At 40.3% G+C, this 144,179-nt stretch overlaps 1 protein-coding gene across 4 annotated transcripts; it reads left to right on the forward strand.

Annotated features, from left to right (window-relative positions):
* Positions 1–11,398: 11,398 nt before the first annotated feature.
* Positions 11,399–120,900, forward strand: SGK1 (serum/glucocorticoid regulated kinase 1). Of its 4 annotated transcripts, XM_036097438.2 has the most exons (14): positions 11,399–11,885; positions 54,336–54,551; positions 89,515–89,590; positions 115,498–115,573; positions 116,020–116,095; positions 116,507–116,611; positions 116,721–116,804; positions 116,924–117,055; positions 117,322–117,434; positions 117,783–117,906; positions 118,353–118,448; positions 118,907–119,062; positions 119,172–119,261; positions 119,675–120,900. In XM_036097438.2, the coding sequence occupies exons 1-14, from the start codon at positions 11,817–11,819 to the stop codon at positions 119,840–119,842; spliced, it is 1,581 nt and encodes a 526-aa protein (XP_035953331.1). In that variant the 5' UTR covers positions 11,399–11,816; the 3' UTR covers positions 119,843–120,900. The 4 variants fall into 4 exon arrangements, with proteins under 4 accessions (XP_035953331.1, XP_035953334.1, XP_035953332.1 ...); XM_036097441.2 differs by lacking the exons at positions 11,399–11,885; positions 54,336–54,551; positions 89,515–89,590 and adding an exon at positions 112,377–112,556; XM_036097439.2 differs by lacking the exons at positions 11,399–11,885; positions 54,336–54,551; positions 89,515–89,590 and adding an exon at positions 114,287–114,467.
* The last annotated feature ends 23,279 nt before the right edge of the window (positions 120,901–144,179 follow it).

Genomic DNA, 144,179 nt, shown 5'->3' on the forward strand with positions numbered 1-144,179 from the left:
ATGCTTTTGTCTCATGGAGAGTTAAATTAAAAATTTGGAAAGTTTTACAAAAATATATGGTTTGCAGCTTGTATTTAGATGGTGATATACAATATGCAATCACAATGGTGATATATTCCTAGTAAACTAAAAATATATAACATAGCATGTAGAGCCTTACAAATAGGGAGTTTTTTATTTTAGGTCTTTTTTTATTCCTCAAAACTTCATGTTTGTGCACTATCTAGAGCACCTTGCAATAAAACATAAATTTGAGTTATATTTTAAAAGACTTTCAATGGTCCATTTCATTATAAAAATAACACATAGTGGATCAAAATAAGACCATTACACTTTAAGTATACTTTAAGCCCTTCCAGAAAAGTTAAAATATTGGTACTCTGTTCAGCCAAAGCTGAGAAGGAATTCTAGGCAGAACTCTAGTAAAACCCTATATTAAAAACTAAAATTAGAAATATAAAATGATAGGCTAGATAAGGAATAAGTATTTTTAAAATATAAATAAATAAACAGAAGAATTTTCGAACATACTGGCCTTCCCCCATTCTGTTCAACAGCTTCTGTTCAAATGTCAAGTCTGTACTTCAATGACAAGATAGTGTGGAAGGAAAAGCCAAGTCAAATGAGAAACACAGTCACTAAAATGTGTTTAATCATTTACAATGTCTGACCTTCCACAATTCAAATGATTTTTGGTTGCACATAACTTATCCAAGTAGCCAGCTTTTTTTCAGAATGTATTATATTTTTAACTAAAACTTTATTTTTCCTATTCCAGCTGGAAAGTCTCAACTTTTCATTCAACTCCTGACAGATCTCTATCCTTTAAGAACTGATGGGAATTTTCATGGAAGTCTTAGGACTCAAATTCACTCAAATTCTTAATCACTACCTGGTTGGATGACTTTATCTCTTTTGATTAAGGTTACTTATAAGGAGAGGCTGTTTGACTGATTTTGTTTTTTGTTTTTTGTTTTTTTTAAAGATTTTATTTATTTATTTGAGAGAGAGAATGAGAGACAGAGCACGAGAGGGAAGAGGGTCAGAGGGAGAAGCAGACCCCCTCGCTGAGCAGGGAGCCCGATGTGGGACTCGATCCCGGGACTCCAGGATCATGACCTGAGCTGAAGGCAGTCGCTTAACCAACTGAGCCACCCAGGTGCCCCTGTTTGACTGATTTTGTAATCAGTAATGGAAAAAAACTGAAAAGAAGGGTCACCAAAAAGAGTTACTACAGCTCTTCATGCAAATTCTGTTGCATAGACTGTTATAAAAATAAACATTGGTAGCTAATGGCTGAGTCTAAAGAAAATGAGTCAGAGCCTAAAGCAATATGACAGATACTTAGGCCTGAACTCGGTGCCTAAGGGATAATTGGATTGTCAACATATATTTGCTGTCCTATTGCTTGATGGATACATTTTACTGTTTTTTCTATTCTAATTTTCTGTAGATTTCATATATACTTATGATTAGCTCAATTCAGAATGGTGATGTCATTAACCATGATTAACTTTGGGCAAATCAGTCTCTCTCTGGGCCTCAATTTCATCATCTATAGAATGAAGGTTTTGGATTGGATTAAAAAATCTTTTCTGGGGGGGCCTGGGTGCCTCAGATGATTAAGCATCTGCCTTCAGCTTAGGTCATGATCCTAGGCCCCTGGGACTGAGCCCGGCATCTGGTTCCCTGCTCAGTAGGGAGCCTGCTTCTTCCTCTCCCTCTGCCATTCCCTCCGCTTGTGCTCTCTGGCTCTCTCTCTCTCTGTGTCAAATAAATAAATAAAATGTTAAAAAATAAGGGGACGCCTGGGTGGCTCAGTTGGTTAAGCAACTGTCTTCGGCTCAGGTCCTGATCCTGGAGTCCCGGGATCGAGTCCCGCATTGGGCTCCCTGCTCAGCAGGGAGTCTGCTTCTTCCTCTGACCCTCCCCCCTCTCATGATCTCTCTCTATCTCATTTTCTCTCTCAAATAAATAAAATCTTAAAAAAATGTTAAAAAAAACTTTTTTTTTTTAGAGAGCAAGAGAGTGGGGGGGCCGGGGTGGGGCAGAGGGAGAGAGAGAATCTTAAGCAGGCTCCATGCCCAGGGCGGAGCCCCACTTGGGTCTCAATGTGGGGCTCATGGTGGGGTTTGCCTGGGACTTGGTCTCACAACCTTGGGATCACGACCTGAGCGGAAATCAAGAATCAGATGCATGGGGCGCCTGGGTGGCTCAGTGGGTTAAGCGTCTGCCTTCGGCTCAGGTCATGATCCCGGGATCCTGGGATCAAGTCCCACATTGGGCTCCCTGCTTGTTGGAAAGCCTGCTTCTCCCTCTCCCGGCTCCCCCCTCCCTGCTTATGCTCTCTCTCTCTCTCTCAAATAAATAAATAAAATCTTAAAAAAAAATAAAAGAATCAGATGCTTAACTGACTGAGCCACCCAAGCGCCCCTGGATTAAAAGATCTTTAAGATGCCTTCAAATGCCATGTTACAGTCTGTAATTCTAGGTGCTAATTGGTCAAATACTATTCTTTGTAAATGTCCTAGCAGCAAGCACAGCACCTAAAATCTATGAAGTATATATAGAGAATCAGAGATGAATGGATGGTAGCTTTCAAAGGAAGGAAGTATAGTATCTGGGTCCATTTGATAAGGCATAGGATTGTAAATGTTTTCCAACTTTGGTGTAATAAGTGCTTGTTGTAATAAGTACAACATCGTAGAAGTTTATAAAGAAAAAAAAAACCGTCCATCTCTTGAATGAAGTAACCCATTTCAGCTTTTTGGTGTATAACTGTCCATTCTTTTCTCTATGCTTATACACAAGTAAGTTGTTTTTATTCATTAGAAAACACTATACATTTTTTAACTTGACAATATATCATGCAAGTTTTTAAATTCATACTTTTAATAGCTATATAATTTTCCTTAGCATGATTGTATAATGCATTTAATTATGTTTCTATTCACCCAAATTTTTGCTATTAACAACCAATCTTGTAATAAGTGCCCCTATACATAAAGTCTTGCATACTGGTGTATATATTTCCAAAGAGTTTATTCTCAAAAGTAAGATTTCCAGGTCAGTGGATAGGCACATTTTAATTTTGTATAAATATTGCTAAATTATTTTCCAAAATATTCACATTCCCCTCAGCAGTATGAGAGTACCTATTCCCCAGAGTCTTGCCAGCTTTGAGTACATAACTTTTTTGAAAAAAATATTTTCCAGTAGATCTAATAAGTGAAAAAAGTTATCTTGCCATTTTAAATTACATTTTTCTAACTATCAGAAATTCTGGCATTTTTACACATGTTTATTTGCATATGGTTTTGTTCTTTTGCCTTATGCTTTTACTGATTTGCTTTTTATACCCTAGGAATCTTTTCTATTAGGTTATTTGTCTTTTTCTTATAAAATTGTAGGAGCTTTTTGTATAGACGTTAAATCAACCCTTTGTCACATGGATTGACATAAATTTTGAAAAAATTTCCTACCTATTACTTACCAAATAAGCACTATAATAATATTCATTTTGTAGAATTGATATGGAAATTGAGAATGTATCAGTACCAAAAATAGTTTCACATTACAGAATAACTGCTATGCCCTGAATCACGTGTCCCCAGAATTAATATGTGAAGCTCTACACTTCAACAAGATGGTTTGGAGATAGGACTTTTGGGAGATAATTAAATTTAGATGAGGTCATGAGGGTGGAGCCCTCATAATGAGATTATCGCCCTTAAGAAGAAACACCAGAGAATTTGCGCTCTCTTTCCTCCTGCCATGGGAGGACACAGCAAGATGGTAGACATCTCCAAGCCGAAAGAAGAGATCTCATTAGAAACTGATCATGCTGGCAACTTGATCTTGGACTTCTAGCCTCTAGAACTATGAGGTAATACATTTCTGTCGTTGAAGCCACCCAGCCATGGTCAAGCTGACTAAGGGATTAACAATTTACAAAACCCAGGGGCTCCTGGGTGGCTCAGATGGTTAAGCATCTTCACTCAGGTCATGATCCCGGGGTCTTGGGATCGAGCCCCACATTGGGCTCCTGGCTCAGCGGGGAGCCTGCTTCTCCCTCTCCCTCTGCTTCTCCCTCTCCCTCTGCTTCTCCTTCTCCCTCTGCTTCTCTCTCTCCCTCTGCCTCTCCCCCTGCTCATGGTCTCTCTCTGTATCTCTCTCTCTCTAATGAATAAATAAAATCTTTTTTAAAAAATTAAAAAAAACAAAACCCAAAGATATGTTGCCTAAAAGAGAGCAGCATCCTTCAACTTTCTAGCAATTATTGATGTCTATTTGAACATTTCCCATCTAAACTGTTAACTGTTTCTTAACTGAACATTGCTTTTGGCATTAAAGGTCTCCTGGTGCTCATTTATTGAGCATCAACCATGCTCACAGAGGTGATGGGAGGGGTACAGGGAATATATAGTTATGGCTATAAAACACACTACCTCAAACTTAGCACCATTTTATTATGCTCACAGACTCTGCCTCTGCTGCAAAAAGTCTCAGACCTAAGCCGAAAACCTCAAACAGCTAAGCGACCCAAACACTTTGAGGCTGGAATCACTTGAAGGCTTTTCTACTCACATGTCTGGTGCCTGGACTGGGATGACTTGAAGGTTGGGCTCAGCTGAGACTGCCAACTCGAGTATCTACTCCTGTCTGTCCTCTTCGTGTAGCTTGGGCTTCCTCGTACCATGACAGTTTTGTATGGTGGCTCAGGGCTCCATGTGAGACCATTTCAGTAAACAAAATGGTAGCAACATGGCCTTTCATGACCTAGCCTCAGAAATCACAAGCATCACTTCTCTGAGCTACATTAAGCCGTCACAAGCTCACCCAGATTCAAGGAGAGGAGTCATAAACCCTACTTACCAATGGGAGTAGAACTAAAGAATTTGCAGCCATGTTTTAAAACCGTCACTTATAAGCTAAACCTAGAGACGTAGATATATGTACACAAGTACACATGTGTAAATATGTGTGTGTGTATTAAATCCCCTATATTTCTCACAACAAATCACTTGGCTAGGTTGTATTATGTATATTTTAGCTTGCCTAGGGTCACATAACCAGTAAATTTTAGAGGCAGGATTCCAATCCATGTACAGCAATGTCATACTAATTCTACTAAACCATATCAACCCCAGGGAAGACTCCGTTAGTTTCAATGTTTAAAATTGCTACTCTAATAATTTTGAGTTGACACTATATTCAAAGTAGCAGATTTCCCCTGAAAACAAAAGAAGCCAGAGGAAATGAAATTCTGTTCAATTTACATAAGCATAATTTACAAAACAGACAGACCCCAGGTAAACTCTCAGAGACTTTCAACTTGAAGTCAATCATGTTCAGGCATCAACTCACCCTAAGGCACAGCATTTTCTAGAATTCTAACATGTGACTTCCTGAGTGGTTTTTGTTTTTGTTTTGTTTTGTTTTGTTTTGTTTTGCTGGGGCTGCTCCCGCTGCTGGACATATCTATCTCACTCACTCTCTTTTCACAAGCCTCAGCTGATTTGAATCAGAGGAATTGACTCAGCTTTCCATTTCATGGTGCACATAGAGACAGAGGCGAAGATCATGCTTATAGAGTGGAGCAAACAAGACGCTGGTATGGACTACTAATTTCCCTCCAGTATCTTCTCAATCAATACCAATCCCGATAGCCTATTTCCTCACCTACATGGCATGGTGAGCACTGACAGGAGCAACCCTCTCATGCCACGGCTCATTTGTGCTGTACGTGGAGAAGTCACTAATGAACATTTTCTGGACAAGTCATATTGAAAGTACGATTTTCTGGCCTCAGTTAAGGAATTATATTGAACGTCATCTCAAAGGTTGAGTGTTGAAAGAAAACAGAGAATAATCACTAGAAATACACACACATCCAAAATTGCATCTTATATAAAGACTATAAAGTTCGTTACTATCTAAAGTCTCTACTTCAATTTTCAGGCATTCAGCAAGCAATCCAATTCACAGACGTTAACAACCTTTGCAGAACGCTCTGCTGACCTGCTCTGTTCATTCCCACTGACCGTGTACATGTGTGCGTTTGTGTGCAGAAGTGTGTGTTCGTATGTTTGCCGGGTCTCTATCAATGAGATGTACACAATGACAGAGTCTTGCTACAACATTAAAAATACCCTGATTCAGGAGACAGGAGATCACTATAATGAGAATGGTCATTCTCAAAGAAAGCTCAAAGGAATATATTTTCTTTAAAATAGATTACCTTTGCGGGTTCCAAATCCTTTGTATGATTTAAACAAAGGAATAGAAATAAATGCATAAGTGTGAAATCTGGGAGAGCTGTAAAAGTCACTGTTTCTATTGAATGAATTATCACTAATATTCAAATGAGCAATTACTAACAAATTGATTTGTCCCCTTGGGCTACATGTTGTCACATTGCCACAAGAAAGATTTCTTTATGCCTTTGTGTCAACAGAGGCTATGTCATAAATAGGTTTGGTACCATTTTATTATATAGCACCAGTGAGAGAAAAAAACAAAGAGAGGGAGGGGTGTGTGTGGCTGCCTGAGTGGGAGAACAAGCCCAGGTAAAAAGCAAGTAAGAGAGAGAGAGGGAGGCAGCATGAATTTTTAATCAGTGCTTCTCTTGAACTAAGAAACTAAATTTTATAATTCTATCTAAAGATATTTCAGACAATAGAGATAAATAAAAGTCTAGTTTCTTTGGTGATCTAGCTAAAACCATATATCCCTGGAAAAACATCAAATGCCTTAAAGATGAATTAAATACTATTATTAGATGTGATTTGCCAAGACAAATGCAGGGTTTTTTTTTTTTTAAGATTTTATTTATTTATTTGAGAGAGAGGGGCGGGGGGGGGGAGGGTCAGAGGGAGAAGCAGACACCCGCTGAGCAGGGAGCCAGATTCAATGCACGGGACTCAATCCTGGGACTCAATTCTGGGACTCCGGGATCATGACCTGAGCCAAAGGTAGTCGCTTAACTGACTGAGCCACCCAGGCGCCCAAATGCAGGTCTTTTTTATTGGTCTCTTTCTCATAAGTATAAGGACTAGCACAAACTTGACATGTAATAAATAGTATCAAGGCAGGTAACACTAAATATTTTTTGAACTTTTTCCCAATTAGAAGAATATAGTTGATAAATACTGACTCTATCAGGAAGCTGTATATTTATAAATTGCCTATTTTTTAGCATAGTGAGAATGGAAACAAATTTTAAGTATGAAGCATTTTATCCTTATTCGATCTCTTATCTACAAAAGGAAGGACAACCCCTTGCTACTTGCATCTTCTCTACAAAAGGCCATGAACCCACTCTGGTGTTGATTCTTTTTGTTTGTACATAATCCTCTCAAAGAAAAGATGCAATGAACTGATATTCTAGGTTTGGTTTTTCTTTTGTAACTTTTCCTTTGACCTAATGCACGAATTAAATGAAATCTAATTTGATTAAACCAAAGGATTCTGATTTTTTGTTTATTTTTCTAAAAAGGTTTTCATATATACAAAAACAATACCAGAATCCCCGATGGGCTTTCCTACTTCCTAATTACATACATCACTACCATTTAAGCTGGAGTTTTAAGCGTATGATCAAGTCATCCAGGCCAAAGAGGAATGTGAAACATTTCTCATGATATGGTCTATTTGTGTCCCTTTCTCCTTAGAGACATTTGTCACCAGACAGATATTTTATTGTTTATTATCTTTTGTGTCTTCCAGGTTGCTATAGGAAAAAAAAAAATCACATTCCATTTGATGACTAAATGTATCACAAAAAACACTTTAATCTATGGAAAGATAAGCTTTCTAAAAAAGTATTGCAACAGTATATGCTTCTTGTTTTAGTAAAATAAAAATGTAGAGTTATTTATTGTTTTGCAAGGCCTTTTCACATATAATTTGGTACTGACAATTGCTTTACGAGGTAAATGGGATGCGTTTTATAGTAGTATTTTACAGATGAGAATATTGAGGCTCATTGAACTGAAGGGACTTGTTCAAGGTCACACGGAGGTCACCATACCTTCCATATCCACTAAGCACTCTCTCCACCTCCCGTATGGATGAGTCATCAGTTCTACCCAGCTACTTTATTTTATTTTTTGTGTTATAGTTCAAACAATATTGTTGGGAGAAAAAAAGTGAACATACTGCACAAAAGCAAATAGAGTTTCAAGGGATTCTTTTCAACATTAGAGTTTTCCATAAAGAGATGTGTCATCCCAGGGTCGTGATGTCACTGAGGCTTAAAGAAGAAATGGTGACAACCGCGGGTCCTTTGTTCTTACTAGAGCTCAGTACACTGGTTATGATGGGAATTCACTTAATTGTTTCAGAATCTCAAAGGTGTTTAGCGATTCCCACAGACGGTCTGTGCCAGGGTCACTGATGTTAGCTTTTCACAGTTTTTTATTTGATTTATTTGAAAACCATTCATTGACTGCCAAGCATGGTCCAGGCACTCCACATTGTGTTGGGGCTACAAAAATGAATAAGCATGCTTAATGAGAAAAGCAGGTAAGTAAATAAGTTAATTAAATTAATAAAGCAAGTTTATGTGCAAACAGGATGTTTAAAGAATCCTTATTTTCCTTTTTGCCATAAGCAGTAGTCTGTGCTACGTGGTAAGTGGTAAGAAGCCTGGCAAAGGAGACGTTTAGTACATGGTGGTCACTCTGGGCCTACCTGCAGGTGATTTTATAAAAATAGAGGTAAGAGTGAGATGAGAAATGCCTTCTTTTCCCTGAGGAGCCAACGCAGTGTTGACCTAACAGACTTAATACATTTCTCTATTTGTTGCAGTGACCAAAATATGGTCCAAAGTAATAGACTTCCTGATCCGGCCAGAACCCCTGCCCTGTGCTTCTTCTCCTTCTTCATCTGGTCAGCTTCTACTCTTTCTTTAACACTTTGCACTAACATTCTCCCTTTGAAAAAACACTTCCCGGGCCTCCCCTACCCACTCTAAGTCACTTCGCCACCCTCCAAACCAAGGTGGGGATAATGTCGGTATAGCTGTAGCTAAAGGTATTCTTCTTCTTTTATTATTATTATGTTCAATTAGCCAACATACAGTACCTCATTCCTTTCTGATACAGTGTTCAACGATTCATTCTTACCGCAGTGTATATTTCTCCACTAGGCTGTAACTTCCTTAGAGACAGAAACTATTGATATTTGTATTCAAAGACTCTTCCAAAGGATTAGCATAGACTCAGACACAGTGGCAACATCTCCAGGGGATGGCGTAGAGTGGGGAGGAGGGAGAGGATTTAACTTTACCTTTACCTCTTCCCCCATAGTTTCTATTAGCATCCCCTCTTTACCCCAAGTAAACATACAGGGCACTTAAAACCAGTATGCATGCTAGGCCAGTGGGGAACCAAGGCAAGCCCCTAGCATCCCTTTCCCACAGGATCCTTAGAGAGCTCCTTCTAGGTATCCCTCAAACTCAATAATAAGTATCTGTTCAAATGCTTTCAGGAGAGAGGAAAGGTGAAGAACAGGAAATAATTTGGATGGTCATGCTTTTTAAAAATCAGGTTTATTGAACTATAACTTACATACAGCAAAATGTTCTTCCTCTTTCATATATAAAGTTTGATGACTTTTGACAAATGCATAGTCATAAAACTACTATCAGAATCATGGTAGGGAACATTTCTACAATCCTCAAAAATACTCTTTGAACTACCGGAATTTTATTTATTTATTTATTTATTTTAAGATTTTATTTATTTGACAGAGAGAGACACAGCAAGAGAGGGAACACAAGCAAGGGGAGTGGGAGAGGGAGAAGCAGGCTTCCCACGGAGCAGGGAGCCCGATGCGGGGCTCGATCCCAGGGCCCTGAGGTCATGACCTGAGCCGAAGGCAGACGATTAATGGCTGAGCCACCCAGGCGCCCCTGAACTACCGGAATTTTAAATGAACTCTTTAGAAGAACCACAAAACTGATCGATGTTGTAGATTAAATAACATATCTTTGCATCTTGGACAACTTAACGTATCTCTCCAAAATGAATGGTTTATTTTCTCTCAGTCATAATGCCATCATTTGGTTGTGTGGCGTTTTTCTTTTGGAAATCTCAAAGCATTTAGCAAATCAGATTGCACTGTCATTTCCCAAAGAAACCTAGTCCAGCTACAGAGATTTATACTCCAATTCAATGAAATCAATGCATCTCTTCCCAACTGACCTGTATGTTTCTCTTCTAGGTATATTGTTTTTAATGAGCTGGCCATTCGTTTTATCAAGTAGGCAAGTGCCTACTTATTTATCGATTATACTCCCTCGTGACTATGAAAAGGCTCTGCGTCCTGGGGACACTTGGTACATTTGGATTTGATTTGATGGATACATGGAATGACACAGCAAACAAGTGAATGACTAAATAAGTGAATGAGTAAAGGAAGAAAGGAATGAATGAGCAGTTGCCTCCATGTCCTGGATGAGGCACTGTCTGAGAGGCACCATGAGGTCAGGTGACTGGCAGAAAGCCACACAGGGACGTGCTAGCAGGCCAGATCAGATGCCAAGTTTCTTTTCTTTGCTCTCTCCATTTACCTATCAACTCTCATTGTTTAGAAGTCTCCATAAAATATCAACATTAAAGAGTAAAGATGGGAAAATAGGCCACACAAATTAAGTGGTGTTTTAAAAATGAATTTAGTATGCAAAGAATGACATGGATAAGGATTTCGGGGTAGATTTCCACTTGATAGGTAAAGGCTTTCCTCTCATTCATCAGGGCTTCCTTTCCATCAAATGGTTTCAGTAATACTTTTTGGTAATGCTCTTTGTGTGTTTTACCATAAGACACTTTGTATATGTCCATTGTGTTCTTTTTTAACAGCCTTCTTTAGGGAAAAGGGCAATTACTTTCACTGTTGCCCACTCTATGATGACAAGTGGGGAGAGGACACTAGAAGAGGTTCTATGTAGTTAGTATGAGAGCCTCCATTGTTCTACCTACGCTTGCACCTTATTTCATTTTTCTCCCCATTTGGACAGATCGGGAATGAATTTGATTAAATTTCCATTGAGAGACTTACTATATTCAGGAATACGTATCAAAAGAATGCCAATGAGCATAAAACAAAAACGGTCTGCATTTCATAGGAAACCGATTTAAATGGTCCTAACAACAAAAAGAAAAGAAACACGCTATTAAAGTAGCCCTCCCAAGGGGTTGTCAACTGCTTTTCAGTGCGTCCTGAGCCGGTGCCTTCCCTCCGCGGGCTGCTCAGATATTCCTGAATCGCTGCGTCTCCAGCAGCGCTTTCTCTCTCCCTCTGCCTCTCTGGCGCTGCTCTCCCTCCCTCCCTCCCTCCCTCGGCTTCTGCTCTTTCTTACTCCTCTCAGCTGCTTAACTACAGCTCCCACTGGAACTTGCACGATCAAAAACAGCTCTCCTCCGGAGCAGCCTCCAGCCGCGCATCACCTGGAGCCGGGCGGCGGGCCCCGCGCGCCCGCCGCAGAGCCGCCAGGTAGCTGGGGGCGCGCAGGGGGTGCCCCTCTCCGGCTCGCCAGCCGCAGAGCATCTCCCCGGGATCCGCCGCAGCCTGCGGGGCCGGCCGCGCCGATGCCCGCGTTTCGGAGCAGCGATGGGAAGAGCAAAGCCACTGGCCGTGGCAACTGAGAGTGGGGAGAGGTTGCTGCAGCATGTGTGAGTGAAGCCCGGAGCCCCGCTAGGTTCTCCATCCCGCTCCGTCGTCGCTGTGTCCGGGAGGGCAGCCGGGGACCCGCTGCGCTCACCAGGCGGTGCCACCCTGGATCTATAACTGTGAACTCCCTACCGTGGAAAATGGTAAACAAAGACATGAATGGATTCCCAGTCAAGAAATGCTCAGCCTTCCAATTTTTTAAGAAGCGGGTAAGGACAGGTTTTGTTTGTTTCTTTTGTTTTCTGCTCTTCTCTGAAATGCTTTTGATTGCTGGCCTGGGGTAAGCCTAAGGTTGTCTTGCAGAACCCCGAAGGAAAGGCGAGCTTCTGGAAGCCCTGGTCCAGCTGGGAATTATACCTGTCTTGATGCAAATTTGTGGGTGGGGGCGCCTTGGAACAGTTGCTTTCCCAGGATGGGGGTGGGCTGGGCTGCCTTAGAGAGGGTTTGAGCCTGGAATGGGAATTTCTCAAAGCCACAAGATGACAGGCAGTGTCAGAGAATTGGCCCGGGGTACAGTGATGGCTAGTAATTTAGTCAGGGACTAATTCAGTAGCTCTCCTCTCTCTTATCTTTGAAGGGTTCAACTTTTCCCACACCTTCCGTTGACTCTGTCTCAAGTGCCTTATTGCCATCTTCATTAGAAGCCACAGCTTCGTCTTCCCAAATCCATTCAGCCAATAACATGCGGAGTCTCTGTCTATGGTAAAAATAGCAAAGGACTAGAATGACCTTTTGCAGAAATGATGGAATCCAGCATTTTAAATTCTCTGTTTCAAGTTGCCTCAATGTTGCTTGGTATGACTGCCTTTCTTTTCGAGAGAACAGCGGATAGTCTGAATCCAAGTGACAAGATGGGGTTATGCTGCTGTATATATTCATTCCTTCAATTCCTTGTTCTTCCATTCAGGGTGTTAACATCACTTTGCTTATAAACGAGCAAAAAAAAGGGAAAGGTCTTTTTTTGTGTGTTTCACCATAAACCGAATGCATTGTAATAGTCACGCTGGTGGTCTGCATAAACCTGCAGATTTATACACAAGTGGGAGGTAAGAAATGTATGATGGTTAAGGGACTGATGACTGACACTCTTATGGAGAGTTTCCTAAGCAACAGAACCTTCCTTCAGCCCCCAGATGCCCTGTCCTATTTAATCCCCTAGGGCAATGCCATCAAAATGGCTCTCTCCATTCATTCTTCCCGCCCTTCATTCAGGTCCTTTCTGTGCTGTGCCTGACGCACAGCCCTTCACTTAACCCATCAGCGGAACACAATGAATTACACACTGGACCAGACCACCACCCTGCACCAAATGGGCAAGCTGGAAAGGCAGCTCTGGAAGCAGTAAGTCAGGCCCAGCTAGAGGGCAGGCATAGGCTCCCTTTGACTGTCTCATCTCATCAATAAAGCACAACGGTCCCTCAAGTCCATGGGCCAAAACATCTGCATTAAAACCAAGGCAAAACCACCCTGTCCTTCATGCTGCTCCTGGAGATCCCTCACAAGTGGAGACTGCAGGCTGAACCAAAGCAAGTCAGTGCAACTTCTCAGAGCTCTGCAGTGTTTCTTGGTTTTCCCGGTAGCCAAAATGTTTCTTTCCAAGGAATGGGCCCTTTGTGAAAACTAATCTCCAGCAGGAAACAAATGTGTTGCTAATAATAAAAAAAAAAATTTCATAGCCCATAATTCAGTGCTTAAACTCTTTACTCTCTTTGAATTAATGAATTTGTTTAGTGGTATTGGTGGGAGGGGAACGAGGGTGATATTTTAAAACTCCTCAGTTAGGCATTTTTTTATCAACCAAGTAGCTGTCAAGTAGAATTTTTTTTTAAGTTGTCACCTATTTTCTTTACTATCAAAATGTACTAACAGACATATAATTTACCATCTGGTTTCTTTCTGCTTAAAAGCATAATTTACCCATCGTCTTCAGTTGGCACCTCTGTTGACCTTGAATCTTGCAAAGAACTAGCCAGGGTTTTATCTATTTGGCAGAGAGAAAGAGGTCTGTACCAAGATTTTCTGGCTGGCAGCTTCAACTGCCTTTTAACCTGGGTTTATCAGGTGCTGGAGATAGAATCAGAAATCCCTCTACTGGTCTCCTTACTCCTCAAGGACAGCAAAATCAGCAGAATGTGACTTTGTAAGTCATGGACAGACCCAAAGATAAATTCCTTGATTCTTGTCTACTGGTATACAAGTTCTCTGTTCCAAAAGTTCATTTCATTTTGTACCATGACTTTTGCTTTGGGCTTTGCTCTTTTGTTTGTTTGGTTTTGGGTTTTTTGTTTGTTTGTTTGTTTGTTTACTTTTTAATTATACAACCAACATGCAAATAAATGTATAAAACATTAAGACAATGCCAAGGTAAATCCCACCTCTTCCCCAATCTTCCCCAGACGTAACCGTTGCTACCATGTTGGTGTTCATAATTTCCAGCCTTTTTTTATGTATTTACATACACATTCAGTTACTAGAATGTCTTTGTTTTCAGCTAAGAATAATCTATTTTCCTTATATTCTATTGTTGAAGTTCCACACATTTCTGCATATTTATTTTTAACCTAGATGGGCAGTCTTACAAAGTGAGCCTTTGTCCAGTGCCCACATAAAACCATGAATAGATCTTGGGGGAAAAAAAACCCATAGGTATTTTAGGGCTCATGAGAAAGACTGAGGTTTGGACCCAAACTGTGATTGCAGAAGGCTTGAAGAGTGCTTCTGACAACTCTGAGGCATTCCAAAGGGAGCACCAAGCAGCTCACCAGAGGGGAATATTGATGACCTGCCCCGCCGTTCATTTAGGAGAGTAAGTATAGCCACCATTTATCGAGCGCTTCCTATGTTCTAGAGGTTGAGGGCCAAATACTTTACATGTATGATCTCATTTAATCCTCACAGAAACCCTATGAAGTAAGAGAAATTATTAAATGTGCAAAGTGTGGCTCAGGGAGATTAAACAACCAGCCCAAGGTCACGTAGCTAAAAAGTAGCAGAGCTAAAATTTAAACTTTGTTTAACCCATAGCCTGTGTTCTTAGTCCAGACTTTTGATTTCAAATCATCCTCCCACCTATTTTTTTTCTTTTTATTTTCCACCACAGAATCTTTTTATTTTTTCCAAGTGAAATCTTTGTGTCTCTACCCAATGTATCAAACCTACGAAGGCAGCTGATCCTCAGCAGACAGACCTCTCAAAGCTCGTTTCCAGCCCACAGTCTGAAGACAGGCAGTCTTGGTGCTATTCCCCCAAATCCTTTGGACTTATGCTTTCCACTCTCATGTCTCAAAGGCTCAACTAAATCAGCTTAATTTCATTTAGTTGAGAATTGCTAAGCTAAACTCCACAAGAGTTCTACTTTCAATCTCTCTGTGTTAATGATAAATTAGCATTAGATGCCTTTGGATTATGTTTTATTCTCAGAGTCTGTAAAAATTCACTTAAAATGGATGGAAAGATGTCCTTATCAGTTTTATTCTCACAATCGGAGAGGTTTAAAAGTTATCAATTGTGCTAAAGATAATCCATGGATTATCTTTATGGATTTAAAGATCTGTTCATAGTTCAGATTCTTGCATTATGACTCAGAAAACACAAACAAATGGCATTGTCTTCAACTTGATAATCCTAGGTACATAAGAAAGACTTCGATAGCCATAATTATATTGTCTTCTGTAAAATTTCAAAGGCTACCTAGCAACATAGAATTTTGGATTTGGAGTGAACCTTAGAAACGCTCTCATTGACCTCCCTGTTTTTAATGATGAGGAGACAGTATCAGGAAGGTCAAGACACCTGCTCAGATTAGAATGGGGCTAAGCGCTGCTCACATGTAGGGTTTTCACTTCCAAATCTAGTGTGCTTTCCTCCTCATCATACCCTCTAACTAGTTCAGGCTTCATGCCTTGTCTATTCGTTTTCTTAACAAAGAGAGTAGGAACAAAATCCAGCTCTTGTCTTCATAGAATTAACTGCCTAATGACCACCAACTTTGACAAGACACTTTGGTCTTGACTCAGTATTTCATGATTTTGTACATTTGAACAATTCCTTATATTGTATTGTTCTTTAATAATAACAGATTTTATAATCACTGTCACTTATACAACACCAACTTTGCTGGGCACTGTTCTCAGAGGCTTAACTATGCTTACATATGTAAATTCTCACAAAAATCCCAAGGTAGATACTATTGTTATCCCAATTTCACAGATGAAGAAACTGAGGGGTACGGAGGTGGAGGAAGTAGTCTTAGGGCACACGGCCAGTTAGCAGCAGAATCAGGGTTTGGATCAAAGTGCTTGGCTCCAGAGTCCATAGCCTTAAGCACTGTTCACCCTGGGCCTGTTGGCGTTAACCAGTCCAGCATGGTCAGAGGAGAAGTGAAGAGGTATGACTGCCCTAGCTTCCTCCTTTCTCTAAAAATGTCAGGGAACAAAGCAAAGGCTTTCAGCCTGGTAATGATGTTTACCCTGGCAGAGCTGAGGGGGGAAATTTAGCTCCTCTGAAGTGGTTGTTCTCCACCACTGTTCCATTAACAACATTCCTTTACATGCATTTCCCTTTACTGTTCTATTATGTCTACTTAAAGCATTGAATTGGAATGATAACAAAGATCCTCTTCCTATGTGAAACACTCCACGTCTTCCCAGAGGGCTAACATTTATTGAGCTTTTACTAAGAGTCAGGCACTGTTACTAGTGTAATACTCAGAATCACTCGATTATGCCCATCTGACAGCCAAGGACACGGAGCTTCAAAGAGGTTAAGTACCTGGTTCAAGGCCATAGTGCTATTAAGAGGGGTAGCAGAATTCAAACTCAGGAGGTCAGCTCTAGTCCCACCAATCTTTCCATTGGCATCTCTGGAGTGTGGTGCCATGATGCTAACACTGCTTCTGGGTTGGCTCTCCCCATTGGAAACTACTGTGAGGATGATCCAGAGAGGATTTTGTGGGGAGCTTTTGGCCACAGCTATGGAGACTTAACATTTTCCAAGTGACTTCCAAGGGTAGGAGGAATGCTTTCCGACAAATCTGAGGTCTCCGAGATATATTTGATCATACTTCCTGGAACCATAGTGGAGACTCTATTGGCTTCTACTGTGCTTTCTTCAGAGGCAGCTAAAATCTGAGTTGTTTGAGTCCCTCTTGTGTGTGCTCCAGCAGCTTAGCACGTGGTCCTGCTCACCCAGCACAGGGACGTTGGGACTGTTGACTCACCTGTAGCTCTCACAGGGCAGGAAGGTCCTTAAGGACAAAGAACCCATGACCTTGTTCCCTATATCCCTTACTTGTCAAACCAAATTTGTTAAATGAAAGTATATACCAAATGAATGAATGAATCCTTATGTTAACTTGTCCCTAAGTCATTGTCTTGTCCTTTTCCTCCTCGTTTTTCTTTCTTGAAACAGATTAATGACTTAAAAGTCTAATGCATTTTAATCTCCTCTCTGTTTGGATATGGATTATAAATAAATGAAGACTTTGAAAAATAACTTAAGTTGGGTGCAAGGACAAGTTGTCACTATGCTTAATAGCTGGCAGGTCCCCAGGGAAACTGGACCTCATCTTGTTTGCTGCTGCAGTGTCCAGTCCACAACCTCTTTTCTGTAATGCTTTTCCTGTTGGGTCAATCGAGACAGATGTAGTAAGATTGACTAATCCCTTTTATTGTACACTAATATAAATCTGACTTTAATATTATATAGTATTTGCGTTATGTATTCTCCCACCTAGAATTTTAAAAAAACATCTTTCCAGTTATCATTTCTCCTCATTTTTCCATGTGGTTTTAAGAGCCACTGAGTGTGAAGAAGAACTGGAACTCAAGTTGTTTTTTCCACTTTGACCACTAGGTCCCTGGGGGGTTGGCCTGGAGCAGGGGCAGGTTGGACTTGCTGGGCGTGGCTGTGCCGGGGAGTGAGTCTGCACTGCTGCAGAATGCGGGACAGGTGCCATTCTCATGGAGTCCATGTTTTGGCACCCTGGCCGTCCTCGAGAAAGCCCTATGCTAGTTAGGCTTTCACTCTGCTACAGTGCTTGGGAAATATTTTGAGTGGAAAGTGTAGCAGAGTTCCTTGAAAGTTTCGTTTTTTAAAGAATTAGTGCTAACGTGCTGGTGCCATATATAACACTGGAGTAAGAAATATTCTGAGCTCACCCATATTTGATAATCTGCAAATGCTTCGCAAGATAAGCAAAACTAAAATGGGGGTGGGCAGCCATTGAAACGCATGTCCCCATCTGAAGAGGTCTGATTATAAAAACATAAAGGGAAGAACTGGAGGAGAATTGGATGCGTAGAAAAATTTAATTAGTAATTTAGGTCAAGCTAAAGATAGTTCACTGGAAGAAATACTGTGGAGGCAGATTTTTAAAGTGCCATTTTTTTTTTTTTTTAATGCACACCCATTTTAAGTTTCAGCAGTAAGTCCAAAAAGTTAAATAGTAAATACCAGCATCCTTAACATTGGCAGATAAGGAGAAGACTCCTGACTTACCAGGGAGATGCCTTCACCTGCCCGCTGACTGACTAGAGCCTCAGATCCCAGCTTGTCAGCTCGTCTGAGTGTGGACTCACTGACTTCTCACCAACACCGCAATAAGGACCTTTATTCTTTCCATGGGGTTTACGAAAATTAAGTTCACAGGGCAAGCGGTTTCCCCAAAGAGCTTTAACTGAAGGGATATGCACAGCCTCCCTGGAGATCCACGTCCTTCCTGCTGGGCAGACTGCCCCGGCCTTTCTCAGGACCTCCTCCTGGCCCAGCAACGAGAAGGCGGTTGCAGGGATGTACCCTGGTCCTTGGTCTAAGGGCCGGCCCACCAGCAAGTGGCCAGATTTCCCTGGCAGACTGTAGAGTTAGGTGGCACATTTTACACAATTCTGTGTGGGTGGAAGAGGAGAGTGAGGTGGGGGGAGGACAATAGGAAAAGCAGAGCAGGCACGTTAGGTGCTCTCTGGCTTCCTCCTGCAGCTGCTCCAGCATTTGTTATAGTTTGTTTACTCTCATCCTATTGCTTTGCAGCCTTCTAAAATGATTTCCTAAGTATTTACAACAAAGGAAAATGAAAATCAAGGCTGTAACTAGGGCGGTAGGAGAATCTTCCCCTTGGTAGTGCAAGATGCCAAAATATTACTCTAATTGCTTTACAGAGCCTGCTGTGATATTTTTCTGGAAGAGTCCACTTAGCTATTTTTATAGCATTGGGGTCACCTTGATCTATTTTCCCTTCCTAGGTCAGGGCATTCACCCAAAATGCCATTTGCTTGGGGAAACAATTGACCATGTGGTCTTCTCCTCTTCTTCTCTCTTTCCCCTTCCACCCACTCCTCCTCCCCCTTCCCCTCCCTCCCTTCCCTTTCCCTTCACCCCTCCTCCTCCTCCCCTTCCTCCTTCTCCTCTCCTTCTCCTTCTCCTCCTCCTCCTCCTTCTTCTTCTTCTTTCCTTGCACCCTCTCTCTCATCTCTAAAGGGTAAGTTCACATCAAAGTAAAAGAGACAAAAGCCTAACGTGAAATATTCCTGGATTCACATCCCATAGAAAACCAAGAACTCTCGTTCCTCTAACCCAACATGGCTACAGGAATATCTTTCCATTTCCGAGTCTGTTACAGTGAGCTCAGCCAGGATGAAAGATCACCACAGATCAAGATTTTAATTTCTAGAAATAGCGAGGCAAAATGTGTCCCTAAATAGTTAAAACATTTTAAGGTTCAAGTCCATGTGGGACCAACATTAAAATATACTGAGGAAAAAAATTAAAGTTAATAGTTTGAGAATTAAAAATAAATAATAATATATATTTTCAGTGTTTATTAGTCACAACTATAATCTTTTCCAATGATCTTGCTGAAAAGTGATCAAATTTCCTTTGAATCCGGAATCTTTCTGGACCAGTACTAATTTGGGTTATATCACAGAAAAAGTTTTACAAGACAGAAAACTATGCGTATATAGCTTTTAGGGTGGTTAAAAAGATTGAGGTAAGGCTAAGTAGCACAATGGTGAAGAGGTGGTCTAAAAATAAATACAGTGAAAATGAACTCTCTAGTCTCATAGAGTTTCTCTAAACCTGGAATATAAACTCCCTGAGGGCAGAGATCATGTTTATCTTGTTCACAGCTCAGAGTATCTGGTACATAGTAGACAGTCAACAGATATGTTTAATGAATCAATAAAGATAATTTAATCAAGGGGCTTGGGGAGGAGGTGTCATGTGTAATTGTAATATAATTACCTGATTAAATAGAGAGGGTATTGATAAAGAGAGGAGGTAAGAATTAAAGAAAATCTTGGCATGATTTCCACTGCTTCTAAGTAGTGCTGTTTGCATGCCAACAAATAAAAGTGTGAAAGACTTAGAAGCTTATGCCTTAATGAATAAATGTACTCTAAAGCAGGTAATGCAATGCATTTTTGTTTAGTTAGGCTTGGCAGAGACTAGATTTGAGCAATAACCTCTAACCTGGGTTCTATTTTGATGATTAGTTTGGCATTTTTATAATACTAGATGTTAATAATTAAAAAAAATTTGTAACAAGTTAGAGGGTTTGATGTAGGAATACTCATGTCTTTTACATCAATTGTACTATGATGTAAAAGAACAGGTGAGTGGAAATATTAATGATTTACCAAAGACTATGTTTAATGGAATAATAAAGCTTAAGGAGTTAAGAGATATCAAAGACATTGATGACACTGCGTTCATGGAGGGAAGTTACAGAATCTCTAATCCATCTTTAGGTGAGAAGTAAGAAAGTATCTAAAAACTATCTTTGATTTTCACAGGGAAATAAGGGTTGTGCCAGTTTTTTAAGGCTGCCATAACAAAATGACAAACTGGATGGCTTAAGTCACAGAAATTGATTGCCTCACAGCTCTGGAGGCTGAAAATCGAGATCAAGGTGTCAGTAGGGTTGGTTCCTTCTGAGGCAGGGAGGGAAGGATTTCCTTCCAGGCCTCTCTCCTTGGCTTGTAGATGGCCATCTTTCTTCTCCCTGCATCTTTTTTTTTTTTCCTCTTAAGATTTATTTATTTATTTTAGAGAGAGAAAGAGCAGGAGCGAGTGTGGGGAGGGGCAGAGGGAGAAGAAAAAGGAGAGAGAATTTCAAGCAGACTCCCCACTGAGTGTGGAGCCCAACACAGGGCTGGATCCCAGGATCCTGAGATCATGACCCTAGCCGAAACCAGGAGTTGGATGCTTAATGGACTACGCCACCCAGGCGCCCCTTTTCCCTGTATCCTTATATCCTCTTCCTTCTGTATGTATCAGTCCAAATTTCCCCTTCTTATAAGGACCTTGATAAGGACACCAGTCACACCTCATTAGCACCCACCTCCTTTTAACTTGATTACCTCTATAAAGATCCTATCTCCAAATACATTCTGAGTTTCTGGGGTTAGGACTTTAATATACAAATGTGGGGGAGGCATAATACAACTTATAACAGAAGTTTTTCCTTACCATTGAAACCTCATTTACATCTGCAATGGAACATCCCCAATAGAATGGGTTCTAAAGTAGAAATTTTTGCTTTATTAAAATTATGAGTAAGTTCTGGGAAACAAAATCTTGCAGAAAATCTATTAACACTGGAGAATATCAGGTGAGACAGAGGTTTGGCAGCCAAAAATATCTTAATTGTTTTAAAGATGGTAATGTGGTAGAAGTGGGAAGAGAGTTCTAACTGGAAAAATATTGCTGCTAAGTTTTTATGTAATAAGCCTTGAGGAGCTAGATGGCTGATGGAATGTCTAATATAGCATTTAAGAGCTTACAACTAAATAATAACCATGTGTAAATGAATTTCTCCGAAGAATATCAATATAACTGCTTTCTCTTTCCACTACTTGACCTCAAAGATTAAGTGTTACATAAGAACTAGGACCTGGCAGTTATTGTATACAGGGCCTTAGTTATCAGCTTTGGCAAAGCAGTCATATCTAATTTATTTGTCCATTAGTCAACTTTTCCATAAAAGGGCCCACACCTTCTCACATTGCCAGTAATAAGATGGTGAAACCATTGCTAATAATTAGTCTTCTAGCATGAAATGAATGCTTTAAATCAGGCATTTGAGAGTAACTCTTCAGACTTAATCTCAATCAGATAGAATTCCAGAATGTGTAATTATTTTTTCATCCCATATCTTTTTTTTTTTTAAGATTTTATTTATTTATTTGACAGAGAGAGACACAGCGAGAGAGGGAACACAAGCAGTGGGGAGAGGGAGAGGGAGAAGCAGGCTTCCTGCCGAGCAGGGAGCCCGATGCGGGGCTCGATCCCAGGACCCTGGGATCATGACCTGAGCCGAAGGCAGATGCTTAACGACTGAGCCACCCAGGCACCCCTCCACATCTTAACAATTAGCTCTTGTGTTATACATTTTATTCTTTTCCAAAAATCAGAGCAATGAACATTTCTAACAATGCCTTCCTTCCTAAAGTCATTATCTTCTAAATAACAGGTTCACATTTAGTGTTGAAACTCACACTTCAGGGTGTGTGTAGGTTTCTTATCATTAACAACCAATATTAATTTAGCACTTGCGTGTGTCAGGCATTATGATAGAAATGCAAATATAAGAATGTATATTTTCCTTCCTATTGCCATCCTACCCTAACCCCAGGAACTCTGATATCATATCCCTGTTATATACTCTTTGTAGCTTCCTGTACTTTTTTTTATGACACCTGTCAATCTGTAATCACATATTATTATAGCTTTTTAATAAATGTCCTTAACATTAATTAATATCCTCCTAGACTATGATCTCTTTGGGGCTGGGGCTGGGGCTTGTGCTCTCTCTTGCTTACAATGATGTCCTCAGAGCTTGGCTCCTGGAGTGTTATCAATAAACCCTTATTGAAACAAAAAGGAAATTATGAAATGCTAATCTAAGGGGGAGAGGAGAGGAGTTAACACTAAAAACACAAAAGTCCTTTCAATTTTATTGCTTTTTTAAAATTTTATTTGTTTTAAACAGAGGCAGATGCGAAGATTTTAAGTCTGAGACACATTTATATTCCAAATGGCATTGCTTTTGAAGTCATTGTCTCTTCTATCTTTTACTGTTCCCTGTGAGGGGATCCACATAATAAATTGCTCTTATAATTTAGCTGTAGGTTAAAGATTTTTTCTTTTCTGAAACAAATCACATTTAGCATGATATAATCCCACAGGTTTGCCTCAGTTGCCAGGAAACTCAAAGCTAAATTTAAAGGTAAATTTCAGTGAACAAATTAGACAAATCTGTAGAAATAACTTCAGTTGCTAAGTTTGGTTTTAATCTTGTATTTTTATTTTAACTCTCTTGTTTTGTGTATCTCGTTGTAAACTGCCTCAGATGTTTTCAAAAGTAAGATAGCATATTATACTAATGCATTGCTATGGTGATAAAACAGCAAACAGAAGAAATCTAGTTCTAAAGTATGAAGTTCTTCTCTATTAGCTTTTCTTCTTGAAAATACGTACTAAATTTATGTTATCTACTGTTGCATTACAAGATAACCCAAACTTAATGATCAAAACAATCAATTTGTTTTTCTCAGGATCCTATAAATTAGGAATTCAGGTTGACTCCTTAGGATGGTCCTGCTCCATGTCATTGGCTGGGTCATTCCTTGGCTGTGTTTAGCAGGTGGCTAGACTGGACCAGAAAGTCCCAGAAAGCTTCACTCTCATATCTGGAGCTTCATTGCTCCTCTTTTGGCCTCTTTCTTTCTCCATGTAGCTTGGGCTCCTTCCATCATGGTCATAAGGTAGTTGGACGTAGAAGTCTGCTGGCTTCCAAGACGAAGTGCTTCATGAGAGTGGGGGAAGCTGCCCATCTCGTAGGGCTCTGCTTTGGAGGTTATAGTGTTGTTTTCACTGCGTTTGACTCATCAAAAGAGTCAGAGAGCCAACTCACATTCAAGGGAAGGAATAAACTCCACCTCTCAATAAGAAGAGTGAGTGCAAAGTGAAATTATTGGATGTTTCTATTTGTTCCACTAAAACATAGCATAATTTTCCAAACTGTATCCAGCTGTACTGAATTAATCTATAAGCTTTTATAATCAAAACATTTTCAGTTACGATAAAAAACTAGAAACTCCCAAACCCTCATAGAAGAGAGATATTAAGGACTCCTCATATGGGATCAGACAAACCCAGGTGGACTCTTACCTACATTACTTACAGGCTTTGTAACATTGGGCAAGCTATTTAATGTTCCATGTGTAATGGCTTATCTATAAAATGGATTTAATAACAACACATAACTCATAGAACCGTTGAGAGGATTAAATAACAGAATGCATGTAAAGCTTTTAGCCCTCATGTCTGGGACATATTTAGCACCCCAAAATGTAAGATATTATCAAGACGACTTTAAATTCTGGTTTGTCTTTTTAGCCTACCGTTCTACACTTTTTGTTATGGTATAAGTTGTGATTTTACTCATGAGTCCAGTTAGAGACATGCTGCTATTAAAAATCTTTGCTTTTGGATTTTATTGTTTAAAGGTCATTTCTCAAAAGACTTTTTCATGGTCAGCAGGTTTACACTTTTACTGAGTTATGTAGCAGTTTCCAGAGGCTTAGGAACTAGTGAACATAATTAATTTCTCTTCTGTAGATACTTATCCCTAGAGCAACTGCAGTGGGCTGGCTGCATTGCCAGAATAGTACTTCATTTGTATAGGATCTCATTAAATCAAATGATGCCAAATTACTCTACTTTTTTTGGTTCCATGAGCACAAGGCACTGACAGAGAAACAGATACCCAAACCCTTATGTCCAACACATGATTGATGAGATTCTATCTGAATGTAATGCCAAGTCTTGTTTTCTAATTTGCCTTGCTCTACAAAGTCAAGACTTGGAATTCATTTGCATATTCAAAAGCACAACCATGTAACTCATGAACACTCTGAAATACTCTTTAAAATCCTTTTATTGCTCTACTTTCATGAAACTATTTCTTATTAAAGACTCAAAAACTTGTATTGCAGGGCATTCCATCCATCTGTTTTGCTTAACTCTAAGATCTAGCTCTTTCTTTTGTGTTTACTTTGTCCTATGGACACTTAGCCATCTTTATCTTAACTTTCCCTTTCTCGGCATGCCTCCCTGGGGACCACTCCCTCCATGAAGACTCAGTTGTGGCTTCTGTGCTTCACCACTGTCCAGGTTCTCCTCTTACCTCTGGGCTATTTCTTCATTTCCTTCCAGCATCCTCCTGCTCTATCCCACTTCTTTTTTTCTTTTTTTTAAGATTTTATTTATTTATTTATTTGAGAGAGAGAGACAGAGATAGCGAGAGAGAGCAGGAGTGGAGGGGGGAGGGAGAAGCAGACTCCCCACTGAGCAGGAAGCCCAACGTGGGGCTCGATCCCAGGACCCTGGGATCATGACCTGAGCTGAAGGCAGATGCTTAACCGACTGAGCCACCCAGGTGCCCCTCTATCCTACTTCTAATGTGGGAGTGGCTCAGTCTCCATCCATGGCTCACTGACCTCTCTCCCCTTTACCATCTTTTTCTTTCTTTACCCTCTCATTCTGGTTCTCCATCTTTCTCACTTTCCTATACATTCTCTCCTTTAGCTCCCTCTCCCCAGCAACACCCAAGTTCATTCATTCCCAGGCTTTAAATGCAATCTGTATCTTTCTTAAGTTTATCAGTTTGTTGAATGTCAGATCTCTATTCCCAATTGTCTACTTGATGTTCCCCTTGAAATGTCTCATGGACACCTTAAACTAATCCTATCCAAAACTGAACTCTTGATTTTCCTTCCCACCTAATTTGATTCCTTTCCCTATTTTCCCCATCTTAAGTAAACAAAACTACCCTCCATTAATCTGCTAGAGCCAGAAGCCTAGCAATTATTATTCATCCTTCATTTCTTCCAACATCAATGTAATTCATCAACACATCCTGTTGAGTTTACTTCTAAAATAGATTTTTTTTTTTTAAATTCCCCTCGTTTTATCTTCACAGCCTTGGTGCAAGCCATGGCCATTTTTTGGACTCTTTAATAAAGCTTCTTTACTCTTTTCTCCACATCTACTCTTCCCTGCCTTTCTCCTCCTTAGCTTTCCCATGAAGAAATCACAGCACTTTTAGACAGATTAACAGCTTTTCCATAGTAGTAAGTTTTCCTGAGGAAACAAGGCAGTAAAAGAAGAAAGAACCTCCCCAGAATCATATAGAGAAGTGGCAAACTGGACATTAGAAACCAAGTTCCTTCTTTGTGGCAATACATTCTTCTACTCTCAGATATCTACTATTTTGAGTTTTTTCTCCTCTTCTTGATTTACATTCTTTTTTTTTTTATTGAAGCATTTTATTTTGGGAAGAATTATGGTATTTGGGGCTCTCTTGAAAAAGCAGATGCTAAAATGCTTTAGTTTAAATTACATTATTCATCCCCACCTATCTCAGGGCAAAAAAGTCACAGAGATTAGGATAATTACCAGAGGCCCCAAAACCCTGTCAGAAGGAAATGGCCTAATTCTTTCTTTGAAACTAGAACAAACAGACATATTCAAACATTGAGTATTTCCAGATTGGGAATCTTCTTCCAGACTGGGAATCTTTTTTTTTTTTTTTTTTTTTTTTTTTTAGTGGTTTACTAACCCAGGGCATAATAATAATGTTAGGGACCATAATTTTTATGAATTTTACTGTATGTCAACTGACCACTTTGGATAGTTTTGAAAGCCCTCCCTATTCTGGATACATCCAGCATATTTTACCTTATCCCCTACGCTCCTTGGCATAACTCTCCACCACTAGTAGCTCAGGAATGAACTGGGTCTCCATCTCGTCCTTTTTACTGTTCTTTTACCTGATAGTTCCTTCTTTGCTCACTCCTCATCCTTAACCCACACTTTGCTAAATTCTACATATTTTCTCTAGCTAGCTGTAGTTCCATGTGATCCGTGGAGCTTACCCAGCTACTGTAAATTGCCCAGATTTCTTTCTTCAGCTCTCCATAAATACTAACTTAGAGTACCAGTTACCTTTTATTGATTGTTTATAATATGCTCTCACAAGTAGCATTTTCATAGCACTTAATTTGGAACACATTCAATGATGTTTTTTCTCCCTTGTGTCTCACAACTCAGGAGTGCAGGTATCCTTAGCCTTGATTCACCAAAATGGATACTGAGCATCAGAAAGGTTAAGTAACTTTCCACGGTCACACAGATGAGAAGGCCCATGTCAGCTGACAACATTTGAGATTCTCCTTCCTTTACATCACGTCACTTCTCTGGCAACTGTTGTGGGTTTTCACTGGACATTCCATGCTCACTGTCTATTACCCTAGGAACTTCAGAAACTTGCAATGAACTTTTTGTTGTCATGCTAGCATCTTCAGATTCTTTGGTCTACGAGTAGAAGGGAATCCACTTTTGTCCATTCTACCCTCTAAATAGCTTTTGGTCCCACTTCCATGTACTTACTGACAGTCTGCATTACCATTTGCCTAGCTCAGGTCACCTTCATTCTTCCCTGGAGAACTGCCACCACCTCCTACCTGGCCTTCTGCTGCCAATCTTGCTCCACAGAACTGCAGTCAAGAAAAGTTTTCTAAAACACAAGTTGGAACATGATGTGCCTATGCTGCATTTCAGTGGCTCATCATAGCTCTCAAAAGAAGGTCCTAATTCCACTTACCTAAGGTACCTTGAGTAGTCAAATTCATTGAGATGGACAGTAGAATGGTGGTTTCCAGGAGCTGGGGCAGAGGGAGAGGGGAATGAGGAGTTACTGTTTAATGGATTAGAGTTTCTGTTTGGAAAGATGCAAAGGTTCCAGATATGGATGGTGGTGATGATTGTACAACAATGTGAATGTACTGAATTGCACACTTAATGATCACAATGGTAAATGTGTATTATTATGTATATTATGTAGTACATTATGTATGTACAACATCATGCATGTTTTCTCACAATAGAAAAAGTAAAACACACTTTAATAGATGGGGAATGGCTAAAGAAAAAAAAAGATGAGAAGAGGGATAGGGAGGGCTGAGAGGTAGGAGGTGACGATAGGCTTCACTGCTACAGGGTTCCTTGCTTGTTTTTGCTCAGGACCTGAGTTACCTTGTGCAACCACAAGTTTGGAAGAAGATTCAGAAAGACCTAAACCTTCCTCTTGATTACCAGTGGATAAAAAAGTAGAGCTTTTGAAATGTGTGCTCTAAATTCCCGAGAACTGGGTGCCTTTTAGTCACCCCCCCTCCACCCGCGGTCTATAAGTGAAATCCTCAAGAGGAATATTGGCATCTCAAACTGTTAGTCAGACCAACCATTTATCTTTCCTCGTCCACATTTCAGTTTGACATAAGTGCTTCTCTGCCATGCATCATCAAAGAATCATGAGACCATTTGAGGAGGTAAAGATGACTCGATTTTGAAAATCAGATAATTACATCTGATTTATGTCTCCAATGTCTCGATAAATCACCTTAATATCCATGCTTCCTTGAGTTTGGTTTTATATTATTTACTTTTCTTAACTCACAAAAAAACAATCCATGTGGATTCCAAGTCTAATTGTAACCTCATAGTATGCGATCTGACTTCTGGGTGTTTTTTTTCATGTTAAAATGCAAGTTTTATTAAAGTAAATGTTACCAAATCTTTGAGGTTTAAAGGTTTGATATCAAAGTATGATCTCTACATTATAAAAACGACTGGTTTAAAGTGAAACTTCTATCCCAATCAAGGCTGTTTTGACTTTATGATGTCAACCGTACAGCCTAGCTGATTGTTCTTTTCTTTAATGGTAGTTTGACCAGGAAATAAACATAAGTCTTTGTTTGCCTCTAACCTAAAGGTTCCACCATTTAGGGACGCTATGACCAGCAAAACCTCATGAAATATTAAGTCTAATACTCCTTTATAAGCTATCTTAGTTAGTTGCAACTATTTAAGATTTTGAGAAATTTACGAATCTTTCCCAATGAAATAGAAAGACTTTTACAGCTTATTAGAAACTGGCAAATTATAAGCCTTTTTAAATTGTCTAGATCCAAAGTATAAATCGCCAGAGCTTAATTCTTATAAAATTAAAAATATTCTCTCCTTCTCACCTTCTTCTGAAACATTCAGACAGAAAACATGAAATTCAGGGGCGCCTGGGTGTCTCAGTCATTAAGCGTCTGCCTTCGGTTCAGGTCATAATCCCAGGGTCCTGGGATTGAGCCCCGCATCGGGCTCCCTGCTCGGCGGGAAGCCTGCTTCTCCCTCTCCCACTCCCCTTGCTTGTGTTCCCTCTCTCGCTGTGTCTCTCTCTGTCAAATAAATAAATAAAAATCTTTAAAAAAAAAAGAAAACATGAAGTTCAGCTGAAAACACAGCCTAGAAAAACACAAGTTATCTAATTTGGAAGACAACGTATGAGTCATAGGATAAGCTTTGGCCATGGTACTCCATTTAATTTCCTTCTTTAGGTCTTTTTGCATTCTGTCAGATGGGAAGACTTTGACATTTTGATCATTGTGAAGATGTATTGATAATACTTCTAACATGCTTAGAAAATGGAAATATTTAAGTGACTTGCTAAATCAGAATCCTTGACTGAATGAATCTTTGACCAGCTTCACATATAAGGTCAGTTTTGTCTGGTGTTGAAAACTTTTTAAAACCATTTCTTTCATCATTTCAATGCATTTCATCTTTTTTTCCCCACTTTTCTGTAACTACTTAATTTAATATTTGTAAAATGATCCCTTCCCTTAAAACATGCAATCTCTACCTGCCCTTACTTTTCATAACAAAATCCATTTGTGCAGAGTGATGAACTCTAAGGTTTAATTAGAGAAAAAGTAATTTAACTTATCTGAGTCTCACTTGCCCCATCTGTAAAATGGCAAAAGTTCTTTTCACCTCTAAGAATGTACGATTTCTGCAAAATGATTTGCTCTCTTGGTGCGATGCGTAACTAATGCACACACCCACCACTCTCCTACAGTACAGGACCCGATGGATTCTCATCGCGACTCTTTCAAAAGGTTCCTAACAAGGTTCTCCACTGCCTGTCTCTCGTCACTCCAAAACCTCCTACATATGGCTGAGCTGCAGACAAACATTTAATATCCAAGGAACTTGCTTGCTCACAGAATTAATTACAAACCCGTAAGCTAGTGCCCAAGGTCTTCAGCAACAGAACCTTCAGCAACAGTCGGACCTTTCCTACCTTCCCATCTTCTTCTTCCCTGAATGTTCTCTGAAATTATTTATTTGTTCATCCAAATGTACTTACTGAGGACTATCTATTGAACACTATGCTATGTGCTAGAAATAATGATGAACCAAAACAGAGAAGTTCCAGGCAAGGCTCTACTTACGTAAAGACCCGGATGGGAAGAAATGGGGAGTTTATGAGACATAGCATATAGACCATGGGGCTGGAGCAGAGACCTGAATGTAGGGGATAACTTTGGAGAGTAAAGTGGGAAAAAAAAAAAAAAGGCAGTAGCACCGAAAAAAAAAAAAAAACCTCAACGGGATCTCACGGACTTCCTTAAAGAGTTGTGTCCTTTTCAAATGCCATCTTTTCCACCAAAAATTTCCTTCTCTCCCTAAACCAAATAAAGCTTGTACTACCGTCATTTCTGCCTTTGTGCTTCCAAATACTAGACCTGTAGAGTCTGACGTAGTAGCCACCAGCTACGATGTGTGGCAATTGAGCACCTGAAATGTGACTATTCTGAAGTGAAATGTGCTGTGAGAGTAAAGTACATACCAGACTTTAAAGAGTTAGTACAAAAAGAAAAAAAAATATGATATACCTCATTGATAATTGTATATTGATTTCATTTTGAAACAATAGTATTTTGGATATATTGGGTTAAATAAATTATATTTCTAAGTAATTCCATCTTTTTTTTTACTTGATTTTATGAGGTCAGTGGAGCATTTTAAAATTACATATGTGGCTTACATTTTATTTCTATTGAACAACACTCTTTTAAACTATACACTTCCTGTATAGTGAATGTTCATTCAATTATACATCTGTTTATGCCCCCAGGGGCATATTTTCCCCCGGACCCTAAGAAGGCTAACGTACTGGACATGTGCTGTGACCGCGGCAATCACAGTGGGCTATGACTACTGACTCAGAAGGCTTTTCTATTTCCAAAACAAGAACTTTTATTGCAGTGTATGGAAGGAGCATTAGGACAGAGGATCCTTGTGGTTTCTCACTGTATCTGTGGAAAAAATCGGAGGTTAAGGTTTAAATTAAACTGACATTATAAAGAGCCTTTGTAGTTAGTATGTGTGTTTTAACATCTGTTGCTATAACTAAACTGACACTGATTATTCTGAGTGATGGTTTATGAGTGATGGAATAAAATGTGGTTTCCTGCTTATGAACATTTTCTGGTGTTAACTTGGTCTTCCTTAATGATGAGACAGAGACCAAGGAAAATTATAAAAAGTATAGAAGGACCCCTGGGTGGCTCAGTTGGTTAAGCGACTGCCTTCGGCTCAGGTCATGATCCTGGAGTCCCGGGATCGAGTCCCACGTCGGGCTCCCTGCTCAGCAGGGAGTCTGCTTCTCTCTCTGACCCTCCCCCCTCTCATGCTCTCTCTCTCAAATAAATAAATAAAATCTTTAAAAATAAAAATAAAAATAAAAAGTATAGAAAACATAACACAGAGAAAAAAAATTGTTAGGATACCAAGTAACTCTGGTATGAGAAAAGATATTTAGGACTTCCCAACACCACATCTGTAATTTTATGGATTATTTTGTTTTGCCTGCCTTCTGGTTTAGAGCAATTCTTCTTACGGATCAGAGAGGCCCCCCCAAGGTAAGCCTGCATGCACATTCACCTTTTTGTTAAGGGGCCTTTGAGGATGAGCAAACATAATTCTTCATCATAAAATGGTTGGAAACACCTCTTTGCCAATTAGAAAAACTGATTTCATGGAAATTATGTTTTACCCCTGGAAAAGATGTTTAGTTTTAGACTTCTTTTCTGCAGGCTTATTTTCTGTCACTCTGCCATAGAAGCCTGCGGCTTCAACCAAACTCATCTCTACCTTGTCCCTTGAAATGCCTGCTGCGCATCCATGTTCATCTCAGCCTTCACCCTCTGCTGCCCAAAGATTCTCTGTGAATGTCTTACAATGAAGCTCCCCTCAAAAGGTTGTCAGATTGCTAATGAAGATTAAGTATGGAAAGAATTCTCATACTAGCCCCTCTGATAGGGCACCGACAGCCCTTCTTAGCAAGCTGCCTCTACACCAGGTGCCTAGTTTTAGTTCAATGGATTGTGGCCAATATGACAGTCACTTTATTGTTGTTGTTGTTGTTTTCCTCAGAAGGAGTAGAGGGTGTGGCAATACCTAGAACTAATAAACTCCTCTCTAATATACCAGATATTATACTTGTTTATATGAATGTTGTTTCTGTTTATTCCTAAACTCAAAAAACTTTTGTTAGAAATAACTTATTTAATTGCGTCAAGTGCAATTACAGAGGCTAGGATAAAATTGTGTTTGTATATTTGTTGTTGAGGTCCAGCACATTCTGTGGAGAGGCAGTAGGAGGTAGTAGATAGAATTCTTTTTTTTTATTTTTTTTTTATTTTTTATTTTTTTTTATTTTTATTTTTTTTAGTAGATAGAATTCTAAAAGGAGTCAGACCTGGATTCCGCATCTTACTTGCTGTGTGACTTTAGGCAAGGCAAGCAACTTTTTTGAGCCTCAGTATTTTTCATCTATAAGATGGTAATGATGTTGACCTTGTGAAGTATTATGTGTAAGGGGCCACAATTGCACAGTGCCTAGGACACAGTAGGCCTTCGATAACAGAAAGCTGCTTCTAGGGTATTGGGACATGTCTGTTGGAATCAGTGGAAGAAATTTGACTTTATTTTTACTGAAAAGAGTCCTTATTTTATTGAGTGCTCATTTGTGAAACATTTGTGAATCTAGAATAGGGGAGAAACGTGAAACTCAGATTCTGTAACCTTGGAATTTACATCATTCATAAATTATCACATTTTACATAGTCATTGATAATACGTGGCACCAAAAATCCAATGAAAGCAAAACAAAACAACCAAATGCCAATCGTTTGCATTTTAGTGTATTTGATAGCCAATGTGATGGTCTTGTGACCCATCAGTGTAGTCTTTAATAATAATGTACATTTGTATATAGTGTTTTCACAAACATCGTCTTTATTAATCCTCTCAATAACTTTTCTGTCCTGCAAGTAGGCATCTGATAGTGGGGATGATGATGATGATTGGGGAAAAGACCATAGTAATATCAGCTGGTGGAGGAGAAGTTGCACATAGAAGAAAGCACAAGACGTCTTGGTTCTAATTCTCAATCTGGATGAAAGGAGGGAAGTAAGAAACAAAGACGAATTAGGTACATATTAATTGTCACACATTTTATTTGGTCCTTGCAGTAGCTCAGTCAATTAGAGGATATTCCCATTTGGTAAAGGAGGATGTTGAGACTCAGGAAGTTAGTAACATGACTAAGGTCACAAGGAGTATTCCAGCCAGAATCCAAATCCCAGCCTGCCAAATGCCAACCCTCATTTCACTATGACCAGGGTACACCAGTTTTAACTTGGGCAAGCTGTTTAACTTAATCAGTGTTCATTTTCCCCAGCTGTCAGAAGGGTCTAAATGATCCCTTGAGCCCTGTTAACCTCTGACCTTCTAGCCTGGGTCAGATGTTGTCTCTTGCTGGCCATTGTTCAGCCTGTGTGATCTGAAAAGAAACCTCTTGTCTTGCTTCACCTTCCAGACCATTTTATCTATTAGAGTCAATCCTGGATCAGGTAAAGTCAGTGACATCCTCATTGTAGGAACATTACTGGTGAAACGGGCAGTCTGCTTTGGAAGGCAAATGCTTTAGCAGCTCCTTTCTCTCAGCCGATCCAAATCCACTGCTTCTGATACTTGCTTCCTAGCAAATTTTGTCTCTCTATCACTTTTAAAAATTATGGGCCTTTAGTAAAGTTAATTGTCTCCCATTTCAGTTGTACATTTGGTTTGGGCCCCCACAATCCCCTAACAAATAATAGCCTTCAAAAATATTCAAACGTATAAAGGAATGGGTTTGGATTGATAGCATAGCACAATGTCCCAGATGAACCCTAAGCTGGAACTCTCCATCCATCTCTACAGCTGGAGGAGGAGGCCCAGTAAGTGTCTCTTTACACTAAGTGAAATGCATATGTGCTTTTGGGTTTGGGTTTGGGTTGAAGGAAGAAGAAGGCACGATACAAGGACAAAGAGTGATGGGTGCAGGGGTACAGGCCCTCGAGAATGCAGAGGGTGAATTTTGGAGAGATTGCATAGCATTTGTCTCCCTGCCTACATCAAGGGATGGATTTGCACAGTGGCGGAGAAGGGGATGTCAGGACAAGATGCGGAAGGGCAGAATTCTCCAGTGGCTTTGAAACTCAGCATGAATCATATCACTTGCACCGCCGATGATGGCCGAATGGGACAGAGACCTGGGCAGAGGGGTGTTTTCTACCCCCCTAACCATCCACCCCCTTCATCGCTCCCCCTGCCAGCATTGACAGGTGGTAGCTAATGCATCACAAGGATGCCAGGCACCAGCAAAGGTGGCTATGCAGAGCCAGGAAAATAGAAGTAGGCTGGAGGCCCAGATGAGGCTAAAGAGCACACACACACACACACACACAACTGGATCTATTTCTAGGGACACTCTGAGGGGAGACTGAGATGTCATTTGGCTACTACCTTTAACCTGACCTCGATTGCACCAAAAGCCTCCTTGAGGGCTGGGGCACATTCAGATGAGCGAATCAGATTAGTAAATAGCCACGTTAGAAAATGCTAACAACCTGGCCATTTGGGAAAGACATAAAATGTGTTTTCCTTGTGAGGATATCAGGGCTTCAAAAACCCCTCCTTGACTTGAAGGAAGAGGGGAAGGACACTGAGGGGGAAAAGCAAGAACCATGCAAGTCCTGGAGCAGTGGTTCTCCAAGTGGGGTCCGTGGAATAGCAACATCAGCTTCACCTCGGTACTTGATAGAAAAGCAAATCCTGGTCCCCATCCTAGAACTACTGAATCAGAAACTCGGGAGATGGGGTCCAGAAATCTATGTTTTAACAAGCCCTCCATGTGATTCTGATGCAAGCTTAAGTTTGAGAACCACTGCCTAGTGGAAGGCCCCCTATGAGGTGGGAGGGAGCTCTGGCAATGGTTTTGACCCTAGAACAGGGGCAAGAGAGCCCCTCTGGGCCCCATTCATGTAATGCTTCTACCATTGGCCTTCTGCCCTTGCTGGAAGAAAAGTTTATGGAGCCCAGTCCCATGCCCACCAGAGTACTGCCCTCCTGGAGATCACATCCCCTTTAGAACATGCTCCTCGCTCCCACCTGAGGTTTCCTGTACACATGGCCCCGAGCCCTCTTCCAGTGATGGCCCTCCTAGGGGTGTTGGCAGGGCATTGTTCTGGTTGAAGCTTGAGCTCCAGGTGGTGGGGTGGAGTCTGATGGCTTGGCTGGGGCCTCGGGCAAGCCTAGGTGCTATCACAGATACCTACCCGTGTGTCCAAGACAAATCACCTACTCACAGTTTTATCTAGGGGCAACCCAAGTGACCCCAGTTCCAATGACTGATCTGTGAAAAGAAACAAGACCATTGCTATTTTTTTTTTTTTTCCCCTCAGAAATCTTCTAGTCGTTGAGACAAAATCAAGAAATTCTGTGAAAATTGTCTTTGGTGTACTTTTGAAAGAACAGTTAATATTTTTCTGCTTGCCTATTTATATTCTGTAACCTAAATTGATCATTTAATCACCATTCTGAGATAGGCCTTTTTTTACCAGGCTATTATAGGTAGCATTCTGAAATAAGTTCTGAAAACCTAGGTTAACTAGAAAATTAATATCAATTGAACTTGAATTTTAGACTAACTTTAAATTCCAAATGAATTAACTTTTCTTCTAATCAATAACTAAAAAAATATTTTTTTCACCACATACCAGCTTTGGAAATTCTTAAATATGTTTGTTAAAAATTTCTCCATTTCCAGGAAAATGAGAAAGAGCAAATAATTAAGAGCACCATGGAGATTTTAGGACCTGGAAAAATCTATTCCACTAAGACTCATTAGTTCTCTTCAGATTGATATGAAATAATACCTTTCCCTTTTTAGAAATACATTTTAAAATGTTTCAAAGTCTACATCCTACTGAATTAATGTAATTGTATGTAATTTAATGAAATAAAAAAAGCAGAAACAAGATTATGTTAACTGGTACCAGAACACATAACAATATCCTTCAAGATAACTAGACATAGGGACTTAAAACAGGCATAATTTCCATTTAAGAACTAATGACTTAGAGTTAAAAGGTACCTTGTTTTAAATGAGGAAATCCATTATATTCATCTCAAGTTGCAAGGGATGATTATTATATTGTTATTATATTTTATATTGGTCCCATATTTCAGCTAAAGTTGCTGAAGAGTAGAAAAAATCATTATAGCAAGCAATCCCATGAAGTGTATACCGGGAAAGGTAAAACTCAAGGGAGAAGCCCTCCATAAGCATGTGAGTGCATGATGGCATCCAGAGTTGGTGAGTACACTTAAAGTATCTATTTCAATGGCTGATTTTTAAGTCACCTCCTAGCTTTGAAGTTATTTCCATAAGATTCACTTAGTAGCTTTGAGAGATGGATACGGTAGCATTAGGCATCACAACATGATAATGCCATTTGTGCATTTCAAAGTTTGCCTTTTTAGGAACTCAGTTCTTGAGTCTATGCCTATAGCATAGAATTTGTTTTGCTGCCTAAAAGCATACAAAAAAATTGAGAAATTGGACAATGCTAAAGCCATTTGACTGAGAGACGATACCTAGCCTGGTAAGAAAACCACTGGCTCAAAGTTTATAAACTCGCTAGCTAGCCTTCTCCAAATCCTGATCTGGTTGGATGACTTCAAAAAAGCATCAGCTTTATCTTCTACAAAATGAGAACCATGCGAGCAGCTTCACTCAGTGAATGAATATGCATCTGGGGGCTTCCGGCTTAGTTACAATGATCCACAAAGTGGAAATATTGTTTATATGAGCCACAGTGAAGTTCTGGGAAGAACAGTTATAAGAGCAAATAACATTTTAAAGAGCTATAAAAGAGCTATAAGGAAGGGACTCATTTAATGCCTCATACTAAAAAATGCATTATTTTGGCACTTCATTTTAGGGAATGAAAGATTGGTCAGATTTTCTCTTTGATGTGCCTGCTGAAGGGAAGCTGCCTTCTTTTAAAGAAGTCCCCATTGAACTTTTGCATACAGGCCCAAATGCGCCCTGCTGTCACCTTCATCCCTTGGTTCATCTTTCACATGATAGCTATTCAAATACTGGAAAACTGTTGTCATGGCCTTTCTGAGTTTTCATTTCCATCTTTCTTATTTGATCTCTACATCAGTCAAGGTTCTCCAGAGAAACAGAACCAGTAAGAGACATATATAAAGAGAGTTATTTCAATGCTTTGGCTCATGTGATTGTGGGAATGGCAAGTCCGAAATGTACAGGGCAGCCCAAGAGGCAATCTCAGGGCAGAATTTCTTCTTTCTAGAGGAAACCTCAGTTTTCTTCTTAAAGCCTTTCACCTGATTGGATGAGGTCAATCCAGATTGTCAAACATAAACTCTTCCAGTTAAAGTCAAACAATTGTAGATCTTGATCACATCTATGGAATTCCTTCACAGCAACATATAGACCAGTGTTTAATTTAATAACCAGGTAAAATAGTGTAACCAAATTGATACCTAGAACTGACCATCATAATCTCTTTCCCCATTCTATCTGCTTTTATTTGGGTATTCCCTAGTTTGTCAATACCCCTGTTAAAATCAAAAGAACAAGTCTAGAACTAGTACTCCAGGTTTGATTTAACAAGACAAAGGACAGTGTATTACCTCTCTTGTTCTGGCCTCAAAGTTTCTAATGATAGAGCCTCATTTAAGTAGTCCAGAAAAAAACCAAATTAGACTATTCCTATAAGGCTTACAGTAAACTAAAATCCCTGGGGTTTTTCCTACTTGAACTGCTTACAAGCTAGTGTCTCTTATTCCACAATTAGGAGGAAAATAATTAGTGAGTTGACCTGTCGTGGCTCAAGTGCAAAAGAGCTCCAGTACATAGTTAAACTTTATTAGCATGTGTACAAGTTATATGTGGGATTATAGTATGTCAGAACTGAAAAAGATCATAAAGATCTTGACTTCCCTCTGCCTATACTTGCCAAGTGCCTACAACTTTCTCTGAAGTAACCCTAGTGACTAAAAGCTTCTTGTCTCTTCCGACAGCCAATTTCATTTTTGAAAAGGAAACTGAATAATTACAAAATTAATTACCCTTATAACAGGCACTCCTCATTTTATTATGCTCTGTTGTGTTGCACTTCTCAGATACCTCATTTTTTACAAACTGAAGTGGGGTGGCAGCTCTTTGTTGAGCAAGTCTTTCAGCACCATTTTTCCAATAGCATTTACTCACTTTGTGTCTCTGTGTCACATTTTGGTAATTCTCGCAATACTTCAAACTTCTTCATTATCATTACACTTATTATGGTGATCTGTGATCAGTGATTACAACTGACTGAAAGCTCAGATAATGGTTAGCATGTTTTAGCAATAAAGTATTCTTTTAAAAAGGTATACATTTTTTTAGACATAATGCTGCTTCACACTTGGGCTATAGTGTAGGGTAAACATAACTTTTATATGCATTAGTCAACCAAAAAAATTCATTTGATTCACTTTATTGCGACATGTCCTTTATTGCTGTGGTGTAGAGCTGAACCTCTGAGGTGAACCTGTACACGTATATTCATTTTACATACTTAGAGCTCACACGCCTTCCTGTTACTACCAGCGACTCATCTTCCAATCCTCACCACTTGTTCGATAGGTAGGATCATTACCTCTCAATGGATGAGAAAATACTCAGAGATTAAGTTAGTTGCCCAAAGTCACTCATCTAATAAGTGGTAGAAACAACACTTGAAATCACATCTTCTAACAATACTATGATACTGAGATAAACACTGAAGTGGACAAAAGCTAAAACTATGAATAAGTAGGTAGATGAAAACACTGGATCAGGGCCTTAAAAATGTGGTATGATTTAGATTCGAGGAAACTGGAACAGAAAATGGAGCTGTGAAATCTCCAAAGATTGGCTCTGCTAGTTCATTTGGACCCCACTGAGTGACAGGAGCACACTTAGCTACTAATACAACAAATTCTTTGCTGACCTTGATCCATGCAAGACATTGCTTGGGGTGATAAGTGACACAAAGATCCCCAAAGTGAAATCTTTATCTATAAAGCATTTACAGTCTAGTAAGGGGCACAACTTAAGAAGCTGAATCACCACTATAAGACATCTCTCCATTCCTTTACCCATCTATTCATTCAACAAATACTTACGAATTTCTATGGACTCTCAAGACAGTCATGAATAAGATATAGGTAATGAAATGGTAATAGGAAGTATACTTTACAGGATAGAGACATCTTTCTACAGGGAAAGGCCACTTGGAAGTTTGAAATTGAAGAAACTTTTCACCCAAAAGAGGAATGTGATGAAAAGTCAAGTTGAGGTTTCCCAGTGAAATGGTCCAAGAACTCCTACCCCCGAACATTCTCATGCTGGCCTTTGTGTGTTTTCAGGGGAAAGTAACTAAGCAGGCAACAGCTATAAGGAGACCAGTGATTTTTCAAGAAGGGTGACAAGTGAGAATACTAAAGCCTGATATAATCAGAGAGGCAAAACTTGTACCAGTGGATGGAAAGTCGAGAAGCACCTGGAGATGAAATTATAAGTGAATCATTGGCCACCACCCAAGTCAAATAAATGTCAAAAGCAAGTAAGTGCAATGAAAAGCGTTGGTCAAAGGACATGTTAGGAATTTTACTGCAGCCCTTGAGGTCTCATACCCTCCCTGAGAAAAAGGAATAGCAGCAGTGGTGGCAAAGGAATTAGTTTTACAACTGAACCCCAAAGGGAATTCTCAGGGTATAGATGAAGACTTCCTATTTCATGTATGCGTTGTGAGTTATTTTCTCCTAACCCTTCTAGCATGACATTATGGCAAAAAAAAAAAAAAAAAAAAATTCTTCTGTATTTCCCATGACCCCAGGAGGGGAATATACCTCATGGTAATCATCCATGAAAATAAATACTGGCCAGAGTCATTAAAGAGTGCATGAATCATGGTGCTATATAACATGATAGATTCATATGAGAAGTTTGAAGTTGAATGCAGGTTCAAGGAGCAAGATACTTCATGGAGTTATAATGAGCATTTGTGAGGACGTTTTTAGAGCCAAGATTTCAAATTTGGGTAAGATTTGGCCTCAAAACTGAGATGAACAAGGGAATAAAATGCATCTCTGTTGACAAGAACACATGAAGCTCAAAAGACAGAAGACATAGGATTTGTTAGGAAAAAAACAAATAATCTGTTTTGGCTGGCATCTGTCACAAAGGTAGGTGAGTTGTGGGGAATAGGAATATAAATCGTGCTAGGGCCAGAGCATGTGGAGTGTCCAGGGGAAATGCTACACAAAGGGGCTTGGCCCATATTCAGTAGACAATTGAAGTGAGCCATTGAGGGTACTAAGCAAGGAAGTAACATAATCAAAACCTGGTTTGGGGAAAATGGATGGAGCAGCAAAGTGTAGGGTGGATTGGAAAGGGACAAAAGAAAGAAAGGAAATGAGTAGGCTTTGTACTAGTGTTTAATGACCAGTTGGACTGGGACTCTTAGGCTCCAAAAAATATTCCCTATGGGGCAAGAAAATGTACTAGTGAGCTAGTTGTCTGTTGACCAGTTCTTCTTTCAATCAACAGCATTTCCTTAATACTTGGTTCACTAGAGAGAGACAGACCTGGAGTTCAAATCCCTCATTGTCATTAATACTCTGTTTTTGTTTTGTTTTAGTGGATTTATCAGCCAAAGTACCCGCTAACACCCATTCAAGAAATTTTATTCCATGTTTTTGGAAAATTCTTCCCTATTTTTTGATTAGTTCGGATTTGTTTCCCTTATGCTCAGAACATTTACCCTGTTTTTGTTGTTGTTGTTGTTGTTGTTTAATGAAATGTAGCTGCTTCTTTTATTTCACCCTGGACATGGACAAATGATTTTTTTTATATGCACTGGCACTTGATAGAGTGCTTGGCGACAGCTGGATTGAGGAAAGAAATGAAATCTTGGTCATCATCAATTTAAGATGTAAATGGAGACCAAAGGATCCAAAACTGTAAGAACAGTTTGAGTTCAAGCAATTTGACAGTTTTTATAGCCATGTGCAATCTATCTCACAGTCTACTCTGCCATTTCCACAAAAAGCAGCCCTAATACCAACTCCTCTTGTCCCAAACCAGGGCTGACATTCAGTTGGAATGCACAGTAAGCCATACTGATTTTGAAATATTGAAATGTTTCTTTTTTTTTTTTTTTTTTAAGATTTTATTTATCAGAGAGAGAGAGAGACAGAGGCAGGCAGAGGGAGAAGCTTGCTCAGCAAGTCCCCCCAATGTGGGACTCGATCCCAGGACCCTGGGATCATTACCTGAGCCGAAGGCAGATGCTTAACTGACTGAGCCACCCAGGCGTCTCGAAATATTGAAATGTTTCTATAAGGGTTCGTAAATAGCCACTGTCCAGGGCCCTCTGGGTGTCCCCTCCCTCCAACCAACCCAGCTGTTCCGTCCAGGCCCAGGACTTTTCAAGCACTCCCCACAATCCAGCCAGCAAAGAGGTGAAGCTTGGGACAGTAGGGGCCTTACAGGAGCTGCCTGGGTCCTACAACCAGCATCTGCCCCGGCTATTCAGCTTGTGAAATATTTTGAATTATTATATCTACCTAAAAGCAACTTTCTCTTCCTGTGTAATTTCATTCTTTGTGTCTAACTCCACTGGGGTCTGCATTAAAAAATGCACACTTGCTGGAATCTGGGTGCGGTGTGTCTCCACCTGTCACCAGGTAGACTATCATCTCAGGCTGTTCTCTCCATCCGACAAGAGATGTGCTGCTGGTACTTCCTCAGAGAGCATCCCTAGAGCTTGCAATCCAAAAGGAAAGAGAAAACTCTACCTCCTAGCTTCAGTATGAAAAAAATATCGTGGAGGAGGATTCTGATTGGCTCTGTTTGGGTCACATGCCAACCCTTGGACCAATCACCATGGCCAGGGCCATGGGATTTTATCACTGACTGCCTGAATCACAAATCTGTCCTGTTCAGACATCCATAAACTGTCCTTGGCAGTTCCCCCAAATCATAATCTTTGAAATGATTAGTTCCCAAATAAAGTAGAGGTGGAGAGGTAGTATATAACCTCAATACCTGACTTGCTTGAGTGTTGGTTTTATAGCAAAAGACTGGCACAGCACGATGATCAGAAGTTTCTATCAACCATGTAAATGTTTATGAACATGTAAAATGCCATCTATGAAGCCCTCCCCACAAAGCTGAGGGTTTTCTCTTTCCTTTTGGGGTTTAATGAGGACGATAGTAATGCAATGCATTAAGTGCATATTTCTGGATTATACATTACATTTCCTTTTTTTTTCTTTTTTTCCCCCAAGATTTTATTTATTTATTGGAGAGAGAGAGAGAGCACAAGCAGGGGGAGCAGCAGAGGGAGAGGGAGAAGCAGGCTCTCTGCGCAGCAGGGAGCCCAATGCGGGGCTCAATCCCAGGACCCTGGGATCATGACCTGAGCCAAAGGCAGCCTACTGAGCCATTCAGGCACCGCTCCATTTTTTTTTTATTCTTTAACAAGTTAGCTGACGCTGCTCAGTATTGATATCCATCAACAGATGACACCGTTTCAAGAGGGGGTGGGATCACTGGGGACAATGTTGCTGGGATTTTTCTTTGATTCTGACCCTTTAGCTCTATCATTAGTCTTATTATTACTATTATTATTTACATGCCACAAAAATGCATCTGTCTTGAAAAATATCTTTTTTTTCCTTCTCCATTTACACAAACTCATATTCACAATGATTTTCCTCTCTCTCAGTTGTCCTGAGGTCACAGTAAGTTTCCGAGTTTTATCAATTTCCATAGGATCGTCAAACATCTGCAATTCATTCTCCACTTTTTCAGGACCTCACACAATTTTCGGACATAGTAGGTCCCTAGTAAATATCTATTTATTAGCTGGCTCTCTTCTTGTTTTCAGAGAACAATGGAATCTTACCATTTTCTTTATAAAACATGAAGTGAGAAAAAAATAGAATACCAAAATAGAAACCATTACCAAGACAGCATAAGCATCATTTAGAGGAAAATTGTTTTTGCATAAAAAAGAAACTGAGTGTGCCCTGAGCTTCTCTTATAAGGGGACTCAACAAAGGAACAGAAAGAGCAGGGAGTAATAATGAGTCCCCATTCTGGATGTTGTGAACCATCTCTCTTCTCATTTAGCACTTCAAATTTAATTAAGTAATGTACACAGTTCAAATAATGAGGCTTGATTCAGTCTTTATTATTGCAATTTAAATGGATTTTCTAGCAACTGCCCTTAAGACGGTAAGGTTATTTTTAAAACCTCATGAGTTTTTTCAGTTTCTCTAACGGAGGGAATACAAAGTTACAGTAGAAAGTGATAGGAATGCCAAGGAGGAAGAAAATGTCGTGGGTAAAGCAATGTTACTTGATCATTTGTTCATTCAACAAACCTGCTGAGTGCTGCACACCGTAGCATCAGGGGATCCACCTCACGTTAGCAGAACTCCAGTGAGTAAATAGCCTTGAACCTGTGACATGGTTAGAAAGGACTGCAAACTTTCCTGCTCCAGCCTGTATTTTACAGCTGAAGGCAGTGAAGTTCAGTGGTTTGGTAACTTCCTCAAGGTAGTCACAAAGCAAGAACTAGAATCCAATTCTCTTAATCTAATTCATCGTTTATTCCTATAGAAAATCATTTTTATATTTTAAATGTATTTCTGTTTGGTAAATTCTGGGGAAATCCAAATCACTTGTAGACTGACTGCTCAACCTCAGAATAACGTGAAAACAATATTATACTTGCTGTTTAATAACCTTTCATGTGCCACACCTGACCCTACCCTTAACCATAAAAGTATGTTAAATTCATAATATACCCAGAGTATGAAGGAGTCTAAGAGCTCTATGAAATAATAAACCTCTAGATTAGATTGAGGGGGATGGAGTGGGGAGAATGGAAGAAAGGAAAGAGATGGTCTTTGAAGGACAACACCATAGAGTTCCAACAGGGATACAGAATGGTGCTTCCACTCTGTATTATATACGGGGATAACCCCCTCCCAGGGCACCCTCTTGGGTCTGCCCAGTGACCTCCTATTCATCCTACCTGAACCCAGACCTCTGAGCCCTGACTCTTTTCATGCTCCATTCAGCCTCCCCTGGCCCTTATCCAGGTCACCCAGAGCTTGAAAATAAAATTTAAAAATTTTAACAGACTTTTATAAGCCGCCGTTCTCTCTATCCCAAACCCATCCCCATCACAGTCTTATCCTGCTTGTCCCAATGATGAACTCACACTAGCTTTAACACTGTTTTACAACTGCTGATTCCCTGGTTGATTCTTATTTTTTATGTCCTGTGCCTTGAATAGTACCTGGCTTTAAACCAATCAACAAATATTTTTTCATCACTTACCATATGCTGGGAGCTGTGCTAAACTCTGGGGATGTAATAGTGAGCCTCTTTCCATGGGAGCTTCAACTCAGAGTGAAGACAAATAGGAAGTGCGGAGGGGATAGGCTAGGAAGAGGGAACACACAAAATAAACTTTGTGAATGTCCTATTAATGAATATAGGAGAGAAAATAATGTCTTGGTCGTTGTGAAACACACATTCTAATAGGGGAAAAAGATAAGTAAAGCAGAGTAAAAGTGTGTGTCTTCCCATTTAAACAAATAAATACCAAAATGGATCAAGAAGCAGTGAGAAGTCAGGCGATGGGAGAGTGTCCCAAGTATGTGACTCTTAGCAGGACTACCCAGATGGAGAAGGTGGGTCAGAGGAAAGAGTCTGTACACAATCAGACTTAGGAGAGCAGTCTTAAAGACAACCACAAATCAAACAATATGGAGGAAGGTCTGGATGCACGGAGGACACAATGGGAGATAATTCAGACCCTAGGGGACTTGGTATCCAAGGCCAAGGAATGTAGATTTTACCATTTAGATGTTCTTCCATTTGTGTGGCACTTATTAGTGGGTCATGAAATCAACTCAGTGGGTTGTAATCAATATTTTGAAGGACTAGACTAGAAGAGAAAATGTGAGTGCATTTCCTGCAAAAAGGGTAAATTTGGGGGTGGTACCAGTTGTCTCAGTTGCATATATCTCTATATTTATTATAAATGTATATGAGTACAGGGATTTCTTATGGTACATCAGTCCTGACCAAACAGGTTTGAAAGTCACTGCTGCTGGTGATGGGGAATCACTGAACAATTTAAAGCAGAGACGAGATCAACTGTCGCCTTTAGAAAGATGCTGTGGTTCCAGTAAGAACAGATTTAAGGGGCAAGGCCATTTAGGAGATGGCTTTCGGAATCCAGAAAAAGGATATAGACTTGAGAATTAATGATAGATAAATCTGATGATTCATCTCTCCTCTCCATTTGCACTGCTACTATTCTGGCTTGGCCTTCATCATTTCTTTTGTAACCAACTCCTGACTCATCTAGCTACTTGTGTTCTTGACCATCTTATATCCATCCCTCACACCAAATTGAAGACGCATTTGACAATCCCACTCTCCTGTTTACAACACTTCAGGGACCACTTATTGCTCCATGTCTCAATCTTTCTGACCAGCTTCAGTTCCTGCCTCTCCTCTTTGGGCTCATTTTCTACACATCCCATGTAGATCCTTGCCTCCATATTTTGGCTTCTGTCATCCTCTCTGCTGGAAATAGCTTTTCCATTTTAATTCACCTGGCTTCCTTGAGCTCAACCTTCAAGACTCAGTTTAACCTTACTTCCTCCAGACAGCTTTCCTTGATTTCTCCCAACTGGGCCAAATACCCACCCCCCCCCCCATCTTTTTCTCACATGGCATTTTGTATAAAGCTCTCTCATTACATGGAGCATATAGCAAATATTAACCAAATATTCACCCAGTGCCAGGGACTGGGCTTACTTGTATCATTTCATTTCATCTTCACAAAACCCTGACGAGGTAGGTATTATTGCCCTGGGAAGGTGCAGCAATAGTTGTGGTGTTTTCAGCCAACCAGTGTTGTTCTAAAGCTCATGCTTTCAATTGTTCGGTACATTATGCACTTACTACATTTCGATAAACCACAAGCTCTTGGGTAAGTCTCTGAAATGCCGGCACCCTTGCTCAAAGATCATGCAAGCAACTGGGTTTCTTTGTGTCCCCACCACCCAGCAGAATGCCCAGCAGATAGCTGAGCTGGTGTTGAAACCTTTAAATGCTGCACGGTAGGCAAGCCAGGGAGGTCCTGAAAAGTGTCTGTTGGATCTGGCAATGAGGTTTATTGGCATCTTGTTGAAAACTTGTTTCAGTGGGGTGAGTCTCTTTGTCATGTTCTTCACTTTAGTCCCTGCAAATATTAGGTGGTCCATAAATATTGTTTACGGAATACACTGCAGTGGGCTGAGGAGTAATGTGAGGTGGCTTTCTTCACAAAGTGTGGCTAAGAAGGAAAGGAGTTCAGGTGGTGGTGAGAGTTTCTGGAACAAGGAAGTCTGTGGGTAAAAAGGGGAGGTGTTCTGTGTTTAGTTTGCTAGCTTTTTTAGAGATGTTGTAAGAATGTGTTGAATGTGCTAAGAGACAGTGGCCAAGAGAGGGAGAGGTAAAAAAAATATTAGAAAAGGGGATTTCTTGGAGGAACCAGGAGGGGAAGTTTCCAGAGCTCTGGTGAATGAGCTGTGGACAGACAGCTGGTTCTTCCCCAGGGGTCAGCCGAGCATCACCGTATTCCAAGCCTCAATTTTCATTTGCAAGGGAAATAACACATACTGTCCCTTAGATTTATTATCTGAAATAACTTTTTCCTGCTTCTTCTTTTTTCTTCTTCTTCTTTTTCTTTTAATATTCTAAATCCAGGGAAGACCAATTCAAATCAAAAGGATCAGCCCCGTATCTTAAGGGACTGAGAAAAATGTTACTTCTATTTCAAAAGGAAGCTTTCTGTCACTGAATTCCTGAGGTTTTTCTATTTAAAACTTGATGGGGTAGGGTCTGGTGAGTGCCTCAACGGGGAGGAAGAGGAGGGGGTTTTATATTTGTGGAGCTGGAAGTATAGGGCAAAGGCCTTATTTGGTGTTGAATTCTCCGAGAACTTGCTGGGGTGGGTGGGGGGCTGGCTGGCAGCTGTATGAGAAGAGGGAGCCCTGGGTGCTGCCCACTTGAGCAGCGTCATGGAGAAGGACGGAACTATGTGTGTCTTCTCTTTCCTTCCTCTTCTCCCAGTCCCCCTGGCCACCCTCCCCCAGACTCGGCCTGGGGAAACACCAGGTTAGACACTGAGCATCTAGAACAGGATGTAAGTACATTGGTCAATGCTGAGAGAAGAGGACTGGGAAATCCCAAGGGCAAATGGCACAGGAGAATGGGGAATTCCAAAAGCCACTCAGTCTTCTCAGGGCGCCTGGCCTGGGGAGGTACTGTGTGAGGGAAACAGTTACATAGAGCGTATTTATCACCTTGATGGAGGATGGTAGCAAAGCACGTTAAGAACTATAAATGAATACTGTTGTCAAAAATAATCAAGCAATTCCTATTTTTATTGCCTACTATTTGTAAGACCATATGCCAGCCTCTGGAGAATTAAAAAAAGCCTAAGAAGCTGTTCTCACCCTTATGGTCCAGTTGGAAAGATGACATAGGCATAATAACAACCAGTGAGCATAAAAGTTCCAAGGTTTGGGGCGCCTGGGTGGCTCACTCAGTTAAGCGTCTACCTTCTGCTCAGGTCATGGTCATGATCCTGGGGTCCTGGGATCGAGCCCTGCATCAGGCTCCCTGATCAGCAGGGAGTCTGCTTCTCCTTCTCCCTCTGCCCCCCCCATTCTCTCTCCCTCTCTCTCCCCTGTTCTCTCTCTCTCTCAAATAAAATCTTTAAAAAAAAAAAGTTCTAAGGTTTCATGTAAACAAATAATAAACACTACAGATATTCAAAGGAAAGAAAACTGTGATGACCCATATAGCTCAGGTGAATAAATCAGATTACTACCACTGACCTTTTATTATGTCACTGTTATATATTTTTTTAAAGAAACCTATATATATATATACTTTTTAAGATTTTATTTATTTATTTGACAGAGAGAGACACGGCAAGAGAGGGAACACAAGCAGGGGGAGTGGGAGAGGGAGAAGCAGGCTTCCCGCCGAGCAGGGAGCCCGATGCGGGGCTCGATCCCAGGACCCTGGGATCATGACCTGAGCCCAAGACAGATGCTTAACGACTGAGCCACCCAGACGCCCTCACTGTTATATTTTAAGAGCCAAGCTGTGAAGCCCCCTCAGGCACCAATATAAGAGGGATTTGCTTCCAGGAGTCTTCTCCTGACTTACATTAATGTCATAACCAGCCCACTGGCAGGCACCTTCTGGAAAAGAAGGAGGTGTGGAGGTCCCTTTTTATAACCAATTGAATTATCCAAATAATTCCCAATAGAAAACTCGATTGACTGTATCCAAATTGAAAGTAATTGTGGCATCATAGAAACAAAGTCAGTTTTCTCTGATAAAAACACACGCCCCTCCTGGAAATTGCAGAGTCGTGTCCAATGTCAAGGTCACTTGGATTTCAAGGAAAGCACAGCTCTTCACTCCCAGAAAACAAAAGCAATGAGACAAGAATCATCGTGAGTTCACAAAGAAGTACTTGACCACCCTATAGGTTTTCTGCATCGGTTGATATCATAATCAGCTAAACCATTTTAAATTAAGAGCAATATCTGTTTACTATTACATAATAGGAAAAAAAAACCACAAATGGAAAATCCCTAGAAGCTGGCTAATAATCTCTTTAATCACATCTGACAATTTTCTAGTCTGAGGGATTATTGCTTTGGGATACCTTTTTTTTTTTTTTCCTTCAAATAAAGAAATTAATAAAACCAGGGCAGACCGGATTTAACAAAGAGATTGGATTAAGATCTTATGTAAACCCTGTTCGGTAAGAGTAGCTGTACGGTTAAATGGCAGGGCCTTACTCTTTCACCCCGATGTCTCGAGACAGAATTGCTTCGGAAAAAAGTCGGAGGCAGTTGAGGGAATTCTGGCTTCGTTCAGGGTACGGAGGACGTCTCACCCTGGCCTGTGTCTGTTGACAAGGCTCTCCCCCAACGGTTGCTGCGTGGCTCGGGACACAACCAGGGCCCAGGGGGCCGAGGAGCCCGCGCTGCGCCTCACATCCGGGCATTCACTCGTCTCACACAGGCAGCTGCCGCCGCCTTCCCAGAGCCATTGTGCCTGGTCTCTGAGGAGCTCCCAGAGCCCCTCACGGCAGCTACTGCCCCCGCCCCCACCCCGGCTGAGCCTGAGGGGACACAGTAGGCCAGTTGGAGCGCCACCCCCCTGAGGGGCAGAGGCAGTGGGGCTTCCCTCCGCGGTTTTGGAGGGCACCTTGCCCGCCGCCGAGGCCGGGGGGAGAGCCCCGCACGGTCACTCACCACCCAGCCACTCTGGAGATGGAGTGAACATCATAAGCCGAGTCCTTAATCGGGCCTGTGAAAACCACTTGGGAGGCTACAAAGCCAACACAATTCGTAAAGGAGTAGCCGGGAAGGCACATGGTGAAGTCAGAATAAGGACCCAGCCAAAGGAGATGAAGCATTTCAAGAGCTATAGCAGGTCGTGAATGACAGCAACAGTCCCACAAAACGGATCACTGTACCTATTTTTGTAACACCTTTCTCCCTGGTGCTTCTGGAAAAATGGAATATTTCTAAATTTCCCTCGCCACATTCTCTGGAGAGAGAGAGAGAGAGAGAGAATATCACGTTCCCATGTCCCTAAGACTCAGAATGGGTTAATTTCTTGAAGGTTATTCGGAACCCTGGGGCTTTCTAAGGAAATAGCACCCCTACCCAAACCTCGCCCTCCTGGAATGTGTTAAGGCACAAAACACATACCTGCTCTTAGAAGACTTGAGTAAATCACATGTTTCAGTAAGTTTAAGTGAAATATAATAGATTCTAATAATCAAAGCCCCTTACCTTACAGAAATATGAGCTTAACCCCTAGCTCCAGGCAAGTCATTGGGTCTTTTCCCCCAAAAGACTTCAGGGGAAGACGGTTGTTTGTTTCCAGTCTCCATGTTTGCAGCTTGAATCTTTCCTCTGAAATTCAGACTTGATGGTCCAGGTGCCTATCTGAGAGCTCACTTTGATGTCCTAAAGCCTTAGCACCTCGGAAGTCTTTACTGTAAAGCTGCCTGCCTTCTCAGGGAGGCCTTCCTTTCTCATAAAATTACAGTAGAGCCCTCCCACCTCCAGTGATCCTGATCGATCCTCTCTGCTTCATTTACTACCTTACATACTATAATTCACTTATTCATTTTATGAAATAAATAATTTATGCCCTTAATAAATAAATTTATTCCCTTAGCCATAACTCAAACTCCGTAAGGGAAGGTTTCGAGAATGGCTAGGTTATGCCTGACATACAGTTGGTCGTCAATAATGAATGATGAACGAGGGGCGCCTGGTGACTCAGTCAGTTAAGCATCCAACTCAAGGTTTCAGCTCAGGTCATGATCTCAGCGTTGTGAGATTGAGCCCCGGGTCAGGCTCTGTGCTGAGCGCAGAGTCTGCTGGAGATGCTCTCTCTCCCTCTCCCTCTGCCCCTCCCCGCGCTGGTGTGGGCTCTCTCTCTTTCTCTCTCTTTAAATAAATGAAATCTTTAAAAGAAAAAAAAAAGAATGATGAATGAATGAATGAAAGTTAAAATGTTGAGAGCATTAGATTGTTTTTTGAAGAAGTTAGAAGATGAGGCTCCTGAGTGGCTCAGTCGGTTAAGCGTCTGTCTTTGGCTCGGGCCATGGTCTCAGGGTCCTGGGATCAAGTCCCACATCGGGCTCCCTGTCAGCGGGGAGTCTGTTTCTCCCTCTGCCCCTCCCCCTACTCCTTCTCTCTCTCTCTCTCTCTCTCTCGCTCTCTCTCAAATAAATAAAGTCTTAAAAAAAAAGAAAAGAAAAAGTTAGAAGAGATCAAATCATTTTATTTCTACTTCATGGAACTCTAGTTCGTACTTAATTCTACCTGGTAGAATAACTTCAGGGGGGTGGCGCCTGGGTGACTCAGTTGGTTGAGCATCCAACTCTTGATTTCAGCTTGTGTTCTGGTCTCTTGGTTATGGGATGGAGCCCAGCATCGGGCATGGTGTTCGGCACAGGAGTCTGCTTGAGATTCTCTCCCTCCCTCTGCCTCTGCCCCTCCCCCTGCTCGTGCCCTCTCTCGCACTTTCTCTCTCTCCCTCAAAATAAATAAATAAAATCTTTAAAAAAAAAAAAAGGAATAACTTCAGGGGTCAAGTGGTGACCTTAAAGGTGTGAGGTCTATTTGACTAGGGTTTTATTTGACAGCCTTGTTTATTTGTTTGCTTGGGGTGTTTTTGTTTTGTTTTTAAATTTAATTGCACTCCCAGTTTGCCATAGTCCCTACCGCTCCCTATGTTCATACACTGGTCCTAGGGTTTTACACATTTCCTGTTCCTGACAGCCTCTGAAGACATTGAGTTTGACAGCTTCTACCCTGGTAGAAATTGGTTCAATGAATTGCTTAAACCATTAGGTATAGTTTTAACCACATAATAATTTACAGTGTGTCTTTGGGCAAATTACTAATATCTTTGGGTCTCTTCCAACTCTGAAATTCTATAAAGACATCTATTGGTTATTTGACAGCATATGCTCAAGGTCATCTGAACTATTTTGGGTAATTCTTAGCTGGGCATCAAATGAAATGACAATCCTGTATGTGATTCTTAGTCCCAGTGATTTCTAATATACAACAGATCACTTAAGTTTATAGATCAATGTATACTTTGAATTGAGATATAATGTCTCTAAATTCTCATCCTTTGGTAAAACCAGTTTGTTTTTTCTATGAATCTAATGAAAACTTAGATTCAGTCACATGGACATTCTTCCATTATAAATTGAATAATTGTAAGACAGTATTGCATAAGATTTGCTCTAAATAACGTGGTCCATAAATTTAAGATTTACATTTCAATATACCAAGGTTCTTAATCAGTCAGGCCATATAAATTCATTTGAAGATAAATCTTTTTAAAATTCCATTCGTAGAAACCCCAAAGTTAAATCTACTTGGCAAAAGAGACATTGAAAGTAAGCCAGAATAAAAGATTGAATTTAAAATACAAGGTTGGCAACTAATCAAGAATGGTCACCAGACTTCAAGCTCAAAACCTTCTGAATAAGAGTAATAAAAAACATTTTCCATCTCTAATGAAATTTAGTACTTTTTAGATTGATCAAAAACACATTTAGTCTTGGGGCGCCTGGGTGGCTCAGTCGTTGGGCATCTGCCTTCGGCTCAGGTCATGATCCCAGGGTCCTGGGATTGAGCCCCACATCAGGCTCCCTGCTCCGTGGGAAGCCTGCTTCTCCCTCTCCCACTCCCCCTGCTTGTGTTCCCTCTCTCCCTGTGTCTCTCTCTGTCAAATAAATAAACAAATAAATCTTAAAAAAAAAAAACACATTTGGTCTTAACATCAGGAAAAGAGATTCTATTGTAGTCTCAAACTTTTAGAGTTTCATTTAGACTTTCATTAATGAATCAAATAAACACTTTGAATATACCTACTCATATGTTAATGGTACCCTGGAGTGCAAGAAATACTGAAGGATACCTCCCAAATATTAACATTTGGATGGTAAACTCAAAAAGATATTTTAAATGGCTACTGAAAAGAGTACCTATAAATAAAGCAATTAAAAGACACATATGTAACCAAAGAAAGAAATATGATGATTTTAACTGTTTGAGATTCTTATAAACTTTAAAAGAAATTATTCTTGGGGCGCCTGGGTGGCTCGGTCATTAAGCGTCTGCCTTCGGCTCAGGTCATAATCCCAGGGTCCTGGGATGGGTCCTGGGATGGATGCATCTGGCTCCCTGCTCGGCGGGGAGCCTGCTTCTCCCTCTTCCACTCCCCCTGCTTGCGTTCCTGCTCTCACTATCTCTCACTCTGTCAAATAAATACATAAAATCTTTAAAAAAAAAAAATTTATTTTTTGAAAAATTACACTGTAAAAAGAAGGAAAACTAAAACACCTGTAATCAATGAATATAAGAATGAATATAACAGTTTTTATTTTGCCTGTTACTTTCTTGCTTTGTCTGTAGGTAGTACATATATTTTTACATTTGTAATTATAGTGATTGAACAATTCTGTATTTGGCTTTTTTTTTTCATATAATTATGTTCTAAGCATTTTCCATATTGCCAGAGTCTTCATATTTATTATTAGTAATAGCATAACATTCCATCAAATTGCTCAAGTCTTCCTTTGCTATTGCAATTTTAGTTTCTTCTCAGTCTATCCTTAAAATATTTAATTGTAACATTACTATAATTCAGTACTGTCATTTTATTTCTTTGTTCTTTTGGTATGTGCTGATTTCACTGATTGGCTTAAATCCTCAGGAGTTTCAAAGATCATGGAGACACATATTAAATCAAGATACATTTCAAGCATTCAGTGACCACAAGTCTTATAGTGCTGTGATGCTTGTTAAAATTCCATTCTCGTAAAGGAATAGATTCTGGATTCAAGGTGACTTTACTCAATACCAGCACTGTGTCTTGGGAAAATTTGCTTCAGCTCTCTGTGCGTTTGTTTTCCCATCTGTAAAATGGGATTAGTAATACTAAAATTGTTCTGAGGATTAAACAAGACAATGGGTGTCAAACATTTACAACAATGCCTTTTATATTTAAGATGCTATAGAAATAATATCCCTTTTCATATTAGAAAAGCTTTATATATTCTCTGTGCCTTACAGGAATTCTACATGTAAACAAAACAAGTGGTGAATTTTTAAATTTTAAAAACAACTCTGAGATAATTTCTTAACCAGAAGCAACTTCTTTTATAATCAAGTTTTTGCAACAGTGAAATATATGTCAGTTCATTTAGCAGCAATTGGGTCCTAAACTAGCAATCGTAGGTTAGTGTTTCCTCCAGTAAGAATAACTAGCAATTCGTCTAAGACATTTGTGAATCATTCTGTCAGCATAATCGTAATAGTACGAGTAAAAGTAAAATAGTCACCATCTACTGAACACTATGTGCCAGGCAAAACAATTGGGCATTTAAAAACATTGTAAAATCTTCATGACAACCTGGGAGGAAATATTATTATCCCAATCATTCCCAGACAGGGAAACAGACTCGGCAAGATGAAATGACCAGCCAAAACCCACACATGCCTAAAAAGCGATTGGTCCTAATTGACCCATTTGGATTGTATTAAGACTTGAAAGATGGAGAAGTCATGAGACTGAGTTCTCCCTTTATGAGTATCCATCCACCAAGTTTCCCACTGGAGTCCCATTAACCATCACAGGAGGTAAAATATATTTTCTCCTTTGTATGTTGTAGGTACGAAGATGGATCAAGAGCCCAATGGTCAGTGTGGACAAGCATCAGAGTCCCAGCCTGAAGTACACAGGCCCCTCAGTCATGCACATCCCACCAGGAGAGCCAGATTTTGAGTCTTCCTTGTGTCCAACGTGCCTGGGAGACCATGCTTTCCAAAGAGGTGTTCTCCCTCAGGAGAAAGAGTCATGTTCATGGGAAACTCAATCCGGGTGTGAAGTAAGTTCATTTTCCTCTGGATCCATTACCCTGAAAGGATTCTAGGCCTTTGTTTTTCTTGTATTCGTACCACAGTATGCCAAAAAAACCAAAACCAAAACCAAACATATTTAATACACATGTATAAAGCTTCTGAGGAAGATACAGAATGTGACATTTGCTAGCCCACTGTACTAAATTTGGGGGGTCAGGGGGAAGGGGAGAGGGAGAACCTCAAGCAGGCTCCATACCCAGCATGGAGCCCGATGTGGGGCTTGATTCCACAACGCTGAGATCATGACCTGAGCTGAAATCAAGAGTCAGATGCTCAACTGACTGAGCCACCCAGCCATCCCAGTACTAATTTTTCTTAATAGCCTTTATTAGAAAAATTTTAGCTTCACAGCAAAATTGAATGGAAGGTATAGAGATTTCCCATGTACTCCCTGCCCCCACACAAATATAGCCCCCTCCACTCTCAACACTCCTCACCAGAGTGGTGTATCTGTGCCAGCTGAGGAACCTATGTTGACATGTCATCACCCAAAGACCATAGTTGGTATTAGGGTTTGCTGTTGGTCTTAAGTTTGGACAAATTCATAATGACATGCATCCATTTTTAGAGTATCATATAGGGCAGTTTCACTGCCCTAAAAATCCTCTGTACTCTCCCTGTTCATCCCTCCCCTCTCCTATACCCTGGCGACCATTGACCTTTTCACTCTTCACGGTTTTGCCTTTTCCAGAGTTGGAATATAGTTGGAATCATACAGTATGCTGCACTGACTTTAATGCTGTTCCAAGACTGATACAACCATATTTTGGCCAACTAGAAATCCTTCATAAGTTGTTTGATCACACAGAGATCAATTCTTATATAATGCAAAAAATATATCATAACCGTCATCGACAGGTTTGTAGCCTTCACTGAAGTGTTTATCTCAATCTGATTTGACCCACAAGAGAGCACTATATCAACCCATATTTCACTATTTTTCCCATATGCAGTACTCATATTATTTCCTGTATACTCAGATTTTTCACTAAGACTTAATTTATCCTACTCCGCCAAGAGTTTTGTTTATTGTTTTTCAATTTGGTTAATCCAAGGAAGCCAGATAACTGACTTATCTTGCAGGTTCTGAGATTTCAAAAATTTAAGATTGTATTTTTCACTTATAACTCAGTTAGGCTTATATTTATTTTGACTTTTTAAACCCTTAGATTAAATGCTTATGTTATTTTTATCATCTTATTAACATAAAACCACAAATTAGGAAGACAGTACATGTTATTACAAAGTACAATTAATTGCAAATCATCTACCAATACATTATTTTAGAACAGTGCATTATAAGATGATAAATGTTAATAACTCCTTCCGGCTTTTTGTTTTTCCTGAAGGAAATGTTTTCCAGAGATAAAGGAATCATTTTAGCTGCTAAAAATGCCTGACTCTGAGTTCAACTCTAGGATATGCGATGTCTCAGAATCTGTTTCCTGCCTACTTTCTAAGGCTACTGGAAAGATCAAATGAGATAACACATATAAACTATTTCATAACCTAGAAAGTGTCATGCAAATAGAAATCATTATTACTTAGCTTGCTGATTTACATAGTAGCTAAGCCTATGAATCTGTAACACTAAATTAGACCTCCATGACTAGGTTAGCACTTTGCTGATCTATGGACATTTGCCGTGGCGCATTTGTTGTTTAGCTAGACATTGGCTCAACTCCAGGTTGACCATAGAAGGGAATAAATAGATTCTAAATGCAAGGACTGGCAAACTTTTTCTGCAAAGGGCCAGAGAGTAAATGTCTTAGGCTTTGCAGGCCATTCAGTCGCTGTCATTTCTGTTCAGCTGTGCCCTGTAGGGAAAGCAGCCATAGATAATATACAAATGAATGCGCCCAACTGTGTTCAAATAAAAGTTTTTATTTACAAAAACATGTGGCTGGTCCACCAGCCTTAGTTTGCAGACTTTTAGACTCTTAGAGTCGAAAAGAATTTGCCAACTCCTTAGAGTCTAAAGAACTATTCATAACTTAGAGGTAGAAAGAGGGCTCTAGAAATCCTACACAGAGCACAAAGGCCTAGTACTAAATGTTTACTTGAGGGCCTGGTATATGGCCCATTTGTTAGGAGCTAGGGATAGATTAATGAATAAATGGAATTCCATATAAGAGGAAACAATAAACAAAGAGCTGGAAGGAATTTAAGGCAACACTGTGATTCATCCTTTTACTTTATCTGGAATAATAGGTGAATCATTCTCCGATTTACAATGGATAAACTGGCTCTGACTTTGCTGAGCTTTTTTCTTAAGGTCACCACAAATCAAGAAGACACTTGATATGTTAACCATTTAACAATGAACCTACATTTTGGGTTCCTATTGGGATTAAACCATGAGACAGTTCCTTGAGAAGGCACCTCTGCCCTTTCAGGAAGTGGCCTTGTGTGATAAGATGGAGAGGCTGTTAGATACACGGGCCTAGTAGCAAAGACTCTTAATTTTTTCCTCTGACAACTCCTGATGTGGATAATTTTAAGCAAGTCATTAATTCACCCTTCCCCTTCAGTGTTCCCTCCTATGAAAATTGAGATTATTCACGCTCGCCATCTGGTCTTTTCTGGGTTTTTTAGGTAATTTGAGGATGAGATGGGATTTTTTAAATATTTTGTACGTGTAAACTTACGTGCAAATAGTGTGCTGGAGTCAAGCAACCCACATTCTGATGCTTTGCCACAGTCAATATACAAACTCGAGCAAGTCACAAAACCTCTCAAACATATGATGAGCCTAACCCCGTTAACTCTAAAGCCCTTTTTAGTCTGAAATCCTACAGTTGGAATTTGATGATCTATAAATGAAAATAAACTCTGTACCTGGCATGAAAAGATAAAACATAGAAAATGAGGTAAGAATGTTTTAAATAAAATAAGAGAGCACATCGAATGCTAGTCCTTTAAGAATATGGGGGGGGTGGGTTCTGACTTTAAAAATAGTACATTCTAGGGGCGCCTGGGTGGCTCAGTTGGTTAAGTGTCCGACTTTTGATTTTAGCTTAGGTCATGATCTCAGGGTTATGGGATCGAGCCCCATGTGGGGCTCCACACTGAGCGTGGAGCCTTTTAAGATCCTCTCTCTCTGTGCCCCTCCCCCCCACTCATGCACGCACGCACTCTCTCTCCCAAAAAATAATAATAATTCAAAAAATAGTACATTCTAAATGCTACTTTTAATGTCCAAAACTTGGTAAGAGTTATATTGCAGCTAGTTTGTGCCAGGCTTTGCCAATAGTCTAGTTAGTGGCTTTTAAACATGTTTCTCCCATGGAAGAAACTAGGATATATGTATTGCCAATAAATCACCCAGAAGAATAACAATATTGTGATGTTACTAGTAGTGCTGTCTAAAATGGACTGTTTACACATTAAACAGACCTTTATGGAAATGGGATGGTAAGATGATAACACTGAGCTCTGCAAGCTATTACTGAGTAATACATGCTAGTGGAACTCAAGCTGTAGCATTTCAGTCCGAAATCAACTTTTGGGCCATAAAGAAATGGAAACCAAAGTAGCTTTTCAATGGGTGCATGCTGACTAAACATATTCACAGACTGTTCTGTACCATCTCTCTCACAGCCCCTTCAACATCCAGATCAACTAAGCTGGAAGGAAAGGAAAAGACTGTTTTAGAATAGGGATAGGGAAGGAAATCTAGAATAAAGGAAAGCATAGGACTGTTCAAGAAGGCAGCCTAAGCATAAAATGTCCTCTCTCCTTCCTGCCTTAAATGACAGGAAAACACACACACATACGCACACATTTTAATTTATAATAGTGCTAGAGAACAAGGTATGCCATTGTATAAATGAGAGACAATTAAGAATCTCTGAAAAACAGAAGGCAGGTAGGATTATGAAGTCCATGAGGAAACCACAGTCCAAAAGGGTCACATCAAATAACCACTCCAACAGATGGGAACACTACAAGCCTACGTATTCGGAAAGGACTCAGTAAGTTGGAAAATAAAGATGTTCTGGGCAAGGTCTAATAAAAGGAATGTAGTTTTAGCAATATAAATTTTAGACAAAATACAATCTAAGACAAAAAAATTTCAAAAAAACAAAGAGGAATATTTCACATTGATGAAAGATATCTGCCAAGAAGATAAAACATTCACAAACCTGGGGCACCTGAGTCGCTCAGTTAGTTAAATGTCTGACTCTTGATTTCGGCTCAGGTCATGATCTCAGGGTCATGATCTCAGGCTTGTGAGATTAAGCCCCATGTCAGGCTCTGTTCTTAATGGGGAGTCTGCTTGAGATTCTCTTTCTCCCTCTGCCCTCCCCCCCGCCCACATACATGCTCACTCTCTCTCTCTCTCTCTCAAATAATAAATAAATAAATCTTAAAAAAAAATTCACAAACCTTTTTGTACTTAACTACACAACATGGAGATCTTTAAAACAACCACTAATAGAAATACAAAGAAAAATTAGTTGATTCGTGTCATGGAAATTTTTATCATACTTCTAGAGTCTTTCGAGAAGACTAAAAATATGTAAGGGTAGAGGATTTTAATAAAACAATTAACCAAATATGATTTATGTGGAAATTTGTATCTAATAAACAAAGAAAACACATTATTTTAAGCATACATGGAACAATTGCATAAACTGACCAAGAATTAGATCATGAAGCATATCTCATCAAATTCCAAAAAGCAGAAATCACACAGGCCACACGAGCTGATTATAATTTGGTAAAATTAGAAACTAACAACAACACGAGAGCCAACTGCCATCCCCAGCCAATCCTTTCACCTAGAATCCATGAACACCCTACTATTAACTCTGGGTTTACTTAGAAAACGAAAAAAGGAAATTAAAATCGTTTAAGTGCTTATTCCACCACCAAAAAATGCAAAATGAAACAATGAGATTGTATTTCCTTTTAATCCATCAGACTGTCAAAGGGTTGAAAAGATGGATAATGTCATAATGGTAAAAATATGGGCCAAAATGCTGCTGGTAGAAGTTTTTTGGCAATGTTCCTCTACTAAAAATTTTAAGATCTCATACCTTTTAGTTTAGCAAATCTATGTGTCCACATCTACTCTCAATACATCCTCGCTTATGTAATACTGGGGATGGGTACAATGATAACCATTGTGATATTGGAGATGGTAAAAAAAAAAAAAAAATGGGGGCGGGGGAACATCTGCAGGTAACAAAACTGTAAACTCAGAGGGAATTGTTGATTATGGCATCTCCATATTGCAGAACAGTATGCAGCAGTTAAAAATGATGTCCATATGTACTGATATATCCCAACTTATATTAAGTTAGGAAAGCAATTTGAAGGTGAATATATATATATAGCATTAGCATTGTCACATTTCTTTTAAACATCATATTTTTCTCTCAATGTGTATGTATGTGTGTATCTATGAATGTTTATGTGCACACATGTTTGTATGTCTGTGTGTAAAAATGCAAGTAAAAAGATCTGGAAGTATGTTCATCAAACTGAACTGGTGATTACCCCTTCCGGGGATTAGAATCGAGAAGTAATGAGGTGGGGAAAAATAGTCAAGAAGGACTTCAGCTTTGTCTCTACTGGCTGAGTTTTTCAAGACCATCATAATATATTACCTGTGGGTTTGGGGAAAATGCCATGCCCACCAGGAGACTCACTTGTAGAAAGTAAATAGTTACAACTCAGTCCTATTGGTTGAAAGTCAGGCACCACCACAAAGATGGTTTCCAACTGTAAGACCATTGCATCTGGAAATGGACAATGCATGATCTTTATGCTTCCGCAGCACCTTGCTTATACTTCTGTTTGTCAGTTATGCTGCCCTGCCCTGTGTGATGTCTTTATGTGTGTCCATTTATTCTCTACGCTCCCCGCAGTCATCACATCTAATGCTTGTTCATTTTCCTGTCTCCTCCAGACCTTGTGTACGTGCTGTAAGGTTGATGTGTTCTTTTTTTCTCTTTGCCTTTATTAGCTGAAATTGAAATTTTGTTCATGAAAGTGTTTTGAACATGAAAAGGAGAGATTAAGGCTGAAAAGTCTGCAGCCCATGCTGGCTGGAAATCATGTGCATTCCAGAGGCACCGCATGGCCAGGGCTCACGGCTGATTCTCATTAAGCTTGTCCTCTCATATGGGATCTATTTGGCAGAGTGAGGATTTCCTCAGACTCCTCTGTCTTCCAACTGAAGGAAGCTTGAAAGCTGCTTAGTCAGCGACCAACAGCTGAAGCCAGGGCACCATGCGCTGTTTTTAAGGCCCTAGTGAAGTCAATCCTCCGGAAGGAGCCAGCCAAGTTAATAACTTGGAGAAGTTATTAACACGTTACTACAGACACAAGAATTAACATTGGGTCTTTGCCATGATGAAATGTAAGGTCACTTCCTCTTCTTCCTCCTCAGCGATTCACCAGAGACAATAATAGAAGGCACTTCTAATTAAGCAGACTACACTGTTCTGGGAGGGAGTCGGCCCCCAGAGGCTTGTTCAGTGTCTGAGACACTTACCTCCATCTGTTAGGCTACCACAGCCCAAGAAGGCGCACCGTTACCATTTTATTTCCTCTCAAAATAGTTGAGCTGTTTCTTTGAAGCCCAGGAAGCTCAGTACCAAGTGGTCACTGAGCAATAGTTTCCACGCTGACTTATTTTCATATCGCCTTGAGTTTTTCTGATCCTTCTTAAGAGGAGGCTATAAAAAATATACTTAAATCATCCAGATGGCTTTATAGATTTCTGGCTTCTTTCAATTTACATAGTTAAAAAAAAATTTTTTTTATGAAGGCTTATAGGGAATAAAATAATAGTGCTTCTATTGCCCTCTTCCCCCAGTTTTCTGCTCTTGGCATGACATATTATGGTCTCTGAAGGATGTATGGCAATTTCTAGGCTTATCGCTCATAATGGTTCTTGTTCTGCACCAGATTTTATGCCATGTAATCCTTGAGAAAGCACTCATCACATAAAACAAAAGATGAGACTGCTAAGGGGGTAGGGGGACAAGAAAAAGCCCCCCTTTTTATTGCTCTGTATATGTAGAATGTAGTGGAGTAGATGACATTCTATCCAGAAATCCTGAGCTCTACATCCAGCTCTGCCTCTGGCAGGTCACAAGACCATAGGCATGTTCGCATGTTACTTGATCATCTGAGGCTCTCCTGCAAGCCCTGAAGAAAACAGTGCTGCCCACCTCACAGGACCGATGAGAGGATGGAGAGCAAATGAGCTCTTAAGAAAAACAAAAATAAAACCATAGGCAGGAACACGTGGGTGGCTAGACATTTAAGCGCTGGACTCTTGGTTTCGGTTCAGGTTGAAACTGAGGGTCCAGAGATCGAGCCCCGTGTGGGGCTCCGCTTTCAGCAGGAAGTTGGCTTGAGATTCTCTCTCCTTCTCCCTCTGCCCCTCCTGCTTGTGCACTCTCCCCACCCCCCTCAAAATAGACAAATCTTTAGGGAAAAAAAACGTAAGCGGCATTTGAAATATTATTAGTTGGCAAACACATCTAAGTGTAGTAAAAGCTGAAAAGACTTTAAAACAAGTAAATCAGTCTTAAGCAAAACATTCATCACATTTTCAAGCTTTCCTCATTAAAATTAATAATAATAATAGTAATAATAATAAAATACTACCTGGAAAATAATATGTCTTAGGAAACATTAAAAATGACTCAGTAAGTTGCCCTCTTAAGATAGTGAAAATTCCTATAATTACTATTGTCATTATATATCTGAAATTATTATTCTAATACTGAGGCAGAATTAGAAGATAGCTCCCCCCCCCAAAAAAAAACCTTCGAATTCTTTTCACCAAAAAGGCGACATTTTAAAAATTGTTTATTTCAGGCAGGGGTATATAAAATAGACGAAACTCTATTGGTTTCTCTTTGAAGTTTTCAATATTTTTTCCTTTTGTTCTACAGTAATTTGAAATGTCCTAAGTGACTTCTAATTCAAGCAATTCTCTTTGGCCAAGAGCCAAAGGAAAGATTGCCTTGTCATCCAAAGCTTCTGCTAAGAGCTATTGGCTGGCCGAAATACCCATTTTTGGGTTTTATGTCTTTTAATATCAGTCCACCTCTTTTCTAACTTTTCCCCATGATTTTCAAAATTCAGGTAAGAATTATTATAGCAGCATTGTTGAGATGTTTAAAAATAATTCCATTTTCTTTGTATAGCAGCTATGTTTTGGTTCGTGTTCTCCCTCAGTTCCCTCCCCGCCCCCGCTCCCCGCGTACTTATCTTGTACCTGCTTGTTGTCATAGTGAATATGTGATAGTGAAGCTGTCATTTTCTCACTTAGCATTCATTGGAAATATGTATATGTTGTCACATAAGTTTAATAACTATCATTATGGTTAACATCACCTCAAATTTATATCATTCTATGTAACCATCTACCTCCTGTTAGTACTTTCATGTTATTAATTTTTTTCTCTTTTTGATAAGGCTGCAAGTGATTTTTTTCCCCTCAATTTGAGTAACCTTGGGATAAAGCGAACCTTGGTATAAATCCCCAGTAATAGAGTTTGAAAATAATTATGGTGCCTGTCAAAATACTTCTGAGACCAATTTAGAAAGAGCTGAGTCAATCCAGCATTATATGAACAAAGCATTATATAGCACACCTTCCCTTGAGGGTAGTGGCATGTTTTAATTTTTGTTACTTTAGTTAAATGATACTTCAATGATGGGATATGCATTTCTTTGATTACCAAAAAAATTAAGGAATTTTTCCATTTTAAAATTTATGACTTGTAATTCATCATGGGAATGATTTCATTCTATCCTTGCCTCTTTCTCTGTTGCAATTTTTTGTTCATTTTCATCGAGTTAAATGAATTCTTTCTATGTAGATCCAAATTCTCTTTTAATCCTATCTGTGGCAGATTTTTTTCTCCCAGTCTGAATCTTGATTATTACATTCTCAAAAAATGAACCAGGTCTGCTTTTTGGACCATGAGAGGAAATGTCTATGTTCGCTTCAAGCTAAAATAGGCACACCCTCTTCCTTCAGAAAAGGTACTGAGCAGGGCCCTGTTGCCAGCAGAAGGATTGCATGTGAAAGAATGCCAGGTCCGAGGTGAGTATGGCTTTCTGCCTGTGCCATGTGTACATTTCATATCTGGCCAGACAGCTCGATAACTAGGAAGCAGGCTCCTCCTCGTCCAAGTGTACTTCTGTGTTTTCAGTCCATGTTTCCAGGGTTCTTAGAGCCAGGAGGCCACCTCCATCCAATTCAGTGCTGCCTTTCTCTCCCAGAGACAAGAACCAGAGCTCTGGAGGAGAATTCTGCCAGGGCCCAGGACATAGGTGGAGGCAGCGCGGACTCCATGTCTCTCACGCTCCCCTCTAGGCACCGACCGAAGTACTGTTTATCCACAACTCGGCACACGCTTCTGCTGTGTTTAAAGACATGATTCAAGGCACCAAAGTTAAATTTGAGAGATGAACCTTTGGGGTAAAATCAGTTTCTGCCTGCACTTGTAGCTCACTTCATTTTATGACCCATGCTCTCCTAGGAGTTACATCCTACCAGTACACCTCCTTCCCAGGTGATAAGTCTGGAAAGGGATAAGGGAATCCATCCAGGCTGTTTAGGACATAAAATATTCCAGGAAAGTTCCTCCCTGCCTTCTCCTGGAAATCTCTAGCCAGTGCTTACTGGCTTACCCTTGGGTTGGAGCATATTTTGTTGGCTCTTGTTGTATGTAACCAAATCTTTCCTTCTTCTAATTAAACTTACTCCTTTCAGTATAGTCCTTCCCAGAAACCATAAGGCTATTTTCCACTAAAATAATATCCCTTCTTAGTAGTTTTGAGACTTTGAAAATTTTAAAAGAAGACTTTTTATAAACTACTAGAAGTCTACAAGCAAGAGCAAAATTTAAGGAAATAAAGCAAAGTTTAACGGTATGCCATTTGATTTTTTGCCATTATTTCTTTTTTTCTCAAGGTTTATGCTATATTTTCCCTGGATTACTTATTGAAATGATAGAATTTAATCTATTAAGTAGCATCCCTGTAGTGTAAACTACTCCATAAAGAACAAATTAAACAAGAAACGAACAATTTGGGGAAAAGATTTAATGATAATTTCTTAAAACAGTGTCACAATTCTAAAAATTACCTTTGGGAACCTGAAAACACGCTTCTTACAAACCTTTTAAAGAAAAAGGAAGTAAAAGTGATTAATATCACCTTGATACTTCCTGTTCATATAAAGTAAATTGCTCCTCGTTCATTCTGCTTACAGAGAACCTCAGACAAATACTTAAATGTGCCAAAACATGCATTGGCCCATGGTATTCAGGATGAATAAATCATTTTATTTTCACTTGTCACTAATGTTAGAGAGCCCCTTGTCTTTGTGAGCTAGTAAGTGAATCAATCTATTTCTAGGCAAGACTCTAGCAAAGATCAATTTGGGTGACATCATCTCTTGAGAAAATCATCACAACCAGCCGAGTACACCAATATTATGTAAGTGACTCAGCTCTATTCCATAAGAAGATTAAACTTCTCTTATCGACCTTGAGTAGTAGACGTTGGCATAAGAACCTGTTAAAACTCCCTTTGAAGTCAGTCCAAACTCCACAGCTTGCTATCTATAATTTTAGTTTACTTTTCCAGTGTCCATCAGCCTTGATAACTGTATATACATAATTCTATTCTGAAATCACTCTTCTCTCTTACTCTGGTAGGTGTTTTCCCTTTGACTTGATTATAAAATAACCATTTCAGGAGATTCACCTAGATTTCTATTTGAGGGAAAATGCAAGAATTCAACAGCTCTGGATGGGTTAGATATGTAGCAGACAGGCGGCTCCCTAGTTAAGTAATAGGGAGCGGGGGTTATAAGTCTTTATAGATTAGAAAATGCTAAATGCATTACCTTAGTGGTACCAAAAAAAGAAAAGAAATTAATGACCCTTAGAGTTCTCTTTTTGCCTTTAGAATTGTATGTACCAGCTACACTGAGTTATTTTTAAAGCAATCAATCTGATACCAGCATGAAAGCAGACCTTTCAGGTAGTAACCACCTATGCAAAATGGTGACAGGGACACGAGAATGCCAAATCCCCTCCCAGCCCATGACAGAGCCTTGGTTTGCTCTCTCAGCTAGTGTTTGTTGAGAGTTTCTATTATAGGCCAGACAGTTAAAGTATCCCATGCAGTGATTCCAGGAGAGGAGGGAAATATTGACAAGTAACCAGGCAGTCATAATCACTGGGATACATACCACAGGGGAAGGTATGGACTGCACATAAGAGGGTCCCATAGCTAACTATATGGGGTTCAATGAAGGCTTCCCAACGGAAGAGTAATTTCAACTAAGAGGTGAAGGATGAGTGAATTAGTGAGGTAGGAAAGGATGGGGATAAGAAGCCCAGGCAGATGAGACAAATAACCAAACATCTGGAGGACTGAAGTAACCTAGTATAATTAAAGCAAGGAAAATAAAGCTGAACTGGAAAACAAGAATCCAGGTCATTAAAGCTTTTCACAAGGTATTTAAAATAACTTATATACTATCCTCTGGGAAACAAAAGTACACTTAAATGTTTCAATCACAATAGTGTTATCATTAGGCATAAAGAATGAATAGGAGAGAGTCAGATTCCATAAATTCTTCCTTTAGAGATTTATGGCCTAGGATTAAGGTTTATGGCTCTGACCCTGTTAAGGATAAATGGGCTTGAGATTTAATACAATAAGCTTGGTTCTTGTTTTGTAAAGAGAAACAAGAATTTCAGATTGGGGAAAGGGTGATACTAACCAAAAAGGTCTCATTACTGAAATGGGGGAAAAAATGCTTTAAAAAGAGGGTCAGAACCCATGAACAAACTTTGTTGTTTGCTACATTTGTCATTATTTAGTGACTAAAGAGAAAAGGTAAAATTAGGATGTAGCATTGAAAAGCTTCAAAGAGGATGGCAGTTGAAGGGAGAGGGGGGAATACAGAGAGAGAGGAAACATTTTGGGTGTGATACCAACGATCACAGGCTATATACTCCATTTGATGTTTGACTTGAGAAATCCCACAGCCTCTTGGAGAGGCAGGGCCTATGGAGATCAGAGTCAGGGAGTTCTGTCTGGTAGGATTGCTTGTCCATGAATAAGCAAAAAGCTGTAAATGGTGGAAGAGAACAGGTGTCCCTAAGGTGCGTCTGCTTAGGTGTCACCAGTCTTTGTATGGGGAGATAATATTATTGACCTTGTATCAATGTTGAGTGTGGTCTGAGCTACATTTCCTAGCATTAAAGACTAGATTTGTACTGATCGGTTTATATTCTCTCACCTAATCTCACCATAGACTAATAGAACAAATTTTCAATAGACTTGGAGGGTTAGTTTAACTGACCTCCCCTGGGCTTGAACAAGAGGCCTTGGCCTTTAGCACAATGCTCTCATCGACTATACTAATCAGACCCATGGCTTTGGATAGAAGCAAGGGGGAAAAAAAAATAACAGAATTTGAAGAAATGCTTTTTTGAGTGATTTCTAGCCCCTGAAGAATGCGGAAGTTCCAATTTTCTTCATAATTGAAATCCTAACAGCTGTAAGAACTCGACTGTTTATCAAACATGCAAGTAGAAGTCATAAGACTTTAGTTCATGGATTAAGTCTAAAAGCTATATGTGCTTTCATGAAGGCTCATAATGGATTGGTAATGGTTATTATGGACGATAATGTTTATTTAGACAAGTTAGAAATACCAAGTTCAAAAGATGTTTAAAGCAAAAATGGCATAGACCATTTCACAAATGCACAGACTGAAATTATCTATAATTTCAGTGAATGGCATAAATTGTATGACATAGAGTTGGCTCTGGCTTTCATTTTCATGGTAAGAACAGCTTGTAAATCAGTGACATGACTCATGGGTCTCAGGCATAGTGCATCAATCTAGCACCTGCTTTCCCAATCCATCAAGTTACATTTCATATCCAAACACAAATAACCATATTATTAACCTCAGTTATCAAAATTAATCTTTCAGTATGGAAAGGATGTGCATGTTTAAGCTAATAGGGTTCACTTCCTCCTTGTGGTATATCCCATGCTCTTAATTCATAAAAACAGTGCTATTTCTCCTTGTTGAACATCTCAGAGGTCAATGCTATTTTGGGTTCTGTGTTTGTGGCTTTGTGTGGGCCATATATAGGTAAATTTTACAGAAGGCCACAGCAGGTGTGACTTAGAACTGAGGCCATGTGACAAGCAGCAACATGCTGCCTAACCTCACTTTGGGGAAATCCAAGCTCTGAAGTGGCCACACAGGATGTTTCATCAACAGAGGGATTTTCCTCTCCGCTCTGGGACACATTGCTTCCTTCCTCTTCCTTAACTCGGCAGTACAAAAATTCTCAAAGCAGGTAACAATTTGCCCTGTCATGGGTGACTGCATTGGAGGATGGGGTGGGTAGGGATAAAGAATGGGGAGTAGTTCAAGTTCTGGGGTTTGAAAGGGACCGTAAGAACAAACCTGAAACACACTGATCAGCCCATCATGTCTCTGGGCTTGCTACTTGATATTACCCAACACTAAAAAAAAAAGATCACTGGCCTACATATGCATCAAGCATCATTTTGGAGTTAGATCTCGGTTGAAAGCCCAGCTCTAACACCATCTGTGTCTTAGAGTTTCCCTGTCTGTAAATTGATAATAATACAAACTAAACAGGGTTTCTGTGAGGTTTCAGTGAGAGAATGTATGGACATTTACTTCATTTCTCTCTGCTTCCATCCTCCCCCAAACTCCATCTTAGTTTCCCAAGCCTAAGAAAAATCAAACAGGCTCGCACAGTGAAATTCTATGATTCCGGATCACAGGTAATGTGCCAATCTACTACTTTTATTCACCTTATAATTTGTATCTATTGGATACTAGCCTTATTAATCATAAGTTTACGTCCTATGCCTTTTTGTTCAGCAAAAAAAAAAAACAATTAAAAGAGAAAGTAGAAATCACAAAGCAAGTGCGTGACTGAATGAACTTGTGTCAGTGTGACTTCTAAAGAACAAGTGAGCTTTTTATTAGTCAAGATATTAGGTCAACTTAATTCCAGTCTCAGGTGTTATGTCTGCTTTCCGAATCTCTTGAGCTAAACTAGTGAGAAAACTGGAGGAAAGATCTTCAAGTGTGCCCTCTCTCTAGGGCAAAATCTTTAGGATTCCCACCCGCAATTCTGAAGGTTGTATGTTCCCTAAAGACCTATTATTGACAGAACCACACAGATTATTTGCCCAGTCCACACTGTGACCTGAAAGGTTCTCACGGAAAAATAATTCCATTGGCATTTTATCCCATGGAACTGCAGCAACCCCACCCCCCCACACACCCCCCACCCCGCAAGGGCAGATTCTCTGTAGAATCTCAGAAGGCGTCTCAAGCAGGTGTGTCCTTATCTTTAATTGTAGGAGATAATTGCTGCCTGGAAGACAAAACTATTATGGCCTAAAACATAAATAAAACCACAGCTCCTAGAGTTTTGTATTGTTGTTTAGAATTTTCTCAAATTTGATTTTATTATTTTAAACCTTATTCTCATCAAGACAATTATTTTCACCTATAAAGATAAAAATGGAATCGAGTATGAAAAACATAAATAAAAATTATCTATACATTGATGAGCAACATCTTGAGCTTTCTGAGAATATGCCAGGCAGTACAATTCCTTTGTGCAGCGTTAGTGAATAATATAGATAAAAAAAAAAATCACTAGCGATCGAGTTTCTTCAAGGACTGTACTTTAAAACTGTAAATTACCATACAAATAACAAGGCTGTAAATTGGTATGTAATGAATTGCCCCAGTTATACTTTTATAATTTACTTTTAATATGCCTCCATTCAAGCAATTTAGAAGTAAAACTTAGTCATTAGTGTATTAAAGATGGCATAGATTCTTGAGTATTCTCAGATTAATTCATTAGAATCGATTCTGTGTTTCTGACATCAGAAGGCAGAAACTATTTAAATTTTTTTATTGTTATGTTAATCCCCATACATTACATCATTAGTTTTAGATATAGTGTTCCATGATTCATTGTTTGTGCATAACACCCAGTGCTCCATGCAGAACGTGCCCTCCTCAATACCCATCACCAGGGTAACCCATCCTCCCAACCCCCTCCCCTCTAGAACCCTCAGTTTGTTTTTCAGAGTCCATCGTCTCTCATGGTTCTTCTCCCCCTCCGATTTCCCCCCCTTCATTCTTCCCCTCCTGCTACATTCTTCTTCTTCTTTTTTTCTTTCTTAACATATATTGCATTATTTGTTTCAGAGGTACAGATCTGAGATTCAACAGTCTTGCACAATTCACAACGCTTACCAGAACACATACCCTCCCCAGTGTCCATCACCCAGTCACCCCATCCCTCCCACCCCACCCCCCACTCCAGCAACCCTCAGTTTGTTTCCTGAGATTAAGAATTCCTCATATCAGTGAGGTCATATGATACATGTCTTTCTCTGTTTGACTTATTTCGCTCAGCATAATACCCTCCAGTTCCATCCACGTCGTTGCAAATGGCAAGATCTCATTCCTTTTGATGGCTGCATAATATTCCATTGTATATATATACCACATCTTCTTTACCCATTCATCTGTTGATGGACATCTTGGCTCTTTCCACAGTTTGGCTATTGTGGACATTGCTGCTGTAAACATCGGGGTGCACGTACCCCTTCGGGTCCCTACTTTTGTATCTTTGGGGTAAATACCCAGTAGTGCAATTGCTGGATCGTATGGTAGCTCTATTTTCAAAGAAGGCAGAAACTAAATAGGGAAATGTATTGATGACAATGCTTTTAAGTATTTTTTATTTGGAAGGCATGAGGATCTTTTTGAGGTTTTTCCTCACTAGTTGAAATATCTGTTCAGACTGCCACTGTATAATCTAGACTACTGTTCTGAACATACAAAAAAGTCTAAAGGTTTGAAGGGTAATAAAGTGACATTAGGTACATTTCACGTGGTCAAAACAGCCCCACCACTGGCCCAGATCACCTATTTCCCCTCACTCTCACGCCTTACTGCAAAATCTCATTTTAACATCAACCGTCCATCCTGTTGGCCACCACGTTCCTCAAACGTTACTCCTGCTCAAACTCTGGGAGTCCTGAGTACGAGTACTGGGCAACCACTGGAACTCACTCAGGCCCTTCTCGGTTTTATCCTTTTTCTCACCCAGCATCACCACGAGCCCCCTGGCTTCCCCATTCTACAGTGTCCTCGGGGACTGCTGTCAGTAAACTCCATTGAATCAAAAACCTCCCCCTGGCCTCTCCTCTTGTTCTGTGAGATCGGGGTATGTGCCACATATTAAATAGTGTTTGTGGGCCAAGTGTGTTTTGAAAAAGCCAGGTGACGTGTCTTAGAGACTTCATTTGGGCCATGTGCTCTGAATCCCGAGGAGGGAAGAGCCTGAGCTTCCCCACATACATTGGACCCAAAACCTTTCTTAAAGAAACATCTTCAGGAAAATGCTGCCTTAGCTGAAATTCGGCTTTGTACTGAAGGTGACACATCTCCACCACCCTCAAACATAAATGGCTTCTTCTCCAGCTCCCTCTATCTGGAGGCCAAAGGGCTTGGTGGGCACTCTCTAACTTAGCCTTCAAGAACTTCACCAGCTCTACTGAGCCATGCCCTTGATGGTCATCACCTACTAACCTCCAAGACCCTTCTTCCTCTTCTTTAATCACTTTGGTGCCTGATGTAACAATTTTCCTCTTACTCTTTCACGAACAGTCATTCTGGGCAAACCCAATATTCACACTCACAAGCCAGCTAACAGTACCAACAATGACACTGATGATCACTAATGTGTCATTCTTGAATATCTACTATGAAATAAGTATCTTAACGCTTGACATGCATTATCTCATTTAATCTCTCCAAGTATCTCCTCCCTGGCTGATGCTGCCGTGCCCTACTCCTTCATCATGCCCTTCCACGCGTTGCCTTGCACGGCTGCTCCTGGTCATGCAGACATCATCATTCTCTGCTGAAGCTGCCCGTCTGCCGGACATTCCTACTGTGTGCTTACCGCAGGGTGGACCCCACAACTGGGCATAGTTTGTACGTAGCTTAGAGCAAGGGTGACACTGGCTGAATTTGCTGGCAGGTTTATAAAACACATTTATAACCATTTGAGAGGTCATCTTTGGCTGTAGCCTTCTTCCCAACGATCTGAGGCCATTGAGCAACATGCCCTCTCTCCTAGAAGCAGCTTCAAACGTTTGCTGTCATTTCTTGCTCCTCAGCAGTCCTTTCTCTGTGTGCCTGGCATATATTCTGTAAAAATCACAAGCTGATGAGATGTTAAGATCAGAAGGGGCCATAAAATTCATACATCCCAGCCCCCCCTCCCCCCATCTTACCGATAAAGAACTGAGGCCTGGAGAAGCCCGTAAACTGACATTATCCTCAGAAATTGCCGAAAGATTAGGTAAAGATAACAGAATTTGCTTATTCCTTTTCAAAAAGGGATTTATTTTTGTTGAATATATCCTTGATGACTTCTTATCTGCCAGGTTGTCATGATTTTAGATCCAAGTCTGTTAGTAAACATTCTGTGCACATATATTTCTCTTAATCACTCACTAATTGAGAAGCCGATGTGCTGTCAGAGGGAAATAGGGCCGACTGCTTTCCATAGCAGCACAATGAGGTTCTTTCTGTTGGGTGGGACATTTGGTTCAGATTTCCTTTGCACCAGATGGTTGTCCCCCAAAGGCCCCAAAGCTCCTGGGATCATTAGGATTCCAGATGTGTTTGCTACTGTTGATCTGGGGTGATGTGACCGCACTCTCCTCCTGCCAAGTATGTATTCAGCTGTTAGACTGAATTCAGAAATGTTCATTGGCATGCTTCTAATATATTGGATAGTTTTCATTTTTAATTTTGATCCTCCAAATAGGCATTATCCAGGAAAGATATTTAGGGTATATTGATACAGCAGTCAAAAACCTCCCCATATGAAGAGTGTATTCTAGGACCATACTGGTGAACATCTGAGACCATCTAATTCCAGGCCGCAGAGTCCCAAGGCGTCTCCTTTCTTAATGCATTGAACTTGTTCTGAATCCAATTATACTCTCCATTTTGCAAAATAACTCATTTCGTGTATTTGACAGTAGAATGTACTTTGATATTGGGGGAAAAAAGTGTTTTTACTTTAATGTACTCCAGATTGGAGACCCTTATTAAGGCCGGTCTGCTTTATTTCCCGGCTGTGCTAATTAAAAGCACTAATTATTGCCATGTCAGTATCTCAGGATCATCTTTTGATGCATGAAAGTTGGAGGGAATTAAAAAAAAACTGACTGATTTTGGGAATCATGTGAGAAAATATTCTTTAAATTTTTTTTTTTTTAAAGTTTTTATGTCAATCCATTTGATTTGGTTCCTACTTCTTTAGTCTCAAATCTGTTCTGGATTTCTGCCATGTGGAAAATAGTTGCCAGAATCCCCTTCCTTTATATAGCAGTTAGTGTAATTAATGCTGAAAGGGGGCTTACCTCACTCCTGATGTTAATAGGCTTCTCAAAAGCAGTTTTCATATCTAATACTTGTAACTTGTGAAGGAATTAATAAACCAGATTCCCAGGATCCTCCCTGCCATCTAAAGTCAGGGATTCTCTAAGACCTTATGGTCACTTTCCTAATTCATAAATCAACCCATTTCTTGCTCTCATGAGAAAAAATCCAGGTGTGCTTGGGCAGGAAGTAAGCTATTTACTTTTCTAGGCAGAGGGTGGGAGAATGGAAGAAAGATTATCTTTCCAGCTGGAAGGCAATCCTTTCCCAGAGGTACAGATAATCTCTTTGAAGAGTTTCTAGACTCCAGAACAATTAAACTCTAAAAAAAGAATTATTAGGTCATGTAAATTGAAGGAACCGTCATACTGGGAAATAAGATTTCTAGTCACAATTTTACTGGTGCAAAATTTTGTGTTATGTGTATTATTTACAGCATATTTTTCTCTGTGGCAGGTTTATTCTGATTTAGATCCTCTGGGACTGCAAACACATAACTTATTTACTCCCTTCAGTGTACCTTTGCTTGAGAGAAGAGATTATTTGGTGGCAAGCTGTTTCAGTGAAGTCAGACTATGTAATAGGATAGAAAAAAACAAAAAGCTAGGAGAAAACAAAACAGTAGAGAAGCTCCATCCTAAACAAAATATAGATAAATGAAATTGAGTTTATTTTATTAAAATAAGACCAATGAAAATGTTGGTGGGCTGTGTAAGGAAACTGAAAATAGCCACAGGGCCTTCTACCTTCAGAGTTAATAGCCTTCTGATTTTTGAGAAGGGGAGCCTTGTAACTTAGCAGGTAGTAAACCATTCCATTCTGCAACTAATGTAATCATCTCAAAAACCTTGAACAGTCAATGCTTAGCCCAAGTCTATTTCAGATATTTGAGTTGCTGGCAAACTACCCCAAAATAGTCATCTCTTAATGATTTTTTTTAAAATCACTTCTCTTAGGCTACGGATGAAAACAACAAACTCTGGGGATGAAATATAGAAGCAATTATAGGAAGAGAAAGTACCTAATAGTATGCAAAATGTGCGAGAACTGAGTCATATGTAAAATTTTTTAACTTCTTTACTCTTAATTTCTGGTTCCTGGAATCCCTTCTTCGTAACTGACTCACAGTCTATTTTGAACAAACCCGGCAGTACTACACCCCTTTCATGATAGATTAAAATTCATACCAAAAAGTCAGAGAATGGTGGGATAATCAGGTAATACTGACTGAGGAGCCTCACACCCACGCAACCCTGTGCGAAACACTAAGCATATGGCTGTCAGGTTGAGGCTGACCTAAACTCTCCACGTTTTGTAGTTATGTTTCCTAATGTTGTGTTTGAAAAAATGAACTTATTAGAAATACCTAGATCGCAGTTCAGGAGAGATGCTTGATCTTGTTCTTTATTTAAAATGTCGATTTTTTTCCACTTCTAAGACTTCTCTAGATTTTTTATTTATTTTTTATTTTTTTAAGATTTTACTTATTTATTTGACAGAGAGAGAGCGAGAGAGCACAAGCAGGGGGAATGGCAGGCAGAGGGAGAGGAAGAAGCAGGGTCCCCACTGAGCAAAGAGCGGGATGCGGGGCTCTATCCCAGGACCCTGGAATCATGACTCCAGCCGAAGGCAGACGCTTAACTGACTAAGCCACCCAGGTGCCCCTTCTCTAGATTTTTTATAATGAATTTTATCATTTTTAAGTAATTCCTTTATTGTCTTTTTTCTAAAAAGAGTTTGGAGCTATATTTTCAGCTTGATTTTAGTTGCTTCTCCTCCTTTTGTTTACAATGTCCAGCTCATTTTGTTTCAGAGTTTATATTCACTTCTTAACTTTAAGAAGATTCTTGCCAGGCACCTGAATCATAGGCCTAGAAGGGACATGAGTATATCCTTTACCTTTAGGCAGAGCCACCCAAAGAAGATGCTACCCAAAGAGTATTTCTTATAGCTCTAGAGAAAATTGCACAGTGTCCACCTGCATGTCATTTTGATATTTAAATGCTTCTGATCTGTCTAACCAAAGCCTTCACACTTCAAATCCAGTCTGTTTGCCTTGTTTTGTACTCAGTGCAGATAACTGACCATTTCCTTATAAAAAGCTATTACCCTCAAAGTATATATTCAATTGCCATCTGGTTTTTCTTCAAGAAAATGAGTAACAGTCCCATTTACCTCTCTTCATTTGTCTTATTTTCCAACACTTGAATCATTTTGCCATCTTTGTGGTTGTTTTCTAAGTAATTTCCAAGTTCTTCAGTCTTTGAATATGGACTCCCAGAGTTCAGAACAATACTAAGTTGGGATTATCTGACAGTTCTTTCACATCATTCTCTCATTCTATGTGTATTTATTTTTATATTGCTTTTTAAGTATCTTATTATTAAAAACATATTTTTGGTCCAGATTTAGATTTGTTTTTAATGCAGCTGATTTAGTAGGCATTTTGTAGAGGAGACATTGTACTGAGTCTATACGAAGTAGACATTTTAATGCAATACTGATACATAAGTAAGATTTCTCTAAGAAACATTTATAGAAATTATAACCATAGCTAAAAAAAGTTTTATTGTATTTCTATTTAATTTTTTCTAATATTTTTCCTCTACTTAATCTTGAATGAATTTTCCAATTCTATGTTTTTCTAGCAAGTTTCTAGCCAAAAAAAACAAAAAAGAGAAAGAGAGAGAATCAAATTAGCTGCATAATACCAATACAATAACTATGCCAATTTAGTTTGGCATCAGTGTGATTATGAACATATTTAGAGCCTTTAGAAATATTTTGGGCTATTTGTGCATGAATTATATTTGAATCTCAGGTCTATTGTTTTCCTTTTTTTGGGGGGGGGGGAAGCAGCCTGAAAATGATTAAAATATATGCAAGTATGCAATTTGTAGTTCATCAATTTGATTAATACCTCTGAAGGTTTAGGCCTCCTGAAATGGTAACCTTGTCTGGCATATTCAGTATTGGTCTTTGGGAAGTTTAACAAGGTGCTGCCCTGGCATGTGTATTTTCATTTACCCTGGGAGAGAACCAGGTCCATGGAGAAACCAGACAATGGACATAATGATTTAGGCCCATAGGACTTAAAGAAAATCTTCATGGGGGAGCCTTGACACTCCCTGTTCCCTGTTTCCCAATGACACAAAATGAACCTGTCATAGATTAATAGTAGAGAGTATTATCTCTGCACGTGTCCAGAGAAACTCAAGAACACTAAACTAGAATTGAGGACTAGAGGGGGGTACACATGCATTCAAGATCATCAATAATTCTATGCTGAAAGACGCATGAGACTATAGCCTCAAAATTCATATATATATATATATATATATATATACACACACACATACCTATATATGTGTGTATATGTATGTATTTTTATAGTAACGCTTTACATCCGGTCCTTTTCCAATCATTAGAACATTCATCCCTCCATTTCCTAGATATGGACAAAACTGTTCTGTTTGCATTAATATAGATAGATAGATAGATAGATTTATAGATATTGATGCTAGATAATTTTTACATTATGAAGATAATATAAAAATATTAAAATTTTAGGAAATTGGAAACAAAAGGAAAGCATCCATAATCCCACTACAGTAAAATAATAAGAATTGCTTCATGTATTGACTTGTCTGTCCTTCTGTACACATTTGAAATACAATTTTATATTATGATTTCTTTTATTTAACATAACAATGGGTAACATTTCTCCATACCATGGAAAATACTTAAAAGACACCATGTGCACAGTGGCTATGCTGTTCTTTACTTGATCATTTTCTCATTAAACGCTAGGTTGCTTCCAGTGTGTTGTAATTATGAATAACGTTGAGATGGCTTTGTGCACACAAATTTATGAATTATTTATTAGGATAAATGATCTAAAATGAAATAAATAAAAGTATTGAGCATCTTAAAGCTATTAAAATATAAGAGCTTTCAGAAAACATTTAAAAATTAAAATACAAGGAGCAGTCTATGAGAATACTAATTTTACAAAACCCTTGCCTGCCAGCACTGAATATTGTCATTTAAAAAATTAGTTCTGTTTATTATTATGAATATCATTTTCTCTTAAAACATAAATATTCTAATCAAACACCATTATTGATAATCCTATCCCTTTATATGGGGAAAAGAGAAATACGTATCATTTAAAATATATTGGTAAGGCATTTTCCTCTTAGGTTTTCAATGAGCAGCTTGCATTACTTAAGAAGTGTGGTGATAAACCAGTATGCTGTTTTTTTGTTTTGTTTTGTTTTAATTTTATTTTATTATGTTATGTTAATCACCATACAGTACATCATTAGTTTTTGATGTAGTGTTCCATGATTCATTGTTTTCATATAACACCCAGTGCTCCATGCAGTACGTGCCCTCCTTAATATCCATCACCAGGCTATGCTGTTTTAAGTTATAACCCACCTCAGTAACCTTTGAGGCAGATTTTCCATAGCATCAAGGGCCAAAGTCTAACTGATTTGGAGGAGAGTTATATAAACTGTTGTGTTCTGAGCCGTCACCCTCCAGCCTTGCTCAGCATCTGTACTGCAAGGTCAAGTCCTGTTAATTATCACATCAAACTCTTAAGGCCTTCTGTACATAGACTGTTTAGTGGTTTTAGCTGGGGAACAAGGTGTTGGTAAAAGAAGTGTTGAGTTCAGGAAAGAAATTACAAAGATTCTAAGCGAGCTTTTTCCTTTTCTTTTTAATTGACTTCCCCATTCCTGGCCTTGAGGCCTCATCCTTGCTATTTGCCACAAAGTCCAGAGACGTATGTAGGAGCATGCACTTACAGGCGCGCGCACACACACACACACACACACACACACACACACAGAAGAAATTGTTGCAGATATATATTTGGGTATGTATGCATGGGAGTTTCCTGGAAGAACTCACAAGAAACTGTTGGTGGTGGTTCCTGGAGACTGTTGGTGATGGTTGTGGAACTAGGGACAGATTTTCTTTCTTCCCCTCAAAAATCAATTTAGTTAAAAAAACAATTACGCCCATGCATGTTCTGAAAAGATATTCTTCTGTTTTCTTTAAGAAACGAAGCATATGTGACCAATATAAATGGAACTGGCACTTTTTTATGGCTATAGAGTAAATAGTAACAGGATGGAGTGACTTTAGCAGATGTGTAAGTAATGGACTGCTCAGATTCGTTTTCCTTTATGCACTTGGGTGCTTCACGCTTACTCTCGTTAGGTTAAAATACTCCACGAAAAACAGAAGGGAGGTTTAGGGACCAAGCGGAGGCATTAACAAGCATAGCATACATGAGACGAAGCCTTGCCATCAATCTCCCCATCCGCACGTCCCCAGCCGGTCTCTCTCTTCCGCAGCGCCAGTGATTTGTGGCAATCAGCCAGAGCAGGTACAAGACCTGAACTTCCATTCTCTTGATAAATATCATTTGGAACCTCCATGGGGGACCTTGGGATACATTGAAAATAAGGTGACACAAGCAGTGACCTGTATGTGTTTACTTTAAGACATACTTCTGGTTTTGAGCAGAGCTGAGTAGTAATATGTCTACATGTAAACGTAAAACCATGGTTGATCATCCATTCTTTTAAAAAGTATCTATTGTCACTTGGCTACATAACTACTACTATGGCTGGACTAGTATGCTAGCATGCTAAGGCACTGAAATTTGGTGAATAAGTCAGGACACAGTCCCTTTTGCTCCAGAGCTTACAGTCTAGGAGTATCTAAATTATAAATAATGAGCAATAGAAAGTCTTTGTTTTTCCAGGAAGTATGTGTTTTTGTACTTTTCTGCTCCCTCCCCTTTTTTAAATTTCTATTTCCTTGAAATGGAGATTTTTTCCCCCAATTAATTTTTAACCATTGCTTTGTGAAAAAGTATCATCTTATAATCTTTATTTTCCCACAACAAATACTTAAAAACAGCAATATATTTTACACCATCTGGGAAGAAAGTGAACAGTGATGGTATCAAGAATGAATTCCATTCTTTTTTTCAAACAGGCTAATAAGGCAGAAATAAGCCCTCAAATTAAAAAGAATAAATCTCGAATAAAATTTTCAAATAACATTTTATTAATAACTCGTGTATAGTATTTACAACTTAAGCCACTCGACTTTAAGTATGTATATAATTGGAAGCATTCTGGTTTAGTGATGAAAAGCCTGGGCTTGCTAGCTGCATTTTCCTTTTACAAGTTACCTTATTTTGGCATCTGTAAAATGGGCGTAATGATAATAATACCTTTCTCATAGGGATGTTGTGAGTACAAAGTGAGTTAGTTAATGTGAAGCACTAGAACAGTATGCTTTTCCCTCTTGGCTTGAGGTGTAGTCTTTTGCCCTAGAAGGTTGCACTTGTGTTTCACCCTCTGAAGTTTTCCAGCACGTGCTTTTCTGGCCTGGCCCAGTGATGGGTCCCTTGCAGCAGCCCTTCGTAGCCCCCAGACAGGTTCGAGGAGACATGCGCTCCAGGGCCAGGGACTGGGAATGAGGGAGCAGGTGGGAGGGCTGACCCTTCAAGACTGCCACTGAGCTGAGGAGAGGTTGGGGTGAGGGCAAGTAAACACAAAGCTTTCCTACCATTTTTAGGTTGCCCACCCCCCTTTGTTAATTCAACCTTCATTTGGTCACTATAAACCTTTGTTTTCCAGAGTTTCAACAGATTTGGTTCTGACAGTTCCTGCTTGCATTTTGATGTTTCTGCCCAAGGACAGGAGCTTGGAGGTGCCTACTCTGCCATTTTCTGATGTCACCTCCCTGGATAAGTCTTCAAAGGTTGACTTGTCCATACTTCCCCTCCTCCCAAAAAGGGACAGCAAGAGTGCCCAGAGGTTGTTCAGAGGGCTCACTGAGTAATGAGATAATAAATATGCTGGCCCATTGTAAACACTCCATAAAAATATGATTAGTAATTATTTGCTGATATATAGTGTGACTTTAAATTCTAGGTCTAGGGAAAACTTCAGTAGCGGATTGCGGTGACGTTTGGTTCCTTGTTTAGGACAGCTAAAAGTAGCATCATTCAAGTCCTCAGTAACAGTCCTATATGCCTTTAAAGATCTGGAATGTCTGTTTGATCCCTGACCAAGCTCTGGATCCACAATTAGGCTTCATGAATATTTTATGCTCCCTATACGGAATGATAAAATACAAACTCAAGCCACTTAAGGATTGTCTAGAGCCCACTGAAAAATAAGTAGAAAAAAATATAGAGACAGAAAGAAAAGATACATGTAAGCTGCATATGGAAAATACATGCCAGGGGCAAACAGCTAATGCAGGATCTTCTTGGAACACTCATAGGCTCACATTATTATTCTGCTTACTTCCCAGAAGTTACTTCCCTCAAGTGTTCTGGCTGGGATCAGAACCTACACCTCTTAAAGCTGAAATTCAGTACTTAGTAAAACTATCCACTTCTCCACATGTTATATAGATGTTTTTCATTCCCTGGACATTTTCCCACTTATTTCTCCATGGGCCTAATGACTTACCCACTGAATACCAAAGACATGTTGGATAAAGAATCATTGTCAAGATGTATGATTAACTTGGCTAAATGCTAACACAGTTTCGCAATGAAAACCTTCCATCTCTGCCATTCAAAACTTTGTAAAAGATGTATTCATGGTGTTTTTGCTTATGCAAAAAGTACATTTCATAATTGTCAGGTATTGTTTTTAACATGTGTTTTTATATCAGATACAAGAAAGGTCAAATGAGATCTTAAAAAAAAATGTTGGCTGGATCTGCTATAAGTGAATCTTCCAGCACATCTGGGAACCTCTGTAAAAAATTAACTCAACATTCTGGACTCTTGGGATGGCCAGATTATTAACTGGTTTTGCAGAAGCACTCTGTGAAAGCCAAGGCATATAAGAAATATTTTTAGACCTATAGACCATTAAATACTGTATAGTTAGCCCACTGCATGAGAAAAACAGCAGGTAGTTAGATGGAGGTGTCCAGTTCCATTCACAGAGGGAAAAAGAAACCATGCATTTGTTGGCAATTGCATTTGACAATTTAGACTCTAGCTAAAGTGTTATTGGAAGATTGAATATCAGACTTTTTTATTAAAAAAAATTAAACATTAAGAATTATAACAAAGAACAAATTATAATCACATTGGCCTTGAATCTGACCTAGCTCCTGTATAGGAAAACAGTAGGAACATTTTTTCCTAGGACCTCACATAAAATCCAGATCCAGATTTCTGTTTCTTCCCCCTCTGGTCAAATACCTTTTTGGAGGTAAGCTCAAAGAGAAAAATACTAGGGAATATTGTCATTTGCACTGAAAGATACTCAAGACATTTCTCTTTTCCCCATAATGCCTAGGAGTAGGTGTTTGTTCATCATTTAACTTAGGCCTGGAAGTCATCCCTTATGTTACCCTTGTATGGTACAATGACCCTGAAATCGCCATACTTAGTTTCTTCCCTGGACCCAGTGGATAAATACGACTTAATCCATGTGACTTCTTTTTGGCAGAAGTTGGTTTAAGCATGACAGAGATTCCTGAGAAGTTTAGAACTATGCTGGGTCTCCAGTCTCCTCTCCCCTCGCATGGGGTCCTGGCACTGGTATTTTTTTTTTTTTTTAAGTTTATCATTGCAATATGTAGCCTTGATTGAGAACCACTGGAAAGCAATGTGTCTTAAGGAGGGGAAAGAAAAACCTAGTTGTGGACTAGACACAGACTAGTCATGGACAAATCCAAATGATGTATTGAATTGAGCCTGAACCTAGGCACAGTTTTGAAGATGATTCTTCCCAGCCACCTGTGGTGTATAGTCATAGATAATAGTCTGCAAGAGGAATAGAGCCAATCATTAATAACTTTTTCCAGTGAATGTATTTGGTAGCACCGTATAGCCTAAGCAGTTTTCTACATCTTTATGCAAAGAAAAATAAATCATTTGAATGGAATGTCAGGAGCTAAATAGCAGGCCAGGTCCCAGCCTTACCGTGAGGCAGGCCTGCAGTTTCTTCCACTGCTACGCATTTCTGGAAGCATCAGCCACTGAGTTAACCCCACTGTCAATCACTTCAGGACTCCAATACCAGAAATTCAGGAGGGTTAAAACCCTAGAAGAAATGAAGACATGTGTTAAACCAGCACATTTTGGCATAATGATTATCTCCTTTAATTTCTAAGAGCTTAAATTGAGGGGGGCTTACAGACTTCATTTTTAATTGTTTAGAGATTAATAATTCAATCATTTAGCACATGTTTACTGAATGCCTGCTGTGTGCAAGCAACCCTCTGGAGGCATGAAATTTATAAGAGACCATAAAAAATGAATGAGACAATTATATATCAAGTGTCATGGGGAAATAAAAAGCAGAAAGGGAAAGACATTTCCACTTTAAGCAGGGTGTCAGGAAGGGCTTGACAAATGCCTGGAGGATGACATTGGAGCAAATACCTGGAGGAGGTGAGAATTATGCAGATATCTGAGCAAAGAAAGTTCTAGTCTGACTGCTCAGCAAGCACAATGCCTGGAAAGAAGTCTTTTTTAGCTGGTACTATTCAGTATATAGATAATTCAATTAACAGAGCAAACTTTTTCCATCAAAAGATTCTATCTCTTCTGGCCTCCAATCTGTCATGATTCTCCTATTAACATGTTTGATTGTATGACCATGGCTAATAACTCTTATCAGTTATTGAGCCCTACAGGGAGCAAAGCCTAGGCCTAATCCTAAGCCTAACTTTAACTTTGCCAATTTTTCCGGTAAGGAGACTAAGGCTAACAGAGATTATGTAACCTTCCCAGGGTCACTCACAGAGCCAAGTCTGGGGCTGCCATATTTTATTACAGGTCTATCTGACTCCAAAGCCCATGCTCTAAACAGCCATATCTAATTATTTCTACCAACTTTGATCTAAAATAAATGCAAGGAAGCTTCCCTTAACCACAGTGGAGGTATTGCAAACAACATGAATAACTTCTGGCTATCTGTGTGACCTTCTGTAAGTCACTTTACCCCTTTCAGAATTTGTTTTCCCATCCATTAAATAAGGAGGCTAAACTAAGTCATGTGTTAAATCCATTCTACCCACAAAATACTATTATTCTGTGATACATTAACTAACGCTGGCCCCTGTACCATCTTTTGAATCCTACCAAACCAATGATGTAGTCAGTGAACATGCAATGATTGCCTTTTCTGAGCCAGGCACAAGCTACAAATACCATGCCCCCAAATAATTTCTATTTAAGAATTTAATTACATGCTTTGGTACAGATTATATAAAGGTTTGACCTGGATTCCAGTCAAACCAACTCTGTATGTCTTCTTTGGTTTGTGTTTTAACTTACAAGTGAAGATGTGTGATTGTTGGTTCTGATGCTATCACTGAAAAGTAGCTAAGGTGGGCTCCCTTAAGGCTTCTAAAATGACCACATATTGGGGTGCGTGGGTGGCTCAGTCAGTTAAGTATCTGGCTCTTGATTTCGGCTCAGGTCATGATCTCAGGGTCAAGGGATTGAGCCTGGCATGGGGCTCTACACTCAGTGGGGAGTCTGCTTGAGATTCTTTCTCTCCCTCTCCCTCTGCCCCTCCCTACTGCTCCCTCTCTCTCTCAATAATAAATAAATAAATCTTTAAAAAATAAAAAATAAATTGACCACATATAGCCTGACTCCCTACTCATGTCATCCTATTTATTGCCTCCATAGTGCTCATCTCAACTGCCAGCATTAGAAAACAAGTTTCATGAGGGCAGGGACACATCCATCTGGTTCCCGACTATTCCGCTCAGCATTGTCCCTACCATTCAATGTTTTCCACAAATATTCATTCGATGAAATGTATAATTGAATTAATTTCAAAACTGAAGAGAAATCCAAGTTTTAAGGAACCAACATCAGTTCTCAACAGACATCTTGAAATGTGAAGACTTGGACTCTATCCCTTGATCAGTCACTCACTTAAGCTACATCACCCACTAGTCCTCAGTATCCTCCATCTATGAAGCAAGGAGGAAGGTGACGTAAGATCTCTTGCAGCTCCCCAAATCTCTGATCCTTTCAATTCTACTAACATCTGATTCAATAGAGGTTTAACTTGGACGTCTTGATTTTATGTAGACCAGAGGTTGAAACTGAAACGCTTGCTGGGCCGGCTGGAAACATAAATAAGCAAAATGGGCTGGATGGTAAATTGTCTTAAGCAATTCACAGTCACAAAGGCCAAACCGAAAAATATAAAAAACCAACAAGAATGCAAGTGAAATAAAGCCTCCAAAAGAAGAACATTTGTCTACTTGCTTGGAATCACAACTTCTGCAGGGGCCAAGAATAGTCCCTATGCTCCATGTCATATGGATGTAATTAATGTTAAGCAACTGAACAATGATAAATCATTAGTTCACCCAGAACTATAAGACTTAGGATCTCTGTTGAGATTCTTTGACGAATCTCTTGACAAGACTCCTGCTGTCCTTGTGTACACTGTCAGATTAGTGATACCAGATACACAGACTGTGGGATGTTTGTTGTAGTGAAACAGTGTGGATGGATTCTCATCCTGCCATGAGCAATGTGCAGGATTAGCCCAGAGGTAGAGGCTTGAGAACCACATGCCCCGCCCTGCCCCCCACTGCCGTCCACAACTGTGCAAGCGTCACCACTAAGCACCCAAAGATGATATGGTCTGGGTCTGGTCTGGGTCAGAGATGAAGCAAGTGCTGCCAGAAGGACTGTAGGTACAGCACATGAACCAGGGCCTACGTGTGCTCCACGAGCTCACCACGTTAGCTGAGGCACAGTGTAGAGTGGTTTCTTTAGCTGCCGAGGACTGTGGACAGTCATGAGCACAGTTGACCATCCTTCCTGGTCCCCAAGTTCCAAAGCTCTGAAATATGTTGGACTCCTCCATCTTCCCTCATTTTTGGTCATCCCTCAAATCTTACAAAATCATTGCAGCTGCCCTTCACAGCCATCTCGCCCTTTCCATTTTCACAGTGCCCTTGCTTGTCGTGCTCTCGTCACTGTTTCTCTGACAAGGCAGCAGCCTCCTAATCTCCTTGGCTTTGGTCCTTTGTGACTCTGGTCTTTCATACAAACTGCCAAAGCTCTTGAATTCCCTCAGAGTAAAGGATTCATTGACATTCAAAGTCTTTCACCATCTGGCTTCTACCTAGTTTCCAGTCATTTCTCCCATGAGCCTTCTATTCCCAAGAGATTGTTCCACCAAGAGTTGCCTAACCATATGCCTTATTAAGCGTTGCTCCCACACCTTTGTTTGTATTGCCCCTCCCACCCTGGATGCTTTTCTACTGCCTGTCCACCAGTCCAAATGTTGCCAGTATTTTCCAAACCTGCTCAAGTCCTCCCTCTTCTTTAAAGCTTTGCTTGACAACTTTGCCCACACTATTGCTTCCTTTTTAAAACATGGACAAAATTTAATAGCTATACAACATTCTTCATCTTGGATTTAGAGGTACTTGATATGAGGTTCCATAGACATCTTTGTGGATGTCTATGTCTTACTCCCAAAATCAGAAAGTAGGGTCCTAGTGATCAATGCATTTCCATTGTACCCTTATAACAACCAGGATAGCCCCTTGGCCTTAAACAAAAGCTAAATAAATACTTGTTGGATATAATGAAGTCATCCAAGAGAAAAAAATCAAGGAAGACTTTTCTTCCCTTGGATACACAGAACTGAATTTAAACTTAATGTTTGCAGGATGGCTTTACATCCTGTGATTGCATCTAGAGGATGTTTTCTAAAGCTTCACTAAAGCAGTTTAAGAAGCAAAATCTTATTTCCCTAGATATAAAGTGTTCTTGCTTACTTTTGAACATCATGTAACCTGAGATGGGAGAGAATCAACTTCCCTGGTTAAGAAGAAACAAGCGTGTTGAGAGTTCCTATTGTATTTTAAGGAGAACTATGACTTTAGCAGCAAAGTATACTGCATACTTTAGTAGCATACTGCTAAAATCATAAAAAGTCATACACAAATTATAAATAAGTCAAAAGTAAATCAGGGACAAATTCATATGTTCTGATTTATTTTTCCTATATCATCACCACAGGTGATTTTTAAATTATTTATATATGCATGTATATTTATATATTGTGGATCAATGTTCTTTAAATCGGGATAAGATGGAATGAGGAAAGGGGACCATAGGCGTTTCCTTTCTGGCAATCCTACAAATATTACAACTTGTCATTAACTGAAGGCATTTTATAGAATTAAGATTTGGCTCATTTCTCATGTCAGTGGAATCTCTAATGATTTATTCACAGGTTCATTTCCCAGAGCTTGTCCAAAATTTCTGAACATCTGACATCTCCCTAGATGAGTTATTCTGATGCACCCTACCTTCTAATATTAAACTACTTCTATCCTTGTTTCAAATGCCCTTATCTTTCTAATGTTCTAATGTTATAGTAACTTATGAAAGTACTTCTAGATCTCAAAACCCTAGGGAATAAGCATTCAGCAATGACCTTCTAGAAGTAATCCTCTTTCCTTCACCTTCACACTCTAAAACTTTCCATTCTATCAGGGAAGGAGATTTTCCCTCCTTTCCCTCCAGGGACATATTAGAAGTAAGTTGGAAGATAGTACCACTTCTATTAGAAAAATATTTTTTTAAGATAACCTCCCCCAAAGGCCTGTAAGGTTTAAGTAAGTGAGACTAAGTTCCATTGACTTTGTTGAACTCACAACTTTAAAGGATCTCTTCCTAATCATCAGTTCCAAATTGCTCTGTATGCAAAACAGTGCAAGGGCTCATTCTGTTTTTCAGAATGTTTATGCTGTCATTAATTAAATAAATAAACTTTAACAGCCTTCATTAAACTTTAATAAATCTAATTATGGTTGAAATTGTTGGTTGTGCTAATGGCATGTGGTTATGGAAAAAAAGTCATTAGTTAAAAACATTCTAAAGAAATTATAGATGAAGTGTCATGATGTCTGGTATTTGCTTCACAATATTCCAGCCTAATAAAGAGGGGAATAGATGAACTAAGATTGGTAAAATGGTAAAGTGTTGAAGACTGTTAAAAGCTGGATAATGGGTACATAAATGGTTATTATACGGTCTACTTTTGTGTGTGCTTGAAATTTTTACCTCAGTAAAGAGACTTAAAACCATTTCATGAGGAACAGAGGAAGGGAAGAGGCCTGCTAACCTGGAAATGAGAGGCTCAGGTGAGACAGAATAGCTACTCTCCAATATTTGAGGAATTATTTCTCAAGGAGAGCAGATCTGTTCTGTGCAACTCAAGAGTGAACTAGAACCGGTGAGCAGAGTTTCAAGGATCCAGATTTCAATTCAACTTGTAAAGAACTTTTAACAATTGGAGCAGTATTTTAGTGGAATATGTTATTCCTTTGAAGGAATTTATACTGAGGCCACTTAGTGAAGTTTGAGGGATTTTTGCATTGCTGGCTCAAAATGTCATCCAGGGAATGGTGCTGTTCCACACATTCTTTTTTTTTTTTCCCCTGAGATTTATATTTTCATGATTTTCTTTTACCACAATTTAACTTTTGAAATCATGTTTCCTATCAGTTAAAAACACATTACACTACCAGAAAATTCCATTAATAAAATGTAGACGACTTCCATTTTTATTTACCAAATTGTTTATGTGCCTATCTGATATATTCACAGATGGAGGAGGGTGACCAATCCCTAGATTTTTTTGTGTGTGGTAAGAACAATTACTATGAAATCTTCCCTATTAACAGATCTTTTCAGTGTACATTACAGTAATACTAACTTTAGGCCCAACATTGTTCAGCAGATCTCTAGAAATTAATCATCTTGTGTAACTGAAACTTTATACCCACTTCTTCAACTTCCTACTTCCCTAGCCCCTGGCAACCACCATTCTACTCTCTGATTTTGCATGTTTGACTATAGATTCCTCTTAGAAGTAGTATCATGCAGTATTTGTCCCTCTATGTTTGGCTTATTTCCCTTAGCATAGGTTTATCCACGTTGTTGCTGATGGTGGGATTTCCTTCTTTTTTTTTTTTTAAGATTTTATTTATTTATTCATGAAAGACAGAGAGACAGAGAGAAAGAAGCAGGCTCCCAAGGATCAGGGACCCAGATGCGGGACTCGATCCCAGAACCCTGGGATCCTGACCTGAGCCAAAGGCAGACGTTTAACCATCTGAGCCACCCAGGTGCCCTGGATTTCCTTCTTTTTTAAGGCAGAATAATATTTCACTGTATGTGTATACCACATTTTCTTGGTCCATTCATCTGTCCAGAGACATGTAGGTTGTTTCTCTCTCCCGGCTGTTGTGACTAATGCTGCAATGAACATAAGGGTGCAAATAACTCTCCGAGATCCCGATTTCTACACGTTCTTTGGTAGTAGCTCACAACAAGAGAAGGAGCTCATGCCAGATTGCAAACTGATGCACTGCTTCTTTCATCGGTAAAGACCTGCTATGGAGAGAAAAGGCCAGCAGAACTAAATAAAGTATTAAGTGACATTCTTGACTATTTTGACTGTTGCTGCAATGGAAGGAATTTATCCATTAAATAGTCACAGGGACTTTTCACAGTAATCAAATTATAGATACAAAATATCTATAAATGGAATGTCCTTCTTAACCCTAAGATTTATATTTCCCCAATTGAAACATACTGGAAAGCCACACATCACATTAGTATAAAGTTGCACCCAAAAAAAGGATCATTGCTGTTCCCTGGAAATTATTGCGAAGAATCTATTATTTGGATGTGCCCTAGGCAGAGATGTTAGGTTGAATGCATAATATATATATATATATATATATATATATATATATAGCCTATGTGTATGTGCTATTTTAAAAATATAGATTCTGTTATGATTATAAAATAAGAACTCATTTTACTTGTTTCAAGTTTTTGTTCAAGTTCTCTTTAGTTAACATATAGTGTGGTATTAGTTTCAGAAGAATTTATTTTAAAGTGCCACTGAATTAAAAATAGCTCTCCCTTATGTATTTTCCCAAGCATATATACTAAAAGTACCATCCCTATTACGAAGAAGTCCAAAACACGTTTCATGTGATAAGGGTCCTTACGTTAATATATTGCTAATCCTACAAGGCCTCTGCGTACAGCTGTATAGGTTGCACACTGCAAAAAGCACGGGAGAAGGGAGCTAGTGGAAGCTGAGTTCCGGCCCCCATGTGCTTATCTAGCCATGAGCCCTGGCGGTGAAACTGCGTCAGGTCAAGGGTCACCCACGATCCCAATTTGCCCAGGACGGCCACATGTGCTAGCTTCAGGCTTGGACTCTTGCCTATAGAACTGTAGGTTGGAAACAGCTGAAACAGTGAATCCATTTTCACATCACTTCTTTTCTCCTTATGTTTTCAAGGCAAAAGAGCCATGTAATCATGCCAGCATCCTGACCAAGCCTGACCCAAGAACCTTCTGGACTAATGATGATTCAGGTATTATTGGAAAAATACACTCTGGCCCTGTGAGGTACAAGAAGCATTCTGTAGTAAAGCCCTACACAAAGGCAAGGTTTGGGGGGAAATTGTGTTTTGCTTGTTTGTTTCTTTGTTTATACCTAGTCCAACACTTGACTATACTTCATATATATAATTGATATATATGTGTGTATATATGTGTACATTATATATGTGTATATATATGTGTGTATATATGTGTACATTATATATGTGTATATATATGTGTGTATATATACACATATATATCTGTATATGTATATATATGTATATATATACAAGTCCCTTTGTTTTATTTTTTAGTATCTAAAGATATATATGATCAGGCATAGCTTTATGGAGTGTGAAATATCTTCAAGCATTGGGGGTAACAGAGGAATGAGTCTATTTCCTGGAGTGGAGGACAGAGGTAACAGATAAGGTGGGCAAATACGCTGGCCCAAGTTTCTCTTCCAGAGGAAGAAGTGGATTTAAAAAACCCAGGGTGAGTCACACTTGAGAATACTTAGTGGAGGGCAGGCATGACTTCTATCCGGGGGTATAAACTTAGAATCAGAGGAATGTCACTTTCTGAGATCAGAGAGACTATGCTTCAGGATGTGTAATTAAAAATCACCCTCAGACAAAGAGTATGGTATGGAAATGGAAGACTTTTTTTTTCTTTTTCTTTTTTTTTTTCTTTTTCACAGTTGGGACATGAGGCCTAATTGCATGAGGTAAAAACCCACTAGAAATAAAAAGAGAAGGTTAAGCCGAAGGAGCTAAAATACCTAAGAGAGTGTTACTAGAGCTTTCACCTTTTCTAATTAAATAAGATCTAATTCAATAAAGAACAGTAGTAGAGTAGTAGAGATGATACCCCATATTTGTATCAGGCCTCACAGCTTTATGAAGCGCATTCACAAGAATCTAATTTATGTGTTTTCGGCAACCCTGTGAAATAGGAGGGGCAGCCTATCCACACCGTCCCTGTGTGAGAGATAAAATCAGACCCTGAAAGAGGTTGGCTGACAGATCCAAAGCTCATGACCAGAAAATACCAGAGCTGGGAGTAGGTCGGAGAGCCTGCTGGCCCAGTTCTATAACATGCTTCCTTAGAAGAAGAAGCTGTCTTGTGAGAACCAACGTGGGCTAAGTCCTTGCTTTAATCTTTCCTTTGTAAAAGAGAGTCAGAGACTATGCGCATTGGCAGAAGCTGGAGGGGGCACCGAGGAAGGAAGTACAAAACCATCTCGTGCCTTTTTTTTCCAAAGACCAGGTTTATAGTCTAAACTTACTATCAATTTTCTCTGTCAAAAAAATTATTCTCTCTTGTTTTCTGCCTTTTGAACAGAGATGAAAAGCACGAAAGTGAACTGGCCTATTTATGCCATCATTTAGGGCCATTAGTGGTACAACCGCTGAAGAAACCAGCCCTCCCCTGGCTAGCACCACTATTAAGACCCGCAGCACACATGCTGGGAAGAAGCTACATAGAGCAAAACATCCCAATTAAAAAATAAAAATGGTTCTTAAAATTATGTAGAGACTGGAATGGGAGGGAAATCTGTACAGAAAATAGTGTTCAGGCATTTTTGGAGCTGGAAAAATTATGTTACAAGAAAAACTAATGCAGGGGGCGCCTGGGTGTCTCAGTCCGTTAAGTGTCTGCCTTCAGCTCAGGTCATGATCCCAGGGCCCTGGGATAGAGCCCCTCATTGTGCTCCCTGCTCAGCGGGGAGTCTGCTTCTCCCTCTCCCTCTGCCCCTCCCCCACCTCGTGCTCTCGCGCTCTCTCTCTCTTCTCTCAAATAAATAAATAAAATCTTTTAAAAAAGGAAAAGAAAAACTAATGCAGAACATGTAGAGAAATAGCAATAGAAATACTTCAAATCTACTCATTTAAAAGAAATTTTTTTTAACTATTTTTGTGTCATCAGTGGGGTTACAAAGATACCGGGTCCCCTCTGCAGTGGCTCATCTAGCAAAGAGCTTCCCCAGTAACCAATTCCTAGACTAAGGTCTATGTCTAGTGATCTTGGGGGGAAAGGAAAGGGATTCATTGTTCAGTCAATTCCTGACACAGGGGTATTAAGATCTCTATCTATGGTGGTGGAATTATCTTTGGCTTCTTTTAATCCAGTCAATGTTTTTTAAAAGATTTTATTTATTTATTTGACAGAGAGAGAGAGAGAGAGACACAGCGAGAGAGGGAACACAAGCAGGGGGATTGGGAGAGGGAGAAGCAGACTTCCCGCCAAGCAGAGAGCCCGATGAGGGGCTCAATCCCAGGACCCTGGGATCATGACCTGAGCCGAAGGCAGACGCTTAACCGACTGAGCCACCCAGGTGCCCCAATTCAGTCAATTCATATATTTCAAAGCTCTGATACTAAGCACATACATTTTTATAAGTTATAGTTTTCTGATGAATGGATCACGTCCCACTTTATCTCTGGTAAAAGGCTTTGTTTGAAGTCTGTTTTTTTCTGATATTAATACAATCAAGCCAGCCTTCTCATGCCTACTCTTCACATGGTATATCTTTTCTACCTATTTACTTTCAACTTATCTGTCTGTGTCTTACGGTTAAAGTGCTTCTCATATAGACCTCTTATAGTTAGGTTTCCTTTTAAATCCTATCTGAAAATCTGTGGGGGTTTTTTTATTATTATTTGGAATGTTTATGTCTATACCTATATATAGATATATAATGGGATATTATTCGGTCATAAAAAAAGAATATGTATACCACATCCTTTTTATCCATCCATCTATGGATGGACACTTAGGTTGCTTCTATATCTTGGTTATCATAAATAATGCTGCAATAAACATAGGAGTGTATATATCTTTTCAAGTTAGAGTTTTTGTTTTCTTTGGGTAAATATCCAGTAGTGGAATTACTGAATCAAATGGTATTTCTATTTTTAATTTTTTGAGGAATCTTCATACAGTTTTCCAGGGTAACTGTCCCAGTTTGCAATCCCACCAACAGTGCAAGAGGGTTCCTTTTTCTCCACATCCTCGCCAACACTCATTATTTCTTGTGTTTTGATTTCACTCTGACAGGTGTAAGGTGATTGTGGCTTTGATTTGCATTTTCACATGATGATTACTGATTGTCTGTTGGCCATCTCTATGTCTTCTTTAGAAAAATGTCTATTCAATTTCTCTGCCCATTTTTAAATCAGATCATTTGGTTTTTTGGTGTTGAGTTGTGTAAGTCCTCTATATATTTTGGATATTAACCTTTTATCAGATATGTCATTTCAAATATCTTCTCCCACTTAGTAGTTTGCCTTTTTGTTTTGTTGATGGTTTCCTATGCTGTGCAAAAGCTTTTTATTTTGGTGTAGTCCTAATATTTATTTTTGCTTTTGTTTCCCTTGCCTCAGGAGACATAGATAGACAATGTTGCTAAGGCTGATGTCCAAGAGATTCTGCCTATGTTTTCTTTAAGGAGTTTTATGGTTTCAGATCTCACGTTTAGCTTCCATAGGTTCCATACAGATTTTAGGATTATTTGTTCTAGTTCTGTGAAAAATACTATTGGTATTTTGACAGGGACTGCATTGGGTCTATAGATTGCTTGGTGTAGGACGGACATTTTGATGATATTAATTCTTCTAATCCATAAGCACAAAATATCTGTATATAATATGTCATCTTCCACTGGTTGCTTTAATCTTTTTAATCTTTGGTTTTTGTCAGTTTGACTATGATGTGTCTTAACTAGAATCTGTGTTCTTTAAGATGTAGACCCCTCAGGTTTAGGAATTTAAACATCCTTCTAGTCTATTAGTAGTTTTCTTAGAATTTGAATCTGAAGGATGCAATTATTTCTGCTGTGGTTTCTACACTGCCCCATGTCCTTTGTTCTTCAGCATATCAGCAGTCCAACTAAAACTTTTCCTAAATGCCTTCAATTCTATTAAGTGTAAACACAAGCTAAAGCAACTTTATAGCCATCCTTCTGCAACATGCAAACGTGTGAGCCTATAAATGGATCCTTTACAAAGGCAATGTTCTAGTCACAGTATGAATTTTGTTATGGGCAACTTTTACCAACTCCTGAAATAATTGTGATAAAATTATTCCATCATTTCCTACAGCAAATATATTTCAGCAAATGGCATATTTCCATTCAGAGCTAGCCATCATCAGAGTATTTTACTTATTTGACCTAATGTATAGTCTCTTGATACACAGTTTAAGTAGAGTTAAATATTAGGGGTAATTAGTCCACATTGATAGAAAGAGATGCTAAATTTTAAAATTCTTTTGTTTTGAAATAAAAGCTTACTGAGGGTTTGTGCACCCTGAAATCTGGTGAGACTGTCTAGATATTTCATACTCACTGTCTTTTTGCGTGACTATCAGAGGACAGGACTGGCTTGCTCAGTTGCCATGCACAGGTATGGTAGCTGGAGAAACAAAAGTAATTTTAAAAAGTTTTTTTTTTTTAACATAATATAGAAGTAGCATTTCATCATAGGAAAGAAATGGAAAATAGAGAAAGGAAGAAAATTAATCAGCCATAATCCTACCACCCACACTTGTTTTCATTGGACCGGACTCCTGCGCATTCCCAGCATTTGTCCTGACAATGAGCAAACAGGCTACACAAGTTTAGGCTCTTTCCTATTTTCTTTGTTTTTAGGCTTTGAAACCCGAGTTGTTTGTTTTTGCACACCTTTGTTTTTCAACTACTGGTCCTTCAGTGGCCTGTAACATTCTCTTAAATTAGAATTTCCAGGTAGGATGAGTTTCTCCACACTTTCAAACTGTGCGTTTTTCCCAGTACTCGTACTAACTACACAGATAATGCTCTTTGCTTAGAGGAAGTCAGATAATGAAGTGGTTAAACAATAAGGTTTCTTTTGCAAAGGCATGATTTTAACTGGGCACTTGATTTGCCAGGTAGGAAAATGGAACCCTCTGATGTTCTCTCTGGACTTTGATTTAAAGTCACCTTTTCACAAGAAAATGTAATTCTACCCTTGGGATTTTCAGAATGTCTATATTTCTTTCAAGCAAAAATTAAAGTGCAAGAATCATTATTGTGCAATTTTTTTCCAGAGGGAAGAAGAAGTGATTTTTCTCTTCTGTTTTTCAGGATTACACATTGTTTCTTTATATTTTCTAATGAGTCATCACATTTTAAAATTCAGCCTGAATTTCTGGGGCTGTAGAAATCACTATAAAGTGGTATATTCATATTTATTCGGAAGCAGTAATAGCTTATGTACCAAATGTAGAAACAAAATGATTCATAGTTTAAAAACATATGGACTACAGAGATATTTCAGTATTTCAGAGAATACGTAAAATTAGATCATTGAATTAATATAAGGAGAGGGAGGACTTCATTATATAGATTTTAAAAAGTGAAGAAACATAATTTCTAGACTTTTTTTCTTAAAAAGCAAAATGCTATCATATTTATATCTAGAAAATAGTTGCTTCATCCCTCAAAGTATGGCATTATCTCACAAAAAAGAAAAATGTGATACAAGCTGAACAGGATCTGCTTACATGGAAACTTTCCAACTGATACATGCTGGCCAGTGTAGACTTTGCCTCTTGCCATTGAAGATAAACCATTTAGTAAGAATCTATGGATAGGTGAAAATCTTGTAAGTGGACTAACCTCATTTACTCAGGTTCCAACTACAGAAAGGTGGCTATCTCAGTAGTAAGGTCATCTTACCCAGAGTGAGGAATCCCAGAGTTCACCTAGCTTTTGACTGCCCCTATTTCTCCAACTCAAGCTTTTCAAAATCAGACTTGGTATTAATTTCCTCCGTCATAGATCAGGTAGCCATAATCATCCTCGGTTTCCTGAACCACACATTTCTTTCAGTCAACTGGACCCAAGCACCCTAGAGCTGACCAGCAAGCCATTTGGCCAGGCTTGCCAGTGAACATGTGTGGAGCAACAGGAAATGGCTCAGCTGTTCACCTTCCACTGTGGTTGGTGCTGTGAACTCCTGAGAAGGGCCGCCTGAGTTGGCCACCAACTTCAGTGCTTCTTACCCATGTGACTTGGACAAACCGTTTCACCCTTCTATACTTCCCGTTCTTTCACCTGCAAAAAATGGAATATTTATAATAGATTGCAAAGCAAACTCTGTTTCTGCCTTTGTTGCACTCACACTTGTCTCTTCCTCTGTGTGATGACCAGTTTTGTGACGGTTAAAGGAAAGAATGCAGGTAAATGTACTCAGAACTATGTCCAGCATATAGCTTGGGGTCAACTTATGTTAGCTCTTCTTACTTGTAGAAAGAATTATGTCATTTATACAAATCTGAGCACAGATAGTTCTGCTCTATTTAGGGCTTACGAACCATGGGCTGAAAGAATACATTTTATTTTGTTATTTTGTTATTTATTGCTGTTACTGTCTCTTACTTTACTGGACCTATAGCTTGTGTTTTTTGTTTTCCTCTCTGAACCACAAAGCTCATTATTCGCTGTCGACTGTTATCTGGTTCCCCAGACACAAGCCTGATAAGTTTCCTGAAAATAGACATATGGCTGGACATAAAATCCTCAAGCTGGAAAGAACCTTAGACATGGCCTAGTCATTTAGATAAAATATCACCTTCTTCAGCAAGGATCTGTAAAGCAAGACACTTTGTTTTTACATGACTTTAACCTTTTACAATGGTTTAGAGGGTTCCGAGTTCAAGGACGAGTTATTTATTCCAGGGAGTAGCAGAGTATCATTTCAGAACTCCTCTGTTTAAAGATAGAGTCATGCTCATCTAGCATTTAAGGTACGTTTGACGGCAAAAGTTTGTCAAATCTGATCCTCCTGATCGTCCTGCTGTCAAGTGTGTGCATATGTGACTGCAGACTCAGTTCAGCTCAGCACAGAGAAGCCCCCTCCCTCTCCCTCGGACCGTGGAAGTGACGAGTTTAGCTTTCTGAAGCTTTACAGTTGAAGCAAACTCTGTTTCTGCCTTTGTTGCACTCACACTTGTCTCTTCCTCTGTGTGATGACCAAACTTACTTGTTATTGCCGCTGTTTTACCCAAGGCTGACCTAACAGTGTTTCACGATGGCTGAATTTTCTGATCCCCAGAACTCTTTTTAAATGTTTGCACACAGTATTTCCTTGTGCCCATTTTACCCAGATCAGTCATTCCATGTCTAAGATCTTTGATTTTTTGTAGTATTAAAGGGCATTTTATTATGGCTAAAATGGTACCAGAAAATTTTCTCACTTAAAAAAATGCAAGGAAAGTAGATTAAATTGAACTTCATAGTTTCCCCAAAATTATTTTTCTCACATTTTAATGGATATTTTGTTTTATTAGTTTGCATCAGACTAATCAGACAGCAGATTTGAGTGGATTTTGGTTGTAGCTAATGTGAAAATGTCCTGATGTATTTTATTATTTTAAACGTGCTGAAATAATTATGCCTCTGACAGCTTTCTTCTTGCTCAAGAAGAGTGCCCCATAATACATGAGACATAATACATGAGACAATATTTCAAGAGGTTATATGTCTGTCATTGGAGAAATTAAAGAAAAAAGGGTTTGGGATTGTTGTCTTAATAACAGAAGCATTTTATTGAGTCAAATATAAACATAGCTTTCAAAATTTGAAGAAAAATTACTTTTTAATTTTACAATTGTACATTATAAAGAGGACAGGTCAGTGACTAATAATGCAAACAGGCTATCCCAGGGATGAAATGGCCCTTGGAAAGGGGCAGGTGTGGGATAGAGAGGGAGGTATTGGGAATGGAGGGGTGGGATGCATGGGGGCAGGAGGAGCAGGGGGATATGGAGAAGTATATATACTTGGGATGCTCAAAATGAAAACAGAATTGGAATTTAGGGCAGGGAGGCTCCAGGAAGCCCATCTGTAAAATGGAGAAGTAATGGATGTAAATCAACTCTAAGATTCTTCCTTACTCAGAAACTCTTATTCAATGAAGATGGAAATTGATAGTAAAAAGAAAGTGCAAACGAGTTTAGAAGAGAAAAAAAAAAAGCTCAGTGTGGGTTGGGGCCTTTGGCATAGACTTCAATGAGCAGTGTCGCTCTGGGGGCCCATCTTTCCCTCCTCAGAAACCTGTGGCACTGGGTGTTGTATCTAAGTGATGAATCGCTGAATTCTACTCCTGAAACCAAAATTACGCTGCATGTTAACTACTTAAAATTTAAATTTAAAAAAAAAGAAAGAAAGAAAAAGAAATATGTGGCGATCAGCTCTTCCATTGATTAAAATTTTGGCTCTTAGAGGAAAATTTTATATGACTAGTTCAGCTGTGCTCTTCTGGTAGGTATTATATTACATAAAACACTTGCGTTTTCAAATTGTCCTCTCATACCTCCCCTCATCTGATCTTTCCAATTGCCCTGTGGGATTAGCAAAATGGGTGTTAACCCAGAGGATACTTGAAGAAGTTAAGTGTTCTGCCCAGAGCTAACTATTGAGTCATAAACACTAAAATACAGAACTGAAACCAGATCTGGAAACTCGTCCAGTTCTTCTGCTATAACCTCACAAAGGTAAGAAGGAAGCTGTGCAATGAAAGTCGCTTGAATGTGGACACAAATGTTTGGGGAAAGTACAGAAAGTCAAGAATGAGATTCAAACTGAGATGTGGCCTTGCCAAGGGGCTGGGGCAGCTGGGGAAAAGGGGAAAATTAAGGTAAGTGCAGGCTTTGTTTTACAGGAGGGAGGTGTAGGGTATCCCTTCCTGCCCGGCACTCTGCTGGGTTCTGTGGGGAAAAGGAACAACGGTTTTTCCCCTTGAAAGTTCAGGTAGATAAACTGGACCGACACAGGTAGGCTATGAACAAAATAATGTAAATCCAAGGTAAAATAGTTACAGCTGCCTCCAGATATGTGAAGGACTGTCATTTGGAACAGAAGGGGAGGCAGATTATTTCACTGGTTAAAAGCACAGCTTTCGGTGTCAGAAAAATCTAGATTTGCATTCTGGTTTCACCACTTCTAGCTATGTTGCATCACACAACTAATGCTTACCCCTTTAAGCCTCAGGTCTTAAAAACATAGAGGGGGAGAGTAAGTTCTTCATATGCTTCTTATGAGGATTAAATGAGAAATTGCATAAAAAACACTAAAGCATAGTGTCTGCCACTCAGTGTCATTCCAAGTTAGCTATTGTAACAGATGTACTGGAGGCCCTACCGAGAGGAGCACGTTCATCTCTACTTACCACGTGCCCCTGGCCACACTAGGTGTGCTGGTGTCGGAATGTGTAGAGGAGCTAGTCCCTAAAAAAACTTCCATGAGGATATTTGAACATGGTCTACGGAATAACTTTATTAACTGATGCCGGTTGACAAATGGCAGAGATCGCCTTGGAGGTAGAGGTGATTCTGGTGGAAAAAATAAACAAGAAACAGCTCGAGACATGGGTTAGCAGGATTATCATAAGGAGGTTCATAGTTCCTAAGGGCCTTTTCACACTGATGGAATCTGTTCACAATTCTATGAGTACCGTGAAGTGAGAACAGCGGTGCTGGTCAAGTAAAAGCCCTGACTTTCCCATCTATACCATAGTTTCAAACTTTAAAACAAATAGAAAAAGAGAATTTAGTGTGTGGGCTATGAACGGTCCTTCACACACATGAGCACATAAATACAATAGAGCTAAGGTGAGTAGTGGTTGGGTTATTTTTAGAAATGGCAGGGAGTCTACAATGATCCAGCTGCATACCTTCATCCCACCTCTTGGTGAGAAAAATTATCCGAAAGCAGTCAAAATGAGAAAGGCTGTCTCCGTGAAGAAAAATAATTGGCTTCTGTGGGACAGATAAGGTGTTAGATCCAGCAGCTCATGTTCTAACAAAGCTACCTGTGTTAGATAGTTTTACTCTTATTCCTGGAAGTCACCCTACCTAGGTCTAGTATGTGTGTTCTTCTTTGATATCTTTATGTAAATGTGTTTTCAAACATTTTCAAAATATTAAAATTTTAATATTCTCATAATATTAATGTCACATACAATGTAGATTCTATATCACACATAAATACACATAACATACTGCATGTAATACTAATTCTAATCCTCTGTAACTGTTTTTTTTTTTTTTTTAAAGATTTTATTTATTTATTTGAGAGAGCGAGAATGAGAGAGAGAGAGAGCATATGAGAGGGAGGAGGGTCAGAGGGAGAAGCAGACTCCCTGCTGAGCAGGAAGCCCGATGCGGGACTCGATCCCGGGACTCCAGGATCATGACCTGAGCCGAAGGCAGTCGCTTAACCAACTGAGCCACCCAGGCGCCCCCTCTGTAACTGTTTTAAGAAATGATATGAAAAAAAAATAGCAGTCCTGACGGACCCTACAAGGTCCCCATTAACCTTACAGAAACTGATAATCCTAAAGAAAATGAAAATCCTAAGAAAAGTACACGGGAAGTGGGAAGAAATAAGAAGGAGGCAGAGGAGGGTGGCAAGTGGGGCTTAGACATAAACTGTGTATGTTGGGCTCATTTCTGCCCTTTGGTTATTCATTCCTGTTGTAAAAGGCAAAGTCATAAGGCAGTGGGCCATTAGTGATGCTTCCGAGAGCAGCTTGTGGACATAAAGGTACAGTATTTACAATGTGATAAAGAGGAAAAAAACATGCTTTTGCTCCTAAAAGGTAAATTCAAGGCTTATGAAGCAGGACTTGCCAAACTAGATTTATGTTGGTATATAAACAACATGATTTGAAGAATGAATTCCAAACAGGTCTATCATGATGATCTATGCCTGTGTTCTAAGGCTTTCAATTTTTAAGCATTATTTTATGAATTGTGAAATAGAACCCATTGTAGATACTGACAGTAATAGGCCTATCTCTTTGGAATAGTCATTTGCTCTAAACGAAGGTAGAGTAGCATGGAATTTTAAACATAAAGCTTTATAAGCAAATAACATTACAGCAACTTCTTTAAGTGACCATATTGATTTAGAAAGTGAGGCATTCTTCATGGTTTCTATCTTTTGCTCACATCTGTTTAATTTCTTCTCTGTGACTTTCCTGTGGTCTTATACAAAGCTAATTTTTTTTTTAGATTTTATTTATATCTTTTGTGCAGTCGTGATTATGAAACAAGCTTGGTGTTATCACACACACACATACACACACACACACACGCTACAAGAAGTAGTTAATATATCTGAAACTCTTAGCCAAGCCATCAAATCGTTCTTTCAGGACAACCAATCTTATTTGTTAAAAGGACTCTGTAATCACAGCTCAAAAACAAATAGTACTATCAAAAGTGTCTGACGGTATAACCATATGCTTTTAGAAAATTTGGCAATGACAGCTAATCATAGTTCTGATCCAGGATACAATAATAAAAAACAAAAATAAATGTATTCCCATTAACTCATCTAGAATACACATCTCCGAGTGCAATGTGTGACCTGAGCAAAGAATTGTGGCTTTTAATGGTCATCTTAGGGTTTTAAAGCTGAGGAATAGTAAGTAGGAGAAATTATGGTGGGCCCAGCAGAGAGACTTATTCATTAAATATGTCCAATACTTACTATACATTGATAATGTGCAAGGCATATGTTAGGAAATGAGGAAAGACAAGTGCACAAAATAATCCTGCTTTTTCCATGTCTCTAATTACTAGAAAGGTATAGACATGTGCACAGATTCCTACCATCCCTGCTCAGCTGAGGGGGTCACTGCTAGCAGGGATGACATCATGAGGTTATTGGTGGTCTTCAGGGTTGGGGACAAGCTTCAAAACTTCAGAATAAGCTCTGTGGAAAATGAAGTTCCTGTTCTATCTCCTGAAATTCTAGGAATAACCAATCATGGAGGCATACTGGATGCCTCCCAAAGTAACAGAAATCAAGAAGTCACCTTTTCTTGGGGCTTTTTGAGGCATCAGGACTAAGGTGCTGTAACCTGGCACCCAGAGTGTTCGGCAACCTCAAATTGCCAAGTTGTGGTTCTGCTGTGTAAAATATAAAATATGCTTTAGGTGACCCTCTGAATTTTCTACAAAAATTGTCCAGTGCTAAAATAATACCTTCCATGCTTTGACTCAGTATTTTTCAAATACTTTAAGTGAGTGGTCAAGTAGTATAGTTAGGGCATCACTAATATTTCTTTGAATTTTTGCTTGATAAACTGATGCAGTGCCCAATTTTCACAGGGTTACAAAGAATATTGTAAATTATTAGCTAAATGAAGAGTGGGAGGACATGAAAAACAACAAAACCCAAATATCAAACCTAGCCAGGAATGTTTTAAAAATAGTGAAATGTACTCAAATCTACTAAGCACTAAGAAAGCAGCAAATGATGTAGAATCCTCAGGAAATAAAAATCCAAGTGCTTAGTATCAAGTCAGTAGGTTAGTGCATTTCCATATCTCTGTGTGAGATAAAGCTTGTATGTGACCCCCTCGGGTTATGAATGACACCACTTGAGATACTGAGGCCTATAAACACAATCATGGAAGTGGACAGCTGGAATCCTAATCCCTTTCTGGGACACTGCTGAAGGACAGCAGGGAAGGAAGTCCTCTCAGTGGGCAGAACTGAAGAGCAGTTCCCCTGGTTGCTCATTTTGCTTGGAAAGAAAACTGTGATTATATATCCATCATGGGAGGTGGCTAATGATTTGGCTGGATAGTCAGGCAATAAAAATGGGTGACAAGGAAAGTCTGGGGAAGAGAAATACAGATAAACTTCTCTGAATAGGCAAAAAAAATGTGAAGATACTTGTGTTCCATGTGAATGACTTCCAAAGGGCGACCTCAGCAAAGGGAGATTTTAATAATCAAGTGGATAGGATGACCCATTCTGTGGATATCGGTTAGCCTCTTTCCCAGACACCCCTGTCATCGCTGAATGGGCTGGTGAACAGAGTGGCCATGGTGGCCAAAATGGAGGTTATACATGGGCTCAGCAGCATGGACTTCCATTCACCAAGGCCAACCTAATTACAGCCAGGGCTGAGTGCCTAATCTGCCAGCAACAGAGACCAATCCTGAGCCTCTGATGTCACATCATTCCCCAGGGTGATCATTCAACTATCTAGGAGGCGATTACATCCAACCCTCCCATCATGGAAGGGACAACCTCTTGTTCCTACCAGAATATACACTTACTCTGGATACAGATTTGCCCTTCTTGCACACAATGCTTCTACCAATACAATCATCTGTGGACTTACAGAATGCCTTATCCATCATCATGGTATTCTATGCAGCATTGCTTCTGATCACAGCAAATGAAGTATGGAAATGGGCCCTATGTTCATGGAATCCACCGGTCTTACCATATTCCCCAATACCCTGAGGTGACTGGCTTGACAGAATAGAGGAATGGCCTTTTGAAGACTCAGTTATAGTGCCAGCTAGATGATAATACTTTGCAGGGCTGGAGCAAGGTTTTCCAGGAGCCTATAAATGTTCTGAATCAGCATCCAATATATGTGCTGCTTCTTCCATTGCTGGGATTCACAGATCCAGAAGTCAAGGAGTGGAAATGGGAGTGGCACCACTCACTATTAGCCCTAGTGACCTACTAGCAACATTTTTGCTTCCTGTTTCCCACCTTTGTGCTCTGCTGGCCTAAAATCTTGGTTCCAAAGGGAGGAAAGCTTCCCTTGGGAGACACAGCAATGATTTCATTGAACTGGAAATTAAGACTGCCACTCAGCTGCTTTGGGCTCTTTGTGCCCCTAAATCAGCAGGCAAAGAAAGGAGGTACTATGCTGGCTGGGATGATTGGTCCTGATGACTAAGGAGAAATTGGATTGCTACTCCATAATGGAGGTAAGGAAGAGTATGTCTGGGATATGGGAGATCCCTCAGGAGTCTCTTACTGTTACTAGGCCCTTTGATTAAATTCAGTGGAAAACTACAACAACCCAATCCAGACAGGACTACTAATGGCCCAGACCCTGTTGGGAAGGAAGGTTTGCATCACCCTATTAGGTAAAGAACCAGTCAGTTAAGGTGCTTGCTAAAGACAAATAGGTAGTGGAATAAAATAGTTATAAATACCAGTTGAGACCACATGACCAATTATAGAAACAAAGACTGTGATTGTCATGAGTATTTCTTCCTTATTTGTTATGAATATGTTTGTGTTTGTGTGTGTGTATGTAAATCTCTTTGTTTCCTTCCCTCTCTTATCCCCTTGTCATGTAACATAAGATGCATTGACTTTATATCACAGTATTTAAGAATCGTGAACTTTATATCACAATACTTAAGTTATAGGATATCAAGAAGCATAAACATCCTACAAGAACTTTGCATCCTCTTCTGCGGAAAAGGTTATTAGATTTTCAGCTATATGCAAGATGGTTGCATCATGTTAGGTAGAAGTATTGACCTTATTATTGTCTTTATATGGAGATTAAATATAACTTAAGAAGATGCATATGAGTGCCAAACTGACAGAAGGTGAGCTTGTGATAGTTAATTTTATATATCAACTTGGCCAGGCCACAATGCTTAGATATTTGGTGAAAAATTATCTTAGATGTTTCTATAAGAGTATTTTTTGTATGAGGTTAACATTTAAATCTTTGAGTAAAGCAGATTGTCTTCCACAATGTGGGTGAACTTTATCCCAACAGCTGAACAGTGGAAGGCCTTAACAGGGCAAAAACTGACCTCCATTGAGCAAGAAGGACTTCTATCAGCAGACGGCCTTCAGACTTGAGCTGCAATGTTAGTTCTTAACTGAGTCTGCAGCCAACCAAGACTTTGGACTTGACAACCTCCGTAGTCACATGAACCAATTTTTTAAAAATAAAAACTCTCTCTCTCTGTCTCTCTCTGTATATACACACGCACACATGCACACACACACACACGCAATAATACATATATATGTGTGTGTGTACATGTATATACATATGTACACACACACTATTAGTTCTGCTCCTCTGGAGAACCTTGACTAACATACATGGAGGTACGTGTAATCACAGAGATCTGAAAACAGTTACTTACCAACCTGCTACTTGTACATGCACCTGGCCACTTCTGACAACATAATGGTCATTCTACTATGGCTTTAAAAAATGACCCACTAGCGGTGCCTGGGTGGCTCAGTCAGTTAAGTGTCTGCCTTTGGCTTGGGTCATGATCCCAGGGTACTGGGATCGAGTCCCACATCAGGCTCCCTGCTCTGCTTCTCTCTCTCCTCCCTGCTCATGTTCTCTCTCGCTATCTCTGTCACTCTGTCTCTCTCTCAAATAAATAAATTTAAAAAATAAAAATAAATAAAATAAAATGCATGCTAGGTGCTGCACAACAGGGACCCTTTTATCAAGGCCCTACCATTGTGTAGCGAAGGATATTTTAAAAGAAAATAAAGTAGAAGTGTTTTGTAATAAATGTTCATTCAGGCTTTCGGGCAATATGAAAGTTATGGAAGACCTTTACAACTACAAGATGGGAAACCCTCTGTGAGGTGGCCGTGTTATCCTGCGTGTCCTCAGGCTCTTGGGGAAACGTTGGCGGAATGACAGAAATCAAAAAAAATAATGACAGCATGCTTTTTTATAAACCAAATTCATATGGTATCGTTAATGAAGAGGGGTTTCCCTCCCTTTATTCCTAAGTATCTACAAATACAGTAGGACATCTTGCTACCATCATCTACTGAGGGTGCATCTGCTTTCACAGATTCTGCTGGGCTATCATAGAAAGCTGGGCAGAGACCTTGAGAGCGCCAACTGCACCACTCTGGGCAAGTTAGTTTGCTGTTTCTTTGAACTTTAAAAAAGGGCAGTTCTCCTTGGTCAACTACCAACATCTCGTGAATGTGATCATTCCACACCTGCAAAACTGGGGAGGTTCATAAAGGGAACAGGCCAGAGGGCCTTTGGTGGAAAGCAGAAGTATCACGGAACCTAATGGATTCTCACTTTAAAATTCTATCTTAAGAGACAGCGAAGAATTGGTGGGGGTGGGGGGTGGGGGGTGGGTGGAGGCAGTGGAGAATTTAGGGAGCAAGTTTAAAAGGAGATTAAAAAAAGGGGATACATTTTTCTGACTCGTTGGACGATTATCTGTGGTCCTTGGAATAAGAGGCTGAATTGGTATTTACCAGGCTGGGCAGATGAAAGCCTAGATGGCCACCCATCCAATGGTTTGATTCTCTTAACTTGACAAAGTATCCATTGAATGTTGTCTGTAAAAAAGAGTATCTACTTCAGTTTTCTCGAAAAATGATTATTCAATATGATTGTTTAGTGACCTCATTAGACCAAAAGAACGGCCTTGATTTAAAAATCTTCATTGTACATCATTCATAAAATTTAGTGCCTCAGTTTTCTGAAGTTGAGTAGCATAATATGTATGTAACAAAATACCTGAACTCAAGAGTTTTTTGTTTGCTTTGATTTTGTCTTGCTTTTCATAGTGAGTTGTAGAGGGATTGCTAAGGAAAATGTACCCTTGATTATTAGGTGAAGGGAGGAAAACAAAATTTCGTTGAGAATCTATTGTGTGCCCAGCAATATATAAGGGGCATATTATTAAATCATTTCATTTATTAAGCACTTCTGGGCCACACATTCTTCTGGGCCCCAGCGATACTATGGAGAATAAAACAAATATTCCTATCTTACAGAAACTGCTTTCTAGTGCAAGGAGACAAACAATGAACCCAAGAAAAATGTCAAATAATAAAACTAATACACAGATAATTGAAATAGGGTGAGTGACAGAGGATGGCCAGCTGGTTAGTTTAGGTCCATTGTGTAAGTGATGTTTACTCTGAGATCTAAATGGCAAGAAGGATCTAGCCATGTGAGCACCAGGAGGAAATCATCCCAGGTGGAGGGCAGGGCATAGACAAAGTGCCAAAGGCAGACACAAGGCTGGCTTTGCAAAAAGGAATAGAGCCAAGATGGTACCAGCCTGGAGAGCAAAGGGAAAAGTGGAAAGGGAACGAGAGTAGGGCCTGATTAATGAACATTAGGCATGCAAGAAACATGAATCTTGCTCATGTGGTCTCATCTTCAAGGCACTCAACAGTCCAGAGAGGCACTTGAGATGTAAATAAGCCACAAAATCCCTGACTAAAGGCTACAATGCGGGTGGTTGGTAGAGAAGGGGAAGGTTCCAAAGGCTTAGCCACATGAGGTTGTTCTGGGCATCCAAGAAGTTCCTTTTAGATTTATCTTCTCCCAGACAGTATTACAGCTACAGCAGAACTGCCAGCTTAGTCCTCACTTGAAAAAGTAAGTATTCCAAATGGTTAAATTTGCCCCAGGCTGTATTTTAATGGCATTTAGGCATAGCTGGGCCTTAGAGAAAGTAGAGGTATCTGTAAGCTTACCTCTGCTTTGGGGAAAGCACTATCCAATTTAGCCAAATACATATGGAGTATGTCATCCTTGAGTGTAGCAATGCTGCCCACCTTGGGTATCTTTTTTTTTTTTTTTTTTAAGATTTTATTTATTTGTTTGAGACAAAGAGAATGAGAGAGAGAGAGCACATGAGAGGGGGGAGGGTCAGAGGGAGAAGCAGGCTCCCTGCCGAGCAGGGAGCCCGATGCGGGACTCGATCCAGGGACTCCAGGATCATGACCTGAGCCGAAGGCAGTCGCTTAACCAACTGAGCCACCCAGGCGCCCCCCACCTTGGGTGTCTTTCTTAGACCCAGGACTTAGCGCTCTGCCTGGCACAAAAGCAGGGCTCCATAGAGGTCTGAATGACTAAAACTAACAGGCCACACACAGTCAGTTGGCGCTTGTTCTTCTGTCCCTGAGGACAAGCTGAATAACAGAGGAAAAGCGTCCTCTGTGCTAGCTAGCCTTCTCTGATCTGCTTTCAGTGACCCTACCTTCTCCATAGGCCCAAACGTACATTCAATTGTGTCCCATCCACCCTAAACAATTAAAAACTCCTTTGGGTTAGCTTTTAGCTTACTCCCTGCTTGTTCTACTTAAACTTTAGCCTTACTTGATAAATAAGTATTTATTCTGTTATCATGGTATTTAGTTCTTTGGTACAACCCATTCTGGAGCATTGTCCATAGGGAGACCAAAGAGGAGGGGGACATCCGAAGAACAAAAAAGATTGTCTTTTCAGGCCTTTGATGGAATTCCCATCACACAGGCCTGTCCTTGGCCTAGCAGATTAAGTGGCCCATATGGTTCATGTGCTTAAAGCACAGCACATAACCATTGTTATCTTGAGTTGTGGGAGTCATTTGTGTTGTATGATATGTTCTGTTTGTAGTTGTGATGTACGTGGGGGGGGTAAGGAACACAGACCTGTCATAGTTCCTGTGTGAGATTCCAACTTGAGTGAGGCACTTACTAAATTCTCTATTTCAGTTATTTTTTGCAATTCATATTAAGTTAGCATCCCCATCAAGGTTTAGAGAATCCTTTGTCTAGGATCTCAGAGGTAATGAGCCTCAGGCGTAGCTGACTAATGTGGACCACAAGGAGCCCCACCTTCAGCAAGCTGCCGACACTCCAGAGCTTGCTGAGGGAGGTGACATAAAGGTATATGTAGCTTCCGTTCAGGCTTGAAATCAAAAGGAAGTTCACTAAACTGCTTTACATTCAAATGAATCAACCTTCCACCAGCCATCCTATCCCTGGTTTTCCCATGTCGGTTACTGTTACATTTATCTTATTTTGTTGCTGCAATTTGTAGGCAGGGTCTACAGGAAACAATCCTTGGTTAGGACAAGCTTCTGTTGCTTCTTGCTAGGTAAATTATAGGGTCATAAATGGGAGAGATTTAGGGAGAGGTTGATTTTGGGCAAATTAAAGCTTTCAGGTTTCACTTCAGTCTGGCAAAAGATGTCTGCCAAAAATCCAGGTTCCTTATTTACTCTTGGCACTTGGTAGATAGAGTGGGGGTGAAAGAGAGTCCTTTATACTGTCTTCATGTAGGTTACAACTTTAATATGTGTGACCCATGAAGGATTCAGCCTGCGAGGAAATTTCAAGCCCTGTGAGGCTTGAATGTTAGGCTGGGCTGGGGGACTTACAGAGAAAGTGAGTGCAGGTGTGTATTCACCTAGGGCAGAGTGAAGGAAGAACCTCTGAAGGCCAAAGCTCTCTGGATTTCCTTGCCTCTACGCCTGGCATTTTATCATTACAAATCAATATTTTTGAATTGACGGGGCCTTTTAAAATACAAATGCCTAACAATAAAGCTATGTTGTTAACATACGAGGCTTTCAGTAAGGCCATAGTCCTCTTGTGTTTAGAAAATCGCAGATAATACTGAATTTGACTTAAAGAATTTTTCCAATTTACTCTGTGTTATTTTTCATAACCATCCAGAAAATTCTCTGGAAGTCATTTTCCAGGTCAATCCTGTGAGCCAAATATAAAGCTGTCAAATATGTGCTCTTCCTCGCCCTTCATACTATGTTCTGGTTGCTAGTTGTTTATTTTTATTTATTGCTCATTGGCTCATGCTACATTAGATAATGACAGCCTCCCAAAGATGAGGATAAGGTGGGGCTCCTGGCTGGCTCGGTCGTGAAGCGTCTGCCTTCGGCTCAGGTCACGATCCCAGGGTCCTGGGATCGAGTTCCATGTCGGGTTCCCTGCTCAGCCGGGTTCTTCTCCCTCTGCATGCCGTTCCGCCTGCCTGTGCTCTCTCTCTCTCTCTAATAAGTAAATAAAATCTTAAAAAAAAAGGAAAGAAAGTGCTATTTTGCTAGTGCAGCTGCCGTAGCAAGGGCCCTGTACATTTTGCTTGTGTGAGAGGGCTGAGTAAGGGCCGTATTTCCAAGTCATTCCAGAGGTGCTACGTAACACCTCAGAGTTTGGTACTCGTGCTCTGTCTTCTGCCTAGAATGACATTCCTCTTTTGTCCCCGGCTGACCTTTCCAGGATCAGCACAAATACTATGTCTTTGTGGGAGACTTTCCTCAACAACTGCATGTCTGCTGCTTCTCCCCAGTAGAAAAGTTCTCTCTGTGCTTCTAAGGTAGATTGCTCAGACCTCTGTTTTGTTTTGTTTTTTTATTTTTATTTTATTTATTAATTTATTTTATTTATTAATTTGAGAGAGAGAGAGAGCCACTTAACTGACTGAGCCACCCAGGCGCCCAGTTACCTCTGTTTTAACACTCATCATATCCTATCATAATTTATGTGTGTGCTCCCCACTCGGAATGAGAGTCTAAATAACGGGATTATTCATATTGGTGTCCCTTGAGCTTAATATTCATACTTACTTAATAAATGCTTGTTAAATGCTTGCATGAACAGATGGAAGGGAGGGAGGAAGAGAGGGAAGGAGGGAGAAAGCCTGGGAGAGAGGGAAGGAGAATCAGGTCAATACCTCCTGTGGCGATTAGCTGAGAGCAGGGCTTCAAGGCCTCTGGCCTTAGCAGGGAGGAGGGTGGAAGGCAATTATTTCCGAGTTTGCAGGACCACAGAGCGCACCAGGGCTGTAGGTGGGAAGCAGGAGAGGCACAGTAGTTAACTTCAGTGACAGGGAAAGGTTACAGGGAGGCGATAAATTCGGTTTCAAAAGCAAGTTTTGCTACTTCACAATTTTGCTTATCATCTGCTCAGCTCAGAAGAAAAATAACAGCAATTGCTGAATCCTCAATAGCTGAAAAGTGCTGTTGGAGAAAACAATCTAAGGCCTCTATACTAGACAGCCATGTGTACATTATGTAGCAGAACCCTATTCCAAGGTTCTTACAGTGTAGAGTCTTGCTTTACTCAAAACCACTGTCTTGGAAAAGAAATAAGGCCTGCGTAAATAAAGCATGTAGTTTTGTGCATTTTAATAACATTGAATGCTGTTATTCGAAGTAATAGTTATCTATTCAATCAGATCTTTACCTTCTTTTATGCATGTCACTTTTGACAAGTAAGAGTACAGAATGTAATAATCACTATAGAACCTGTGATCTATAGGCTCTTATTTAACCACCACTGCTGATTACTTACCTATAATAGCTCTTGTGAATAAACTCATTCTCTGTCATCTTTTTCTGTTTGATGAATACTGTAAAAAAAAAAAAAAGGCATGCATTTGGTGACAACCTTCAACAAAAACTGATCCATTTAGTTGCTCTCTAGAGTAATAATTGTGTTTTTTGGTGTTTCTCTGTACTTTTTTTTTTTTTTTGGTGATGCTCCAGGAAAAGGATTCTATAAGCATCAATGAATGAATCAATAAGCATGGGAACCTAAACTGTGCACATAATTGTTCTAGAAGTTTTGGCCCTTTGGGCAATACAAAACAATTATATTCCCATTATCATTGGAAAGTATTGTACCTAACACAGCTGACACACTTAAGTAGTCGAAGAGCTAAGTCCTTATAAAAATATTTTTGGGGACACCTGGTGACTCAGTCAGTTAAGTGTCTGACTCTTGGTTTCTATGCAGGTCATGATCTCAGGGTCATGGAATGGAGCCCAGCTTTGGGCTCCCGACTCAGCAGGGAGTTGACCTGAGGATTCTTTCTCCCTCTCCCTACCCGCCACCCCGCTTTCTCTCTCTTTCTCTCTAAAATAAATAAATAAATCTTTAAAAAATATTTCTCAAAATATTTCCTTTCATATGCTGAGAAATATTAGGAATTTGTTTTCTGAGCCTGCGAATTAAATGAAAAGGGTCCTATCTTAGTAAAGCTTTCAGGTTTCAGTATTTACAGTCCCTCATTAAGGAAAATTACAGTAGAAGAACTAAGTGATTTTCTGAAGCATTAAAATACACATGCACTGGAAAATGATTTGTTTCAGTGCAAACTTTGTATCTTGGTGAATCATTTCCATTTGAGTGTTTTGATTGCAGCTTCTCCACTCTGAGGCATAAATAAGATTACTGGCTTGGGGGGGGGGGTGTGCGGAGGTAATTAGCCTATCTCCTACCAGGCCATCTGTATTTTCTGTGACTGCACAAGGTGTCGTAGAGAAATTACCTGGAACTGATTAAACCTCAGGAGAAGTGGGGGAAATTCTGCATTCCAGAGTGGTTCAGCCAGAGAACACGATCGCCCTCTGGGTTGCATTTACAAGCACAATTTGGTGACGCAACTCTGGCCACTTCGCCACCAGGGAGTAAGAGGAAAGGGGCCGGATTCCTCCGGTAGGAAGACGCTCTGGACCAAAGAAAGAGGCTGGCGACGGGAAGGAAGAACAGATCAAGCGTTTGAATAGCGGCCACAGGGCAACCCAAAGCCTGTGCAGAGTTAACAGGCCCGCATCTCACACCGTTCCCCCGTCTACCAGCCCCCCTACCGCATCCACCCGCCGCTGTGTGTCACCTTCCTGTTCGGAAGTCTTAGTAGGTTGCTGGGACAGAACAGGGGGCGCCTGCTCCACCCTTCAGGTATCCGGTTGGAAGAAAAGCCAGTCTCAACAACTTGATTCTCTACGTTAAATGATAAGTTTAGCAGACCGTAGGTCTCCAACTGCCGAACATTTAGGGTAGGGGGAGGAAGGAGAACATCAGACGTTCCTTTTCTGTTCCAACCACAAATCATATGGTTGTGCCTCTTCTCTATTCCACTTAGAGCCCTCTAGCTTGAATTCCACGTTCCTCCTGGAATGCATGTGGCAGAGCTTCTTTGAAAATATGAACGCTCTGCATGTGTTTTGAATTTTTTCTGGACTGATTTGTGATGATAATCAGTCAAGTTACATTTCTTGTGTGTCTTACTGGGGGTGTAATAAACTCAGGACGCTGATGACTGTAATTTTCTGAGTGATGTTGCAATGGAGAGAATAAATGGCCCAGTGTTGAACTTTGCAGCTTGCTCCCTTCCTGTATGTAAATTGCCTTTATATAAAGTGGGGTACATAACAGAGCAGGACAGCTGCCTCGCACTCCTCTGCTCCCCCTCATCTCAGCTTCCAGCCTTATCAGGCACATAGCAGGGAGGCTATTCCAGCCATAACTGAGCTCAACCTCCAACCTCCAGAAAGTAATCCCCGACCTTCATAGCCTAGGCAACCTGAAGAATGAAAGAGGAAACTATAAAATCCCCTTTGAAAGGTTTGTGTACTTTTATTACTATAATTTGGAGGGAATGGGTAAAACGAAGATGCTTTAGAGGATCTGAGGTTCCTTGGCCTGGGGAAGGCACAGGAGGTGGGGGCGCCCGGCATGGTGTCTGATGGAAGGTTTCTCAGTTTCACGTTTTAAGAACAAACAAGCAGAAATCTTGGTGCAGGGTGGTGTTTCTGGGCAGTCTTTGCCACATTTGTGCTCTCTCTCTCTCTCTCTCTTTTATTAAGTTCAATTAGCCAACAGATAGTACATCATTAGTTTTTGATGTAGTGATTCATGGGTTGCATATAACACCCAGGGCAAATTTGCTCTCTTAAAAGGGGGCGGAATGGTGTGGGATAAGGGACCGGCTGGGCTAGTTGAAATGGAACATGCAGTATGGGGGGGCACTGGTGGTAACAAAGTCGTATTATATGAAGAATCCATGGAAGAGGAAGCAGTAATGGGCCAGTTACTGTGATTTGGAGTTTCCTAAACCTTGCTTGAGCTGGGAGCCTCAGTATCAGGCACTGAGAAGTGTTTTAACAGTGGGTGCCGAGCAACATTTCCCAGCCACTCTCCAGGAGAGATAACGTGTGTTCCCTTCTCCCAGTCTGGGGCTGTTGCAACTGAGCAAACCAAGAAGCCTCGGAGGCTACAGATCATATTAGGGCAAATGAGGTGGCTGTGCCCGCAAAACAAATCCCTGCCCAGGACGAAAGAAAAACCGCTTCACATGCTATTCTTGGGTTTGACAGCTGGTATTTCGGAGTGTGTCAGACCCAGTATGCAACTCAAAAACGGCAGGGCCCTTGACAGTCAGGGGGCAGGGCAGGGCAGCCACCGCAGAGAGCACCAGCAAGCGCCAGGTACCGGCCCTGCAAACCTTAGTAACTTGCAGCCGCCGTCTCCCGCTCCGGCCCCGTCGCTCTGCTCGTGGCTCCCCCGCCCAGCGCTGGCCAGAGTCCCCGCGCCGGCGGTCAGACTGCAGCGCCCAGGCATCTCCCAGCGGCGGGGGGACGGGAAGGCCCCGCACCGCTGCTCTGCCGAGCTACCCTCTCTCCTCCGCTTTCTGGAGCGCAGGCACCCGGCTACTCTGCACGAGGCCGCGAGTCTCAGTTTACCTGGGACTTGCGAGAAAAAGCAAGGTGGTTAAACTGTAAGAAGACTCCTGGGTCAGCGCTGAAATAAACCGGAGGGGCAGGGAAGACGAGGACAAACTGAGGGTTTTTAAGACAATGTAACGCGCCCTTGCAGAGTTTTCAGGTGGGAGAGCGGGAGAGGGAATCGGGGAGTCGCCGCCGCCCGGGGTCACGCCAGGTCGGCGCCTCGCACGGAGCCACCACTCCCCGAGCTTGCCACTTCCTCACGTGTTCTTGGCGTGGCGGAGATTAAAGATGCAAGAAAAAAAATTACATGCGGAACGGACAGAATGTTCTCAAAGATTAGGGGGAAAAAAGTGAAACGCAGATTGTACTTTTTTTTTTTCCTTTAGTGCAGAGACGAATTTTATTTCCGCCCCCTCCCCTACACATTCCTGACCTCTCCCTCCCCCTTCCCTCTTTCTTTCCTTCCTTCCTCCGCTTCCAAGTTCTGGGATTTTGCAGCCTTGCTTGGCTTTGGCCAAAAGCACAAAAAAGGCGTTTTCGGAAGCGGCTCGGCCGTGCACAAGGGCCATTTGTTTGTTTTGGGTCTCGGGGCAGGAAATCTTGCCCGGCCTGAGTCACGGCGGCTCCTTCAAGGAAACGTCAGTGTTCTCCTGTCGCCCTCGCCCGCTGCGCGCCCGGCGGCCGCTGCCCATGGGGGAGATGCAGGGCGCGCTGGCCAGGGCCCGGCTCGAGTCTCTGCTCCGGCCCCGCCACAAAAAGAGGGCCGAGGCGCAGAAACGCAGCGAGTCCTTTCTGCTGACCGGCCTGGGTAAGCGCCGCGGCCGCCACGCGGGGACTGTCCCGCTCCGCCGCTAGTCGCTCGGCTGCGGCGAGAGGGACCGGGGGTGGGTGCGCGTTCGCAGGGCGGAGGGACGGAGGCCTGGGGAGAGGGCGGCGGGAGCGGAGGACCCGCCCGGCGTCCCGGACCCACGGTGACCCCGCAGATGAGGGCGCGCGAGGCCACCCTCGCCCGACGGACACCTCGGGCTGGTGGTGCGCGGCCGCCGGGTGGGGGCTGATGAGGCTGCCGGGGGAGTGAGGGGAGAGGGCCGGTTCCGGGACCGGGAGGGAATCGGCAGTCAGGGTTTGACAAACCAGAGCGGGCACAGAGCCACCGGCTGGCCGAGCACCGGGCGGAAAGCGCCCCAGTGCCGCGACTCCGATTTCCTAGCTGGGCGGAATAAATGAGAAAGGTGGAAAATTACCCCGGACTCTCCCTCCCCCCACCCCCTCCGCCTGCGGTTTCCCTCTCTCCGGCCGGGGAGCCGAGAGAGGCAGATTAACAGACCCGCGCCGGGCCTCCCGGGCAGTCCCCGCGCCCCCCGCCCCCGCCCCGGTCTCGACCTCCGGCCGGGGGCCGAACCGTCCGCCGCCGCCCGGGAGGGAGCAGCCTGCAAGGCAGCGCGACCGCCGGAGGCGGGGCTTGGGGCGGGGCCTGGGCGGGGCCGCTTCCTGATTGTCGCGTTGGCCCCGCCCCTGCGGCGGCTCAGGGCTTATAAAGCGGGCGGCAAGGCGCGCGGCCAGTGTTGGCTGAGCCAGTCTCCCGTCACTAACGACACCCTGCGCGCTCTCTCTGCGGAGATGACGGTGAAAACCGAGGCTTCTAGGGGCACCCTCACTTACTCCAGAATGAGGGGAATGGTAGCAATTCTCATCGGTGAGTGTAGGAATTAATACTGAACTTCTAGGATATGTGAGGTGGAAATTTTTTTAAGGTCGCGCGTGAGATTAGTGTGTGTGGCGTCGGACGTTACGAAGCCATCTAGACGTTTGTTTATTTCTCCTCTCTTAATTCACAGCTTTCATGAAACAGAGGAGGATGGGCCTGAACGACTTTATTCAGAAGATTGCCAATAACTCCTATGCATGCAAACAGTAAGTTTTGGAGAGGACCGGGAGGAATAAAAATAAGTAGTAGAGTTTCAGTTTACCAGCAGTAAAGACACAGTCTCATCAGAGGGTTGATCAGAAAGCTGAAGCCTTCCCCGGGGGTGGGAGCCCTTTTCTCTTTTAAGTCCCAGTTGAAGAAAACATTTTAAACATTAAAACTAATGGGCTGATTTGGCCAGTCCTAGAGCTGTAAGATAAAATATTCATGTTTGCCTAATTCACCCCCTGTTGCCGTGAAGGACAACCCTCATCCCTGTATTTAACTGGGTTTATTATTTCCTTTGGCTATTATTTTCTTTGAGTAATTTCTTCGGGTGTTTTTGGTTGAAACACTCCGAACTGTTCGGGAAAAGTTGAGCCGGAAACTACTGGTGTTACTGTGCCCCCTTGTGTCGAGTTAAGGAGGTTCTAAGTCGTTCCTTTCTCTGCAGCCCTGAAGTTCAGTCCATTTTGAAAATCTCCCAACCTCAGGAGCCTGAGCTTATGAATGCCAACCCTTCTCCTCCAGTAAGTATTCTCTATTTGTGATGCTTCTGTAGAGGGATCTTGTAAATGAGTCAGTTAGTATTCCTACATTGATGGATTACAATAGCATTTCTAGAAATTAGTATTAAGACAGGAATGCCTAGTTAATGGCATAACAAGTGACATAAGCACTTACTTAACTATTGAGTCAGTGAAGTATTTTAAAAGGCCTATTGCCTCAAAGTTGTATCTGGTTACAACACGATTGTGTACAATTTCCATACTCCCATTTGAAATATTAATATGTATGGATGAAAAGTAGTCTTGGTTGTGTCTATGATGTGTGGTGGCTTGCCTCAGTCATTTGCAGATGTAGCATCTTTTACATTGCCTGCCCTTGATTGTTGTGTTCCTTTGAAGCAAGGATACTAAAAGAAAACTTTTCTTTTCCAGCCAAGTCCTTCTCAGCAAATCAACCTTGGCCCATCATCCAATCCTCATGCTAAACCATCTGACTTTCACTTCTTGAAAGTGATTGGGAAAGGCAGTTTTGGGAAGGTAATTTCAGATCTGAAGATCTCATAATTTATAGTCTTTCATTCACATTCATTTAACATTCTCCGTGGGTATAGACAGCAAAATGATTTTTTTTTTATTGAAATTCCAGGTGCTTCTAGCAAGACACAAAGCAGAAGAAGCATTCTATGCAGTCAAAGTTTTACAGAAGAAAGCCATCCTGAAAAAGAAGGAGGTACGAAATGCACTTGATGGACTGGAGCTGGAGATAGACATTCATTGAGTGGTTTTTACCTTGGAATTTTGGTACCAAGTCGAAATTTGCCACTAAATCTTTAATTGTCCTTTTTCTAGGAAAAGCATATCATGTCAGAACGGAATGTTCTACTGAAGAATGTGAAACACCCTTTCCTGGTGGGCCTTCACTTCTCTTTCCAGACTGCTGACAAATTGTACTTTGTCCTTGACTACATCAACGGTGGAGAGGTGAGCGGCGGGAATATGAGCTAACCTTTAGGTGTCTGGGCATGGCATTCCTGGTTTTAGTTTGAGAGGAAAGTTTTTCAATGATATTTAGGGGGGAAAAGTTACCAGAATTAGCCTTTCCTTCAACCTGAAGGTTGCAAATAGTTAACAGACTATTTAAGGCCACTTCCTGCAATTGTCCCCTTTAGCTATATATGTCGAGACTAATTAAATGCATTGTTACCAAGCCTTGGCAACCCGGCCTAACTTTGTTCTGTCTCCTGCAGCTGTTCTACCATCTCCAGAGGGAGCGTTGCTTCCTGGAACCACGGGCTCGCTTCTATGCTGCTGAGATAGCCAGTGCCTTGGGTTACCTGCACTCCCTGAACATCGTTTATAGGTAAGCTGGAGAGCCCTCAAGGTTACCCTCCCGGGTAGAAAGGAGACCGAGTCCTAGTCTTGGACGGAGCCTTAAAATAATTTGTATTTATTTACAGCTTGGTCACCTAAAACCAGATCCCCTGGCATGTGAGCTGCCTTGACTCCATGCCACCAGGGAACTAGCCCGCTAGGATTGTGCCTAATCCAGAATAGATTAGCAGAACAAGGACTCCCTTTTTTTTATTCACTATACAGCTACAGTGAATTGGAAAGGCTTCTAACACCCCGAGCTATTATTTCACAGAGGCTTTCTTATGAAGTGAAATTAACTTAACACAACTTTTTCTTTTTTTTTTTTTTTTTGCAGAGACTTAAAACCAGAGAATATTCTGCTGGATTCACAGGGACACATTGTCCTTACTGACTTTGGGCTCTGCAAGGAGAACATCGAACACAATGGCACGACATCCACCTTCTGTGGCACGCCTGAGGTAGGAGCACTCTCCACTTAGTGCCTGGTCTGCCCCCTCCTGGGAGAGCCAAGGGCAAAAATTAAGTTCTACCAGGAGAGCTTGTTCTCGGAGGTTTCTCCGTCCAGTTGAGTGCAAGGAAAATACATTTGCTGTTTGATGCAGCATGAGAAATCCCAAGGCCTCATGTTGCTTTCATTAAGACCAGCTGTTTGCAAAAGCCATGTCATAAAAAGGTTGTAAATTCCCACATAAGCTATCTGTTGGCTGCCCAGTCGCTTCCTAAATACCAGTACACATACCTGGCCAGTCAGCCTTCCAGTCCAGCAGTTTTATCAGGAAGTAATGTAAAGAAATGTATCCTGCAAGTGGATCCAGGGTCTGAGCCCTTTCAAAGTGCATGCCTGGTCGTGGGATTGCGCGGTTTCACAGACTTCTAAACTCTGTTTTCCTGCTTTGTGTTTCAGTATCTCGCCCCCGAGGTGCTCCATAAGCAGCCTTATGACAGGACCGTGGACTGGTGGTGCCTGGGGGCCGTCTTATATGAGATGCTGTATGGCCTGGTGAGTTGAGAACCATGGCATCTTGCCCCTGGTTTGATAGTGCTCCCTAGAATGTGCTCGTCTGAAAATCCAGACTTACCAGGCACACAAGCCCCATTGCAGATGTGGTCATTGTGTTTTGCCCCTTTATCAATAAGCTTATCAGATGCTGATAAGAGAGGCCTATTGGTTATTTTATAAAGTGTTTTAGAGTAAGCTCTTAGTGAATTTTTCTTTTGTAAATTCACGTTTGACTAGATATGACCCCCTTAACCCATGTGAGGGAAAATGTGGCTTATTAGTGTCTACTCCCTGATAAGGGTCGTGAAATAGACATTTAAAAATCCAGGGCAAAGAAAACCTATTAAGGGAAAGACTTTGTCAAATCTAGCTTAACCTGGTTGAAGACTTTTTCTCTGTTGGTCGTGTGTGCTGTACAAACCTTCCAACTGAGCATTAATTTCCCCCCCTTCTTTCAGCCTCCTTTTTACAGCCGAAACACAGCTGAGATGTATGACAACATTCTGAACAAGCCCCTCCAGCTGAAGCCAAATATTACCAATTCTGCCAGACACCTCCTGGAGGGCCTCCTGCAGAAGGACAGGACGAAGAGGCTGGGCGCCAAGGACGACTTTGTGAGTACCTCTTTCCTGTTCTCCTGGGCTGTCTGGGAAGCACACTAGATCCCCACTGCCCTTCTTGAATTCCACCTGTGTAAACTCATCTCCTGTTTCTTCTCGACAGATGGAGATTAAGAATCATGTCTTCTTCTCCCTGATTAACTGGGATGATCTCATTAATAAGAAGATTACTCCCCCTTTTAACCCAAATGTGGTGAGTATCTCTTTCTTCTGAGTATAGGAGGGCCCAAAGGACACTTCTTGAAGTCAAGAGTTGGTGGTGGTAGAGGGGAGGGCCCCACGGAATACATTGGCAGATCTTTTATTCACAAACCATTATTTTCCCAGGTAAAAAGTAGAATTTTTGTCCCAACCAAGCTAACATAACCTTTCCACACATTCATCAATTACAGTATCAAAGGATAAAAAGTGAACACTCTCCTCGTTATTTAAACTTTATGTGGCCTGTGGGCTTTTTGCCTGAAATAGATGGTTATTATGGGAGTTTCCGTGTAGTACCCCAAATACTGAGCTCCAGTATTTAAAGCCCAAAATGAGGATTTCCCTGTCCTGTCTGCACACTGAATTCTTGACACTGAGTGTTTTTTTTTTTTCTTCCCTCAATAGAGTGGACCTAGTGACCTGCGGCACTTCGATCCTGAGTTCACCGAAGAGCCGGTCCCCAACTCCATCGGCAGGTCCCCCGACAGCATCCTCCTCACAGCCAGCGTCAAGGAAGCGGCCGAGGCCTTCCTAGGCTTTTCCTATGCGCCTCCGATGGACTCTTTCCTCTGAACAGCCCTCGGGGTGGTCTTGAAGGACTTTGTGTGTGTTTGTAAGCGTTTTAGTTAGCCTCGTGGCAGAGCTGCCCGCTGACAGGACATCTTAAAAGAGAATTTGCACATCTCTGGAAGCTTGCACATCTTGGCAGTCTTATTGCACACTGTTTGCTGGAAGCTTTTTGAAGAGCACATCCTCCTCAGTGAGCTCATGAGGTTTTCATTTTTATTCTTCCTTCCAACATGGTGCTATCTCTGCAATGAGCATCTGCGTGCCGCCGTAGACAGATGCAGTAGTCTTATTAGGATGATGCAGGTCTAAGAAGGGTTTTCGGAAGGTCTGTCTGGGCCGTGATAACGAATCTTATGAAATGTGCCTTTTCTGATGAGATCGTGTTAGCTCCAAAGCTTTTCCTATTGCAGAGTGTTTCAGTTCTTTATTTTTCCTTGTGGATTTACTGTGTGAACAGTGGTATGAGTGTGGTATGCTTGATCACAGATGGGTTTAGTTCTAAGCATCAATGTGACACTTGCAGGACACTACAATGTGGGACATTGTTTGTTTCTTCCATATTTGGAAGATAAATTTATGTGTAGACCGTTTTGTTTTTTTTTTTTTGTAAGATACAGTTAATAACTAAAATTTGTTGAAAATGGTCTTGCAATGACTTGTATCCAGATGCTTAAAGAAAGCATTGCTGCTACAAATATTTCTATTTTTAGAAAGGGTTTTTATGGACCAATGCCCCAGTTGTCGGTCAAAGCCTGGTATTTTCATTGTTTAAAATGTCACCTGTAAAATGGGCATTATTTATGTTTTTCTTTTCTTTTTTTTTTTTTTTGCATTCCTGATAATTGTATGTATTGTATAAAGAAAGTCTGTACATTGGGTTATAACACTAGTATATTTAAACTTACAGGCTTATTTGTAATGTAAACCACCATTTTAATGTACTGTAATTAACATGGTTATAATATGTACAATTCTGTCCCCCCTCCCCACCACACAACTTTTTTTGTGTGTGATAAACCAACTTTGGTTTGCAATAAAACCTTGAAAAATATTTACATAAATTGTGTCGTGTGTGTTATTTTGTATATCTGGGTTGGGGCCGAGGGGGGTGGGGAGGGGTAACAATGGGTCCATTTAAAAATTTATAACCCTGGGAAACTGCTTTCTTTGCAGCTCAGTGGTCGGCCCTCAACAGTAGCAGCTTCAGATCCAGGGAGGTATAGAGTGGTCCTAAAGCCGGTTTATCTTCCGGGTCTTAGCAGTGTTTTATGATGTCAGTCAAACAAACCCTTTTCAATGTACAAATCCATTTCCCAAGGACAGCCATGAAGCCATGTTCTCCGTATTGCCTACTCTCTGAAGTTGGCTGCTCGTCCTGACATTTGGCTTGCCTAAAGTAACAGGTAATTCTTTCAACAGCTACTTCGGGTGCCTACTCTGGGCCAAGCCCCGCTCTGGTGTTGGGGATGTAGCAGCGGGCAAAGCAGACAAATCTCTGCCCTTAAAGAGCCTAATGGAAAAGGCAAACTTTTTCAATAAAGCAGTTTGTTGAAATGGAAGCCAAGATAATAGTCTGCAAGCAGAATACTGCCGAAGAGGGTGGGGATGTTTGTCATAAAGGGGTATGTCCCCAAGAAGCTGAGCTGGCAGGACTTCTGGTTTCTGAGAGCACCCACAGCTGAATGGAGTCCGGGGCCAGCTCAGAGAAGGACTCCTGAGGAGCCAGTCCCTGTGCAGACCAGCAGCTGCTTAAGGCGGCCCCGCTGACTCTGGGTCTGGTCTGCAGAGGCCACTCGTGGGGCCCATCCCACTGGAATATCTACTGAGGAAGAAGGGAAGATATTAAGATATCAAGAGATCATCATTTTGAGTCCAAATTGTACTTTTTCACTTTTCTAGGCCTTTCACACAAATTCCTGGCAAATACGGAGTCCTCAAACAGCTGATGGTTGCTTCCGTAACCTCTAAGCCCACTGCGCTGCCTTCACCCTACCTCTCCGTTTAACCAGGGATTCCCCCAGGAACGTTGTGATCTTCTTCCCCTTTATCCTGGTTCTTACATCTCACTTCACACACACACACACCCTCTCCCCCAACACACCCCCGTTCCTTCCAAGGCTTCTAAGGGCTGAACAGGTATTTGGAAATGACTTAGTTCTTCCCCCTGGTAATCCACTGAAGGAAGGGGACCAAAGTGAGTCAGTGACTTCTTGCTGAGTGTGGGCCCCCCTTTGCATTTGAGATGCTATGGGACCTGCAGATGCTAGCTAGCTACATGTTAAATCCCCTCCCAGACACACATGCCAAAGTCAACTAGAGCGACAAAGAGAATCTAAAGCCTGTATTTTCCTAATAAAGATTGATAACCAACTCTGACAGGGAGACGATTTGCATATCTTCCCCTCATTCTCATTATCAATAAGGGTTACGAATTCCTTCTTGAACAAAGAGTGCTTAAATCACATTTTTATCAGGACACAGTTCTTGCAGGTTGGGCGTCTCCAATCTAATTATAGATAAGTCAGAGGGGCTAGGCGTGGATGACAGAGCTTTTTACTTTTTTTAGGGTAGAAATTTGGTTTATTGGGTTATAGTCCATCACTGTAGAGGATCTCATTGTGTTGCTCGGGAATTGATAAGAGCAGAGGAGTCCCAGGGGTTGTCACACAAATATGGGAGGAGATTAGATCAAACACAAGTGGGTGGGAAGGGAACAAGGCAAGAACAAGGAAGTCAAGAAAGAACAAGGGATCAATTTAAAAAAAAAGCAAATATTTAGTGAGTACTGTGATGGCAAGTCATGTACATGCAGGAGTATCTTTTTTCTACGAAAGTAAAGTACATCCCTGCTAGCATTTGAAACTACATTTGAGCGTGGTGTTTGCAAAGGGGGACAGTACACTTCTCCATTGTTCTCTCCCTGTGGATCTGTTCAACAATGGGTTTGGGGGAATGTATTCAGCTATGATCCCCACAAGTTAAAATGGGACTTTGAAACCACTGCTACCATGAAGACTAAGTCAGTCACTGCACTTAGGGCATTTGCCATCTACCTGGGGAGACATGGCACCTACTCATGGTGTCGGGCAGGTGCTGAATGAGGGATAAAGAGAACTTCAGAAGTCCAGGGGCTTCTGTGGGGTCAGCTGCCCGGAGCAGGCTTCACAGAGGGCATGCCAAAGATTCTCATACCAGCTGATTCTATTTGTAGGAAGTCTAACTGGGTGCAGGCCCTGAGCATTCGAGAACACTAATACCTAACACTATTGAGCTCTTACTATATACCAGACATTATTCTAAGTACTGTCTAGTCTATTTAAATCTTCAGAACAACCCTGCAATGTCAAAAGTGAACAGACTAGCACAGGCAGGTAACTTGCTGATTAGTGAGTGGTGAAGTAAGAAGGCAAATCATGATGGCCTGTCCCCAAAGCCTGTGCTTGTAACCATTACGATATTCTGCCTAACAGGTGACAAAAGGTATAAGAGCAAAAAAAAAAAAAAAAAAGGTATAGGAGCAAACAATTGTAGCCATTCACTTATTATTTCATCTGACTTCTACTAAGATACCTTGTAGGTGTCATGCTATGCAGAGAGGGAAAAAGGGGGGTGGGATTTGCAATCATAATGTAGACACTATCGGTTGTTGAGGAAGATGAAACACAGCTGGGAATACACCAGACCTTGCCATGGGAGCATAAATTAGCACAACCACTTTGGGAAAACTGGCCCTATTTCCTAAAGATGATCATACATATAACTTATCACCTAGTAGTTTCACTCCATGATTTATACCCCAAAGAATGTACATCTATTCAATAAAAATTTTGCAGTAATGTTCATAGTAATACTATTCATATTAGCCCCAAATGGGAATGATTCAAAATATCTACCAATAGTAAAATAAATTAGTGCATGGAATGGAATATATATTGGAATACATATAATGGAATACTGTATACTACAATGAAAATGAATGAATAATTGCTACATACAACAACAGGGACGAAATCTCACAAACATAGAAGCCAGACTTCATGATTTAATTTATATAAAATTTGAAAGCAGACATACAAAATGAATCTTTATAGAAGTCAGGATATAACCACCTTTGGGGAGGAGAGGCAAGTGGGGATAATGATCAAGAGGGTCCAGGAAAGGGGTGGTCTTCTGTCTGCTGGTAATTTCTTGATCTGGTTGGTGGTTTCAGGGAGTGGTTTTGCTTTTTTATATTTCACCAAGTTTTATGCTTATGATATGTGCACTTTTCTCTGTGATGTATCAATAAAAATGTTCATTAAAAAATATGTAGTATAATAAAAAAGGGATGTCATGGGAATGCAGAGGAAGAGCACCTTACCTAATTTGGGGTCTAGTTGTCAGGTAGTTTAGGCCAGAGATGCTTAGGGAAATCTGGAGTGTTCAGATAGGCAGTTTTGGGAACTGAATTTTGGAAGTGAGGCAGAAAGAGGGGCATTTCGGGTGCTGGCTGGTAGAGGTCGGGGAGCAAGGGGGCAGCCTGCGTAAGTACAGTGGATGGGATATTGGGAAAAGGAAGGGTGTCAGACAGATCTAGGTCTGAATCCCACCTCTACTAATCAGCTTTCTAGCTTTGGGCACGTAGTAACTCTCTCCTAACCTACCTTTTTCACAGTTATCTGCGGGACAAGGCCAGAAGGAATTGGAATTCAAAGAATGCAAATTAATTTCTTCTTTCCCAACTCATTACATTTCTCAATTTCCCCTCCTCTTTACTGGAGTATAGGAGAAAAAGATATCAAAAAACCGTGAGGAATCATTTTGAATAGAGAGACAGACCTTGTCATTGCTGTTAAGTCTCACGGAGAAGTTTAGAATTCATAAAGTAGCAATAGGAAGCATTTGGAGGCTCTCCATGAGGAAAGTGGAGTGATTGGAAGGAGCGCTCTGGTGACCCTTGCCAAGAGCTGTGAGTGTGGGGAGGGCTTTGCAATTAAAAGAAGAAGAAAAAAGGAAGCCACCTAGGAGACTTCAGATAGTCATCCCATTGGTGGTGGTGAGGAAAGGATAAAGAGATGTTTTGAAGACCCCAAATCAATGGAGTTTAGTTGGTCGCTGAGAATGGAGGAAGAGGGGTTAATCCCAAACAAGGCACATTTAATGTAGTTTGTTCATTAATGTAATTGACTTGACTTATTGAAGTTGTTGTCATAGCTGCAATAATAGCATCTAAGACAAAGGCCACCCACCAGTTTCTTCAAGGTCCCCAAGACATAAGGAATCAGATGATCAATTATCAATTAGCATAATTAGCAAGGCAAGATGTTACACACTGCAGTCAATCTCTACCCATCCTGTTAAAAAAAATTTCTTGCCTCATCCATCAAAAAGCCTCTAAAAACCCTATTCCATATGCCTCAAGCCTTGTCTTAAGAGCATAATGATGTTAAACTTGACCTGGTGTTAATCAGAACAACACTTCTATTAAGAAAAATATACTCATCTAAATTAATTAAGCCCAATTTGAGAAATTAAATGTTTTCCTCTTTTTTTTGTTTTGTTTTGGTACTTTTATTTTTTTTATTTAAATCCAATTAATTAATATGTAATGTATTATTGGTTTCAGAAGTAGAGGTCAGTGATTCATCAGTCTTGTATAACACTCAGTGCTCATTACATCGCATGCCCTCCTTAATGCCCATCACCTAGGTACCCCATCCCCCCACCGCCTCCCCTCCAGCAACCCTCAGTTTGTTTCCTATGATTAAGAGTCTCTTATGCTTTGTCTCCCTCTCTGATTTTGTCTTTATTTTTCCCTCCCTTCCCCTATGCTCCTCTGTTTTGTCTCTTAAATTCCACATATAAGTGAGATCATTTGATAATTGTCTTTCTCTGAGTGACTTTAAATGTTTTCCTCTTACTGCCTGAAAATTGTTACCCAGTCACCAAAACCAACAATTAATGATTATTGCTTAGACTTCCCTTATGCTTAGATGTGATCTTTCCTGGTCTACTTTGGTCTTACATACCTGTTATATAAGAACATGTTTCACTGATACATGTTTTTTCTGCTTTCCACATCCTCTCTGTGAAAAACTGCGGCAGCAAGACTTGGGGTAATCCTTGATGTTTGTTTAGTGTTTACCTATAACATTATGTTCAGACAGATAAGTTTGTGTATTTGGATACCTTGGAAACCATGGACTCCAAAGGATAGAGTTCTTGGTTTCTTCTTTTCTGTGTTGTCTGTTCTGTGCTCCACCTCGCATATCACAGCGTATCATGATGACGATACTGTAACAACAATATCCAAGGTACAGACTGTTTCCAAGAGAATATACACACAGACAGTCACTACTTGTGAACAGTAGGTCAAGGGTCATAAGCATAAAAACATAGTGTCACTTTACATACACATACATAAAACAGATGAGCCTCAGCCAGTTTGTTCATGATATCTAGATAATCCTAACACACTTCTGCTCAGTATTATTTTACTGCCACTTTGGATAGTCATATCCACTCTTAATGTGGCATTCCAGAGGCCAAAGTCATTGCCCTCCCCAACCAGACCTGAACTGCTTGATTCTAAATGTGTTGCTGTGTTGCTGGCAAAGTGCAGTACGGATCTATTTGTTTGGGCAATAATTAATTAAATTAAAGTTTATTTAACTAAATTAATTAAAGGCTGGAAATGATTTGGAGTCCAAATTAAAAACAGTGGTTATATTTTCCTCTGAAAGATCATGAGAAAGAAACATACGGTGATGATCTGATCTTCGAATTAAGTTACATGATACCTAAAATGATGGACACTATGGGATAAACTTAGAGAAAATATAATTTTTCAAATCAAACATATGTGTGACAGCTCTTTTAAAAACAGAACAAAATAAAGATGAAATAATCAGGGAGGAGGAAAGAATGTGAATTAAATGATGCTTTCCTTTATTTATAAATGGATAACACGCTCATGGTAAAATAAAGAAATAAAAACATGATGGGTTAAAATGACTAATAATTTCACAGTTGCCTCTCCCAGCCATTCCCACCCCAATTTCCCCTTGGTGGGAATAACCAATAGTAAGCTTTTGGTGTATCTTTTCAGAACTGTGGTATGCATGTACAAGCATAAAGGCTTCCTTCCAATAACACAGAATTAGAATTTTAAAGGAGGGAGCAGAGGAGGTGTCTTGACTGCTGGTTGATTTCTTTTTTTAAGTTATTTTAATTGTTCGTATTTTTTTAAGAAGCTCAAAATCTCACTTGTGGAATTCTAGTGTCTAAAAAAACGTTGGTGCAACAGAATCTTAACACTGCATGTGGACTTTTTCATTTGGCGGTGAATGAAACACAGCAATCTGGTTTCGTGTTGCAGGAAAAACAAAGTGGTAGACTCACTGAGACACAAGACTTGGCTTTCAAGGTTGCCCTTTGCAACTATGTACCATCTTTGCCTTGCCCACAGTCTTTGGAACCTAACAGCTCAGCAACTTGCTCTAGCTATACTCTTTCTAAAACAGCTGGAAACCATCTTGATTTTCCAGTCACTAAAGAGCTGTCTCATGTCTAAGGCATACCTGAATGTTTTCACAAAAGTTACCTGGTTAGGGGATAATACTTGCCCTTCCAACTATTCCCACATTTCTTTAAGTCATTCTCCCTCTCAACTATCCTGTCCTTTCCAATTCCACAGAATCATAAAAATGTCAGGGAGAGAAAGATTACTAGGTCCAGGGGTCATAAACTCAGTGCCTTTAAGAACCAGACTTGTAAATCATATTAGAATAAGACAAAGGGAGTCACGGACAATTAAAATAATAATGAAGATCAAAAATAAAAATTGTGTTGGCCAAGTAAAACGAGTCTAATGGGCAGAAACATCTGCAAATTTTCTAGTCTAATCTCATATGCAATTATGTAAAATTCCTCCCTCTCTTTTGCATTCTTGTCATTCCTTAACTATGAGCAACACAACAAAAAACAAAACCCCAAACACGGGATTGAAAGCTCTGCTTCTCTCAACTTCACAAGAGTGAGGAAGAAATGGGCTTACAAGGACAGGAGTCTGGCATTAGATGACACAGAGTCCATCCCTCAGACTGTCCCTAGCTCCCAATCATATTCACACATCAGGGGTTCCCAACTTCCATCAGAATACTATAACCGGTTTTGGAAAGGAAGCTGGCAGGCTTTTTAGTGTATGATCTAGGAGCTTTCAAGAGGCCCCCTTTTTAGCAGACCACTCGCTCACAAGGGAAAATGGATCACATATAGTTTTATAATAATCTAAAGAATGTTCTGTCTCCCATAAAAGGATAAGGAACCAGGTTGGCCAAGTTATCCTGAGTTCCAATGAACAGGATGCCAAAAAAAGATATGTTGAGGGAGACAGCATAGTGAATTCGGAAAAAATCTCTGATTTTTAAAACCCATCTCCACTTCTTAGTCTCCCTGAGCCTTCCTTCCTTCTTTCCCAAATTGGAACTAAAAGCATTTCTTTTGTACTATAGAGGATCTGAGGTAATATGTGTCAGGATACAGAAAAATGTAATTCAACAAGTAAGTAAATAACAGTGCTCTTGGCACTTGACTGGGGGAGCTGAGGGGCTGGGACCACTCAGATCTTCTGCATGCTTCATAATTTAAAGTATTGCTTCCAGTCAACTGCTCCAACTGTGCATCTTTAAAAGAACAGAGAATGACCACGTGCCCTGAGATCCTTAGGCATATTCACCTTCCAGCTGCAATAGGCAGATCGCGAAGTGTTACAATGCAATATGTAAGTAAATAATCCCATGTCCCAGTTATATGGAGTTCAAGGTATTCCTAATAGTCCCAAAGGATTATTAAACTTTTCAAATTAAATTCCTTTTATGTTTCTCAAGCATACACCATAAAATAAGCATGAATTGTGCCACATTACTCACCAAAAAAAAAACAGAGTGGCGCAGTGCTCTATAGGCTGACGCTATACCCTGTCAACCTTGTCTTTAAAGACAGATGAGTTGAGTCACACACTCATAAAAGCTCTGTTCTTACTGTTTCATTATTGCTAACATCAGTGCAGTCAAATCTGTGGAAGAAACCCAGGGTTGTTGGGGGCATGTCTGGATATAAGCCAGAAGATTTGGGCTCAGGTTCTGCCTTTGTCATCTTGGTAAACCTCCTTTTCCATACAATGGGGATACTGGTAACTAACCGTTGTGTTTTCCTTACAGGACAGTGCAAAGATCCAACAAGACAGATGCTGTATGAGAATGGGCTTCACCGACCAGGAAGTGATCAGTTAGCTTCAGATGCTTCTCACGAGACAGCGTGCCTTGAACTGTACCAATTTACATGACTTTTTATTTTAATACTTGAGACCTCTAGGAGTCTGTTCAGACTTTCCTAATAGATTGTCCTACTCAGAGTTCCTTACTTAGTAGAAATTGGTTTTTAAACACATCTAATGCATATGTTTATTTGAATTGCCTTTGAAAAATTTTCCCCTTTAAAAACAGGAAGTTTTTTCAAGGAATTAAATCCCCAGATTCGGAGATGAAGAATTTTTCTTCGTTTTGCTAACCCTTAACATGATGAAATCTTATATGCAAGCAAGCAATTTAAAATATAAGGTATAGAGGCAACTGGATGGCTCAGTCTGTTAAGCTTCCGACTCTTGATTTTGGCTCTGGTCATGATCTCAGGATCATGAGATGAAGCCCCCAGTTGGGTTCCCAGCTGGGCATAGTGGAGCCTGCTTAAAATTCTCTCTCCCTCTGCCCCTCTTCTCTCTCTCTTTCTCTCTCTCCCCCTCCCTAAAAAATAAATAAATAAGTTATAAAAGATATTACTAAATAATGAATATCCACATCATTATTTCACCTTTCTTTAAGCTTTATTTAAATGAGAATCACACATTGGAGAGAGAGAAAAAGATCCTGATAGTATGAATCCTTGTTGCTATTCAATATATCTAACATAGTTTTAGAGGATCCAGTAACATAAAAAGACCAGAAAAAGAAATAAGAGGTATAAGTATCAGGAAAGAAAAGGCAAAATTGTCAATGATGCATATGATGTGATTCCACAGAAACACAAAAAAGTCAACAAACTACGGACCTACTTGGGGAGTTCAGCAAGATTGCCTCATATAGTATCTACCTACCCAATTCAATAATGTTCCTCTACTCAGTAGTAACATAACAGAAAAAAATATTTTCTTTATATCTATAGCAAAAATTATAAAGTATCTAGGAATTAAGTAACCTAACAGAATGTGCAACAATTTTATAGAGGAAAAAATTATCTCTATTAAAGGGACTGACTACATGACAAGAAATACCATGTTCATGGATGAGGATGTCATAATTTTGCAAAGGTATTGATTTTCCCCAAATCTTTCTATTGGTCTCAGTAGATTTCTGATGAAAATTCCAAAAGGATTGTTTTGGGGGGAATTGAACAATCAATTATGAAATGTATATGAAAGATTACATCTTACCATCCACTAGTATTTCATATAAAACGTACATGAAAGAGTTGATCCACTATAACAGAAAATGGAGGGTAAAGAAGGGGAAGGGGATCTACTAGATCTTAAAACATATTACAGAGATATTAAAAACAGTGTTAAAGCAGCATGCAGTTGGAGTATGGACAGACAAATGGGCCAAAATAGATGGCATATAAAAATATGAGATTAGTACCACCACAAATCAACAGAGAAACTGTGGATTATTCAGCAAATAATGTTAGGAAATTTAGCTCATTGTATGAAGAAAAAAAGTTGGATCTCTACTTCACATGACATTTAAAAATAAACACCAAATGGATTGAAAACCTAAATAAGAAAGATAAAACTATAAATCTAATAGAAAAAAAAGACTATCAAGTCATTGATTAGCTACTTGGTGAGCAGGTACATCAAGTTGAGAGAAACCTCTTGGTTTGCAAAGCTGAGAGTCTTCTGTATGAGGTTTGGGGATCACCGTGTAAGCGGGATTAGGGAAACAGGAAGGATTTTAATGAACGTGGAATAAGCTTCCAGGGGAAGTGGGAGCAACCCACATCCACAGAGCACTTTACACTGTCACAGGCTGACTCGTTTTGTCTTATCAGACGGGAGAGGCAAACAAGGTAATTCTCTTTTTATATATGCTAAAGTTGAAGCTTTGAAAAGTTCACCTGACTAGACACCCGTGGAGTCGATGGAAGAGTCACACCCGAAGCCACTGCTTTTGACACCTGAGACTTTTCTTTTCAAAGCCTCTTCTGAGCCTGCTGGCATATTTACCAGCAGTGAGCCAGGGAGTGGAAGAGCCACCGCCCGCAGTGGACAGCCAGCTATTTTAGTCTCCCTTCCACAGAGACTGATGGTTTTTGAGACAGACACTTGAAACTGGAGAAAGGAACCTAAGGTCACCAGTAAATAACTTTGGAATATGCGGTTCAAGTTCAAATGAGCCATTTAAAGTGAATAGCTCCATTAAAATTTGTTACAAATCTCCTGAGAGGCAGTTTCTTCTGCTTAATGGTGTCTAAGGTCTGTGTTAAAGAGACAGTAATACATACTCTACATTCCTCCTAGAACTGCTGTAAGAATCAAATGAGAGGAGTTCTTACATATAAGGAATTACCATCCTTTTTAAATTTTCTGATTCCCTTTAACATGTGAAATAACCTCAACATCAGTCTGCAGCGTCACCTAGTGGATAAAATGATGCTTGCTATTTTTACCTGTTCTCAGGTGGTAAACTACCTACCTGTAGCAGACCTTTTGCGAACACTCAGTATATTTCTTTCATATCTTTGATTTATAAAAATTGTTTATGGGAGGTTTTGCCACTGTATTTTATTTTCATAAGTCATGACAAAAAAAGCCAAAGGTCAAAGCAAAACCTATATTTTACTTTCAGTGCTTCACCCTCTGTGGCTGTTCTTGTCAGAATTGCAACGCAACTGTTTGTCTAATAGATGAACTATTATTTAACACAGGAGGAAAACCCGGGGATGTTGTTGGAGAGGTCTGTTTCCTTCTTGATGTAAGTTGTACTTAAAAATTGCTGAGTCCATACTTGAAATTTTTCTTGTTATAGTTCACTCATTTGTACACATATCCGTGCCTTAATAAAAATCCATTGCATATTTTTAATGTTAAGCATCATGCCCAGTGCTAGGGATACAATGATGAGCAAAAAGGAATGTGGTCCCTGCCTTCATGGAGTTTGCAAATCTAGTGAGAGAAATACACAATAATTCAGTAACCATACAAATGTTGTTGCCTCACTGAGTTCAGAAAATGAGAATATTTGTTTCCTTTTATTTTTTTTCCAAAGCAGCAAGAGTCTAATTTGTCCTCACGTATATCTGGGTGTTTGGGGTGCAGTGGGCTCACAATGGAAGAGCTTAAAGCTCTTTTGTTTAAACCTGACAATCATAGGAAGAAGAAAGGAGTTTTCTCCATGGTATAGGATAACCGTGTAAAGGAGTGGAATTTGGAGTCAGAAACACCAGGGTTTAAGTCCTGTGATCTCTTACTATTCTTAGACATTCAACAAATGATTTTATCTCCCTGACACTCACTTTCTATTTTCTGTGAAATTGAAATAATAATAATAATACCTCCCCTGAAGAGGGAAAGCCGAGACTGTTACGGCACATGGTATATAATAGGTGATTGATAAATACTTTGCTTATAGCATCACGTGATCAAAGGTCACATGATGTTTAATGCATCAACTCCTATTCACTGACCCCTAAAATGGTACATGAAGTTTAAAGCAAAGAGAAAAATATTTTAAAGTAAAATTTAAAAATAAGAGAAAATTAGTAGTTTTGAGACATTAGTGTATAGCATTGTGATGTGGGAATGCAAACACGTGCTATTTATTTTTCAGAGACATTCAGTGATGATATCTAAATTCTCATTTACTAGCCCCAAGAGTTGGGGTAAGGCAGATGTTATAAATCCAACTGGTAAGATGAAGGAGGGAGCAAAGGCTCAATTAGCTAGCTTGGGTCTCACGACTAGTTAAAAGGTGAAATGGAACTAAAATCTATGACAAACTCTCTGGGTTGTATCTCTTTATTTTTTTTTTTTTAAGATTTTATTTATTTATTTGACAGAGAGAGACACAGCGAGAGAGGGAACACAAGCAGGGGGAGTCGGAGAGGGAGAAGCAGGCTTCCCGCGGAGCAGGGAGCCCGATGCGGGGCTCTATCCCAGGACCCTGGGACCATGACCTGAGCCGAAGGCAGACCCTTAATGACTGAGCCAAGCAGGTGCCCCTGGGTTGTATCTCTTTAAATACCATTGAAAAGACCGGATACTTCTGAATAGCTGAATAATATTGACAGAAAAGACTTCTCAATATTGTTAGAAGTCTTGCCATGCAGACAGTCTTTCAGATAATTCCCTTTTCTTACATATGAGCAAAGGAAAACATCAAATGTTGTTCCAGTTACCAGAATACGTGACACCTTCCTACACACAACTCAGAACATCTCAGAAAGGAGGAAAGTTTAAGGGGCTAACATTTGTTGAAACCTACATGTATGTGAGGCACTGTGGATGCATTATCTTATTTATCAGGTATGTTGTCCCTGAGTTATAGAAGAGATACTGAAAATAGCAAGGATAAATAATTTTTCCATGGAGCTGGTGAATGGTAAAGACAGAACTCAAGTCAGGTCTTGCTGACCCCAGAAGCCCTCATATTTTGATGGCTTCCCACCCAGGAGAGTGACCAATGGAAACACGCTCTTCTCTGACCTGAATATCTTTCACTGTGTATGATATCCAGTCAACTGGCAGTCAGATTATGTGACATCAGGAAATTGAAGACTGTTAATGTCAACCTCTTCATTTTTAAAGAGAAAGTTGGGGAGCATCAGATCCTTCCCTGGACATTACTAGAATCAAAACAGGTGTGTTACAATAAATGCATATTACTTTATATTGTCTGCTTTGGGGAAGTACATGTTTACCAAGCTTTTATTACTATTTCTCTATTCTTGAGCTCTGACACATTTTTATAATTTTTCTCACTGCATCACGGACTTCTGAGAAGGGCCCACTGGGTGGTTCCTCCTTGGCTCATGTGCTTATTATTTAATATGATATGGTAAGAAGAAGGAAAATTGGAAGTCAAAGCTAATCTGGAAAAGAGACTGGTGTCACTAGACCTTGATAGTAATTTTCCAGATGACTTTGCAGCTGAGTTGGCATGAAGATTGAAAGTAGGTAATGAGGTTAATGGAAGGCCTATGCCTGCAGCCACATGGCATGTGCCACAAAGTAGGAACAGCCCACAAGTATTTGCACGCATCACATACACGTACTGAGTTCTAAAAGCAACAGGGACTTTTCAAAAAGGACTACTTCACATTGTTTCTGTGGCAGCTCAGGCTGGAACTCCTGTTCCACGGGTTCTTTCAGATGAAAATCCCCCATGAAATGGGCATAAGAGAGTAATCCAGCATTTGCCAGGTGAGGGCTGGTGAGGGCCGGTGAGGGTGAGGGCCGGGCTAAGCAGCCAGCCTTCTGCACTGGGCTGTGCTCTGGGCGAAGGCATCTCGCTGTGCTCTGGTATGTGAAACCATAAGCAAACCCAGCAAGTCCTGTCCTGGGGGCCAAGGTGATAGTTGGAACCCGATAGACAGGAACCAAACTAGATCAGGCATCTCGGGACCCAGGCATAGTGCTCGGGCTCTTACCTGTCTCAGGGTTTTCCGTTTGCTCTTCCTTCTTTCTGAAAGGCTGCTTCACCTGTTCTTCATTTGATGAAAATGTGCTCCCTCCACCCTATCTAAAGCATCTCCTCTATATTCTGTCTCCCTAGCATTTTTTTTAGCACACCACACTCTGCGATTATTCATTTGTGTTTCTTCTTAGAATATAAGTTCCCAGAGGACAGAGACTTTACCTATCTGATCTCTATTAAAATCCTAGCACCCATACACCTAGCATATAGTAAGTGCTCACTCAACACATGTTTGTTGGATGATCAAGGGAGTAATTCACTTGTATAATATTTTAGAGCATTTAAAAAAAATCTCTGCTAGAAAAGCGGAGGTGATATTACTTGGATCGATGTCAACTGGTCAACTAGTCAGAACAAACAAACAAAAGAACAAGTCAGTAGCTTGACATTAAAACTTGAGACTAAAAAAAAAGGAGCTATAACATGATATATGACAGAATCAGAATTCAAGAAGATAATTGAGAGACAAAATGGAAATTGGTAAAAAAGTATATGAAGTTTCAGATAAGAGTCCAAAGAGTCAATTTTATAACTATAAAAGTGACAAAGTTGGATTTAATAGTACATATGAAAATTAGACAATTTAATTGATTGCAAACTCAGGATGAGTCAAGGGCAAATGAAGTCTCCTCAAACCAAGTGCACTCTTAGGCTGATTACCAGAAATACTGTATTCAAAAGAAAAACAGTTCTATTTATTTTTACCAATGAGGTGATAACAGGAGAAGAAAATTGTGTTTCTGGCAGGGTATTTCAAGAAAACCACCCCAATTAATTGAGCAGGGTGGGAAAGGTACTGAAACCAGTTTACATACGCAAAAACCAATGTCTCGCTAGGAAAGGAGGTGTTGTACGTGGCAGTTAGCCTGAAGGGGGCGTGCAGATAGGGAGCTTCATAGCTGTGCACAAATATTTCGTGTGGAGGAGGAGTTAGCCTTCTCTTGCTGTCCTGTGTGGCAGGACAGGCGGAAATCACATGAGGGCAGGCTTCGAAGCAATCCGAGGAGGTAGTGAGATCTTGGAGTTAACATGGACCGTCTTGTGACTTTGTGTGTTAGTCAGAGTTCTCCAGAGAAACGGAACCAATAGGTATAGATATGCATAAAAGGAGATTTATTGCAAGAATTTGCTCATGTGACTAGAGACGCTGCGAAGTCCCACAACCTGCCATCTGCAGGCTGGAGACCCAGGAAAACCAGCTAAGTAAGTCAGTCTGAGTCTGAAGGTCCAAGAACCAGGAGCACCAATGTCAGAGGGCCAGAGAAGATGCATGTCCCAGTTTAAGCAAAGAGCAAATTCACCCTCCCTCTGTCTTCGTGTTCTATTCGGATCCTCAACAGATTGGATGATGTTCACCTGCATTGGTAGGGACCATCTTTTTTACTCAGTCTACCAATTCAAATGCTAATCTCTCCCAAAAGCAACCTCACAAACATACCCAGAAAATAATGTTTTGCCAGCTATCTGGGCATCACTTTGCTTAGTCAAGATGACATATAAAATGACCCATTACACTCTGTAACTGCTTTGGGGGCAGGTTGTACTGGATCAGGGAGGGACCTGAGCAGGTAACCCCCACATTTTCCTCCAGCTCTAAATATTTTACACTTCTGATGGTTTCTCCAGGATGTTGAGAATAAAACAAAACCATTTAAAAGTGTATACAAGCGCTCTACCAGCATAGCGTATTATTTCTATCTACCATTAAAATTTTCTGCCTATACATTATTACTTAAACACAAGTTTATTGGAGTTCTTTGAAATAACTAAGAAAGAGTTCTAGAATCAGATTATAACAAGAAAATGGGAAAGTTATTCAATTGTCTATCCTTCAGTAATTGTGATATAGAAGTGCCATGTTTGCAGTTCACCAGCTTGGAAAGGCTACTTCCAGGGGAAACAAGGAGACCAAACTCCATTCTCTTAGAGGCCTGATAAGAGCTCTGTTGATGTCAGTCACCGATGTTTCACAGGAGAATCCTCAGGGAAATTGGGATTAAGGAATTCTCTGGGAAAAGCCCCAGAACATTTATTTTAAACCACTATTACAACAGCTGTCAGATCAGCCTGGGGCACATTCTGGAAATAGACATTCCCTTGGCCTTTCTCACCCTATCTCCCCCAACCCCACTCCAATTCATATGTGAGAGGGCATGAGTCTCTTTACACAGAAGGATTTTCTAACAGTGTGGGTTGCGGGTTAGTAAACTCTGGAATGCATTCTGGGGGATGGCTAAACATAAAATCCTTCCTTAGAAGTGATAGTTAAATAGGATAGATTCTCGTTTGTCAGGGGCAATTTAAAGTAGTCATCAGGGTAGGATAACTGTGCCATCCCAAACCCCCAGGACACACCCATGACAAGCACCTACCCGGAGGTTGCTTAGGTGGAAGTTACCCAAACCTAGGATCACTCTGATAGGATAGGATAAGTCACTGCAGATGTAGATCTGTGTTGATGTCTATGTGGTTTAGTTACTGGGCTCAGGTGGAGAGCAGCAGGTCCTCCCCACTTGCTAGCATGTAAGGACATGGTCAGTTCATAACACTTTCTCTGGAGACAATCATGCCAGCCCTTGTGCTTGCCTAAAATTACAGACCAATTGCACTGAATTGCATCCAAATTCTAGGTAGAGGAAAATAAAATAAACTGTTAATAACCCTCAATGGATGAGAAACAACTTCCAAATCCAAACCTGGAACTAATTTTCCATGAGAAAACATCCAGGAATCTAGAATAAGTCCTAGGGTCGAGGAGGGGCAGACCTAACAGTTTCTGGACACTGTGTAGGTCCCCAGACCTGCAGAAGACACTGGCCATTGTTCCTCAAGCCCAGCTTTTCTGGGACCTCCTGTGGATGGATTATTTCTGCTTGACCAGTAAGCCTTTGGTTTCTCTGGCTTCTTCCATCCCATTTTCTCCCTGGACCGCATCAAGAAACCTGGCATCACAGTCGTCTCTAAATTTTGCCAACTCCTTAACTCCATGTCCTTTAAATCAGACTTATTTTAAGGCATTTGACCAAATGGATGTAAGTATTGTATTTTCTTTCAAGTCAATGCTTTTAATTTTACCATGGATATATGAACAATTGCTTTGTTTTGCTTTTCTCCATCTCCAAAAATAGGTAGAGGTTTGATTTGAACTTTCTATGACTTAGTCATAAAAATGTAAGCAGCATAAGAAATTGTATTATCTCCATTGCATTTGGCACAAATATTGAGATCAAATAACCAGTAAAAGTATTATTAGTTTAACTTTTTCAAAGGATGCATATTCCTGGTCCATTATCCCAATGAGTAATGCAGAGACATTTTCTAGGCTATTTTTTATCCAAGACTTATAAGTGCTGTATAAATGCAGCATCGGGTTACATTTGGTGGTGCTATTATCATCCCTATTTTACAAGTGGGAAAAGTGAGAGGTTAAATGTCCTAGAGCTAAAGCACAAGTCATCTCCCAAGCCAGGATTTGATGTCATTGCTATTGGCTTCCCATCTCCATTTTACCAACAAGGTCATTGCCCTCTCCTTGCTATAAATGTTCTCCTGCTCATGGTGCAAAACCTGCCAAAGGAGCACCCTACAAACACAACAAGGTCTGAGCTTTAATCCTGCATGAGATTATGCAATGGCTTGCTCCCCATTCTAAAATGAGTCCAAGGCTTAACCAACTGAGCCACCCAGGCACCCCTAAGAATAACTTTTGGTTTGCCTATTTTAATTTTGAGGGTTTTTTTATTTTTTGGTTGTGTGAGAAAAGTTGCATTCAAGTTATCTATAGCCGCAAACGATCTCGGACATTTTGAATTAACTTAATTATATTAATTGATTCTATCATCCTTTTTGCACTCACGGATTTTCTAAAACGGTAATAAGAGAACAATAGTCCCAGGCTGTCCAGGCAATCCAGAATTCTGTCTATTTGTATCATTGCGAGGTTTTTAGGATCTTGCTTCCTGATGTCTTTATCCTAAACATTTTAGTTTTCCCATGGAGGTAACTGCTCTGTTCCCAGAATTTCCCAGGCTACATTCCTGTCTGAGTATTTCTGAGTACCACCCCCGGCTTGTTTTCCAGAATTTTGCTTTTGTGTCCCACTGCCTATATGTTCTCACAAAGCCATGTATTTCAGAAAGTGCCGTGTCAATGGTTTATGGAGTATCTGAGAAAAGTAGGTCAGTCCATCCCAGTATTCACTGGGGGAAGTCAGTTATTCACTGTTTATAGTCAGAGAGACAGTCTATTGTATTGGTGGCCCTTGTGCTTCCCACAGAGAGGCCATTTTATTAGCTCAAACTGGTTGGTGTGTGCCCACGTTTCTTTATTTTTTTTTAAAGATTTTATTTATTTATTTTGACAGAGAGAGAGAGAGACAGCGAGAGAGGGAACACAAGCAGGGGGAGTGGGAGAGGGAGAAGCAGGCTTCCCCCGGAGCAGGGAGCCCGATGCGGGGCTCGATCCCAGGACCCTGGGATCATGACCTGAGCTGAAGGCAGACGCTCAATGACTGAGCCACCCAGGCGCCCCTGTGCCCACGTTTCGTGGCCTCTCTGGAGTGGTGTATGCATCTCAGAGGACAGTGTGGCCCAGCAGCTCCCTATTCCCAGCATAATGTCCTCATGGTCTTCCAATGGCAAAAAAAGAAATTCCAACCAAGAATATCCACCAATTTGCCTCGGTGTTGTAACTATGAAAAGTGATTAGGATGGAATTATGACCACCATTCTCCAGTAATGGAATGTTCCACTTGGAAGGATTTAGCATTATTTGGAGTTATGCTGATAGTCACTTGTGAACTCTTAGGTTAATACTCTGATGGCCAGTTTCTGCTGCAAAAATAGAATTAACATTTTTTCTTCCACAATGGAGAGACTTTTCTCTGCAGGGAACACTAAATAGGGCAGAATCACAAATATTTTGAAATAACCTTCTGTGCTTTCTTTAAATGCAACATGCTTGAAAGGAGAATAATTCAAATGAAAATAACTGGAACATACAAAAACTATGAACACATTGCATCAGAACATGAGGAAGGTATGCAGTTCTGTGACGAATTTGTTCTGGGGGGCCAATAGATAAGGCTGGGAAATGGTAACTGGGTGTGCTGGGTTGTTCGGGAGAACTAAGGAGAATCAAGAGAAGGAAGACCTTCTATAGAATCTATACTATGGAAACATTTATTGAGATCAGTCATTGCTTTTTCTATAAGGGAATGGGACCTGGTGTGTATTTCTGTATTTGGAGGAGAGGAGAGGGAAACATGGAAAGAAGAGAGACCTAATCAGGCCAGGAAAAGATAAAGGAAATGCCTCCGTGAGGTGAGAAAAGTGCCTCACCCTCAGGGGATCCTGAGGGTAATTTTGTGCCACCACAGGAGAATAGTCACAGGGTCTTGGAGCTAAAATTACTACTCTTACTTAAAATGGCCTCTTCACTTCAAGAGGAGTTCAATTAAATACAGTTCTTCCAGTGCTTCCTGAGTACTTGTTCCCCATGGGAATCCTAATGGTTCCAGGACTTTCTATAATAGGCCAGTGTGTTTTCATGATTCCTCCTCAACTTTCAGCTCCTGAGAACTTTCCTTCATTCTCTTTGTCAAGTGTTTAGTATTACTGTAGTAGCAAAGTGGGAAACAAATTTCCCATGAGATGATAAGTGTTCTAAGAGGATTTAGCTGCTTGTCTTTTGAGAAGTCCACATGATTCATGCAAATCCTCTTACATTTCCCTTTTAGGCCATGACTGCTGTGTTACAGGCTGGAAAGGATGCGGGAGAGGAGTAGCAAGAGATTGAAGCTGAAAATTCTGCTACCAAGATGGTTCCTAAAATGGCATTTGCCTCTTTTTGAGAAACATTGCTGAATGTTTTAAGCATAGTAGGCCCTCAGTAAAAATTTTTAGTTTATTTATTGAGGAATCCAATCTTTAAATTGGACCTAAGGTAAAAATGAGGAACCCTTGACCCCAAAATTAAATATATGGTGAATGAAATCATTATAGCCTGTCCTTTAATTTCATGTACAAGGCTGTTCCCCCAAACCTAAAAATTTTATAGAAATCTTACTCTTACCTTGCCTTTGGACACAATGATGCAGCTCCAGCATATCATAAATGTTCTTTATTTTCTTTTCATCCCTGAACAAACTACCATAGGCCAATGAATATCTGATCAAAACTAGAGATTCCTAGCTTTGGAAATGACTAGTGATTTACACCTTTGCTCCAAATGTATTGTTTAGAAGACCTATCCTTTTCTGTTTATGAGCCAGCTTCCTGACTTTCATATTTTCATCTTACAATTAATTTATAAAATAATAAATTCTGATACAATAAAGTATTTTCAAACATTTTTATCTACCCTGCTGCACACACACTTTACAAGGAGTCCGAAACTTCCCATTGGCTGTCAGGTAGTGACCTCATGTAAGAGCTCAAAATGTTTGTTCCTTAAGTAAGTCTACAACAGTCTAAAAGCAGCACTACCATGTGTGGATTAGGAAAGAGTTAGATGTTGCCTTTATAGAAAAAGGTTACAGCTGGGACAAGGGAAAGAAAACACTAGACACTATTCATTTGTAACCTCCTTGGGATCCCAGGTATAATCTGAAATCCACCCCCATACACAGAGGGCAGGAAGAGACCAAAGAAAGAGGAAAACCACTCTAGATGGGTAGATGAAAGTTTTAGTAATAAGCAAGGAACTGACTTACAAGGCTTGTCTTGGGCACAAGATGAGTAGTTTTCCACACTCACCCCACCAAATCTTAAAAGTTTATATAGAAAGGCCTTAATTATGTTTAATCACGTATACCATCCAGATGTTCTCAACACCACATTTTCTATCTCAATGTTGTATTCTTGGGCAGCTTCTGGGAAGACGGAAGGCAAGAGGAACACATATTCTGAGGACAAGGGAAAGGGTGAGAAGCCTCTAATTGCCTGGGTCCGTTTCACAGATCAACGGGCAGTCATGTCTTTTTGAAGACCACCCCCAAGAGACATGCTTACAGTGTTAAGACCTTTCCAACTCATAAAACCTGGAGGGATATTGTTTTCTCCATTTTTTGTAAAGATTTATTTATTTATTTGAGAAAGAGAGAGCGTATGAGTAGGGGGGAGGGGCAAAGAGAGAGGGAGATAGAGAATCTTAAGCAGACCCCTCACTGAGTGCAGAGCCCGACCCAGGGCTCGATCTCACAACCCTGGGATCATGAGCTGAGCCAAAATCAAGAGTTGGATGCTTAACTGACTGAGCCACCCAGGCACCCTGTTTTCCCCATTTTTTAAAATGAAAAACTTAGACTCAGTGAAGTTTAACTTGCAAGGTCAGATTACAAAAAAATATGTGGCTGATTCAGGACGGGGAACTCAGAAGTATTTAGATTTATAAGTTGCGCCCCTCCCAGGCAGAAACAAGGTACCCCAAAGCAACTCTTTTCTCCTTAAATGACACTACTGTGACAGAATTTGTTGCTAAAGCTCCCATTGTGTTGTTGTTGTTGTCATTGTTCTTATCATTTGTATGACCTACATTGAGGAACTTGGGGTAGACCAGATGCTCTGTCTCTCTACACATCAAAAAAAAAATCCCTGGCAGCTCTAAACACCAGCATAAGTAATTGGAAAATGCAGAAACCTTATATCAAAGGTTACCCATGTAGGCCTTTGTCATATATTTTTGACTGGGTTCATTGGCTTCAAATCTGACACTACAGCAATATCAAGTACATGTGAAAGAGAAAAAGTCAGAGAGAAATGAGGTATTTGACAGAAAGGGCTATTTTGGAAACCTATAAATGAAGAACAAACCAACCAAGCTATTTTTCTTAATCTGCTGTTCATTCTTGTGAAAGCATTTGGCTGATGAATCATCTTAGTAATGCCTTTTAAAAATCAGAAATGTGCTGTGCTAGCTTTATAACCAAACTAGATATGGTCAAACATGTCTCTCATGCATAGCTGATTCAGAGAGATTCTGTTTGGCCAGTTGTTACAATGAGATCACTTTATGTGAAAATGTAGAGCAAATCTTGATACTCTAAGTCCCCATCTGTTTAATTAGTTAGAAATCTAGTCTTTTCTTAGGGTTCACCTCCCCAAACTTTTTGAAGAGTCCCTGGGTCTTATGTGTGTCTGTGAATCAGTTTCCTTTGCCATGTACTAGGGAAATGGACGATCACAATTTACTCTTAAGGTCAGACTCCTTAAAGCAAGATGCTATTGTGGGAATTTCCCATTGTCTTCAGTTCATTAAATTTTTTTAAAACTTACATGCAGTAAATTGCACAAGTATATGTATAAAACCACAACCAAGATCAAGATATGCCATGTTTTCAGTGCCCCTGAAGCCTCCCTGAGCTTCTCTCATTCAATTCATCAAAGATAATCACTGCAACAATGTCTTTCTATCCCTAAAGATTTGCTTTTTGCTGTATTTGGTCTTCATTTATAGGGAACCATGAAGAAGGTGGTCTCTTCTGTTTGGCTTCTTTCACTCAATATTATTTCTGTGAGATTCACCAATGTTGTACATAATCTGATTTTATTCTTTTTTTAATTGCTGAATAGTATTCCATTCCATTCTACTATACCAGTTTAAAAGTAAATCTTCTCTGAATATTCTTATGCAGGCTGTTTTTGTACAAATACACTCATTTCTCTCAATTATATATTTAACAGTGAAATCACTGCATATATTGGGAATGTATATACATATTTAATATAATTATATATAAATATTGATTGGTTGATCAATTAATTGCTGGAACATAAGGTTTATATTTGCCTCATTTTGGTAGATACTGCCAGTTTCTAAAGTGGTTGTACCAGTTTACACAAGAGGCCTCAGCTCTATCCTAGCGGCACAGCTGATCTGATACCACAACCACTCTTTAGATGCTAGAAACTCAAATTATCCCTTTCAAAGTGAGAGGACAATGATACACCATCCCTTTATATTATAATCAGGCAAGGGGCCTGTGGCAAAGCTGCCCTATCCTGCATATTTGGGTTCTTTTGTTTTGTTTTGTTTTAAAATTTATTTATTTATTTGAGTGGGGGTGGTGAGGAGGGGCAGAAGGAGAGGGAGAGAGAGAACCTCAAGCAACTGCCTGACAAGCATGGAGCCCGATGTAGGGCTCAATCCCACGACCCTGAGATCATGACCTGAGCCAAAATCAAGAGTCAGATGCTTAACTGACTGAGCCACCCAGGTGCCCCATATTTGGGTTCTTTTAATTCACACATACATAGCTATTTCCTTCCAGAGTGACAGAGGTAAGCTGGATTTTAATCTCAGCCCCATGCTATACCTGCAACACTCTCCTTGTTTCAACAACTAGCTTTGGTTCTGGGTCCGATTTAATGCATCAGGTTCCTTGTTCCTTTTTAGGAGCTCTGTAGTTCTTTTTCTGTAATCTGGAACCATCCAGTCCATAAATCATATAGGTAATACCTAACCCTCAAAGAGCATCAAAGTTTCTATCTCTTTTTCAGGACAAGACTCCTATATAAAGTTGTAGACAAGGGTAGTTGGTTGGAAGGTGAGACAATCTCAACTCAACCTGCCAACAACAGCCAAGACCCAAAGCATCTTTCTGAGACTAGAGA

The sequence above is a fragment of the Halichoerus grypus genome, chromosome 9 (assembly GCF_964656455.1).
Source record: "Halichoerus grypus chromosome 9, mHalGry1.hap1.1, whole genome shotgun sequence".
NCBI lineage: Eukaryota > Metazoa > Chordata > Mammalia > Carnivora > Phocidae > Halichoerus > Halichoerus grypus.

Coding starts and splice junctions, on each gene's coding strand:
- SGK1 (XM_036097438.2), top strand. CDS start 11,817: ATGGTAAACAAAGACATGAATGGATTCCCAGTCAAGAAATGCTCAGCC. Junction 116,096..116,506: donor ATGCCAACCCTTCTCCTCCA/GTAAGTATTCTC, acceptor TTTCTTTTCCAG/CCAAGTCCTTCTCAGCAAAT. Junction 116,805..116,923: donor CCATCCTGAAAAAGAAGGAG/GTACGAAATGCA, acceptor TCCTTTTTCTAG/GAAAAGCATATCATGTCAGA.